General features: G+C 42.3%; 1 protein-coding gene across 2 annotated transcripts; it reads right to left on the bottom strand.

Moving 5' to 3' along the window:
• Window positions 1–12,020: 12,020 nt before the first annotated feature.
• Window positions 12,021–83,265, bottom strand: LOC147460114 (putative DNA helicase MCM8). 2 transcript variants are annotated; one of them, XM_086511238.1, is made up of 17 exons: window positions 83,012–83,265; window positions 82,633–82,773; window positions 21,697–21,808; window positions 21,368–21,590; window positions 20,057–20,220; window positions 19,276–19,533; window positions 19,013–19,108; window positions 18,661–18,813; window positions 16,010–16,080; window positions 15,787–15,905; window positions 15,547–15,676; window positions 15,408–15,453; window positions 15,174–15,327; window positions 14,875–15,049; window positions 14,630–14,800; window positions 14,431–14,501; window positions 12,021–13,850 (listed from the first exon to the last, which is right to left on the bottom strand). In XM_086511238.1, exons 1-16 carry the CDS (start codon window positions 83,180–83,182, stop codon window positions 14,475–14,477), a joined length of 2,211 nt encoding a protein of 736 aa, XP_086367364.1. In that variant the 5' UTR covers window positions 83,183–83,265; the 3' UTR covers window positions 12,021–13,850; window positions 14,431–14,474. The 2 variants fall into 2 exon arrangements, with proteins under 2 accessions (XP_086367364.1, XP_086367363.1); XM_086511237.1 differs by having other exon boundaries at window positions 14,431–14,544; window positions 83,012–83,261.
• Window positions 83,266–144,179: the final 60,914 nt, after the last annotated feature.

Raw genomic sequence — 144,179 nt, forward strand, 5'->3', positions numbered from 1 at the left:
ACAGGGTTTACTCCATTTCATTTGGTGTATGGAAAGGAAGCACTATTGCCTGTGGAAGTAGAGTTGCCTGCGGTCAAGATGTTAGAGAAGTTGCTTGGGCCCCCTACTGATGCATTCAAAGATAGGCTCTTGCAGTTACAAGAGGTCCAGTTGGATAGGATGAGCGCATTGGAGCATTATGGGCAGATGCAGGATAAGGCTTTGGCAAAGATAAATGAAAAGGTCAAAAGTAAGGGTATCAAGAAACATGACTTGGTTTTGCGCTACAACAGTGAGCTGGATAACACCTTCCAAAAGAAGTTTCAAATTAAGTGGGAAGGCCCTTTCAAGGTAGTGGAGTGTTTTCCAAATGGCACATATCAGCTGGCTAACCTGGATGGTGTTCTACATAAGTCAAGGGTAAATGGATTGCGTCTTAAATTGTATCATGCTAGATTGATGATGGTGGAGCAAGATGAGTTGTCAGTGGATCAAGCAGTGTTGGTGAGGGATGAGGAGACCTGTGATGCGGCGAGTCTCATATCTCTCTTTGCCGCTGGTGATCATGAATGATCTAGCATGCTAGGGGATGGGCAAATTATGTCACGAGTTTTTTGGAGCAAGAGATTGCGCATATGTACATATACATGCATGGTGCATCAAATAAAGAATTGCCCATTTTTCAGAGCCAGGTGGTTACGTGGGGCCCACATGTGTACAGGTAGGACAAGGTGTGCATACTGCATCGATTTTCACTATTACCAGTACCACTGTGTTTTTTCTACAATAAGGAGGAGTTGGTAGCGCGTAAAACTTCTCGAGGAAGCTATCCGCGGCCGACGACATGAGGTATGCAGGTACGTCAGATGGCATCGAGTGGCGTCAGGAGGTCGAACGGGGTCAATAGTTGCACGCGGAGAAGTATGGACACGACGTGGGTGTTTTCTTGTGATACTTATGCAGAAAGGTCATCATGAGGACCACTTTTTGGGGCCACTTCACGTGGTTGCGGGATGCATTATTTGGAAAAACTGAGTGCCAGGTGTGCGGATGATGCAAAAAGGTGACAACTATGCACTGCGAGGTCAGTTTTTGGCCTGTTCGGGGTCCGTTTGAGGTCATCTAAAAGGCCGCGGGTGCCCAACTAATAAATCTAAGTGTGGAAACTGAAAAAACAGAGAGAAGACCAGAAAAAACGTGGAGAAAAGAGGAGTAACAGCCGCAAGTGTGTTTTTGCTGTTTGTGGAGCATTTTTTGGCCCTAAACTGCTCATCCGAGGTCGGATTTGAGCACTGTGACATTGTAGGGTGGGGTTTTTGGGCGTTCCAGACGCAATGGCGCTGTCCATTTTGCCAAATTCCTCATAGATTTTCTTTTTTTTTTCTGTGTAATCTTCTCCGATGAGTGAAGCCTCCGCTTAACTTTGTGGTTGTATCTGGTGTATTTCCTCAATACTGTGTAAACTATTTGCCCCATTGGTGTTGGGCTGAGCTTCATTGAGTCTAAACAACAACAATTTGCCTCCTTTGAGCTGAATTGAGAGTGTGTGTGTGTGAGTGTGTATGTATGAGTGTTGAGTGGGCAAGTGGGAAATCTCTCTCTTCTCACTCCGTCTGTGTGTTTCCTATCTCGGCCAGGCTGGTCATGTAAGCCGAGTGGTGCCCCATAATGTGTGTGTGTATCATTCCAAGAGTGTGTGTCGGGTCATTATAGAGGCGTTGTGTGTGTTTCCATCCCGCTCACAGCGTGTGAAAAGGTTCCAAAGCCGGGTCCACAAAAAATGTTTCCCAAGCCCTGCTGGCAGGTTCCTCTAAGCATCACAGATTTTGAACGCAACTCTGCTATTTTCCACGTTCGGTCGGCTGAGAGAGAGAGAGAGAGAGAGAGAGAGAGAGAGAGAGAAATGAAATGAAATGAAATGTTATATTAACGTCTTCAAAAGGCCAAGATGACCTATGAGACCAGAGCGTTACAATGTGGTGGATCTGATACAAAGTCAAGAGTAGCAAAATGAAATGAAATGAAATAACAAAAGGATGAGATATAAATACTATGAAATCCTAAGCTTGTAGGTGTGAAATAAGCTGCTAGTTGGGATAGCTAAACCACAAGTCACAAGTTGGTCGTTGGCGGATCTCATCAATCTCTTCCATGGTCAGCAGTCTGATCGGGTGTCGTGCATGTCAAGCCAAAGTGACCCGGATCCTCTAACGTAGCCTACGTCGATGTTGTGCAGTCTTCCGCATTTGTGGGTGTCTGGATCTCCCCAGTTTAGTCGCTCAGCCAATCGAGTGTCCAGTGTCTACTCTAAAAAAGTCTGTGAAGTGTCTCTGAGCCTAGCTGGCCTCTCCTCTCATCAGGCTCTCTCTGTGTCTGTGCAACTTGAGCAGAAACAAACACAGGCATCTTTGATCCTCGTACCTGATGACTTTGGAGAGTGGTCCAAAGACCTCTCTAAACAAGCAGTGGAAGCGTCCTCGTATCTCGTAGTAGACGGGGCAGTGGCATGTGTAGTGTAATTCTGTCTCAGGCTCCATGTCATCTTTGATCCGCGTACCTGATGACTTTGGTGAGTGGTCCAAAGACCTCTCTAAACAAGTAGTGGAAGCATCCTCGTATCTCGTAGTAGACGGGGCAGTGGCATGTGTAGTGTAATTCTTTCTCAGGCTCCATGTCACACATGAGGCCTGTCCTGGCCTCTGTTGGTACTCCAATGATCCTCGTACCTGATGACTTTGGAGAGTGGTCCAAAGACCTCTCTAAACAAGCGGTGGAAGCGTCCTCGTATCTCGTAGTAGACGGGGCAGTGGCATGTGTAGTGTAATTCTGTCTCAGGCTCCATGTCACACATGAGGCCAGCCCTGGCCTCTGCTGGTACTCCAATGTATCTCCCAGTCTCGATCCGCAACTGGTGTGAAGATATGTGTATCTAGCAAATAGCACACCGTATCCCATGAGACAAGTGGGTGTCCATGTATCTGGGCCTCGTCACAAAATCATCCGCTGTAAGCTAGAGAAGATGCTCTTTTTAGAAATCCATCTTTATGCCCAACTCCTGTGTTGGCTGTATCCATGTTCTCCTGGTGTCTAGCTGAGTCAGGTCCTGGCGGATGAGCCTGGTCATCTCGGATTGTGTAAGAGTCAGGGAGGGTGCATCCAATGAGTACTGGAAGGGGGGCAATCCGTCTATACTGAACCCATGCGCCTGGAACCATGATGTCATCTCCCCATACCAACATGTTGTATCTCCCTACATGGTTAGCTGTCGAGAGGACTCAAGTGCAAGGCGGGCGTATCTGTCTCTGGGAAGTTCCCACATGTGGTGCATGAAGGAGACAGATCTGGTGAGCGCCTCAAGCACTAGTGGGGGGGCACCTAACTCTGCTCGGATAATGGCACGTGGTATTGAAGCCCTTGCTCTAATGATTCGTGAGATCATAGAGACTAGGGGCTTCTCCATGCCCCCCATCCATCAATGAGATATGTCCTCCCGTGATGATCCAATGAAGGCCCCGAGATCTCAGCTCCATAGAGCAATGCAAAAGCCACCAAAGTGTCAAAGAGCCAGAGCTTCGTCCGAGGCTCCTGAAACTGAACCTGTGAACACATCCTCTTCAATCTACCTAATGCCGAATGAGCTCTCATCAATCTAGTCTCTGTTGCTCTCCTCAATGAAAATGTCCACTAAAAACCACTCTAAGGCAAGTGTAAGCATCTGTATACTCCACTGTCTCCTGGCCGTATGTGAATTTGGCCGCTAACCTCCTGATCCACTGTGGGGTGGTATTAAATACCATGAGCTTGGTTTTTCCATGGTTGACAGACAAACCACTTTGATGGGCAAACCTATGCAAAGCATCCAAGTGACGTTGCATCCCCTCTGGAGAGTCGGAGATCAACACAATATCATCAACATATAACAATAGCGGAATCCATGTCCCTGTCAGCGGTGCACCTCTATCCCCATCTCTCTCAATGTAGTAAGAAACCTCATTCACATACATACCAAACAGAGTAGGAGAGAGCGGGTAGCCCTGCTTCACCCCAATAGTGGAGTGAACCGGTGTAGATAGACCCTATGAGGTGCGTACATGCCCTACTACTGATCTATACAATGCCATGATCCCCTAAATGAGCTTTGTGGGTACTCCCATCTCCTGTAATCTACGCATCAATCTAGCTCTGGGTACTGTGTCAAATACTTTGCGGAAGTCCACAAAGCTACAATAGATCCGTCTCCCACGAGATCTGACCTCCTCGATGATGGCCCTGAGTGTCAAGATATGGTCAAGAGTAGAAAAAACTCTCTTGAACCCTACCTGCCCAGCTACACGCACTCCCTCTCTCTCTGCCCATCTACTCAGCTGCTGCTGCTCAAGAATGGATGCGTACAACCGTGCCAATGTGTGTCCAATCATGATAGTGCGATAATTCCCAGGCTCCATAGGGTCTCCTGATTTGAAGATAGGTATAAGGGTAGATAGGCTCCAAGTATCACGCAACCCTCACACATGGCACGGTTAAACATGAATGCTAGAAGCTCTGCTAGTAGATCTCTGGCTTGCATGAAATGCTCAGCCACCAGGCCATCATGATCATATGCTTTCCCAGTCCTCATCGTGTCAATGGCCTTCTTCACCATCTCAGCAGCAGTGAAAAAAGCACGTGTGTGAGCATGGATCGGGGGGGTCGGGAAGAGGCGGTTGTCCAAAAACTGTGTACAAAGATGATGCGTACTGACCCCAAGTCTCTGTAGAAGTAATGACAGGGGGGGAGATAGCTCATGAAAGAGCCGCCATGCCTCACGCGAGTCCTGACTCAAGAATAGCTGGTAGAGATCCTGCTCTAGTCGAGCCAAAAATACGCTCTTCTTCCGCCGCACTAGGCGTCGAAAGTCAATATGTGATTGTCTGTGAGTGGTGTCCCCGAAAAGCACTTCCCTTTGAAGTCTAGCTCTAGTCTGGCGGCATTCCTCATCATACCAGTTGTTCTGAGGCATGCTCCCAGAACGGCGTCTATGCTCAGGCTTGGTGTGTGGGTATGTCTCTACTGCTGCATCATGTAATGTCTGTGTCAGTATAGTAATAAGCTTCTCCAGAGGTCTCCCTGGCTCCTCAGTGCATATGCGTCTGTAGATCCCATCGATGTATACAGAATCCGTCTCTCGCGTGAAGGTGTAGCGAGTAGGGGCTGCTACCTGTGGACTATGTGCTACACTAAACTGGAAAGAGATGGTCAGTGACACAATAGCATGATCCACTGCCACCCCAACAGGTCTTGGCCCAACTATGAGATCCTGGATACTAGAGATGAGGCTTGGTTGTGACATGACATAATCCATTGTGTTGGCTCCATGTCTGTGTGGAAAGCATGTGAAACCTCCCGCAACGGGAAATCTCTGTAGGCCATTCAAGATGGTCAATCCATGTGCAGCCCCCATGTTTATCAAGTGTCGTCCATACTCAGTATGTTCCCCATCCTGTGATAGTCTAGATAGGCCCGTCTCTGCAACATCCAGCTCTCTCAGCATCTCCTCTGAAGTATCATAAAATATTGTCTGATGATGGGCAGTCCTAGCATTGAAGTCCCCTAGAATGATAATGTCACCATCTCTAGAGAATTCCAATATGTCATCATCCAAAATAGAGAAGGGGGATTGTCCTCTAGGTGGTGCATATACTGACGTACTCAGGGGAAAGTAGCACATAGCAATGTAAAAATATATGTCAATCTTTGCTCTCGATCTCACCCACATGTACCTAGCTTGCTCATCCCTGCGAGCCATGGAGATGATTTTTTATTATTAAAGAGCAAAGGAGAAGGATCGTTCCACATGGTGCATGAACCACGCAAGAGGGGACGGACGAAGCGTGGCTAGTGTTTTTAGCTCAAATTAAGCAAGACTTATACCAACTGTTCTTGAGCAGAGACTCGGGAGAGGCATAACGTCTCTTTCATGAGCACTCCCCTTCCCCAGTCATTACTTCCCTAATGTGTGGGGTAAGTATGAAACTTCCTTATATACGATCCCTAGACAAACACCCCTTCTAGATCCTCCTAAGCCATGTCCATCTACGAGTACCTTCTTTACCACTAAGATGGTAAAGACGGCCATTGATAGGATGAAGTCCAACAGCGCATATGGTAACGATGGACTTATGGCAGAGCATTTTCTACATGCTAGAGATATGTTGGCAAAGGTTCTACCATACTATTATGATTGGACACAAACTAGCACGGTTGTATGCATCTATTCTTAAGCAACAGTTGAGTGGATGGGCACAGAATGAGGGCATATGAGCAACGAGGCAAGCTGTTTTTGGAGAGGCTTCTCCACTCTTAACCATATCTTGACACTCATTGAGGAGGGCAGAGCACATGGAAGACGGATTTATTGTAGCTATGCCGAAATCATTTGACATGGTGCCCAAAGCCAGATTGATGCAAAGGCTACAGAAGTGGAAGTGCTCAATGAGTTGATTTGGAGGATCATGGCTCTCTACAGATCAATGATGGGACAAGTAAGCACTTCAAAAAGGATATTTGATTTAGTTCACTCCACTATTGGAGTGAAACAAGGTTATGTCATCCCCTACTCTCTTTGGTATGTACTCTGTCAATGTAATAAAAAACCTACCTCATCTATATACATACCAAAGAGAGGGTGACAAAGGTGCCCAATTAACAGGGACATGGCACATGGATTCCATTGTTGTTACATGATATTGTGTTGATTTCTAATTCACCAGGGGTATGCAACGACATTTGGATGCATTACATAGCTTTGCGGAGGATAGTGGATTGTGTTTATACCTTGGTAAAACTAAGGTTATGGTGTTTAACACCACACCGCAATGGGCCATGAGATCAACACCTACATTCACTTATGGTCAGGAGATTGTGGAGCATACACTTATCTTGGGGTAGTCTTCACTAGGCCAAGGTTTTTTTTTACGAGAGCGACAAAGACTAGACAAACTAGAGCATATGAGGCTTGGTTAAGGTTGGAGAGGGTGTGTTCCCAAGTTCAACTCCACGAACCCCCCAACAAAGCTCTAGACATTGGTAGTTTAAGCTATGCCCTATGGGGTTCACGTTTGGGGACCCTCTATAGGTCAGGATGGGTAGAGAGGGATGGAGAGTCCCAACTTTCAAGGCTTTTTGTCTCTCTAACTGATGGAGAGGCCCAAGGCTCTGTCTCTCTAACTGGGCATGCGGGTTATTACGAATGCATACGGAGTAAGTGCATGAGGAGGTGGGGTTGGGTCTCCTACTCTACAGTGAAGGCACAATAGGTGTTGGGTGGAGGTTGAGGACAACTTGGGTGAGGCAAGCTATCTCTCTCTCTCTTGTGCGCTTGTGATGCTAGTATAGGCTATCTCTATGTCGCGTGAAGGGGATGGGAGCAGGGTCGTGGGTGTAGCAAGCATAGTAGCTACGGTACGAGCGGGACATTTAATACGCGACGATGTACAATACGCATACTATATGTATTTTTGAGAATCGAAAATAAAATACGTCAACTTAGCGGTTCATGGACCTCCTTAATGACTCTTCAATATTAAGCCATAGCATACATAATTTTCAACAAAAAAAACGTTAGAATAGAAAACGTTATGAGACGTATTATACGTTTCAATACGGAACGTTGTGTATTCTAAATAAAATACGCGTATTTTAGCTGCTATGGTAGCAAGCAGATGACTATTTGGAAACACAAGCATGATGGTAGCCAGAGGTCTAGGTACGCGTTGCTAGTGTTGGAGCTGCTCAATTGCAGACATCATGCAAACATGTGTGCAAGCAACAGAGCATCAGAAAAGGGGGGAGGGGGGCCTCGTGATTAATTGACACCCCTTCGTCAGGTGGGATCTACGTTCCCTATTGATTGGGGGTGCCGGGATGGGTTTTGCACCATCCGTTGCCGGATTAATCCCCAAGTGATCACTATGTGATCACAATTAAAGTGAACTCCACGTAAACCTGATGTGAACATCAAGTGACCGCAAGTGATCTCCATGTGAATTCCAATCAGGATGTGATCACCCTATGAACCCACTTATTTCAAAGTGATCATGGTGTGACCTCAAGTATCTCAAAGTGATCGCCGAGTGAACACCATATGATCCTCACCCCGTCATTTTTGTTATACGACCGAACATTCTCACCTCCATTTCAAGTAGCGCCCGATAGCATAATGGAAGAGCCGTGGTCTCCGGTGTGGTAGGTGGTGGGTTCAAGTCACGGGGGTTCAACCAGTCGGAATCTTTTAATTCCTAATAATAAACGCACGGTCGAGATTGTCCGAAGATCAGGACCGTTGATCCCACTTGACAAGGGGGGTGTCAAATAGTCCAGAGGGGAGGGGGGTACGTGAGAATAAAGAGGGTATCTTTTTCTAAAGAAAACTTCTTTCATTTTAGAAAGTAGAACTTTAAAATTAGATGGAAAAAAGGAAGATACAACGCAGAGCTATTAGGAAGGGGGCGAGCAGCTCCATCTTACAATTAATCATGGGGGATTTAAAATCAGTGTCTCGCATGTAAAACCTTGGGCTGAAAAAATTTGGGGAATTTGTTTCTTCCACTGCTGCCATCTCAGAGACCTTTGAAGCTAAGTGAAGGAGGATTGTTCTTGGGCATCCTTAACCTGACGGCACGTAGACTCTACAGCTTTTAGCAGCTCTTGATGGAGCCCAATGGGGTGAGTAGTGGGAGACCACGTCCAGATTATTATACCTCTCCAAATGTTCCAAAGTGGGGCGTCCAGGCCCTTTCTCGTCTATAAGCGTCACAGGATAAACTCGAGGGATCTACGGTGGATGTTCAATCCACCGTTGATCGCATCTTTGGATATCAAAAAATTTAGGCCCGCATCGCGACTTGACCTCGCCACCTCCCGCTCCACACACACAATACCTATCCAACCCACCTGTCACGATTACTTGAAACGTACATAGCCGCAGTACTATATAAGTTCTGCTCCCCCTGCTGCGTCGATCCAACGGCCCAAAGCCCTCCCCGCCCCGCCGATAACGCGCCAGCCGTAGATCCCTTGAGTTAGACCCCGTGTCATTTATAGACGAGGCAGGCCCTTGCTACAACCTAAGAGAACATGCATGCAATCCAAAGTTTGTTGAGTACAAAAGTAAAAACATTTTTGGATGGGAGACAAATACTGCTTATTCTCTTTACAATTGAAGAATAGATGGGAAGTATCTTCAATATAGCATTTACATCTTGAGCACATGCCATTACTGATTCCACACTTCAAAGCTTTTGAACCTGTCTATACCCCTTGATGCAAAAGAAGCTAGAGGAGAGTACGGTGTTTGATGGAGAGGGGGTAGGCCCATAAACGCTTAAACCTATAGGGCCATTGTTTGCTGCTCCACTTGATTTTCCATTTAGTGTTGAGTTTCTTCTTCAAGTCTTCATATACCCCTTCCTTATCTTTGAAGCTTGAAAAAATTTCATGGGCAACATTGTAAGGATCGAGAGGGGAAAAGAGCTCAAGGAGGCTCAAAGGTAAAAGACTCCATTGTTACACAATGAGCTACACACAAATAATAAAAAGGTACACGATCACTAAAGGGACAAATTGATGTACACACAAAAGTAGGATATCATATTGCATAGCATATTTTTATGTACAACACAAGGCTTTATTTATAGGCCTTGATATTACACAGTTGGTAGACTTGGCTCATTTTTGTGTTTACAGCAAATATACTAAGGTGTCAACATCAACTGAAATGAGGTGTAGAGGGATGTCCCATGCCTATCTCAACAATCCTCCCCTTAGGCATGGACTGTACTGAATGAAGCTGAATCTAGACCTAAAGCCACACAAGCTAATGGTCACACAGACCGAGGTAGTCGCACAGACTATAGTCACACAGACTGAGTGGTCTCATTACATGGTGTCACACAGACTAAGAAGTCCTCCCCTTAAACAGAGAAGGTGGAAGACTATCCATTTTACAGTAGATCAATATATTCGTAAAAGTAATTGGGAGCGGCACACACATGGAGACAATTCTCTTCCTGTTGAGCTGCATCTCCATCCTTTTCTTCTGCAAGATTGACTCTATTTTTGTTGCTTCCTTGGCACTTTGATGGTGGATGACCTTTGATGCCGCAATTGCTACAATATTTGTTCTTGTAGCAGTCCTTGGAGAAGTGTCCAAGCTTGCCACACTCATAACACTTCTTGTTATTTAATCTAGGTAATGATGATGACGCCCTAGATGATGATGATGATGATGATGTAAAATAAGCTCCTCCCACTGATTCAAAATTCTTCTTATTTTTCTTTTCTTCTTCATGGATTCCTTGTAACATATTGCAGAGAAGGCATGGGTTCCTTTTGCTCTAAGATTGTTACTATGTTGTCAAAACTTTCAGGTAGAGCACTTAGCAACACAACGACTTGATCTTTTTCCGAGACTTGGCACTGAATGTAAGTGAGCTGCGTGATTATGCTCATTAGTCTATTAACGAGGCTTGAAACATCCTCCTCTTGAAGCATAGTAAGTTTGTAAAGATTTTTCTTTAAGTTAATCTTACTTTGCTTTTGTTTAGCACCTAAGTTATGTTCCAAAATATCCCATGCATGGATTGCAGTGGTACGGCTATCTGTAAAATGCACATAATTATCATGCAATGATGTGATAATTATGCCGAGTGTATGTTCATCTTTAGCTTGTGCTTGTGCGATTTGGGCTCTAGTGAGGGTGCCTACAACAAAAGTGGATGGTTCGCTTATTCTTGGTTTTACAATAGACCATAGTTGCTTTTTCATAAGATATCCTCGCAACTTGGTCTACCAAGTGTGGAAACCGTCTCCATTGAATTTTTCAATCCCTTTCTCTCCCATGATGCAAAGTGGTTCCAAATGCAAAGGGTCTCGATCTTACCGGCAGAGAGACTCTCTCTACAGCAGCTTCTTACCCAAATTTTATTTTATTTTTTATTAAATATACACAACACGAATATTTTGACCAATAGGTGAAGTCACTCTTCACTTGTGTGAAGCTCCTCTTCACTGTGTGGTTAAAAGAAAAGAATACCGTCGTGTAGACAAAATTAATCTGCCGCTGTGGGCTCTTGAACGGTCTGCAAGTCAACGAAAAATTGCCATATGAATTTGATGCTTCGAGTGGCGTCGTTTAAGAAATTGAAGTCGACCCTTGAATTTGATGAGCTCGAAGTCCGAAGCTGAGTGAAAACTTTGTGTGGCTTGAGAGTGAAGCCGAGCCGAGAAGCCGGAGCCGAGACTAAAAATTTGAACAACTTGAGCACTTGTTTTTTGAGGTTTTTAAATGAAGCCAAACTAATCTTTAAAAGCTAATGTGAAACCAAAGAGTAAATGAAAAGAAATCAACTACACAGAAAATGGCGAGGTTGGCACAGAACCGAGCAGAGCAGTCCACTAGATGGGCAAATCGAAATCGTGTTGCAGCTCGATCAAGCACCGCAGATGGAGGACACTAGCAAAGGCGAAATCATCCATGCAAGCCGATTGATTCAAGGCCGAAGATCAAGGATTTATGTGAGATTGAATCCGGACCGTCGGTTGCAAGAGAAGGTTTTGATGCCTTTGAAAAATTTGTTTTGAGAGTGTGCAACAACTCAAGCAAGCAGAAACCGTCGATTTGGCAAGAGGTTGAAATCTTCAGCTTATAAAGCTCTCCAAGCATACAAGAAGGTCCTTCTTGACGTGGGAAGATGATCTGTAGGTTCCGATTAACTCCATTCCCCTTGAGTGGGCTGATAACAACCGATTAAATAAGTTGTTTTTGGCTCTTAATCAGCTTCTAATCGACTGTGTGATTAGTAGAGAGTGCACAAATGGGATATCTATGGAATGAGGAGAAGATTGCTAAGCTAATTATGGTGCTCACTGGCTCTGATACCAGTTGTAAGGATCGGGAGGGGAAAAGAGCTCAAGGAGGCTTAAAAGTGAAAGACTCCATTGTTACACAGTGAGCTACACACAAATAATAAAAGGTACACGATCACTAAAGGGACAAATTGATGTACACACAAAAGTAGGATATCATATTGCATAGCATATTTTTATGTACAACACAAGGGTTTATTTATAGGCCTTGATATAACACGGTTGGTAGACTTGGCTCATTCTTGTGTTTACAGCAAATATACTAAAGTGTCAACATAAACTGAAATGAGGTGTAGAGGGATGTCCCATGCCTATCTCAACAAACATTTGGTAGCAATGCCAACCTTTGTGAAGCCCTTTTGTTGGCAGATGAATTTTGGAAAGCAAAAGGTGAAGTCTTTCCAAACACCAAGTAGCATCGCTAATTGAGATACTGAACTGAGATGCACTGCAGCAGCATCTTTGATTTTAGCCCCCTGGAACAAATCTTCCCAGGCAGTAAGACCAGCTTTGAAGCATTTGTGAGCTCTTCTATTTAGGGGCAATCCAAACCTGTCAGCAAAGCAACCATACCAAATGGAACCTTGTAAAAACAAGAGTAGACATAAATGAATGAGGTACTGTTCAGTGGTGCTTTACATCCTGCCATGAGTTCCAGAATTTGCAGGTAAGCTTGGAACCATAGGGTATAAATCTGCAGGGAGTTACAATAAGATCTCTGAGTGGTACATTTTCCAAGCATTGTAAGAGAGGAGCCTGAATTTGCTGATGTTTCTTTTTAGAAGCAAGGCCCAGAAGTCCTCAGAATTCAGGCTTCTCAGAATCCACTTGGCAGACATTTTGGTAGCCATCTTTTGTAGGTTGAGCAGGCCCAGTCCTCCCTTGGCTTTTGGGAGGCGGCAGGTATCCGAGGAGATTTTGTGATGATCCAAATCACCACCCAAAGAAAGTTCATAAACATGGCAAAATCTTTCTGAAGCTGGGAATTAGCAGGGTGGCAACAAGACAGAAAATTAGAGAAGAGAGCAGGTAGTGAGTTAGAACAAAAGCTCTACTAGACAGAGAGGACTGATGTCCCTGCCATCTGATTATCTTTTGCTTGATCTTGGCAAGAACCCATTCCCATCTTTGCAAGAAAGAGACATTGAAGCCCATTGGTATGCCTAGCAACCTGAAAATCTGTTCATTTTCTATCTGTTAACAACCTGCATCAAGCACTACCTTTGGCACAGACCCTGCAGATACTTTAAAACCTGTTTTGGAATGGTTAATCACTGATCCACTTGCTACATAGAAAGTATTTAGGCACTTCCAGAAATGTTACACTGTAGTGTTATCATTGCTCATCACGGCATCGGTGTCATCTGCAAACTGTTGCAGACAAAGCTGATTAACTGAACCCGGAATGTTTATCCCTTTCATTGTAAATTTGCTGTGTGCCAAGTAGAGAGAAGTAGAAGAAGAAGAAGAAGAAGAGAATTTTAACATCGTAGGAAACAATCCCAAGAGACTAAGCTTATAGACCTATCCAACGAGGAGAGTTGAACTCAAGACGTGTTATTCAAGAGGGGGAGAGAGAGCAAAGAGAGAGTGATGCTAGAAGAAATAAAGGCCTTCTCTGCTGTACACCCTCCCTTTTTGCCGAAAAGGGAGTGCCAACAACTTGCTAGTAAAAGGTAAAACCATGACAGGTCGCAACCATTGATCCACCTGTTTGGCCTATTTGGCATAACGGTCTTTAACTTTAATAAAAAAAGTGCAAGACTCTCTTCATCTATAAGTTTCGACTTCTTTTATGTATGTACAGCTTCCTCAGCTCCATGGAGAAGCTGCCCTTTCTTGGAAGGAATTGTGGCCTCTTCCGTTAAACAACAAGGCTTCCTTGTTGAACCTTAGAGTCTGGAATATCAACCTCTAGATCTTAGCTGGCTGCCACGCTGTGTCCCTGCAAATGAGGATGAAAGTACCTGCAATATCAATTAAGGACTCAGCAACACTCCATGGCACCAAAAACTAGCTGACCTCTCTAGAAATGCCACTGATTTTCATGAAACAGTGTCTTTGCATGTCTAATGCACAGAGAAGGAAATCCAAGAAGAAACTATGGTGGCTTTATGCACCTTTACAAGTCAGTCTCTGAGCATAGACAAGTTGTATGCAGGTCAAGGAAAATAAACTAGTAGTTCTAACATGAAGAAAACCTGATAGCTTGCCTTCATACTGATCTAATTTCTGACGTTAAGCTCAACAGATTAAGCAGACAATTTGGTCAAGAACATTGTGGTGTTCAATGCATGGAACATTGACAGCAAGTCTACCGGCGGCGGGGAAAGGAAATTTTAACTCAAATCTGAGCGCTGAAAATCATTGGTAGAAGAAGAAGAAGAGAAGTTTTAACGTCGTAGGAACAATCCCAAGAGACCTCAAAGATCTCTCCAGAGGGTCTTGAACTCAAGACCTGGTACTCAGGAGGGAACTGGGATAACCAAGAGGGAACTCAAGACTTGATACTCAAGAGGGAGCTTGACACTCAAGAATGAAGACCACCTGGTAGGTTCTAGGTCCCTTCTTAAGAAGATAGCCAGCAGCATTCAGATTCTCAATAAAAGCGTCAATATCTGGAACACGCAGGTCAATGTCATCTGCAAGGCAGCAAAGCTCCTGTACCCAATGCACTTCCTCAAGACAATCAGTATGCAGCAGATAATTTGCTTCTAAATTTACAAAACAACAAAGAAGCACATACACTCAGTGTAAATGTAGCCTTTTGCTGGACTTCTGACTGTCTCTGTAGTGCATTTAGAAACCTCTTTGTTTCTTTTTGTTGACTCATTCCACCACTCCGGCCAAAGTCTAAGACTCCATGCTCATCCACCAATTTGTCATACAAAGACTCCTTCATTATCTCAACCACATCCTAATCACAGTTGCAAATTGAGTCGATGTTTGTAAGTACAACATAACAGACTCCAATGGGAATCATAGCCGTACCTTGGCATCCTGTTCAGTGATTGTATCCCTTAGCTCCAGGCGAGCACGTGCCTCTGCGAGGCGTACAAGACTTTCTAGTTGTCGGGCTGTAATCGGTGTACCATCTGCGCTATGGCTGTGTTTTCTTAGTTCCAGATAAAAGTCGCCAAGCTCCTTTGCAGCAGCATCTGACATTCTGCCCTCGCAAGTCCACTTCTATCAGTTCAGAGCTTAGCAGTTTTTTGCACGTAATTCCAATGCAAAGGCAGCATAAAAATAGTGCACATTGGCATAGAGAATTAGGGGGTTAGCAGAAAGACCTTGGAAAGACATACTGCTTTGCGTAGGCAACATATTTTCGTAGAAGAGGCCCTGGCAAAGGTGAGAAATCGCGGTCGGTTTGGCTGTGCAGTTTCAGTCTAGCAGCCAAACTAGAACCCCCTCCACCACTGCTTTGATTTGCAGCTCGATACACTTCGAAAAAAGAAGCAACTGATTGGAAATTGACTTTGAGCACAATCAGAACAAACATCTGAGATTTGGAGCTGGCTTACGAGACTGTTTTGCAGCATTATAGCGTTCCTCAGAACCTGCATGAAGCTGTTATAATACGAATGAGCTGGAACGCCTTGGCCACACGAGTAACCAATGCTTTTAGTTAGGCACCATATGCATGTGCACAGCCTGACTTACTGCCATGATGTGTTCAGAAAGGCGTTGGTCCATTAGCTCGTCTGGTTTGTCCAGCAAGATGAAAACGAGATCAAATCGAGATAAGAGAGCAGCACTCATTTTCAAGTTTTCATTCACCGTCTTTGACCGGCTGCACAATAAGGAATCAGAAATAAGTTAGCATCAACAAGGCAGCCTACTGACATTGGTAACAAACTTGCTGAGGTTGCTCCAGCAAACTCAAAAGATGCAAAGACATACTTGTAATGACCTCCAACTGGATTGGCTGCAGCAAGAACAGCTGTCCGAGCTGATAGACTAGCAACTAATCCAGCCTTCGCAACAGAAACACACTGCTGTTCCATAGCTTCTAGCAATGCCTGTTAATAAAGTCAATAACAAACTTAAGGAAGCTTGGGCATCTATATTTGGTACCAGAAGGCCAATAAAAGCGCCTAGAGGTGATAGAAGAAGTTGGAATAACCTGGTGTTCAGCAGACATTTTGTCAAACTCATCAATGCAACAAATGCCACGATCAGCAAGAACCATAGCACCTGTTATTGAAGCAATTCACTTACAAGGTTCAAGATAGCAAGTCCTTATATTGTGGAAATTCCATGGGTTTGTAAAGCCCACAACTCAGACACATCAACAAAAAAAATTTCATCAACACGTTCCCAGGGTTGCATATGCATCCATACATGAGTATGGATCCGGACGGCACAGTACGTCCATACGGAACCCTTTTGCTTTTTTAATCCTGATCTTCAGCATGGCATGTGTACGCCTCACATTTTGGAATCGCCTGCAGCCATTCTTTGGTTTATTATAGAGAGCAACCTGCTATTGCAGAGAGTGTTCAAGGCGTGACTACGAGGGTACCGTGTAATTATTTAAGGGTCTTATCTAGTGTTCAATCTATAGTGCTAATCCATGAAGTTGGTTCATTGCACACACTGTGTAATCGATACATAACCAACAGGTTTGTGAAGAATCTATCTACATTTCAAGTTTTTAAGAAAATAGTACATACTGATACGTACCTTAACATTTTCTCTATGCAAAAGTATATACCTTACGTACTCCCTACCGTACACTATGTACCTTTCCACCTTGCACATTCTCCTAGTCAGAGCAAGTATATAATGGCAGCATAACAAAATGCCAAGTTAAGAAATGGGAGGAGAGTGTAGAATCTAGATACTAAAGACAAACTGTCAGAATCCCAAATGAAAAGGGCCCAATAGTGGGTAAGGTGCCTGACTAAGAGTGAAGCTAAATCAGTGAACTCCTCTGGGGTCAAGCCTCGGGCCCAGCTCAGCCTTACCAAAATTCAAATATCAATCCAATGACAAACAGATATTGCTGAGCCTAGTCCCATGCAGAAATAGAACTTGCTTTCTTTGGCCTCTCCTTGTCAATCGTCTATAAATTGCAATGACGCCATATCATTTGCAAGTTGCACTGCAAGGGAGTTCCTCCTCCTCAAGGCAATGCAACTGTGCACTCACCAAAGTTGCTTCAAGCAACTGCCTATAAGAGGATGCAGATAGTCAACTGCTGCAACTAAGGACCGTTTGCATCCCACCAAAGCGCAGATCCAACCTCCCGGTATCCCACAGGTGCTACTTCTCTCGCAAAGCTAGCCTCTTGACTTTGCAAAAGATCACTATATGCAGCACCAAACTATCTAAGACCATTCAAAAGCTATTGCTCACCTTATTGTCCTTCTCTTGCTTGTTCCTTGAGAGTCTAGATCAACCATGTAGAGTAGTAGGCAGTCTAACCTTTCACACACAAGTCACCTATCGCGGACACAACCCTTCAGCTTCTCAATCAACCGATCCATGGTCTCATACACTTTGCCATCCACAATGCTCAAAGAGGTGAATCAAAGACTTCATCATAGCCTCAATGTTCTTCGAGTTTTCCCACCTTATGCCGTTGTCGACATGTGCCCTGCACTCTATCCATTAACTGTAGAAGCCTTTGGCCTGCCAAGAGACTCATTAATGAGGAAGAGTCCCTTGATGCCCCGCTGGATGTGGGAAAGTACCCTATATGTACCACCCCTGTCAGACTGTTTATAAGTTCCTGTAGAGAGCCATCGAGGTCTAGTGTGATCAAACCATCACACATTACATCGCAATATACTTGACAAGTCTGCATGTAAAGTGATACTCAGGATACCGAGAGCTAGGTGAGGATAGCCTTTCTATCTGACCCATACCTACTTACAATATGCATAATCAGCTGCCACACCAATCAGTCACCCAGAGATTAGCGGAGTTATGTAGGAGAACCCACAGGTAGTCCGCTGTACTAGCATCTCCTGCCTTGTAACATGTAAATGCACCAGACCCTAGCCATTGTGACTATCCATCTAAGTCAATCAGTCCATGCGCACTTCCCATAGTCTCCAATATTCTTTTATATTATACATATCCTGCAATGTATTTCGTATAGCCATCTTGTCTGCAGCTATCTAGAATCCCATAATATATATCTTTGTTTTGTACTGTTGATTAGGTTATTTTGTTACTCTGACTTTGTATCAGATCCACCACCTTGTAACTTTCTGGTCTCATAGGTCACTATGGCCTTTTGAAGACGTTAATATAACATTTCATTTCATTTCTATACATGGGCTTGGAATCTTGGATGCAGTGGACCTTCTCCTCAGTAGTCAATGACCAAATCTTCTCCTTCTCAGGTGCTGTTTATTATTCTGAAAAGTTAGGTACTGCTGTGAACCCTTGAGAGCATCACAAGGGCTGAAAATCTGGAGCATTTAGAGAAAGCAGCAGTCTCCATTATTTCAAGGTTTATGGCATTCAATTCTTTAAACCACCATAATAATTTCAGGTCATGTAAGAGGTGCATGAGCAACTTCAGGATTAAAGAAATGAAGCTGGCAGCACCATACAACATGTTCAAACACAGCACTGATCCAAGCACAGTCATCAGAGGGGAATGTGCCTTGATACAAGAAGAAAAATAGTCCAATCACATCTTGCAAACATACAGAATGTTGTATATGCCCTTCATGTAATCACTACCCAAGTCTATCTAACAATTCACGTGATCAATACCCAATTCTATGTAGCAAAGTAGCATAAGTACTGATATTTTACCTGCCTCAAATACATAATCACCCGTAATAGCATCCTTGACAACTGCCACTGTCAGTCCTGCTGTGGTGGTGGTATTCCCGCACACATAAATTCCACGAGGTGCAACTCCAGCGGCAGCTTGCAAAAGTTGACTTTTCCCAAGACCCGGATCCCCTTAACATTTAAGAGCTGACATTATTAATCTTGTTGGATCAAATATACATTAGATACATTATTAATCTTGTTGGATCAAATATACATTAGATACATTATTATACATTAGATACATTACTATACATTAGATACATTATTAATCTTGTTGGATCAACTATACAATATATACATGATAAGATTGCAAGGTTAATCGGCTCACCTACTATTAAAACATGAATGTCCCCCCTTACAGGGACTTTGTTTTGATCAAGTACATACTTCTGTACACCTCCAAATAAAGCCAATGTTAAACCAGCTGCACCCAACAAAAACCCTAAAACATGTTACATTCCTACAATACAAAGCCACATTCCAAAACACTTCAATTCATAAGAATGTGTGAGCCAAGTGATAATAAAATGTCATAGAGCCTTAACAAACTAAGGTAATTCACAACGAAGAAATTTTGACCTGGTCAAGCACCTTTTACAAGTTCGTGTCCATAGATTGATGGGCATATTGAATGTAAAATTTGTCGAAACAGGTCAGGACCATGCTCTGTAGCAAATCTCACAATGAACTCCAAATCGCGTGGACTAAAAGTTCTGGCATTTGGTGGAGCCGCAGCCCTCACATCATTCTCATGGTCCTCTGTAGCTGTGCTCTGATTTTTTGAGTTTACTACCGAGATAGCTTCCAAATACAAGTAAAAAAGACTCTGACCCTTTGTTTTGTGCTTTCCTGCATGAGTACAGACAGTCATGTCCATAACACTAAAAGGCTTCAAGGACACTTGTATCAATGCAGATACAAAGCACGATCAATCATGAACCCAATGAGTTAAATGCAACACTTGATGCAGGTAACGGCATCAAGACTACCATCTGGCAAAGCATTCACAATGGACTGGAGTGCCAGCCTAAGCAAAGTACAGATTTTGCATTGAGCAGAAGTCTATATATAATTTGGCAGCTGGAATACATCTGCTTCTTCAAAAAGACGAACTCAGTCACTTATCAATTACTGCAAAATAACCCCTTCTTTTAAAGATTGAATCTGTTAAGATCTTAAACAACCCAACCACCCAGCTCCCCCCCCCACCCCCCTGCCGCGCCAGCACCAAAAAAGAAAAAGTAAAGACAACAAACATGAAAACAGATTCCTATAATAAGGTGTTTCCCAGAGAGAACAAAAAATGTGACAAATTTGACATTATTAACCCAACTTTTACCACCTGTACAGGATGCATGTACTTTGCACTTACCCCCTCCAACATCCATGTCAGTATTGATAGCCTTCACTAAACCACAAACCGTTACTACATCCCCTGGTACACAAACATCCACAAGATCATTTGTCAATTCACACTCCACAGTCCTCGGCATGCGTCCTTCCTCATGACCATGAGCCTCCGATAGCTCTTGGATCCTACACAAGATGAATGACATGATATGTAGCAAATCAAAACGTACAAGTTGCTACTGGAATAATGTAGTCCTTCACTATTAAAATGAAGCCAAAAACCCCTGATAAAAGAACCAGAAGCAAACCTCCAAAAACAAGAAACACAGAGACCCACATAATCACAAAAAAAGAAACGAGAAATCATGCTATAATATGGTGCCTCCTTGCGCACATAAAGTATCCTAGCTTTCAATGATGCTACACGAGTCATTCAGCCAAATAAGTTCAAGTGGTCAATTTGTAGGTAGCCGTAGTCTCTCTGTGACTATTTCTCAATTGCGCATCTTCATCAGATGACATTTGTTTGGCTGGATATGGAGCAGACTTGAATATCACCTAGAGAGGAGTTTGGGAAAAATATGAGACCTTACGAGATCATTTCGTACATCCTAACAACGTACATTAAACCTAGAGGGCCTATCACCTATGCCATCTTATGCAAGAGACAAAGAGCACTACACATCCAAACGGCTTTCATACGCCAGAAACGTTTTGAAACGCTTTGTAAGTTTCGAACGCGTACAAAACACGTTAACAACACTGGACTCCAGCACAAATTGCATGGATTGTAAGCAGTTTTGATCAGATGGTTGTTCAATGTGTCAAAGATTCAAGCCAAGGACATATGTATCAAGGATTGATGCAACTTATGTTTTCAAAATCGATAAAGAACTTTTTTGGACCAAGGAAGATTGATATACAACAATTTCTCTCCCAAAAGGGACTTCTGCTGGTAGCAATAGGACAACACAATGACCTTACTAGGAATGTACACATCTGGCATCCCATAACATTTTCAATAAAACTCACCTTCTCATTGCATTGTTTAGCAATGTCTTCCCTAATAGAAAACCTCATGATTAGGTATCATATCACTTGAAGACCAGACCACCACTCTTCAAGGTGTAGTATGTACTGGTCTATGAGAGCTATGAGGAACACTTTTAATTTTCTTTTCTCCATTTGGTACAAAAACTTCAGGATTGATGAAACGGCTAAGGTGCAGACTTGTATTTCGACATTTGCATAAATGGGTGTCCAGAAAGTATAAATGGTCATCCTTATCCACAAAAAGTTAAATCAAAATTTTCAAGCATTTAGACTACTTTACCTCAATTTCTGAAAATTGATGGTTTTCACAAGGGTTCTATTCGGCTGAAAAGTTTTGCTCTTGCATCCATGCATTCCACATGATGCTGGTGGTGAATAACGACCATCTAGAAACTGTTTTTCCATGGCATGGCCACATTTTAAACATGAGAAACGCATTTCCACAACTAAAGGCTTGACCACACTCATCCGAACAACAGTACCCCGTACAGAAATCAATCTCCCTGTCAATTTGTCAGACATATTTAGCATTTTATTTTATTTTTTTCAAGTTCAATTAAAATATAAAACCTAAGAAAGAAAACCTTCCAAAGAGCACATGTAACCAACCAACATAAGCTGCCTTCAAGTGCTTTAAAGCTAGCACTGATTCTGAGTAGTTATGCAGTCGAATATAGATTTTTCCTGGGTTCAAAGACTCCTTGTTGCCAGAAAACAGTATCTGAAACCAATGACTTCAAAAGGTAAGCCCAAAACATCAATAAGCCTCACTAAGATTATGAATCAGCCCAACACATCAATGAGCTCTCTTGGATTATAAATCAGAAAAGCTTTATTTTCAGGAGACAAGTCAGCAAATTGTTTTTTTAACGGCGTCCAAAAGCATGCACTGCTACGGACATAAATGCAGCAAATACTTGAGACTAGACAACAGTTATTGAATCAAAAGAACACATCACCTGGTCTCACCAATGATAGCCTCTTAAAATCAGTGTAAAAAGGTTGGATCAGCATGTAGATCCAAGTTTTCAGCCCAAAACAGGCCATTCTCAGCCAAATAAGAACTAGACTTAGATATAAAGCCCCTATCCTTACTGTCACGGGACGGGCACCACGTGCCAACGGAAAAGAATAGACTGAACAGACTTTTAGCACTTCAACAACTGAACTGAAAGAGAAATGAAATGAAATGAAATGTTATATTAACGTCTTCAAAAGGCCACAATGACCTATGAGACCCGAAAGTTACAAAGTGGTGGATCTGATACAAAGTCAGAGTAACAAAATAACCTAACAACAGAGAGAGAGAGAGAGAGAGAGAGAGAGAGAGAGAGAGAGAGAGAGAGAGAGAGAGAGAGAGAGAGAAATGAAATGAAATGTTATATTAACGTCTTCAAAAGGCCAGAGTGACCTATGAGACCAAACTGATACAAAAGTGGTGAATCTGTTACAATGTCTGAAAAGTGTGAAAGTGTGAAAATAAATGCGCAAAACTAAATACAAAGTATTACATAAACTTCTTAGGAGCATTCTGGGTGTCTGGCTAGAATGCTTCTAATCCTATGTTGTAGTCTCCTCCGGTGAAGTGTGCTTCTGCATCTCGGTCGTGGTCGTCTCGATTTCCTAAGCTCAATCGCCCTGTCAATGAGGGTGCCTTTGGTATGAATGCGGGTACTCCTTTGTGCTCGCTGCTGGCCTCTTGCTTCTCCTTCCATTCCTGCTTCTCTCGATCCGAAGAAATCTGTGATCTGCCTCTGAGGCTGTAGTGCTCTTTGTCTTCTCATTAGATTATCCCTGTGCCGATGTAGTTCCAATAGGTACAGGCCTAAGCACCTTTGATCTTGGTATTGCATGACTCTATCTAGAGGTCCAAAGCCTTCTTTAAATAGGCAATGGAAACACCCACGTATCTCATAGTATACGGTGCAATGACATATGTAGTGTAATTCTGTCTCCGGCTCCATTCCGCATAACTTGCAAATTCTGCTCTCAGGTGGGATTCCCCTAAATCTGCCAAATTCAATTTCCAGCTGGTGTGAGGATGTACGAATCTGACCAATAGCACATCTCAAACCATGAGACAGGTGGGTATCCATGTAGCTCGGGCGAATCACAAAACCATCTTCAGATAGCTGTAGGAAGTTTTCTTTGTAGTCGGCCATCTTCGTGCCCAATTCTTGTGTAGGGTCTACCCATGTCCTCTTAGTGTCCAACTGTATAAGACCTTGGCGGATGATTTTATTAATCTCCGTTCGTGTGATTGCCAGTGATGGAGCCTCAAGAGAGTATTGGAAGGGGGGTAACCTTTCCATACTGAACCCGTGTCTCTGAAACCACGAGGACAGTTGCGCATACCAGCATGATGTATCTCCTTTCATTGCTAATTGTCGAGAGGATTCGAGGGCCAATCTAGTATATCGGCAATTATTTGTATCCCATAAACCATGTATAAAGAACATTGATCTGGTAAGAGCTTCAATTTCTATCGGAGGGGCAGCTAGTTCCGCTCGGGTAATCGCGTGTGGTACGGAGGCCTTGGCTCTAATCATTCGGGAAATCATAGATACCAAAGGTCTCTCCATTGACTTCCAATTATCCTCATCCACAGATGGTCCCCAAATCTGGACCCCATAAAGCATAGGTGAAGCCACCACAGTATCAAAGAGCCAAAGTTTTGTTCGTGGTTCCTGAAACTGCACTTGTGAACACATCCTGAAATTGCACTTGTGAGAGAGAGAGAGAGAGAGAGAGAGAGAGAGAGAGAGAGAGAGAGAGAGAGAGAGAGAGAGAGAGAGAGAGAGAGAGAGAGAGAAATGAAATGAAATGTTATATTAACGTCTTCAGAAGGCCAGAATGACCTATGAGACCAGACAGTTACAATGTGGTGGATCTGATACAAAGTCAAAGTAACAAAAATGACAAAATAAAATGACAGAATAAAATGCTATGGAATCTGAAACAGCTAGGTGTGATCTAAGCAGATAGGTGGGATAGCTAAATCACACAGCACAAAAGATCCAGCATCGGTCGCTGGCGGATCTCATCAATCTCCTCCATGGTCAATAGCCTGACCGGGCGTCGTGCATGCTGGGCCAAAGTGATCTGAATCCTCTGATGCAACCTCCGTCGATGTTGTGTGGTCCTCCGCAGTCGTGGGCGTCTGGATCTCCCTAGCTCAGTCGCTCGGACGATCAGTGTGCCTCCAGTGTGAGGCGGCGAGCTCTCCTGTGGTAGTAGCTCCTCTGGGTGTCCAGTGTCTGCTCTAAAGAAGTCTGTGATCCGTTTTGGAGACCGGCTGACCTCTCCTCGCATTAGGCTCTCTCTATGTCTGCGCAGCTCGAGCAAAAACAAACCCAAGCATCTCTCATCCTCATACCGCATGACTCTAGAGTGTGGTCCAAAGCCCTCTCTGAACAAGCAGTGAAAGCGGCCACGTATCTCGTAGTAGACGGGACAGTGGCATGTGTAGTGCAACTCTGTCTCAGGCTCCAGGTCACATAGGAGACATGTCCTCGCCTCTGCTGGTACTCTGCTGTATCTCCCAGTCTCGATCCGCAACTGGTGTGAAGATGTGCGTATCTGGCCAATAGCACATCGTATCCCATGAGACAAGTGGGTGTTCATGTATCTAGGTCTCGTCACAAAACCGTCCTCCGTAAGCTGGAGAAGATGCTCTCTGTAGAAAGCCATCTTCGTACCCAGCTCCTATGTTGGCTGTATCCATGTCCTCCTGATGTCTAGCTGAGTCAGGTCCTGGAGGATGAGCCTGGTAATCTCGGACTGTGTGAGAGTCAGAGAGGGTGCATCCAGTGAGTACTGGAAGGGTGGCAGTCTGTCTATGCTGAACCCATGCGCTTGAAACCATGATGTCATCTCCCCATACCAGCATGTTGTATCTCCCTACATGGCTAACTGTCGCGAGGACTCAAGAGCAAGACGGGCATATCTGTTTCTGGGAAGTTCCCAGATGCGATGTATGAAGGAGACAGATTTGGTGAGAGCCTCAACCACTAGTGGGGGGGCAGCTAGCTATGCTCGTATAATGGCACGTGGTACTGAAGCCTTGGCTCTAATGAGCCGTGAGATCATAGAGACTAGCGGCTTCTCCATGTCCCCCCATCCATCAGTGCGACCTGTCCTCCCATGATGGTCCAATGAAGGTCCCCAAATCTTAGCTCCATAGAGCAATGCAGAAGCCACCAGGGTGTCAAAGAGCCAGAGCTTCGTCCGAGGCTCCTGAAACTGAACATGTAAACACATCCTCTCCAATCTACCCAATGCTGCATGGGCTCTGGTCAATCTAGTCTCTGCTGCTCTTCTCAATGAAAATGCTGGTCCACTAAAAACCACTCCAAGGTAGGTGTAAGCATCTGTATACTCCACCGTCTCCTGGCCGTACGTGAATGCAAGCACTGACCTCCTGATCCACTGTGGGGTCGTATTAAATACCATGACCTTGGTTTTACCAAGGTTGACAGACAAACCACTCTCATAGGCAAAGCTATGCAAAGCATCCAAGTGACGTTGCATCCCCTTTGGAGAGTCGGAGATCAACACAATATCATCAGCATATAACAATAGTGGGATCCATGTTCCTGCCAGTTGTGCACCTCTATCACCATCACTCTCAATGTAGTCAGAAACCTCATCCACATACATACCAAACAGAGTAGGAGAGAGCGGGCAACCCTGCTTCACCCCAATAGTGGAGTGAACCGCTGTAGAAAGGCCCTCTGAGGTGCGTACATGCCCCACTACTGACCTGTACAGTGCCATGACTCCCCAAATGAGCTCTGTGGATACTCCCATCTCCTGTAATCTACGCATCAATCGAGCTCTGGGTACGGTGTCAATGCTTTGCAGAAGTCCACAAAGCTGCAATAGATCCGTCTCCCATGTGATCTGCCCTCCTCAATGATGGCTCTGAGTGTCAAGATATGGTCAAGAGTAGAAAAACCTCTCCTGAATCCTGCATGCCCGGCTGCGCGTATCCCTTCCCTCTCTGCCCATCTACTCAGCTGCTGCTCAAGAATGGATGCGTACAACCGTGCCAATGTGTGTCCGATCATGATAGTGCGATAGTTCCCAGGCTCCATAGGGTCTCCTGACTTGAAGATAGGTACAATAGTAGATATGCTCCAAGTATCAGGCAAGCCCTCACACATGGCACGGTTAAACATAATTGCTAGGAGCTCTGCTAGTAGATCTCTGGCATGCATGAAGTGCTCAGCCATTAAACCATCATGATCATATGCTCTCCCAGTCCTCATCCTGTCAATGGCCTTCCTCACCATCTCAGCGGTGAAAAAAGCACATGTGTGGGGGCATGGATCGGGGGGGGGGTCGAGAAGGAGCGGCTGCCCAGGAACTGTGTACAGAGATGACGCGTACTGGCCCCAAGCCTCTGTGGAGGTAATGGCAAGGGGGGGGGGGGGGGGGGGGGGGGGTGAAAGAGCCGCCATGCCTCACGTGAGTCCTAACTCAAGAATAGCTGGTATAGATCCTGCTCTAGGCGAGCCAGAAATGCCCTCTTCTTCCGCCGCACTAGTCGTCGGAAGTCAATCTATGACTGTCTGTGAATGATGTCCCCCAAAAGCACCTCCCTCTGAAGTCTAGCTCTGGTCTCTCGACATTCCTCATCATTCCAGCTGTTCTGGGGCATGCTCCCAGAACGACGTCTCTGCTCAAGCTCAGTGTGTGGGTATGCCTCTGCTGCTGCATCATGTAACGTCTACGTCAGTATAGTAGTAAGCTCCTCCAAAGGCCGCCCTGGCTCTTCTGTACACAAGAGTCTGTAGATCCCATCTATGTATACAGAGTCCGTCTCCTGCGTGAAGGTGTAGCGAGTAGGAGCTGCCACCTGTGGCCTGTGTACTACACTAAGCTCGAAAGATATGGTCAGCGGCACAAGAGCATGGTCCACTGCCACACCAATAGGTCTGGGTCCAACTGTGAGGTCCTTGATACTAGAGATGAGACTTCAAGCGTACTCTTTTTTAGTGTCATTAAGGCATCTATTGGCCCTTTTAAGCCGCATGTGGCATATATTAATTGTATAAATAGCTTGTTACCAAGCTCTGAACACTGATCAAAGATCAGGTAAGCTTCAAGTAAGCTTGATGTGTATCTTCTTGGTATCTTTCTTAGCTTGGAAGCGGAGCTGCACGACAGCGTTGGGGACAACCAAAATAGTTATGTCCTGTTTGAAAGCATCCAAAACAGCGGCCTTCTAGTTGTTGAGGTGTCAAACGAGGCCTTTGCGGTTGGCTTTCACGAGACTGTCGAGAATTTGTTCTTTGTTGGCGAGAGTTGCGGTTAGTGGCCGGAGGTTCTTCTGTGGTAAACTCTAGCTTTCCCTTCATCAGTTTGTAGCCGACTGCGGCATGGTCCATAAGCTCCTACATGGTAGAGACTTGCTTGGAAAGACAATATTCCTGCAATGGTGATGGTAGTCCAATGGTGTAGCGCTCACAATGGTCCTCCAAGGAAATGAACTTAAAGAAGGGCACCGGAAGGTACACGTCGAGAAACCTTTGGTTATAGTCGTCCATGGTTTCGGTGGCAAGCATTTTCAAGTTGCCCCACTCTGCCAAAATCCGGACTTCAAACATAGAAGTCATGTAACTACATGCAAAAACTATCTTGAAAGCTTGCCAAGTCCTTGGAGCACGCGGTTATGTCGCGATTGAACTCCACCATTGCATAGCATTATCTTTAAGAAATCGCGCTGCTTGAGAAATCTTGGATTCTTTTGTATAGTTCCCCAAATCATAGATGTTGTCGAATTGCTGTAGGAACTGCAATGCTTTTTTGCGAACTTTCACAGCCCGGAAAAAGTGAAAAATTTGATTGTCATGCTGCCATCCTTGAAATCTTTGGGTTGGTTAGGCACATATCCCGGGTATGGATAATAAGGGTATCTATATGGGCTCCAACCCTTGTAGCCTGGTGGCGGTGGTGGTGGGGGAGTTGGGGGCAACGGTGGTGGCAAAGGCGGCTGCATTGGATCAGGGTCAGATGGTTGCACCATATTCCTGAAGACTCCTCCGATCGAAACAGACGTTTGAGAAGGTTGTCGGTTGGAAGCTCTCGTACTTTCTGGGGCCGGAGGAGGTACCACCTGAGGCATCAGAGGGGGTAACATGTAATTCAAAAATTGTTGAAAACTTTGCAGCATCGGAAGATTTTGTTGAGGATGCCGCGAAAGAATGTTGTGAAGCTCGTCGAGCAGAAGCTGTAATTATTCTGCTCAATCCATGAGCGCCATGTCTTGGGTTCTTTATGTCTTATGCCTTGTAAGACAGAGCGATGAAGACGGGAGCGTGCCCGATGCGCGATGAAGTAAGGATGGGAGTCGCTAATAAGTCCGAGATCGGGACCTGAAGATACTTCAAATAAGATTCCAATAGCCTCTAGTTTGCTCTGTCCGCTTAGAGAGAGAGAGACCACACGCGACACGGAGTGGCAGAATTCCACCAAGAGAGTATTGGCCCCAAACACTGGCGCCCCTCTCGGTATTTCTTTACATTGCATCTACAAGCCGGTACTCTGCACTCTGCACCTTCGTCCAGAAGCATGCTAGAGAATGAGCCCATGGCCTCATATTTAAAGGCCCTAGGCCCAAAAGCAATTTACATGAAAAGCCTTCAGACTCAAAAGCATTTGGTCTAAAAGCAATGCCCAAAAATCTGCCAGTGCGTTTTGCGAAAATCCGTACAACTGCCACGTCAACTCTGTTAGCGCGTTTTGCGGAAATCCGTACAGTCCTGCCACGTCAACAGTCAATGGAAGCCAGGTTGTGTGTGTGGGGGTCCTGCTTTATTTATATGCCTTTATGTCACTTGGCCCCCCCATCGAACGAGATCCTATAAGTTGATAGGACTTGTTCTTCTTCTGTTGCTTGTTCTCCTTAGGCTTTAGGCCCCTCGGCCGTGATCTGAAGATTGGCTCCGTTCTTCAGTGGCTTGACACGTCACCAGTTTGTGACAGGAGTTGCTTGCCCATAGCCAAAGGCTACCCATGAGGGGTGCTCAACAGGGTTGCACTTCATCCCCTTAGAGGTCCCCTTTGTCCCCAAAATGCATGTCACGATTGTGACGTATTCTTTATGTTTGTATTACCTTCCTCGCTTGGTTCTCTTGTAGATATGAAGATGTACCAAATCAGAGACTCCTCTACTCGAAAGGACGTGCCTCTCTGCCAAAGAGTCGCACCTATTCGGCAAATAGCCATGCCTCTTCAGCGAATGGCTGCACCTCTACGCCGAATGGTCACGACTCTATAGTAGAGGGACACGACTATTGAGCTAGAGTCATGTCTTTTGACCTATGGTCATGTCTCTTCATCGTGTCTCTTCAGATTCTATATAAGAATGCCCTTGTAAGACATTTCAATCAATCAAACACATTCAGTCTCTGAGTCTCTTGTTATCAAGTTCTGTTCAGAGTTAAAGTTTCATTTAAGTTTAAGTATGAATAAACACACATAGTAAGCGTGTTCTCGGGCCTTTGGACTTGGCGTCTACCTAACTTCGCCATTGCCTATCCTTCCCGCAATCCTCACCTTGTGAGTTGTATGGCAACACAAGAAAGATGGTGTCCAATTGCCTATGTGTATGAGGTAACTCTTAGCTGTTCTATTTAATTTTATGAACATCAGAGAAAAATAAAAAAGGGCAGACAACAATGTGTGTGGGTGTGTGGCGTACCTTGAGCGTGCTTGTGGCGTACTTGGAGAATCGCGCACTGCGTGTACCCGGAGAGTTGTGTGCGTAGTGAGTACCTAGAGAGTTGTGCATCTTCGCCACTCCTCTTCCCAAGCTGCAGCAGTAGCAACGTTTCAATTCACCAAGTGTCTACACTTTTCCCAAGCGATAACGATCTGGCAGCATTTAACGTTTTTTTTTACTCGTTGGCTGAATTCTTTTTACTCGTTGGCTGAATTCTTTTTACTCGTTGGCTGAATTCTTACGATGGTTGGTATAAAACATTAAAAATGTTTTAACTTGCCCGCTCGCCCCAAACTTGGATGGCCGGTCAATAGGTACTCATTACAAAAAAATAACTCAAGTATGACTTATTCAAATCGAATGAAACCTGCGCAACCATCTGTACGAGCCCGCATTGCATAAAAAAGCTCAAACGCTGGCATTCTTGCGCGCACTTCCTCTCGCAGCACGTCACATGTCCTGGCTTTCACCTCCTCATGGATGACGACGCGTACGATATGCTCGTTCCGTACTTGTCGTACGTAGACGATCTACCGGAAGAAATCCTTCCAGAGAATCCTCCTTTGCCTTTACCGGCTCTTGCGCCAGAACCTCTTGCCGCCCGCGAGATTATCATCACTGATTCATCGGAACCTGACATCATACGCATTCCGGATTCTCCAGAGCCAGAAATTGCAGAGATCCCTGCACCCGTACCTATTCTTGCACCCATCCCTCAGCAGGTAGTTCCGGACGTACCGTGGGGATTTCGTCTCCCACGTCCCGAACCTCCTAACTCTCTAGAAAGAGAGTATCTGGTGCACATCTCCCGTTTCGGGTTCCAGAGATGGTCAATTTGGCGGATTACCATTCGGTGCGAGCACACAGAATTACCAGATTACGAGTTCCTTTTGACTCGTTTTCCATTCGTCGCACACCACATTCCGGCCTGTTATGTGAATAACTTCTTTGAGATCCAAACTTCCCACACATTGGTTTCTTTTCACGCAGAGGAAGTTGTGCCAGATTACACTCCACTGACTCCATAGCTCGACGAGATCGAGGATTTCACAGAGGACGACCCGGCATTTGCCGAGTTCGCGGAGCCACTAACACACCGCCTACTTTGCCTACAGGTTGGTCTTTTCTAGCTTCGCCTCGCTACGAGCTGTGAGCTCGTCATGTCGGACTCAGGGACATAGCAAGGACAGGTGGACGGAGCCGCACTCTTGGCCGCTATTCAACAACAATTTGAGGCCCAAATTTCTCGACAGGCCCAGTAGAATGTCAATTTTACATCATCAGTGCGCGGCAAAGATCAAGCCATGACATATCCACCTGATGAGGTTAATAATCCTGAACTTAAATATTTATTTCGATCATCACAAAATCTAATTAAAAAAAAGTGGACATAAACTCCCGGAATCTTATGATGGTCGTCGCAATAAGCGAGTGATTGATCAATGGATATTCAAAATGGACAATTATTTCAATAACTTGGACATAATGGGAAAAAAAAAAGTAGCTTTAGCTGCTAGTCTCTTGAAAGACACTGCCTTTCTTTGGTGGCAAAATCGGGTTACCTTAGGGAAACAAACGCCGAAGTGGGTAAAATTCAAGCGCGTAATGTGCAAAGCCTTTGTGCCAGCAAGTGGTGATTTTCATGCACGTTCTGCGCTGCAGCCTGTGCCACTTAAAGCAAACAAGCTCTGTGGTTGCTTACATATCTCAGTTCCAACAACTAAGATAATGACCATTAGTCCCGACGATAAATTGCATTTTTTTGTCGATGGACTTGAGCTCACCCTACGCGATGATGTACACAAGGCAAACCCCCCTACAGTTGAGGATGCCATTTCATATGTGGAACGATTAGGAGACTTTTGCAGAGACCACTTTCCGCTTGGTCGAGTCGATGATCGCCCATTTGGTCGCGGATCTCGTGCCCCTTTTCGAAACTAGCGTGACATCTCTTATTCATGCAACAGATCACACAGTGGTTCTAATGTTTCACAGTCCCAATTAACTGCTAGTTCCTTGTCCTGATGTAGTGTTTGTAGTTCGAGACTGTAGAATAGTGGACCAAATTTTCAAAATGATCGGTCTAATTTCAATCGATGTCGTCGAGGCCGACAATCTTTTCGGCAAAATTCTTTTCAAGACGGACGTTCGTATGGAAATCAAGCGTCAACTTCTACCGCTCCTCCACAACAATCAATTCGCAACCGTCCAAAGATGGATTATGTACACTTTGCAGTGGACCTCATCGATTGTTCCAATGTGATAAACGGCCTCAACCGTCTACTGTGCAATTTTCAAAATGATCGGTCTAATTTCAATCGATGTCGTCGAGGCCGACAATCTTTTCGGCAAAATTCTTATCAAGATAGATGTTCGTATGGAAATCAAGCGTCAACTTCTGCCGCTCCTCCACAACAAACCAATTCGCAACCGTCCAAAGATGGATTATGTACACTTTGCGGTGGACCTCATCGATTGTTCCAATGTGATAAACGGCCTACCGTCTAATGTGCGACGGAGCGCTAATGCAGAGACACCTGCAATGTTATCTTTTAATTCTGACCAATCTGCAGATTCTGCTTCACAACAAGACAGAGGCAAACGTGTTGTTAACACAATACGCGTTTCCAAGGTGGCTACATTTCTAATGAAAAATGTCAAGAATACTATGCAGATACCGAGCAGCTCGTCTAATCAAGTCTCAAGTCTCCTTGGCTTCATTCATGGCAAACCAATTAACATTTTGGTTGATAGCGGATGTTCCAATAATTTTGTGTGCATTTACTACAATTGCCTAATGTCCTAAGTACTCAACCATACGTTGTTGAGCTAGCAGATGGTTCATTTTTAACGTGCAACACAATTGTTCAGCAGTTGCCCTCTAACGTCCAAGATTATCAAGACAACCTTACTTTCAAAGTAATGCCATTATCCACTTATGATATGATTCTTGGCCAATGCTGGTTATACCAATATGATCCTCTGATCAGCTCCCGAGGACATACTATAACCCTTTGCAAAGATGATCAGCTTATTACTTTGAATGGCCTATTTCGCGTACAACCAATGACTATCGTTTCTGCACTGCAAGTTAAACGAATGGTACGAAAATCCGATAACTTCATAGCACTTTTAATGATACGTAGCATCGAAGATGTCGCAATTGATACAGTTCAATCCAAACCAGCACCAAAGCCAGCACCTTACCTTGAGCAACCTTTCTATAAACTATACTTGGATCTTTTTCCTATTGACTTGCCGAGCACCTTACCTCCTTGTAGACCAGTAGATCATCCGATTGATCTAATTCCTGGTAGTACTCCGCTTACACGAGCTGTGTATCGAGTCTCATATTCTGAATATCAAGAAATTCAGAGACAATTGGCAAATTGCTAGATAAAGGTCACATTCGTCCAAGTAAAAGTCCTTTTGGTGCTCCAATCTTGTTGGTTAAGAAAAAAGATGGTTCAATGCGCTTGTGTATTGACTACCGCGCATTAAACAAATTAACAATTAAAAACAAATTTCCTCTTCCACGGATTGATGAATTGTTTGACGAACTTTTGGGTGCTAAAGTATTCTCGAAGATCGACTTGAAGTCTGGCTATCGTCAAATCAGAATCAAAGCAGGTGATGAGTATAAAACAGCATTCAGAACAAAATATGGACATCATGAATTTCTAGTAATACCTTTTGGATTAACCAATGCTCCTACATCATTTATGACCTTAATGAATGAAATTTTTGGTCCATATCTGGATAAATTTGTCATCATCTACTTGGATGACATTCTGGTTTTTAGCAAGGATATTACAAAACACAAAGAACATCTTCGTTTGGTGGGTTTAGTATTGCGAACTAATGTGCTTTATGTCAACAATAAAAAGAGAAAATTTTTCAAGGATCGGATCGAGTATCTTGGTCATGTTATATCAGCTGATGGAATAGCAATTGACCCTCAGGAAATCAAAGTCATTATGGAGTAGCCTCTTCCAACAACAAATTCCGATGTTCGCTCATTCTTGGGATTAGCAAATTTCTATCATACCAAGGTTTACAAATTTTTAGATAGTGCTGCTCCTCTCTCAGAGAGGATGAAGTTTGATAAGCTTACCTGGTCTTCGGAAGCAGAGAAGTCTTTTAATGATCTTAAACAAGCCTTGATAACTACTCCAATCATGGCCATTGTGGGTCCTACAAAACCATTTCTTGTGATGATAGATGCTTCAGATCGTGATTCTGGTAGCGTATTAATGCAAAATGACAGGGTTATTGCATCGATAGCAAGAAGTTTACTGCTATATAGATCCGTTATCCAGTCTATGACAAAGAGTTTATAGCCATTGTCCATGCATATCATACGTGGAAACATTACCTTTTGGGAGCTGACTCTGTTTTCAAGACGGATCATCAATCATTGCAGTATATTTTTACACAACCAATTATTAATCCTTGACAAGGACGTTGGATGGAATTTTTGGCAAATTTCCATTGAATATGTGCCAGGAGTTCAAAATTCGGTAGCAGATGCACTTAGTAGAATGCCTCAAGTTACGAATATGACGATATCTACAGTTACATTTTATATTCTTGATTGTTTCAAGGATAAATACTTGATTGATCGAGATTTTGTTGAAATTTTTTGAGTGCTTCGAACAAACACTCCTACACAGGTAGGAATGAACTTGGTTGCAACATATACAATAAAAGATGATCTGTTGTATTATGAGGACAGAATTTGCGTACCACATAATTCGCGTTTGCGAAAGATGATTATTCGAGAACATCATGAAGTACCTTATGCTGCTCATCCCGACATCAACAAAACGTACAAACTATTGACAACTGTTTATTATTGGCCTCAAATGAAGCAAGACGTGTTGAACTTTGTCAAAGCTTGTCACTCTTGCCAAACTATGAAGGCGTCACGACAATTATCCCAAGGATTGTTACAGCCTTTACCAATTCCAAATGAACGCTAGGAAAGCATCAGCATGGACTTTATTACAACGTTGCCCAAATCTTCAAAAGACAATAATCAGATATTGGTGATAGTGTATCGATTTTCCAAAATGGCACGTTTCATACCTTGCAGAATTACTGCTTCAGCACCAGATATTGCTTCATTATTTGTGCAACATATATTTCGAATCCATGGATTACCAAAATCAATCATTTCAGATCGAGATCCAAAATTTACAGGACATTTTTGGGCCTCCTTATTCAAATCATTGGGAACGAATCTTTTATTCAGTTGAGCTTATCATCCACAGACTGATGGGCAAACTGAATGAATCAATCAAATATTGGAGGAAATGTTACGACATCATATACAGACTCGATTTAATTCTTGGAAAGAATATATGCCATTGGTGGAGTTTGCTTACAATAACTCCTTTCACTCAGCAATTGGCATGACTCCCTTCCAAGTAGCCTTCGGACATACTCCATTGATTCCTACAAATTTTGTGATACAACATAAGGTTGCTTTGGTAGATCAATTGGTAAATGAGATGCAAGATATTCTTATTCAAATCAAGGACAAGTTGGCACATGTTCGACAGACTTATCAAAAGCAAGCAAATAAACATTGTCGGCATATAGAGTTTCAAGAAGAAATAGAAGAAGAACACTTGATTCTAGTTCCAGAACTTATTCTTGACGCTCGTTAGAAGGAGACAAGATGGAAGATTACTACAGAGTTCCTAGTCAAGTGGATGGATCTTGATGAATGAGATTCTACATGGCAAACGGATGAAGAGATGCAACAATACCCTCAGCTTCTACAAGAGTTCTTTGATAAACGATGTGTATAATTTAATACACAGGGTTTTATTTTAAATGGGAGGGAATGTCACGATTGTGACGTATTCTTTCTGTTTGTATTACCTTCCTTGCTTGGTTCTCTTGCAGATACGAAGACGTACCATATCAAAGACCCCTGTTCTCAAAAGGATGTGCCTCTCCGCCCAAGAGTCGCACCTATTCAGCGAATAGCCATGCCTCTTCAACGAATGGCTCTACCTCTACGCCGAACGGTCACAACTCTACAACAGAGGGACACGACTATTGACCTAGAGTCATGTCTTTTGACCTATGGTCATGTCTCTTCATCGTGTCTCTCCAGATTCTATATAAGAACGCCCTTGTAACACATTTCAATCAATCAAACACATTCAGTCTCTTAGTCTCTTGTTATCAACAAGTTCTGTTCATAGTTCAGTTTTCATCTAAGTTTAAGTATGAATAAACACACATAGTAAGCATGTTCTTCACTATGCACATATGTACTCGTCAATAGAGGTTGCCTGGCCCACATATCCAACCCCATGACAAAAAAGGCCAAATACATGGAAAAAGTGGGAGGCCCGCAAGGAGCACATAGGGCTCCATTGAAAAATAGGCACGGCAAGTAAAAAAAATACCGAGCTTGCAAGAGGCTAGAGAACCATGGAAATAGCCAAACCCCGGACTACACATGGCTATGAAATATCTTGACAAGAGAAAACTATCTCACACCCATCAGCCACAGCCACAAAACAGCCCTCACTCCCTCACCTGTCTTTGGGAGATGGATCCAGAGATGCCAACCTCTTAACACTAAATACATGGTCACATAAGTGCTAAAAGATGCACATCACACACTATATGGCTTATCTTGAATTTCGATTTTTTTTTAAACTCAAGCAGCGCATTTTGTCCCCCTGTTTCGAGTTTGTTTAAAAATGTCTAGAGTGTTTCTTGTTACGTTTTGTTTCGAGGGGACGAAATGCTTTTCATGGGACACTAGTTATGGCAATACAGTGCAAGAAATTCGCTTATTTGCACATTGCACATTGCATATTGCACATTGTAGGGCAGCCATTGACCCTAAGGATTTAGATGCTTTTGAGACACTGCTATCCACTATAAAAGTAGCCCGTCCCTCACTCATTTTATCAAGTTTTTGGGCACCTCCTCTCTCTAGCATTTTCTACACGCATCATCCTCCCCTTTGGTGTTTTCTCCCTGGCTGGTCGCCCTCCATCGGCAGGCACCCTTTTCAGCCTCGGCATTCTCCCGGATCTGCAGCTCCAGGAATCCTTTGGCAACCCATTCCCCTCATCACCTCAGGCCCCCAATAGCCTTGGTGGTTTAGCTCATCTGCTGCCCATCATTTCTGCATTGTTTGCGTCATTTTTCAGCCTTCAATTCCTTGCCAGATCTGCCGTGTTTTTGAACCTCAGATCTGCGTTTCTGCTGCCAGCAATCAGCCCTTGAATCTTCTCACATCGGTTGTGTAAATCAGCTCCATATCTACCCTGTGGTGGCCATTCGCAACCCACATCCAGTCGGATCTCATCAACACATCATTTCATCCCCTGAGCTGCTTCATTTCGAAGAGTTACCGTGGCTACATTGTCCTTACTGCAAGTAGAGCGTTGCATTGAGGTATTGCGTTTGTTCTATTTCATTTACGCAAACTAAAGCAAATATCACAGCAATAACGGTTTGAGGGACTCTTGAGAGGCCATGGTGTGTCTTCCTCTGTGTGTGTGTGTGTGTGTGTGTGTGTGTCTTTCAAGTATCTAAAGGGAACCATCAATAACGCCAAGTTAATTCATTAACGCATGGAAAGAACAAAGGATTATGAAAGTGTGATTTCTTGATTCTACCTTCTCTCTTAGTTCCGTTGCATATGACATTAAGGATGCGCAGATGATTTGGATTTGACTTGTTCATAGTCACAAGGGACCCATTCCGGGACGGGGAACGGGGGACGGGGCTCAAATGGATTTTTAGTGTAAAAAAGAGGGCGGGACAGCAAGTGGGGGCGGAAAGCCCGAAAAAGGGCGTCCCCTGTTACTATGGACTTGTTTCCTCGTCTGATCGAGTTTCTCCAATGAAGATGATAACTGTGGAGGTACAATTGAGGACCTTGGTTGTAAAACAAATATCAATGAGGGACCACATCGACACGGTGTAGGAGCTCCAACAGGAGATACTTTACATGGGAAAGCACGTAAATTTGGAGGATATGACAATTCAACTTTTGACTCAGTTTTTTTTTCCAGAAAAGAAAATCTTTCTATTAAAAAATCACCTCAAGGGCACAGTAATGTACAAACACGAGGTGAGGTTACTTTACTTTACTTTACTTTACTTGAGAGAACTAAACACAATGAAGAGAGAGGCAACGAGAGAGAAAAGAGAGACGACATTGCATGTTGGGTCCCAACCCCCCTCAAGGCCCCCCTTGCACTATTGCTAGAGCAAGTAATTGCTTTAATTACTTGCACAAATGCTGATACAATGGCTAAATGCTGAATATTGAATGCTCCATGTTGATGATCAACTAAAACACTAGATAATGATGCTGATGCAAAAACGCTAGGGCTTATTTTATTAGATGCAAGCTAAAAACATAGGTGCTGGCGATGGAAATGCCGGTTGGTGTTGAGGGAAAATGCTAGGGTACTCTGATCTTCAAATGCTCCCAATGGAGACCAAGGGGTTGCTTAAATAGGTTCGTTCGCGATTTGCCCTACCTACATTTCATAAATGTCATGTCAAAGTCAATTATTAATAAATAACTTAAGTGACTTTCCATATGCCTATATGCTTAAGTGACCATGCACCTCCTTCTAGAGGCTCACAAAATTAGCAAGCTAGATCCTAAGTCAACTAAGACCGATGCTAAATTGTAGTAGTAGCTTGTCTATGTGGCTCCAATGCGATGCACATGTGACACCCAAGGGTAAAATTACATCAAAGTATTACAACAAAGAATCAACCATGAATGGTATCACCAAAAGATGAAGTCCTAGGGCAATCTAAACTGAGAACACTTAAAAATACTTCACAACTTTATCACACTTTCACAATTCGAGTCGATACGGCCCGACATAGTTTCGTGGTCCTCATATTGGCCCCAAAGATTGGCGCCCCTTTCGGTGTTTCTTTTATATTAATGCTTGATCAACCATACACACATACTCAATTGTGTGGGATGTTGATGATGTGGCAGCAGTATGGAGTCTTGGATTTTGCGATGACAGCCTGTACGGATTTCTACGTTTTACGTTGACTGTTGACCTGGCAGAGCTGTACAGGTTTTTGTTTTTGCATTGGCAGCTTTTGGACCAGATGGTTTTGAGTTTATAGCTCTTCATGTAAAATGCTTTTCATAGGCCAACGGCCTTTAAATATGTGCAAAGGACTCACTCTCTGGCGCTCTTCCAGATCAAGGTGCAGAGCGCGAGTACTGGCATTGTACTGAATTCAAGTAATATAACGAAATATCGAAAGGGACGCCAAGGTTGGGCCAGTACTCTTTGAGGTGGAATTCCGCCTGTGTCGAGTGCTCTCTCTCTCTCTCTCAGTTTTGTTGTTGTTGAAGTGCTAAAAGTTTGTTCAGTCTATTCTTTTCCGTTGGCATGTTGTGCCCGTTCCATGACAACGGTATCAGAGCTTCAAGCGTGTGCTTTTCTGAAAGCATATCGGTCCTACCAAAGAGCAAATAGAGCAAGATGGCGCTTCCAAAGTTTATAGGGATAGTATTAAAGAATCTTTGAGCCCCGACCTCGGACTTATTAGCCACTCCCACCTTTACTTCATCGCGCATTGGGCACGCTCTCGTCTTCATCGCTCTAAGGACTCTACTTTGTAAATTTACCCTCTCAAAGTATAAAGAAATACCGAAAGAAGCGCCAATTTTGGGACCTACAGGTTGTCGGCGTCTGCTCGGGGCATTCTAGCTTCCGAGCCGTATGTGCTCTTAAGTTGTCACGTGACACATCCCAACCCTATGTGTCCGTGGACAAGCTATACCACAGCAGGGTTCAATCAGTTTAGTCAAGTCTAGATTAGCAGTGATCTGGCACTTTTGTGAGTCTATTCGTAGACCGTGCATGCCGAGTCACTTAGCATAGATGCGTATCCTCCGGTTGCACACAGCATGATCATCGGAATTCCCATCAGAATCCATTAGCATCAGTTAGGGGAATTTTCCAGTGCATTTAGCCTATTTTCCTATTTTTGGTTATTTTCACTTATTCTTTTTTAAGTGACTTTCCAACAAAAGTAGGTAGGGCAATTTTGCTAAGTTAATATATAAGCAAACCCAAGTTAGCACTTTCTGGCAGAAGAGGCAGCAGGAGCTTCCCGCTCAACAGGCAACTTCTCAGCAGTACCCCCCTCAGCACCCCCGCCAGACACGATTGCCTAGCCTCTGCAGACTCTGGCGTTTCCTTCCCAACAGGCCATCGCCATCCCCCAACCCAGTATCCTGGCGTTTTCTTCATCCAGTAGACATCGCCAGCAAGCTTCTCAGCCTAGCGTTTCCTCATGATCACCATCAGCGTTTTCAGCTATTACTAACGCCAGCCTCATCAAGCACATCAGCGTTTTTGCTTTGCAGAGTCAGATCAGCCTCGCATGCATCAGATACATCGGCTTTTTGGGATTGCAGATGCAGATCAGCCTAGCGTTTTGGCAAAGGACAGATTCAGCCAGCGTTTTGGTTTTCAGCCCTAAACCACATCAGATCTACAGCGTTTTTCAGCCTATGACACAGTAGCAGATCAGCCCCAAGTTGGTTGCAGATGTTCCCCCATTTTCAGCCATAAAAACGCAACCAAAACAGTCATTTTCAGCCACCGAAACAGCCTCGAAAAACATCAGTTAGAAGATCCCAGATTTCAGCCATCAAGTCGTCGTCATCGGCATAGTCCAAATTGCATCAGTCCGTTGCATACGCATTGTACACCTTTGTGCACTCAAAGTAGACCACTCTCGCCGACGAGAGTGGGGCCTTCGGAGGAGGGTTTTACAACCTCTTGGGTGTGGTATCTCTTCTCTCTCCTTCTCTTAGTCTCATTCACTTGCACTCACAATATCCACTCACTTTGTTCGTGATCATAGCACTCTCCATAAGACGGAAAGCTCTCTCTTTCCCTAAGAACTAAAAGGAACCTTGAGCAATAAAGATCACTAATCTTGAGAAAATACAACATTCATTCCGCTCCACCTTACATAAGTGTTAGAGCTTTGGAAGTGTTCTGCATTACTCAAGGAAAGAACTAGAAGAATTTTTTTTGCTTGTTGCGATCGCACGAACCCAAGTTTACTTGGGCGTGGCGATTCCTAATCGTGTTTTGTTGAAGAGTGACAGGAATCCCAAGAAAGAAGGGCTTGTCCAGCCTCCCCTTGTGTCTCTTTTCACTCATTGAGAGCGGACCGTGCACTTAGCGGCCGGCCAATCGACGTGAGGTGGGAAAAAGCAACCTTGGTGTGAGCGCAAGGCCGCTAAGGGGTGCGCCCGCAGAAAAGGGTAGAACTCGGGTGAAGAGAAGATCTTTCTCTAACGCGATTTGCAAGCAAAAGAAAACCTCAAGAACCTCAAGATCCTCAAGAACCCAAGAACTCAAGAACCCAAGAACCAAGACCCTCAAGAACCCAAGTTCCTCGCGAGCTTAAGAACCCAAGATCATAGTGCATGGTCGTCACCCGAAGCGGAATGGATACTTCGCATACAAGTGATGAGCATGAGAGAGGCGACGAAGACTCGTCCTCACCCGGAGATGATTTCTTCAACCCTCCCCCTTCGCCATCTACGCCACCAAGTGCACCAGACCCTATGGAGGCAATGATGAAGCAGATGGTGGCCATGATGGATAGACAAGAAGACAAGCACCTTGCTTTAGAACGCGAGCGCGACGCAAGAAAAGAAAGAAAAGAACTAAGGAAGGAGGAAGCAGCAGCAAGAAACGCGGCATTGGAGGCCGATCGTGCCGCTCATAGATTGGCTTTGGAGACCGAGCGTGAAGCTCGACGAGAGCTACGCACTCAACAATTGATTGCCCGAGTCCTAGCCTCGAAGACCAAACCACCCAAAGATCGTGGGAGTTCGTCAAGTGGCGCAAGCCACGACGTGAATTCCAACCATCCAGTCACAGAAAAGTTGACTTTCAGTAAGTATGACGGTAAGATGGATGCTACAGTTATTCATTCTTGGTTGCATCAATTTAATGCTTATTTTGCGACAACTAAGAAGATAGGAAATAGCAAAGTTTTGACGGCAGCTATGTACCTTGCCAGTGATGCCATTAATTGGTACCACGCATGGCAAGAGGCAGAGCTAGCCGCGCATTTAGAAGCAACCGACGATTTCACGTCCCTCTGTTTTAGTTGGGCTGATTTCCAAGACAAGCTTAAGGCGCGGTTTATGTCACCTCAGTACCTTGCACAATTGAAGGACGATTGGCACGCTCTCAAGCAAAATGATATGCCGGTTATGTCTTTTTCTAATCGTGTTTTACAGCTAGGTATCCAATTACGCATGTCGGATGATGAGCGCAAAGAGGCATTTCTTTACAGATTGGACGAGTATATCTAAGTATGATGTCGAGGTACTCGATCCAATCGATCTCAACAAAGCGGTAGCAATTGCTCTCGCCCACGAGATGAGGCACAACAAAGGAAAGCCTAAGGAGAACAAGACTTCCACAAGTACCTCGGAGACTTCTCAAAACCCGCAGAACGGTAAGAACGGTAAGAATGGTAAGAATGATAACTCTTCAAACCAATCTACCAACAGTATCTCATCAAAGAATTCTTCCAATGAATCTAAGGGTAAGGCTAGCACAATTGCTAAACCTAAGCTTACTCCAGATGAAAAGGTAGCACAAGGAATTGTAGGAGGTTACATCACTTCGGAAGAACAAAGCACTTATTCTACGGAAGGTCGTTGTTTTCATTGTCACATTAAGGGTCACATAAAAAGAACATGTCCTAAGCTTGAATCGAATGAATCTAAAGAACCCACGACACCCACTACATCTGTCAATGCAATGAATGATAACACGGGTGTGCCCAAAGTTTCGCAGGACCCTCCCATTGATGATTCTCTCATTAAATGTTATGGTCGTACGTCGGGGCACCGTTTTGTCATATTGTTTGACCCAGGTAGTATGCATGATGTGATCAGTCCCTCTCTTGTTGAGAGAGCCCGCCTCGAAGTTAGTCAAAGATCTCCTATCGAGGTCTCTGGCTTTCGTCCTGGTATGGACGCTCTCATCACAGAGGAGTGCCTTGATGTGTTGTTTGCAATTCAACAGACTGCCTTCACTAGAAGATTTGTTGTTTCTCCTCTCTCAGGATGTGATATGATTTTGGGCATTCGATGGTTTCATGATAACGACGCTCTCATGAAATTTGCGACTAACACTATAACTCTCAATGTCGACAGTGATTCTCCTATTGTCATTCATGGAGAGGACATTACTCCTTCTCCATCTCTCAATGCTACTATAGGATTCGGGATAAGGAGATTCTCTCAATCTCTTTTTCTCCACAACATGACACACAGGATTTGCATGATTATGCGAAGCATGATGATTTGAAGGATAATGATTTGCATGATGATTTGGATGACAATGACAAGTATGATGATTTGCATGATCAAGACGTGATTTCTCACAAGCATGATGAATTGCATGACGATGATGTGATTGTTCACAAGGATGATGTGTTAGTGGATGCTTTTTCTAGCGAAGCTAACCTCGTTGTAGATTCGATCAATCACGAAGAACCGATCTTGGCTTTCGAGTCGAGGTCCAAAGAACCCCCACAAGAAGATTCGATAGATCCCGAAGAACCGATCTTGGCTCTCGAGCCGTGGTCCAAAGAACCCTCACAGGAAGTATTGTGTGTTCGCATGATTGATACGCACGCATTGTTCGAGTGTTTCATTCATGACGGTTTCCTGTATTTTAGTCAGCATAGTTATGTGATCCCTTTTCCTAGGCATCACATATTGTATGTTGAGCACGTTTCTCTCATGGATGAGCACGAATATATGTGGATTGTTCATGAAAAGCTGAAAGGTATGTATGTAAGGAAGCCACATTCCACGTCTCTTCCTTGGCATGACACAGTACACAAAAGAGCACATGAAAGTATTAGCACCATGCATGGGCATTTCCATTGTGATTTGCCACAGTTGATTGATTTCGATCAAACAGACACGATTCGAGCGTATTGTTTGCATGTGTTTGATGAACGAGTTGTCATTCCGTCTCTATGTTCATCGACATTGCATACACAGTCTTTAGAGAAGACAAGATTTATTTCCATCACTTTACATGGAATGGGTATGTTCATGGTTTTGTGTTGGAAATGGTTTCAGGAATATTCAGCCATGGAGATTCTTGAAGACGAAAGTAGATCTCTAGACGCAATTGACACAAGAAAGGAGATTCAAACGACTTTGTGTCGCTTTCGGCGCGGCCCAAAGAAGCAAGCGTTGCAGACCTTTATGAAGTTCAAGTACCGCTCGACCCACACAGCAGAGTGTTCCCGGCGAAGAGTCCCTTCTAGGATTCCGGATGCTGTTGGCGATCTCCCTCGACGCCATACAGTTCGGTACCAGTACCTCACTTTGAAAAGGAGGGGATGTCACGTGACACATCCCAACCCTATGTGTCCGTGGACAAGCTATACCACAGCAGGGTTGAGTCAGTTTAGTCAAGTTTAGATTAGCAGTGATCTGGCACTTATGTGAGTCTATTCATAGACCGTGCATGCCCAGTCACTTAGCATAGATGCATATCCTCTGGTTGCACACGTCATGATCATTGGAATTCCCATCAGAATCCATTAGCATCAGTTAGGGGAATTTTCCAGTGCATTTAGCCTATTTTCCTATTTTTCGTTATTTTCACTTGTTATTTTTTAAGCGACTTTCCAACAAAAGTAGGTAGGGCAATTTTGCTAAGTTAATATATAAGCAAACCCAAGTTCGCACTTTCTGGCAGAAGAGGAAGCAGGAGCTTCCCGCTCAACAAGCAACTTCTCATCAGTACCCCCCTCAGCACCCCCGCCAGACACCATTACCTAGCCTCTACAGACTCTGGCGTTTCCTTCCCAACAGGCCATCGCCATCCCCCAACCCAGTATCCTGGCGTTTTCCTCATCCAGTAGACATCGCCAGCAAGCTTCTCAGCCTAGCGTTTCCTCATGATCACCATCAGCGTTTTCAGCTATTACTAACGCCAGCCTCATCAAGCACATCAGCGTTTTTGCTTTGCATAGTCAGATCAGCCTCGCATGCATCAGATACATCAGCTTTTTGGGATTGCAGATGCAGATCAGCCTAGCGTTTTGGCAAAGGACAGATTCAGCCAGCGTTTTGGTTTTCAGCCCTAAACCACATCAGATCCACAGCGTTTTTCAGCCTATGACACAGTAGCAGATCAGTCCCCAAGTTGGTTGCAGATGTTCCCCCATTTTCAGCCATAAAAACGCAACCAAAACAGTCATTTTCAGCCATCAAAACAGCCCCGAAAAACAGCAGTTAGAAGATCCCAGATTTCAGCCATCAAGTCGTCGTCGTCATCACCGTCGTCGTCATCGGCATAGTCCAAATTGCATCAATCCATTGCATACGCATTGTACACCTTTGTGCAATCAAAGTAGACCACTCTCGCCGACGAGAGTGGGGCCTTCGGAGGAGGGTTTTACAACCTCTTGGATGTGGTATCTCTTCTCTATCCGTCTCTCAGTCTCATTCACTTGCACGCACAATATCCACTCTCTTTGTTTGTGATCATAGCACTCTCCATAAGACGGAAAGCTCTCTCTTTCCCTAAGAACTAAAAGGAACCTTGAGCAATAAAGATCACTAATCTTGAGAAAATACAACATTCATTCCGCTCCACCTTACATAAGTGTTAATTTCCGTCGCAAGTTCCCTTTGCAAAGTGCTCTGTGTGTGTGTCTAAAGTAAAGAATTTCGGGTGAAAGCCAACGCCTACCGCCCTACGGGCCGGTTTCATGGTTCCGTTGCCGGGACATCAATCACTTTTTCCTCAAAGAGTGAGCCTCGGTTGTTTTGGGTAAAGACACAGAGTACAAGAACGCAGGATTACACTATGGCCGACAAAGGGAAGGGCATTATGGAAGAGGGTTCCTCTTCATAAGACAGACAGGAAATTCCGCATCTACGCCCTGCTAAAAAGTGGTTAAATTAGGGCTGATTTTCTGCTACGTTTTTAGGGTTTGCAAGTATGAACCAAGATGAGATAGGGAGAGGTCTCACGGTGGTAGATTGGCCGCTAGATCTCCTGCGGGAGTGATGTGGGTCGGCCAGGTGACGCACTGCTTGCCGATTCTCTGAGGCGATTGCTTGGATTCTATGACGCATTGGTAAATCATCTTGAAACTTGAGCTTGCTTGGTCGTAGGTGGTACGTCAGTGTTGTGGAATTATGCTCGTTTGCAGAGGCAAGAGCCTCTTGCACAGGTAAAAAGTTAAGGGACAGGTTGCAAGATGCTATGTGGTGAAGTTCAAGAACTATCCACCTATGGATGCAAAGTGGATGGAAGAGCATGAACTGTCAGAGTCACCAATGTATTGCAGCTTTACCTTGAGGCCTTTGGGTTACAGCCTACATATGCCCCAACCCAATGTCTGCAAAGGAGGGGTAATGATAAAGCTAGCACATGAAATGTACTCATGGATTCAGTGCAACATCAGTGTATAGTTTCACAAAAGTATGAAGGTCTCATTAAGTCATTTGTACATATGTTTTGACAGTCTTTCTTGTGGATACATGCGATGATAAAAGGGTGCTTACCACACAAGATCATCTATGGCATGTATTTATGGTATGCAATCGAGGACGTTTGCGATTTCAAGAGGGGGGTATGTCACGAGGACGTGGCAACTGCTAACCTTAGTTGTTGGTTTCTTTCCAATGATTTTCGTTTAATTTTTGAGACCCTCTTTTTGAAGTTGCAAATGGTCAGACATTGTATGGCCAATGTGAACGGTAGTTTCACCCACAGACGAGAAGTTGGTCGGCATTGGAATTCGTATAGTAAGAGGATGTCTAGGCTCAGTGCAAGGTCATGTAGGTCCCCCCGTCGCACTTAGCAAGGTGGTGGATACTAGGAAGTGAACTCAATAAAGGCATAAAGTCAAGGTGGGATCACCAAGAGAAAGTGTCCGATAGTTGGGCCACATTGCACTTTTGGATGCGGTCCCAATGAGGATAGATGGTCAGAAGACCAATGGGAGCCCAATGGAAGCATCTCCTAAAAATTAGGAAACTACTATTTTGGGCCACGAAATCTATTCGCGTCATTAGCTTCAGAATGACAAGGGGAAAATTTTATTACTCTGCTGCAAAGTCAACTGATGCACTAGTTGAGAGATTTAGTGGCACTTTTTGGCCAATTTACCAAGTTTGGGAGAAGAAAACTCGTAACTGACTTTTTGGAGCAATTTTGGAGGCTGATAACTGTGATTTTCAGCCATTTCTCTGCATTTTTGAGCTTCCCATGACTTTACCTAGAACCAAGGAGCTCAATTTCAGCATTGGAAGGCATCAGATGCGTGTTTACAGGGCTGTTTTGCTGTGTTTTCAACGATACACAGGTTTTGGCAGCCATGGAAATCTTCCCCTTTTTGCATCTATTTGTTCACAAATGCATTACAGGTCAAGGGCAGCAGAGGGGGCGCTCGATTTATGCTGGGGGGATGCTTCATTGAGAACCTCTCACAGGTTAAGAGCTATGGAGTGCTTGCTTTCCTCTCTATGTACAGTGTGGTGCTAGGAGTGATGACCTGCACACTACACGCTGCTCTCTCTCCCCCCTACGTGCAGTTATGTGATGCCCCACAAGAGGGCTCTTCATTTGACTGATGTACAGCTGTGTGGTTTCGTGCTTTTGTGTTGAGGCAAGAGCCTCCTTGAGCAGGAACAGGGGTAGCTAACTGCTACTCCAAAGCAGGCATCGGTGAGGGTCATAACCTCACCGTACAAGTGCGTTTTCAGCGTTGTGTATGCGCTGTAAATTGATTGTTTTCAACCATACGGACGTCAAAACCATTGGGAATAGTGTCCCACTGGCAGAGGACAGTTAGGGGACTGTTTGGGGCTGAAAACAGGGCAAAAACCAGTAAATACAGCGTGCTGAATTTACTGTTTTTGGGCAGGAATCAGAGGATTTATGCTAGTGGAAGTGAGTTCCAACAAGGGAATTGGTTTCGCGCAAGTTTTGGGATTGTTATGTTGCCGAAATTTGGCCAAATCAAGTGGTATCTAGTTGGATATAGACAATTGATTCCCAGGACTCTACTTTGTAAATTTACGCTCTCAGAGTATAAAGAAATACCGAAAGGGGAACCAATTTTGAGGCCTACAGGTTGTCGGCGTCTGCTCGGGGCATTCTAGGTTCCGAGCCATGTGTGCGCTTGAGTGTTAATTCCCGTCGCAGGTTCCCTTTGCAAAGTGCTCTGTGTGTGTTCTAAAGTAAAGAATTTCGGGTGAAAGCCTACCACCCTACGGGCCGGTTTCAGGACTACTTATTTTGATCATGCACCAATGATTCTTACTATGTCAGATTGACAGAGGAGTGGCAGGGTCATGCTACGCATCCCATAGAGGATTTTGTTGGATACAGAGCTCAGGGAGCAAGTTGTGGTCTCACAAAGTGATGACATGGCATGCCCAACTGGAAAGAAAATGGCCGGGAGGACACTGTTACCATATACATGTGGTAGTGATGTGTATGAACACACTAGGACCGCCGAGGCATTATTTCCCTCTTTAAGAGGTTTTTCCCCTCGTGCATTGTATATACGCCCATCACTCTAGGGCTATCTATCTTTCCATTGCACACTAAGTAATACACTCTTTGTTGTGTGCTCTGAGCTTCCTTCGTCTTCTCCAAGCTGCGTGCGTTTTCTTGCCACCCCAATTCCAATAATTGGTATCAGAGCAGGTTACGTCCTATGGGGCTTAATCGCCAATGTCGCCAGAACACCTCTGCTCGTTTTCTCAAATTTTAACGAGCTTTGGCGAGCTCAGAATTTCAATTCGGGCTCATTTCGACCTCTGTTTCCACTATAGCCAGGTCTGCAAAGGCAATTTCGTCATTTTGTGCAAAATTTTTGTCAGTGCCAATTACTGCATAACAAGTCCCATACAGTCTACTGCGGGTTGTGCTATATAGCACATGTTGGTCTCACTTAGTTTCTCCTCATTTCATCAAGTGCAGGCATTTTCCATGGTTAACAACACAGGTGTGTTCAAGATGTTTGCTGCTGAGGACAAGTTGGATGGGGACAATTACCCTATGTGGGCTTACATTATGCAATATGTACTTGTATCAAAGGGAGTTTGGAACATTGTGCAGGGCATTGATGTACGTCCTGGTACTGTGGATGCAGCGATGTTGAGGATGCTCTTGGTTTTGCTGCGAGGGTTGCTGCTGTCAAAGCTGTTTTGCCTACAATTGAGCAGGCTCTTTGGGATGTAAGAGATGTGTAGGCTCATGCATTGATTCCATTGTCTGTGAAGCACACTATCACTCCTCTATAGGCTACCCTTTTTTCTAGCCATTGTTGTCGTTCCAGCCCGTTCCGGTTTTGTCCGGTTTGTCGGAACGCTTGTCCATTCCGGGACGTTTCTTGCAATTGCAACCGGTCGGAACGCCATTCCGGCGTTCTAGGCCTTGTCTGGTCCGTTCTCTCGTAACTATGGAAAAGAGACTAGAGCCCCGACTTGAGAGGGAGGTACTTCTAGGAGTCATTGCTCATAGGTAGCCACGGATTGCTTATCGACGCTTGGTGCGATGGAAGAAGAGGGCGTTTCTAGCTCGCTTAGAGCAGGATTTATACGAGTTGTTTTTGATACAAGACTCAGATGAGGCTTGGCGACTCTTCCATGGGCATTTTTCCCCCACCAGTCATCACTTCTACGGAGGTATGGGGCCAGTATGCATCATTTCTCTACACAGTCTCGGGGCAGCCACCTCTTCCAGACCTGCCAGAACCATGCCCACACACAACCACTCTAGAGTGTCAAAGTCGGCGATGCGGAAGCGTGTAGACCAAGGTGAGAAGCACGAGAGAGAGAGAGAGAGAGAGAGAGAGAGAGAGAGAGAGAGAGAGAGATGCACTGAACCAATCAACCAAGGCAATGAGATAACCGATGATAATACAATGGGGGTTGAGGGTTTCTTATATAGAAATCTCAATAAATTGCCCTACCCAAACTTTGACAAATAAGTGAAATAAATCCCTAAAAGCCAAAATAAATACTAGGTTCACACTGGGCAATTCACTTGAGATGCCTAAACTTTAACACCCTCTCTGCAGCTCATATTGGACATCAATAGTGAAACCAAGTCGATGAAGAAGAAACCATGGACACCCCAGCAACTGCAGACTATTGGATACACCTCGGTGTTGCTCTCCTCAACTTTGTACCTGAAAGAAATAGACCATCAGTTGCCTGTGTAGAAAATCTGAATTGTAGACAAGACTACGTCCAATAATCCCCATTCATGAACTGTGAACATATCACATCCTAAATATAACACTCCAAGATAATAAACTCTGGAACACATTCTGTCCATGATCCGACCAATAACAATGAATTGGCGCGCCCATCCATAGTCTCTTTGATAAGCCTGATTGGTTCCCTGCCAGATGCATGTGCCTTGAACTGCGACCTACGAATAACTTGAATTCCTACACAAGGGTCCATAGGGAGCACCGTCTGCCCCTCTATGCCACTCACAAGCCTCTCTCTGGCTGAAGCTAGTGGTGACATCGTCATTTTGACTAGAAATTTGACGTCGAGGCCACTGTGGCCACCACCACATGTGCCATGCGGGTCGCCTCTGTCAAAACTTTATTACCATAACCTCTGTACATCTTGCCTTTGACTTTGTCTTCAAGTGAATTCCTACTTTTGCCTTTGGCTTCCAACTCACGAGCCAAACAAAGCGTCAAATCACAGTCATAATTGTGGTCGTACCTCTCGGGTACCGAGGCAGCTAACTGAGTACTGGTACTGCCATCCGTGTCAAGCTTGTCGATGCCGTTGTCCTCAATCAAACTCGCCCATTTGCCTTTGACTTCAGAATGTCGAGCCAAACAGTTGGGTGGTCTCCTTGAGAACTGTGCCGGTGCATAGGCCACTCACTTGAAGGTTGATCTGCTCTCCATAGCTTTTAGCTGGTTTGTCTCGCCTCTTTTGCTGCTCCCCGACCGCTTCATTAGGCTGCTGTCCAGCCTGCAAAAAACACTCCAAACGCGCTCCAAGCGAGGCCGAAAACGTTGGATGATGGTCTAGCCAACATAGGAACTCCTCTTGCTCGAGAAACGCCTCCGAAGAGGCTGCTGTCCACGCAAGAAACGCTGCTGTTTAGGGCTGAAAAACGCAGCCAAAAATGCCAGGCAGCAGGGAGTTGGGGGCAGATCGCTGCGAAGGCGGGTAGAACAGGGCAGCAGGCCTGTGCGTTTCAAAACGCCATGCAGCAGAGCAAAACGATGGCAGTTCGGGCAGATTTCCGCGGTAATGCCTGCAGAGAGGAAAAAGGCCCAGGAGATTGGCAGGGCAGCAGGGCATTGTTTTAGGGTAATGGCAGCAGAGGGTTTCTTCTTCTTCTCCTCCGGGTCACCTTGCTCCGCCAAGGTCCTTCACGCACAATGCTCTGATACCATGTTAAAGTCGGAAGCATGTAGATCAAGGAGAGAGAGAGAGAGAGAGAGAGAGAGAGAGAGAGAGAGAGAGATGCATTGAACCAATCAACCAAGGCAATGAGATAACATATGATAATCAAATGGGGGTTGAGGGTTTCTTACATAGAAATCTCAGTAAATTGCCCTACCCAGACTTTGACAAATAAGTGAAATAAATCCCTAAAAGTCAAAGTAAATACTGGGTTCACATTGGGCAAGTGCCTAAACTTTAACATGGAGGAGTTTGTTGCTACTCCTACTAGGATAGAAGGGGCAAGGAAGCTATTCAACGACTCTCCTCAGGTAGAGACTACCTTAGTACTTTTGGAAAGTCCTTCTGATCCTTTGACTTCTTTACGTAGGGAACTCAAAGCATTGAAGTTACAACGAGTTCTCAAGAGAAGAGATCGTTCTCTCTTCGACAGGAGAAGCCTCCACATTAAGAAGCTTTGGACCAGATCAAGTAGGAGCTAGAAGAGCTCTGGGCTCAACTTGAGTCTAAGGCTATGGTTTCGTGTAGCTCTTGCCATTCTCCATAGGAACCCCCACTTCGAGCATACTGTCACTTCTATGAGAAGCCCGGACATGATGACAAAGAGTGCTGCTATCTGAAGGGATTGCAACAATTACAACAGAGCCTCGCCCCTACGCTTCAACACGGCTTGGAACCTGCATCCAATATGGTTTCCCCATGTGGCAATCCAAACCACATGCCACCTTTGCTAACAACCCCTCCTATGCAAGCTATGCAAAATATGTAGAGTGCTTTCTCATCTCAAAGTTTTTATCATGCTAGTGCTCCCTCAGCCCCTCAGAGCTTTTACACCTCCATGCAACAGGAGTAGAGACCACCTCGCCCTGCGACTCGCTTGTCCAATCGCCACATTTTGTGCTACAGGTGCGGGGAATATGGGCATTACCAAAGCAAATGTCCCCTGCCCGAAGGGTCTCCTCCTTGCCGTCCTTGCCCCGAGGCTAAGGATCACTATAGTAAGGATTGTCCCAAGCAACGGGCATCCACGTCTTCAAGCTCGATTCCGAACCAACAAGAGTTCACCTTTCCTAAGATCGACCTGATGGTGGTAAGCGCCATCCCTCAGCAGTCACCTGCTACACATGTGGTTACCCCTAAGGATATGCTGCAGCCCACTGGTGCCCTTACAGGTTTCCTCACAAAGAGCAGCCCTTGGCCTTTGCCTTCCTGAAGGTCTAACTCTTCCATCTCCACTTCCACAACCTAGGTACCATAGTTGATGGTGGATCTGGCATCAATCTGATGCTTGAATTCACTATGCCGGCATTAGGTCTTCAGCCTACTAGGCCCGCCCCATTCACAGTGACTTTGGCAGACCAGAGAACTGTTTACCCCTTGGGCATAGTCGACAAAGTGCCTCTACAAGTGCAGGACTTCACATTTAGCCTCGATTTTGTTGTGGTTCGTCTTCCCGAGGTTGAGGGCGGCTTTCCTTTGCTCATCGGCAGACCACTAAAGCACTTCATGACTGAGGAAACAATGCTATGTGGATACGTACTCCTGGCTCCCCCATTGAAACCCATTCGACTTGATGGAGGCATGGATCCAGTAGTGCAGCATAGTTCTTTCTCAATGGAGTTCAATCCCAACCAGGGACAAGCGATCCCACCTGACGGACTAGACAAAGACCTATTGGATTGGTTGGAAGCTACCAAGTCTATGCCATGCTATGTGTTCTCTATTCAATCCTTGCCTGAGGATACATCCTCTTCCAATGTGCCTCTAGTTGTTGAGCCTAGTCAGCCACTCAGACCAAGCTGTGTGCATCGCAATCATCCTGTAGCAGTAGGGAAGCTTGACTGAACCGTCGGCGCTGTGAAGATCCTCTGAGAAGAGGAAAGGCCAAACCAATTTGTTTGCGCCGTCTTGCCTGTATCTCTTGCCTCCAATCCTCCGGTGTCAACCAAAACAGAATCCACGCCAACAACGCCACCAAACCGCATCTCCGTGTGGCTCTCAATGTGAATGAGTTGGGAGTGGCCTATTGCCTAGGTCGAGGGATGAGTCTGTTGTAAGGTTACCGAGGGTGAGTGTAAGTAACTCTGAAGGTAGCAATCCAAATGATCAGGAGTGTAGAGGAGCAACTGCACTACCATCCAAGCCAAGCTTCGGGTGACTCCGGATGTAGTCGCGGGATGCCTGATCTCCCGCATCTTGCGGGTAAACTCTCCAAGAGAGTCCAAAGCATTGAAGTCCCACTCCAGTCTGTACACACAAGCAATGAACTTGTCCAAGAAGAGATCCAAGATCCTCTCCCTAAGTCCATGTAGATGCTCCTATGTTAGCAAGTGATCTCACGTGTCGAGGTCAAGTGGTAAGTGTGTCCACCCAAGATGGTGGTGTCTTCTCTAGGAATGTCGGAATCCCATATGCCATGAGCATGGCCATATCTCGTGTGAACTTTTCTGATGAGTGCATAGGTGTGTCCATAGCAAACCACAAGTCACCACCGCCTCTGGAGTGCGCAACTGCCGAATGATGGTTGGAATGAATGGATCTCCTAAGGATCGTACGCCTGTAGATGATCAAGTCGATGTCGAAGATACCGTATACTGCAGCAGTCACTGAGAGACCGCATGGACCACCATTCGTGTCCTGGCAGGAGGTAACTTTATCCTCTGTGAATAAAACTCAAACCATGTGGCTGCTGTCCACCAAAAACACAACTGCGAGGTGATGAAAACGCTGCTGTCCAGCTATTTTCAGCGTGCTCATACGCTCCCGGCATGGTCTAGAGCGGTGCAGAGGGTGTAGGGAGGGGTTATCTCTATGTGCACAGCCGTCGGAGGGCTGAAAACAGAGAAAAACCAGTGGTGGTGTATGGCTGAAATCTGTAGCAGATGGAGAGGAATCAGGACGGCAATGCATCGGATGCAAAGCCGTGTGGAAGGCAAGATCTAAGTGGGTGTGGCTAGCGCTCTCCCTCTCTTGCAAAAAACGCTGCCCTGTTGTCCTGAAAACGCAGATCTGGCTGTCCAAAAACGCAAATCTGGCTGACCAAAAACGCAGGTGGAGAGGGTTTTCCGGCAACGGAAATGTCCCAGAAGTGTAGTGTTGGCAGCCAGGAAGTGATCGCCGGGTGTGGGAGAAGCAAAGGCAGATGGAGAAGGTCCTCCGCGATGAAAACTCTTCAAGTTCCATCGCTTGCCTTGCTTATGCAAAAAATGCTGGCTGATCTTGCAGAAATTCCTGCTGATCTGATCTTGGGAAGAGAACCTCTACAGGTGAAGTGCCTTGGACGTGAAGAGCCTGAAGCTGCTGAGACCATGTGAGAGTGTGTGTGTGCGAAAGCGTGAGATGAGAGAGAGAGAGAGAGAGAGAGAGAGACAGGAGACCAGAAACGCAAGATATGGTGAAGAGGGGGCAATCATCCCCCCATGACTATCATGAGCAGAAGACCCAATACACAATGACCAGATGATCTTGGGAAGAGAACCTCTGCAGGTGAAGCGCCTTGGACATGAAGAGCCTGAAGCTGCTGATACCATGTGAGAGTGTGCGTGTGCGGAAGCGTGAGAGAGAGAGAGAGAGAGAGAGAGAGAGAGAGAGAGAGAGTAGACCAAAAACGCAAGATATGGTGAAGAGGGCGCAATCATCCCCCCATGACTATCATGAGCAGAAGACCCAATACACAATGACCAGATGATGCAAGTGGGTACCCCCTTGGCCCCATAAATAGGTGCCCAAGGGTAGGTAGGGCAATGCCTAGAAAAACCCCCCACGACCCAACAAGAAAATAAATGTATGGAAATATAAGAGGGCGCTCGAACAAAGGTGGGCGGTCGGCCGGGGACCAGGTGCAACCTAGACTATGGGTGGCTAGCCCGGAGTCATACTAGCCATGCAAGTATGCCCTAAACCTGTGAAGTAGCAGAGGGTGTAAGTCTAGCACTTGACCCAAGCAGAGAAGTCAACCTGGGCGACCCTGACAACATTGAGCCCATCCTTTTAGCCGCTTGGTTATGGGATCACCTCGTGCTGCTCGATCAGGTAGCCAATTTTATGCACTCTTTCAAGGATGTTTTTGCCTGGTCTTACAAAGATTTGGAAGGAATCCCACCAGAATTGGGTGTCCAGACTCCACACTATCCCTCTGGTCGAGGGGGCTAAGCCAGTCAGAGGCAGAGCTTACAAGCTCAACCCAAAGTATGTAGAAGCTGTCAAAGTGGAGCTAGAGAAAATGCAAGAAGCAGAGATCATTGTACCTGTGGAGCACTCAAAGTGGCTATCAACCATGGTCATCGCACCCAAGAAGCAATTTGGTAAAATCTGTGTGCGTCGACTATCGTGCCTTGAACAAGGTAACAGTCCCGAATAGTTTTCCCGCATCCTTCACCGAATGCGTGCTTGAGGATGTGGCATGCCACATACTTTACAATTTCATGGATGGATTCAATGGCTACAATCAGTTGGGCATCCATCCTGCTGATCAGATCAAAAGTGCTTTTGTGACTCCATGGGGTATTTTCATTTATACCAGAATGTCTTTTAGGCTGAAAAATGCTCCACCTTCATTTAATCGTACAATATATCTATCTCATCTTTTATCCTTTGGTCATTGATCATCTTCGCATATTCATGGATGATGTTTCAACCTTCTCCGACGCTCAATGTTTCATCCAAGTGGAGAGCACCTTGCTCTTCTCTGTGCCGTCTTCCTCAGTTTGCATGGAGGCACGCCTAAAGCTCAATCCTAACAAATGCCATTTTTTGATCAATGAAGGTACGCTTTTAGGCCATGTGGTGCCTGCTCAAGGTTTAGCTCTTTACCTTCATAAGATAGTAGCCATTTTTCGGTTGCCTCCAAAAGTGTTTAGAGCTTTGTAGGCCACACAGGATATCATCGCAGGTTTCGTATGTATGCAGAGGCTGCTCAACCACTGACCCACCTGACCAGTGCTACTATACCCTTCCAATGGTCAAAGTTTGAGGCCGACACATTTGCTTACCTCAAAAAATGACTAACTGAAGCTTTAGTTACCCGGAACAAAAATCGGAACGGGTAACGAGGAACAACAACATGCAGGAAATGCCATTCCTTGTTTTGGACACTCACGTTTAAAACACGGAAAGGGGATCCGGAACGAGAAATTAGGATGGGCACGGGAAACGGGGACATGCGATGCTCTCCTCAAGGTGTCATGAAGTCTTGCTCCCAACGGATTGCACCATCGGTAGGTGCGTGCCCTCCACACGAGATCGCCAAGCTATTGGTGCCCTAAGGAAAAATAGCCCTAAGGAAAATGCTAAGGGGGATAGTCTCTTGCTGCTCCAAACTGCTACAAAGGAAAGCACTAGCTGCCTAGTAAACACAAGGCGGGGCTGCTCCAAAAACGTTGGGTGGGCTGAAGCACAAATGTCGATCAGCCCCTCCCATGGAGCTGTCACAAGACGGGCACCACGTGCCAACAGAAAAGAACAAACTAAACACACTTTTAGCACTTCAATAACAATTGAATTGAAAAAGAGAGACCATACACGACACGGAGTGGCGGAATTCCACCCCAGAGAGTATTGGCCCCAAACCTTGGAGCCCCTTTCGGTATTTCTTTATATTGCATCAACACAATACAAGCCGATACTCCACACTCTGCACCTTCGTCCATAAGCATGCTAGAGAATGACCCCATGGCCTCATATTTAAAGACCCTAGGCTCAAAAACACTTTACATGAAAAGCCTTCAAACTCAAAAGTATCTGATGCAAAAGCAATGCCCAAGAATCTGTCTCTGCGTTTTGCGAAAATCCGTACAACTGCCACGTCAGCATTGTCAATGCATTTTGTGGAAATCTGTACAGTTTTTCCATGTTAACAGTCAGCGGAAAATCCGAGCTGTGTGTGTGGGTCCTGCTTTATTTATATGCCTTTATGTCACTTGGGCCCCATCGAATGGAGCGCCATAAGTTGGTAGGACTTCTTCTTCTGTTGCTTGTTCTTCTTAGGCTTTAGGCCCCTCGCCTTGATCTGAAGGTTGGCTCCGTTCTTTAGTGGCTTGACACGTCACCAATTTGTGACATCCCCCCTTCTTGAAAGAAAGTAATCGTCCGCGATTACATCATATCTGCAAAACAACTTAAGTTAGTTCAAAAATATCCGAGGGTCATTCTGAGGGACATTCCGAGATACAATGATTTTGCTCTTTTTTTGTTAAGGAGTTGGCTTCTCCTTTCGCCTCTTTTGATCAAGGAGTTGGCTTCTCCTTTCGTCCAGATCGGAACTCTTGATATTACAGCGTAGTAAAATTAGCCATCACACCGAGTGCGCTGATCTTCCACGGGTGTCTTGATGCACTAAAATCACATACCTAGTCAATTTCATCCAATTAGGAATATTCAGTAGTTGGCACATCAGAATGCAACACAAATGCTCACATATGCATGTTACAAGACATAGAAACATAAAGTCGCCAATGAACACTCCCCCCACAAATAACCATCCCGGTCCGGGCCATGAGCTGTTCAACGACTCCCTCATCACTCCTCTGCAAATAACCTAAAAAGGTCCGGGCCATTAGATATAGAGGCCTTTTACAACCAAATTCCCCTCAGACCGCAGCCTGCATCGTTTGGAGGTGGTGAGAATAAGGACTGCTCAGACTTCTTAATACTACCCTTGTAAATAACCACCTAGGTCTGGGCCATAAGTAAATACAACACTTTTGAATCATTCAATACTCCCCCCGCGAATAACCACAAGGGTCCGCGCCATGAGTATGAACAAGCATTTTCAAACATTATTTTTCACTACTCGAGTCGGAAGTAAAAATCACCAATTATTGAAACTAGTATTAAAACCAGAGTTAGACAATTCAAATCGGCACCAAGACAGGTTTAAAACAGATAGCATCTATTTCAAACAAATTTCAAACAATACTTTCTCAAATAATGTTCAAAAGTACCTAACTATAAAACAATTAGAGAGCTCATTCAAGGCTTTGTTCGGACAATCGAACTTTGAGGACGACTGGCTTGCCCTTCTGCATCACAATGATGGTTCGGTTTCGAACCTGGAGAGTCGCATCATTCTTGTCATGCCAAGGCATGCCCAAGAGGACGTCACAATTGCCCAACTTCATGTGGAAATCGGCTTTTCCATGATAATCTTGGATAGTCACTAGAAGAGCACCAATGAGCGGTACCACTTTCTGAGTTTGCCTTGTGGCTAGCTTAGCTTCAATTTCTCCACCCTCTGCATCATAATCAAAGTGCATCTGCTTCAAGAATTCTAGATGGATGAAGTTCTCTGTAGCTCTTAAGTCAAAGAAAATTAGGGCTTTCAAACAGTTGCCTTTGCCATATGCTCGACACAATTGATCTGTACTTTCAAGGCGTATGCCATAGATGTCAGGTACTAATCCAATGGTCGATTTAGCTCGTTTGGTTGGAGATGGTCCTGGAATTCTGTGGACCGTCGACTCCGCTGGTCTGTTAGTGCGTTGTCGGGGGATATGTATTCGAAACATGAGCCGGGAAGGCGCCGGGCCTTTGGCTCAGTGTAACAGGGAATGGGTGGAACACAGTCCAAACTCCGAAACGGCGTTCCGGACGAGTCCTGTTCCCAAAAAGGATTGGCAATGGAACGACGTTCAGGAACGGAGTGTAACCGGAATGGTGTTCCGATACGGGGGGAACGTGAGGCGGAACGGCGAAACGGGGGGCGGAACGGACAAAAGTAAGCATTTGGGGACAGTTTTTGGGTTGTTTAGGAGTTTATTTGGGACTAAGCTGAATGGAGGTAGTTCAAGCCTTACTTTAGCGGACCGTTCCGGGCTCCTCCTCCCCGTTCCCGTCCAGACCCTCCCGTTCCCGTTCCCCGTTCCTGTTCCGGGTAACATACTTCGAGTCTGGTTGTGAGAGGTGTGAGAGACTCGAGAGAATAAGAACAACATGTGAAAAAGGCTATGGCAATCACCATAATCATCAATTAATCAATTCAAGCTTTGAGTACAACTTCATCCTTACCCAAGGCTACTGTTAACAGCACCGTCACTTGGATCATCTGATAACTAGGAGTTTAAGCTCCCGTTTTACAGGATTAACCGGGCCGTTAACGACACCTAGATTTACAAGATGAGTATTCAAGTTTAAATTGATGACGACGATGGAAATATCCTCCGTGTTGGGCTTCCTTCTTTGGTTGCCAATAAACTATTTTTACTCTATTCCTTGTCAAAGGTCTCAAGAGCTTGTCTTTTCCTATTTGTCTCCTATGCTTGACGAACTCGTGCTTCTCTTGCCCCAATCGCCAAAAATAATCTTCAACCTCCTTATTTAATTGTTTTGCTTTGATTGCAATCGTGCTTTATATGTCCTTGGTGCTTTCTCTTTCCCAGTTCGAGAGAGAGAGAGAGAGAGGATGTACCTGCTTTATCTCCTCCTTCCTTCTCTAGGTCGAGAGAGAGATACTTCTTGATTAAGCTCAAAAGAGAGAACAAGAGCTTCTAGCTTGCTCATGCACGAGAGAGACGCCTAGCTTGCTCATGCACGCCTTTTGCTGTGCCTTCTCCCCTTTTACTAGGTCGAAAAATCCTTGCTTATGCAACAAATATCCCTTTGCTTGCTTTTTCTCGAGTACCCTTCTCTCATGCGACACAACCTCCTCAATCGAGGCTCGACCTTGCTTCTCACCCGAGAGAGAGAAAGAGCAAGTCTTGCTTGTGATCCGAGAGGGAGCTCCCTTATGCTTTCCACCCCTTCCTTAGGTCGAGTACCTTCCTCGCTTATGCACAAGATAAAGAGCATGTTTTGGTCGTCCAAGCTCTCCCTTTGCCGAGACCTTGCTTCAAGACTTGGCTTCGACAGTCCTTCCTTCCGGTCTTTGCTTTGAGATCCCTTCCTTGCCGCTTAACCTCAAACTCCTATCCCTTGCTTGCAGAGCTCGACATCTCAACCTACTTCCCTTTGTTGCTTTAAGGTCCTGAGAGAGAGAGAGAGAGAGAGAGAGAGAGAGAGAGAGAGACTCCTTTTCTCCTCTTCCTGCTCGTCTTCCTCTCGTTGTTACTTCCTCATGCCAAAAAATCCCCCTTTTAATAGCATTTTATTATTTTTAGCACCGACGGCGCCGTCGTTGTGGGAACGACCACCGGTGACGTGGCAAGTGAGTTCTGGAGTAGCTCCAAATTTGCGCTCCTTGCCGCAGCCGTCTTGGGCATTCCCCGCAACCAATGATCTCCGGGAGAACATTTTTGAACTGAAGCTCATCAAAAACCTTATGTGCTTCCGTACGGGCGCCAGATTTAACATATTTAACTTCCAAAGCATGTGTGTCCCATTAGCCATCTGGCATACAACTCAACTAAAGAACTACCAAGCACGACATCGGTTTTTGGCATTCCCTAGTTGAAGCTCAAAAATTCCCAGATGGCACACCGATCGAGCTGACTGGACTGGTACGGAGCTGGCCCCCAATGAAATTTAATCATGCGATATCTTGGTAACTGTAACTCTGATCACTGATCTGAAAAGAGCAACATTCTCCACAAAGTGAGCACTTCAGGCCCATGCATTCACTTTATTTCTATCCCCTCAGCTGCACTTGCCCAATCTGGTATGGATTTGCATCAACTTAAACTTCAAACTGCCATAACTTCTTCGCTGTAGCTCCAATCGACGAGCCGTAAAGATAGGCCGGTAGAGCACTTCAAGTATTGCAGTTTTATACCATAAACTCCCATCTGTGCTCACTTCAAGCATATTCTTTTTTAGCATCATTAAGGAATCTATTGCCCTTTTTAAGCCGCATGTGGAATACATTAATCATATAAATAGCTTGTTATTGTCATAAAATCTAATATTTAACTAACCCAAATGATTTTCTCATATTAAACTGATCATTTGATGTGGGAGAATAAACGGGAACAAGGGTTAAGATATAGACATGTGCTTATAGATCTATCTCAACACGGGGCCAATAGTAAAGGGGCCCAAATGAGAGATGGTCCATCAAAGAGCAAGGCTAACCAATGGAGCATAAGACCTTAGGGTTAGCTTCATTGAAGACCTCCAATAATTAGTGTAAAAGTCCTTTGACCTTAGGTAAGCTAGGGCTAAGCTTGAGGTGGGAACCCGACCCAAGCTTAAGGTGCTTGTCGTGCTTGATGACTAAGGTGCTTGAGGTGCCTGATGACTGAGATGCTTGAGATGCTTGAGGTGCTTGTCATGCTTGAGATGCTAGGGTTGTACTTGAGGTAAGAACCCAACCCAAACTTGAGGGGCTTAAGGGCTATGCTTGTGGTGAGAACTAGGCCCAAGGTTGAGTGACTTGAGGTGTGCAAAAGTCAAGATTCAATCCTTACAAGGAGGAAGCGAGCCCTACATGAGGGGAGATGAGAAAGAACACACACACACTCACACACGGCATGCCTAGTACAAAGAAAGCAAAAGGGATACTTGTCAAGTTCCTCCTCATGTTGCCCTCATGGTGTGCCTGAAGCCTATTGGTTGGCCACCCAAAGGATCCAATGATAATTTAGAAGATTTAATTAATTGTTTTAGCATTTATCAAGTTCTCTCTCTCAAAGGGGAAAGGGGAACACTTGTCCCAAGACTACCCTTGTTGCTTGGTATGACTCCTGCTTATATTGGCTAGGTCTGGAGGGGTCCAATGAGCTTCAAGCATGAGCTACAAGGGGGGGTCGACCAAAGCTAGTAGGGGGCTTGCTTAGGGGGTATACTCTCCTACACACACTCACACACACACACACACACACACACTTATTGTGTGAAGTGCAAAGTGCAAGAGCTCCCTCTCCTTCTCCAAGCAAGTAGAGGTTGAGAGCCTACACTAACACTCTTGGCTATGGAATGCAAATCCAACCAAGAGCCATGCTTCAATGCTTAAGCTTGCCATCTTCTCCACCTTCATTACTATGCTATTATGTATGCTAGCAAGAAGAGTGATGATAAGTGAGGAACTAATTCTTTCTCCTATAAAATGTTTCTTCTTCCTCTTTCCTACCCTCATTCCCTGTTAGCTCTCTCCACCTTCGAAGGTGTTTGAGGTCTTGGGACTAAGGCTTCGGATAGTTAATGCTTTCTTCAAAGTTTATGTTATGCTCGTGATACATGAAGCTTTCCATTTTCATTGCATCACCTAGGTCACAAGGAACACAAAGATTGTACTGTAACAAGTCTTTCTTGATAGGAGAAATCATAATACAAATGCCTATTGGAGGGGGGACCACGGCTCCACATAAATCCGGTCCTCAATTGTTGTCATGTTCTCTAAATTCTCTCTTGCAAAAGTATTGTTCATGCCAAGTTAACTAAATGCTATGTTTATGTTGCTAACTTCAATTATGTTCACCCGCTATGCTCACAAAGTAATTTCTCAAAAGTACTCTCTCTAATTTCCGCTACTCTCAAGTTAATAGGCCAATTCCATTACAGTTACCAAGCCTTGAACACTGATCAAGGATCAGGTAAGCTTCAAGTACGCTTGATGTGCATCTTCTTGGTATCTTTCTTAGCATGGGAGCGGAGCTGCACGACATCCACCTCCTCTGAACCTGCACAGCCTCCGGTCTGTGCCAATTGCACTTCAATCTGCATCTGCTATAGATACCTTAAGCTCTTTTCCATCATCAGACTCATGTAACTGGTAAACATATGGAAAAAAATATAAGGCGTATATCCTATCATCTATGTTCTAGCTTAATCATTAGGTAGCTCTCCATCAAAAATCTTTGAATCGTATCTGCCGTATCTCCAAAGAATTCAATTATGGAAAACCTCTTTAGCGAATCCCGCCATACCCAAATGCTCCAGTTAATGATGCACGTGGCTTGACCATTAAGCTCGCTTTAGGGAACCGTGTCAAGCTCAAGTATGCCTTACTCTGTCTGCACACGGAATGACCGTCAAGTCCTTTACTTCAAGTTTTGGTAGCAGAACCAACTCAAAAGATGTGAAGCTACTTCATCAATTGTTTAAAGAAGTCAATTGTAAGCTAGCCATGTAATCTTATTGATCGCATAACCAAAAACTCTTTTGACTTAGCATAAATCCAAAAAACAAAACCTTGTATTATGCAACCTGCTACAAGAGACATCTGGTATCCTTTGAATCTGCAACTTGCACTTTAGTAGCCCTCATAATCAAATGGAATAATAAGGAATTGCCCAAATACTTCAGCATCATAATATCCACATGAGCATACATTTCTTGTATCAATCAACATCAAGCATTTCTGGTGCAAATATGCTACCCCTGGTTCAAATAGCACGCAATTACTATGCATACTTAACAGTATCCATCCATATTGAATCTGCTTATGAATATCCTTAGAATCTTCTGGATCAAACACCATTGAGATCACATAGCATTGACGGGCTCCACAATATACTAGAGCTTCTCTTGAAGCATAATGCAGCACCCACATTCGTAAAAAGAAATTGGCAACTTAAGCTCGTTACCAAAAAGTATTAAAGAATTTAGACACTCTTTTACTGACAGCCATGACATCACTGACATAAGCATCAATAGGAATAACATCCAAATCGAGCCACATTTGGCACATTGTCCAAGGAAATGAAAAACCCTGTGCACTTTTTGCAGTATCAATGATGATTTAGCATCATCACCCTCGCTAGCCATCACGAAAGACCATGGGGGTCTTTGGACCTGTATCATTAGAGGAATTTTTACCTATTGGGATTTCAGCTTGACCATGAAAAACAGCTTTAGCCTGTAAATCTTCATCCATAGCATTCTCAAGAAAATCACTCTTCAAAATATCAACATTCATCAAAACTGTAGGAGTTATCTCCTCATGCAATCCATGTACAAGCATAGATGTAAAATCCATGTCAATAACCTAGTCACAATCAGCATGATCTAGGCAATCTTCATATTCATTCATGTCATCCTCTGCTTCCACATCTGCATCCATGTTACTTAGCAATCCGTCATAGCATTGCAAAGGTTTATCTGGCACCCCCTTTGAAGAGGTACACACATCAGAAAGCTCTTCTATGCTGTTATAATCATCTCCTTCAGATCTAGCCAAGAAATCATCAATTATGGCATCTTCTTCTGTGATAACAGAATCTGCAAACATATTGTTAGTAGCAACCATAGGTTCATTGACATTCTCAGGCTCATCCTGTGCTGGGTGCACAATCTTGGTCACTCATCTACTACTGTGTATATAATAGCTTTATTGATGCAATCATCTGCAGCAAACATGTTGTCTTGCTCGGCTATAGTGCTGATAGTTTCATTAGCATCTTGTAGAGGCTCATCTGCTTGATGAACTCCTTCAGAATAACCCATGTGAAGGTCAGCAGCTTGTGAACCACTTGCTGTACAGTCTACGTTGTCATGAGTTTTTTGGAAGAAGTGATTGCGCATATGTACATACCCATGCATGGTGTATGGAATAGAGAATTGCCCATTTTCCAGAGCCAGGTGGCTACGTGGGGCCCACATGTGTACAGGTAGGACAGCATGTACATAATGCATCGAATTTCACTATCACCAGTACCAGTGTGTTTTTTCTGTAATAATGAGGAGTTGGTAGCGCGTAAAACTTCTCGAGGAAGCTATCCGCAGGCCGACGACATGAGGTAAGCAGGTGCGTGAGATGGCATCTAGTGGCGTTAGGAGGTCGAATGGGGTCAAGACTTGCACGTGGGTAAGCGAGGACACAACGTGGGTGTTTTCTTGTGATAATTATGCAAAAAGGTCATCATGAGAATTGTATTTGGGGGCCACTTCACGTGATTGAGGGATGCATTATTGGAAAAAGTTGAGTACCAGGTGCGCGGATGGATGCAGCAAGGTGATACTATGCACTGTGAGGCCACTTTTTGGCTTGTTCGGGGTTCGTTTGAAGTCAACTAAAAGGCCAAGGGTGCCCAAGTAAAAAATCTAAGTGTAGAAATTGAAAAACCTGAGAGAAGACCAGAAAAAACATGGAGAGAAGAGGAGGAACAGCCGCAATTGTGTTTTTGATGTTTTTGGAGCTTGTTTTAGCCATAAACTGCTCATCCGAGGTCAGATTTGAGCAATTTGACATTGTAGACTAGGGTTTTGAGCCGTTCCGGACGCGATGGCGCTATCCATTTTGCCAAATTCCTCGCTGTTTTCTGTTGTTTTAGCTATGTAAGTTTCTCCTATGAGCGAAGCCTCTACTCCAATTTGTGATTGTATCTGGCATATTTTACCCATATTGTGTGAGCTATTTGCCCCATTGGTGTTGGCCCAAGCTCAATTGTATCTAAACATCAGAAATTCTCCTCTGTTGAGCTGAGTTTTTTGGGTGTGTGTGTGTGTGTGTGTGTGTGTGTGTGTGTGTGTGTGTCTCTCTGAGTGGAGTGGGTAAATGGGTAGTCTCTCTCCTCTCACTCCATCGGTGTGTTCCCTGTCTCGGCCAGGTGGATTGTGTAAGCCGAGTGGTGCCCCATAGTGTGTGTGTATGTGTATCATCTCAAGAGTGTGTGTTGGGTCATTATAGAGGCGTTGTGTGTGTTTCCATCCCGCTCACGTCTTCACTGGGACCATTATTGAAGGTAGCGTCCATGCAAGCAATCTTTGAAAAAAATTCATATAATTTTGTTTCAGTATTAAATTCATCGTTTACCTTTTCTACGTTGCTCAAAATATGCTCCTCTAAAACTAAATCTCCTACTTCCAATTCTGCATCTTCTTTGGCTTTACTTCTTGCAAAAACGTGTTCCCAAAATTCATCATAGTTGAGGAACTGCGTATGATCCCCTTCACCTTTACTGAAGACAACCTGGCTTCGTTTAGTAATCTCTTTTATTTTCAAATCTAGAATCCTTGAGCTTTCGTAAATAAATTGCTCTGCAAAATATTCTCACCGTGTCGGATATGCTTCTGCCAGTTCTTGAACCTACTTTTCAAAATCTGAGATTACAACCTCTTCAAAAGTTGCAATCATCCGATTTTCTAGAACATTTCGGCTCTTCATCTCGGCTTCATAACATACAATAAAACCTTCTTGATCATATCCTTGAAAAACACGTTAGTGCTCCCATACAACATCAAGTGCCATCTCTACTGCATCATCAATTTGCTTTTCTATTTGCATGGCTTTCGCTTCCTGTAGACATCCCTGAACTAATTCTAGCATTTTTGGCAAATCTGCAACTGCTAGATTTTTATCAAATCCATTCGAATTGAAATCGTCAATAAACTCCTTCAATTGTTCTGGCATCTCCGTCTTTACCTTCCACCCCGGCTCGGTTTCGCGTTGGGTTCACCAAGTATGTCCCGGGGATATGTGTTCAAAACGTGAGTCGGAAAGGCATCTAGCCTTTGGCTATGAGAGGTGTGAGAGACTCGAGAGAATAAGAACAACAGGTGAAAAAGGCTATGGCAATCACCATAATCATCAATTAATCAAGTCAAGCTTTACAACTTAATCCTTGACCAAGGAAGACTGTTAACAGCACCGTCACTTGGATCATCTGATAACTAGGAGTTTAAGCTCCTGTTTTACAGGAGTAACGAGCTTTGGTTGCCAATAAACTATTTTTACTCTATCCCTTGTCAAAGGTCTCAAGAGCTCGTCTTTTCCTATTTATCTCCTATGATTGATGAATTCGTCCTTCTCTTGCCCCAATCACCAAAAATAATCTTCAACCTTCTTATCTAATTGTTTTGCTTTGATTGCAATCGTGCTTTATATGTCCTTGGTGCTTTCTCTTTCCCAGAGAGAGAGAGAGAGAGAGAGAGAGAGAGAGAGAGAGAAAGAGAAGGTTTACCTGCTTTATCTCCTCCTTCCTTCTTTAGGTCGAGAGAGAGATACTTCTTGATTAAGCTCAAAAGAGAGAACAAGAGCTTCTAGCTTGCTCATGCACGAGAGAGACGACCTAGCTTGCTCATGCACGCCTTTTGCTGTGCCTTCTCCCCCCTTTTACTAGGTCGAAAAATCCTTGCTTATGCAACAAATATCCCTTTGCTTGCCTTTTCTCGAATACCCTTCTCTCATGCGACACAACCTCCTCAATCGAGGCTCGACCTTGCTTCTCACCCGAGAGAGAGAAAGAGCAGTAGAGTCTTGTTTGTGATTCGAGAGGGAGCTCCCTTATGCTTTCCTCCCCTTCCTTAGGTCGAGTACCTTCCTCGCTTATGCACGAGATAAAGAGCATGCTTTGGTCGTCCAAGCTCTCCCTTTGCCGAGACCTTGCTTTAAGACTTGGCTTCGACAGCCCTTCCTTCCGGTCTTTGCTTTGAAATCCCTTCCTTGCCGCTTAACCTCAAACTCCTATCCCTTGCTTGTCGGCTCGAGCTCGACATCTCAACTTGCTTCCCTTTGTTGCTTCAAGGTCCAAAGAGAGAGAGAGAGAGAGAGAGAGAGAGAGAGAGAGAGAGAGACTCCTTTTCTCCTCTTCCTGCGTCGTCTTCCTCTCGTTGTGACTTCCTCATGCCAAAAAATCCCCTTTTTAATAGAATTTAATTATTTTTAGCACCGACGGCGCCGTCGTTGCCTGTGTTCCACACTCCCCTGTTATCTCTCTCCCTTCACACCCATTAACCTCCTCCTTTGATTTGAGCTGCCTTCCCACCTTCTTGGGCGGCCTCCCTTTTCATTGTAGTGGGTGGTCGACTTCCCTTGGTTTTATGGGGCACCACATTTGACATGCATATTGGCCAAGGCAAGCCCTTTCTAAAAATATCATCGTGAAATTTACTGGCCTCTTCAACATCTCAGATAATGCCACATGCCTTTAAGACGCACGTATAGGTGATTGCATTTGCCGGAAGGCATTCCATTCGCACACTTGTTGAAAATAGCCCAGAGCTCCTTGCCGCTGCCGTGTTGGGCATTCCCCGCAACCAATGATCTTCGGGAGACAACATTTTTGAACAGAAGCTCATCAAAAACTTTCTGTGCTTCCGTACGGGCACCACATTTAACATATTTAACTTCCAAAGCATGTGCGTCTCCATTAGCCATCTGGCATACAACTCAACTATCACTAATCTGAAAACAGCGACGTGCTCCACAAAGTGAGCACTTCATGCCCATGCATTCACTTCATTTCTGTCCCCTCAGCTGCAGTTGCCCAATCCGGTATGGATCTGCATAAACTTAAACTGCAAACTGCCATAACTTCTTCACCGTAGCCGTAAAGACAGGCCGATAGAGCACTTCAAGCACTGCATTCTTATACCATAAACTCCCATATGTGCTCACTTACGACCGCGACTGAGGAGGGGAGCCACGTAGCACCAGCAGAGAATGCGGCAGAGGATTCACAAGATTCTAGCACGGCAACCCTGAGTGTCGATCAGGGTAGGCTTCTACTACTGCTATATTATATCATGGTGACACTTATCCCCACTCTGTACCTATGTGGCATGATACCATTGCTCAGCCTACCAACCACCCATAGGAGTCGGTAGCACTCCTATCTCAGTGTTTAGTTTGTAGTTTTCTTTGTTTGTACCCAGACTTGGTAATAGACTCATCATTGTAATCAGTTGGTCTCATAGGTCATTTTGGCCTTTTGTAGATGTTAATATATCATTTCATTTCTCTCTCTCTCTCTCTCTCTCTCTCTCTCTCTCTCTCTCTCTCTCTCTCTCTCTATATATATATATAATATATATATATATATAATATATATATATATATATATATACATACACAAAGATGGATTTCTACAAAGAGCATCTTCTCCAACTTTCGGGAGATGGGTTTTTGATTCGTCCGAGCTACATGGACACTCATTTGTCTCATGGTCTGCGATGTGCTATTGGTCAGATTCGCACATCCTCACACCAGTTGGAGATTGAGACAGGTAGATTCAGAGGGATACCACCGGAATCTAGGATATGCCAACTATGCAATAGAGAGCCAAAGACAGAGCTACACTACATATGCCACTGCACTGTGTATTATGAGATACGAGGGCGCTTCCATTGCTTATTCAGGGAGGGTTTTGGACCCCTAGATAGAGTCATGAGGTATCAGGATCAGAGATGCCTTGGCTTATATCTACTTGAGCTACACTGACATAGAGATAGTCTGCTGAGGAGACATGGAGTACGACAGTCACAGAGACACATCAAAGACTTCTTTGGATCGAGGGAGCCAGGAGACCAACCACTAGCACAAGGTTGTACCCACATTCATACCAGAGGCACCCTCATTAACAGGGCGACTAAGCTCAGGAGATCGAGACGACCACGACCGAGACACAGAAGCACACTCCATCGACAAAGACTCCAACAGAGGATCAAAGGCATTCTAGTACGACACCCAGAGTATCATTGAGGGCCTATTCTACATTTTCACATTTCACACTTCATTTTCAGTTTTCATTTTTACATTCAATACTTTTTGTACTTATACTTCAGACATTGTATTAGATTCACCACTTTGTATCTAATGGTCTCATAGGTCATTTCGGCCTTTTGAAGACGTTAAAATATCATTTCATCTCTCTCTCTCTCTCTCTCTCTCTCTCTCTCTCTCTCTCTCTCTCTCTCTCTCTCTCTCTCTCTCTCTCTCTCTCTCTCTCTCTCTCTCGTCAAACTCCATCCTTGTCAGGAGCTCCGTCATCGTAAAACTTGTCTAAATATGGCTCTAATTAGGATGATTGAATTCAAAAGCTTAGCTTATAGTTTTTCACTAACATATGAACTTATGATACATATAATATATATAGTTTCTTTGGTCTACCGTTTCAGCCCCGTTCTTGTTCCGGCCCCCCTCCTCCCTCCCATTCTCGTTCCCCGTTCCCGTTCCAAGTAACTATGCAAAAACCATATAACTTCGGACAAAAAATTTCTTAAAAGCTTGCCAAGTCCTTGGAGCGTGCGGCTTGGTAGCTATAGACATCCACCATTGCATGGCACTGCCTATAAGAAAAATAGCAGTTCGAAAAAATTTATTGTATCCTTCTCTTGCAAGTGATCTTTATGGCTTATGCCCTGTAAGAGGGAATCCTTTGTCTATATCCAACTAGATACCACTTGATTTGGCCAAATTTCGGCAACATAACAATCCCAAAACTTGCGCGAAACCAATTCCCCTGTTGGAACTCACTTCCACTAGCATACACCCTCTGATTCCTGCCCAGAACAGTAAATTCAGCACGCTGTATTTATTGGTTTTTGCCCTGTTTTCAGCCCCAAACAGTCCCCTAACTGTCCTCTGCTAGTGGGACACTATTCCCAATGGTTCTGGCGTCCGTATGGCTGAAAACATTCAATTTACAGAGCATACACAGCGCTGAAAACGCACCTGTACAGTGAGGTTATGACCCTCACCGGTGCCTGCTTTTAAGTAGCAGTTATCTACCCCTGTTCCTGCTCAAGGAGGCTCTTGCCTCAACACAAAAGCATGAAACCGCACAGCTGTACATCAATCAAATGAAGAGCCCTCTTGTGGGGCATCACATAACTGCACGTAGGGGGGAGAGAGAGCAGTGTGTAGTGTGCAGGTCATCACTCCTAGCACCACACTATACATAGAGAGGAAAGCAAGCACTCCATAGCTCTTAACCTATGAGACAGGTTCTCAACGAAGCATCCCCCCAGCATAAATCGAGCGCCCTCTCTGCTGCCCTTGACCTGTAATGCATTTGTGAACAAATAGATGCAAAAAGGGGAAGATTTCCATGGCTGCCAAAACCTGTGTATCGTTGAAAATGCAGCAAGACAGCCCTGTAAACACGCATCTGATGCCTTCCAATGCTGAAATTGAGCTCCTTGGTCATAGGTAAAGTCATGGGAAGCTCAAAAATGGAGAGAAATGGCTGAAAATCATAGTTATCAGCCTCCAAAACTGCTCCAAAAAGTCAATTACGAGTTCTCTTCTCCCAAACTTGGTAAATTGGCCAAAAAGTGTCACTTGGCACTCATACATGCAATTTCCCCGCATTGGGCTTCCTGCTTAAAAATCTCTCAACTGGTGCATCAGTTGACTTTGCAACAGAGTAATAAAATGTTCCCCTTGTCATTCTGAAGCTAATGACGCGAATAGATTTTGTGGCCCAAAATAGTAGTTTCCTAATTTTCAGGAGATGCTTCCGTTGGGCTCCCACTGGGCTTCTGACCATCTATCCTCATTGGGACCGCATCCAAAAGTGCAATGTGGCCCAACTATCGAACACTTTCTGTTGGTGATCCCACCTTGACTTTATGCCTTTATTGAGTTCACTTCCTAGTATCCACCACCTTGCTATGGGCGACGGGGAGACCTACATGACCTTGCACTGAGCCTAGAGATCCTCTTACTATACGAATTCCAGTGCCGACCAACTTCTCGTCTGTGGGTAAAACTACCGTTCACATTGGCCATACAATGTCCGACCATTTGCAACTTCAAAAAGAGGGTCTCAAAAATTAAACGAAAATCATTGGAAAGAAACCAACAACTAAGGTTAGCAGTAGCCACGTCCTCGTGACATACCCCCCTCTTGAAATCGCAAACGTCCTCATTGCATACCATAAATACATGCCATAGATGATCTTGTGTGGTAAGCACCCTTTTATCATCGCATGTATCCGCAACAAAGACTGTCAAAACATATGTACAAATGACTTAATGAGACCTTCATACTTTTGTGAAACTATACACTAATGTTGCACTGAATCCATGAGTACATTTCATGTGCTAGCTTTATCATTACCCCTCCTTTGCAGACATTGGGTTGGGGCATATGTAGGCTGTAACCCAAAGGCCTCAAGGTAAAGCTGCAATACATTGGTGACTCTAACAGTTCATGCTCTTCCATCCACTTTGCATCCATAGGTGGATAGTTCTTGAACTTCACCACATAGCATCTTGCAACCTGTCCCTTAACTTTTTACCTGTGCAAGAGGCTCTTGCCTCTGCAAACGAGCATAATTCCACAACACTGACGTACCACCTACGACCAAGCAAGCTCAAGTTTCAAGATGATTTACCAATGCGTCATAGAATCCAAGCAATCGCCTCAGAGAATCGGCAAGCAGTGCGTCACCTGGCAGACCCACATCACTCCCGCAGGAGATCTAGCGGCCAATCTACCACCGTGAGACCTCTCCCTATCTCATCTTGGTTCATACTTGCAAACCCTAAAAACGTAGCAGAAAATCAGCCCTAATTTGACCACTTTTTAGCAGGGCGTACATGCGGAATTTCCTGTCTGTCTTATGAAGAGGAACCCTCTTCCATAATGCCCTTCCCTTTGTCGGCCATAGTGTAATCCCGTGTTCTTGTACTCTGTGTCTTTACCCAAAACAACGGAGGCTCACTCTTTGAGGAAAAAGTGATTGATGTCCCGGCAACGGAACCATGAAACCGGCCCGTAGGGCGGTAGGCGTTGGCTTTCACCCGAAAATTCTTTACTTTAGACACACACACAGAGCACTTTGCAAAGGGAACCTGCGACGGGAATTAACACTTATGTAAGGTGGAGCGGAATGAATGTTGTATTTTCTCAAGATTAGTGATCTTTATTGCTCAAGGTTCCTTTTAGTTCTTAGGGAAAGAGAGAGCTTTCCGTCTTATGGAGAGTGCTATGATCACGAACAAAGTGAGTGGATATTGTGAGTGCAAGTGAATGAGACTGAGAGAAGGAGAGAGAAGAGATACCACACCCAAGAGGTTGTAAAACCCTCCTCCGAAGGCCCCACTCTCGTCGGCGAGAGTGGTCTACTTTGATTGCACAAAGGTGTACAATGCGCATGCAACGGACTGATGCAATTTGGACTATGCCGATGACGACGACTTGATGGCTGAAATCTGGGATCTTCTAACTAATGTTTTTCGAGGCTGTTTCGGTGGCTGAAAATGACTGTTTTGGTTACGTTTTTATGGCTGAAAATGGGGGAACATCTGCAACCAACTTGGGGCTGATCTGCTACTGTGTCATAGGCTGAAAAACGTTGTGGATCTGATGTGGTTTAGGGCTGAAAACCAAAACGCTGGCTGAATCTGTCCTTTGCCAAAACGCTAGGCTGATCTGCATCTGCAATCCCAAAAAGCTGATGTATCTGATGCATGCGAGGCTGATCTGACTCTGCAAAGCAAAAACGCTGATGTGCTTGATGAGGCTGGCGTTAGTAATAGCTGAAAACGCTGATGGTGATCATGAGGAAACGCTAGGCTGAGAAGCTTGCTGGTGATGTCTACTGGATGAGGAAAACACCAGGATACTGGGCTGGGGGATGGCGATGGCCTGTTGGGAAGGAAACGCCAGAGTCTGCAGAGACTAGGCAATGGTGTCTGGCGAGGGTGCTGAGGGGGGTACTGCTGAGAAATTGCCTGTTGAGCGGGAAGTTCCTGCTGCCTCTTCTGTCAGAAAGTGCTAACTTGGGTTTGCTTATATATTAACTTAGCAAAATTGCCCTACCTACTTTTGTTGAAAAGTCGCTTAAAAAATAATAAGTGAAAATAACCAAAAATAGGAAAATAGGCTAAATGCACTGGAAAATTCCCCTAATTGATGCTAATGGATTCTGATGGGAATTCCGATGATCATGCTCTGTGCAACCGGAGGATATGCATCTATGCTAAGTGACTAGGCATGCACGGTCTACGAATAGACTCACAAAAGTGCCAGATCACTGCTAATCTAGACTTGACTAAACTGACTGAACCCTGCTGTGGTATAGCTTGTCCACGGACACATAGGGTTGGGATGTGTCACGTGACATCCCCTCCTTTTCAAAGTGAGGTATTGGTACCGAACTGTATGGCGTTGAGGGAGATCGCCAACAGCATCCGGAATCCTAGAAGGGACTCTTCGCCGGCCCACTCTGTTGTGTGGGTCGAGCGGTACTTGAACTTCATAAAGGTCTGCAACGCTTACTTCTTTGGGCCGCGTCGAAAGCGACAAAGTCATTTGAATCTCCTTTCTTGTGTCAACTGCGTCTAGAGATCTACTTCTTTCATCTTCAAGAATCTCCATGGCTGAAAATTCCTGAAACCATTTCCAACACAAAACCATGAACATACCCATTCCATGTAAAGTGATGGAAAAAAAATCTTGTCTTCTCTAAAGACTGTGTATGCAAATTAGGCTTGGGTAATTTGCCCTACCCAGTTTCCCAACAAAAGTCACTTCATAATAAGTGAAAAATGGCTAAAATAGGGAAAATAGGTCTATGCACTGTAAAAATGCTCCTGATGGGTTTTGACTGTAATCTGATGATCATGCTATGTGCAACAAGAGGATATGCATTTACTCTAAGTGTTTGAACATGTACGGTCTTCGAGCAAACTCACAAAAGTGCCAAAATACTTCCTAAGCTAGGCTAACTGAATTGAATTTAACCCATGTCATGAAGTAGCTTGTCCACATACACATAGAATTAGATGTGCACGTGACATCCCCTCCTTTTCAATGTGAGGTACTGGCACCGAACTATATGGCATCGAGAGAGATCGCCAACAACGTCTGGAATCCTGGAAAGGACTCTTCGTCGGCCCACTCTGATGCGTGGGTCATGCGATACTTGAACTTCATAAAGGTCTACAACGCTTGCTTCTTTGGGCCGCGCCGAAAGCGACAAAGTCATTTGTGGCTCCGTCAATGCTTCAACTTTGTCTTTAGTCATGCGTCTACCTTCTTTAAGTGACTGGAAAAATTCTAGGCTTCTTTAAAGACTGTGCATGCAATGTAGATGAACATATAGACAGAGTGCTAAACCGTTCATCAAACACACGCAAACAATGGGGTCGGATCTTGACTTTCTGATCTAAATCTATCAACTGTGGCAAATCACAATGGAGCGAGACCAAGCACGACAAGAGAAGAGCGATCAACACATGAAAGAATTCTTGCGACTCTTTTCTCAAGTTCAAGCACAGATGCAAAAGATTCGGAAAAAGGAGACTCTCTCAGTCTCTTCTTCTCCAAAGCATGACACACAGGAATTGCATGATTATGAGAAGCATGATGAATTAAATGATAATGATGAGCATGATGATTTGAATGCCAATGATTTGCATGAGGATTTGGATGACAATGACAAGCATGATGATTTGCATGATCAAGATGTGATTTCTCACAAGCATGATGAGTTGCATAAAGATGTTGTGATTGTTTACAAGGATGATGTGTTAGTTGATACTTTCTCTAGTGAAGCTAACCTCATTGCAGATTCAATCAATCACGAAGAACCGATCTTGGCTCTCGAGTCGAGGTCCACAGAACCCCCACAGGAAGATTCGATCAAACAAAAAGGACCGATCTTGGCTCTCGAGCCTAGGTCCCAAGAACCCTCACAAGAAGTATTATGTGTTTGAATGATTTGTCAGCACGTATTGTTCGAGTGTTTCATTCGTGATCGTTTTCTGTATTTTAGTCAGCGTCTTTATGTGATTCCTTTTACTAGGTATGACATATTGTACGTTGAACACGTTTCGCTCATGAATGAGCACGAATATATGCGGATTGTTTATGAAAAGCTGAAAAGTATGCATTTCAAGGACGTCACATTCCATGTCTCTTCCTTGGCACGACAGTTGTAGAAAGAGCACATGAAAGTATGAGCACCAAGCATGGGCATTTCCGTTGTGAATTGCCACAGTTGATTGCTTCAGATCCGCAGAGAAAGATTCAATCTCATGGGTTGCGTGTGTGTGGTGAACAGTTTGACACTCCGTCTATTTGTTTATCTACATTGCATGCACAGTCTTTTAGGAAGACGAGATTTTTTCCATTCACTTTACATGGAATGGGTATGTTCATGTTTTTGTGTTAGAGGAATTTTCAGCCATGGAGATTCTTACAGCATGACTCTCGATGAAGTTGAAGCATTGAAGGAGCCACAGAAGACTTTGCCGCTTTGGTGCGGCCCAAAGAAGCAAGCGTTGCAGACCTTCATGAAGTTCAAATACCGCACGACCCACACATCAGAGTGGGCCGACGAAGAGTCCCTTCCAGGATTCCGGATGCTATTGGCGATCTCCCTCGACGCCATACAGTTCGGTACTAGTACCTCACTTTGAAAAGGAGGGAATGTCACGTGACACATCCAACCCTATGTGCCCGTGGACAAGCTACAGCACGACAAGGGTTCAGTCAGTCCAGTCAGTCTAGATTTAGAAGTGTTCTGGCACTTTTGTGAGTCTGTTCGAAGACCATGGATGCCCAAACACTTAGTATAGATGCATATCCTCCGGTCGCACACATCATAAGCATTCCCATCAGAATCCATCAGAATCCTTCAGGGGAATTTTCCAATGCATTTAGCCTATTTTCCCTATTTTTGACATTTTTCACTTATTATTTTTAAGTTACTTTTGTTGGAAAGTAGGTAGGGCAAATTGAGTAAGTTTGTATATAAGCAAACCTAGGCTAGCACTAATTGGCAGAAGAGGCAGCAGGAGCACCTTGCTCAACAGGCAACTTCTCAAAGACCAACCCCGCGACTACTCTGGCGTTTTCTCCACAGAAGACCTAGCGTTTTTGCATCAAATCAGCCTTGGCGATTTGTGCACAGCAAATCAGCCCCGGCGTCGTCAAGACACAGCAGATCAGCCTAGCGTTTTGCATTTGCAGGACAACCGACGAGACAGTAGCAGATTTTCAGTCCTAGCGTTTTTGCATCTGCATTATACCCCAGCGTTTTGGAGATTCTTCACGACGGAACCTCAAGAACCATCAGCGTTTTCAGTTTTCAGCCCTTAGACGCCGTTGATCAAGTCCCGAACCTCGCAGATCTCACCTTCCCGCAGCAGTTCCTCGCCGCACAGTCAGTTTCCGCAAGGTTTGCAGTTTCAGCCCGGAAAACGCAGATTTCAGCATCTGCGTTTTCAGCGCGTCATCGTCGTACCATCGTCATCGACATAGAGTCAGAATTCAGCAGCTAAAAATTTGCAGATTTCAGCCCTTAGCATTCTCAGATTTCAGCCCGTCTCGTCGTTGTCCTCATCGTCGTCGACATCGTCAGCAAGTCCAAGCATTGTAGAGATTGTGTAATCATAAGTAGACTGCTCTCGCCATCGAGAGTGGGGCCTTCGGAGGAGGGTTTTACAACGTCTTGGTGTCGTATTCTCTTCTCTCTCTATCTCTCAGTCTCATACACTTGCACGCACAGTGTCCGTTCACTTTGTTATGATCATTGCACTCTCTCATTAAGAACGGAAGGCTCTACCTTCCATAAGAACGAAAAGGAACCTTGAGCACAATTCGGAGCACTCATCTTGAGCAAAGTTCAAACATTCATTCCGCTGCACCTAACATTGGGCCCTGCTTGGCACAATAATATCTTTGTCCACAATGGCATGTTGCCATGAGTCCGCAATAGTCATACATACACCTCCCTGAATATCTCCAGACCAAAAAGCGGCTGACCAAAAAGTCTCATAACGGCTGCGAAAGATCTGTCCATAGCGCCGAATGCGGCTCACAAAGGTGATGCTCCTAAAGCATAAGAATATCTATTGTACCACCCACAAGGCATCTCTAAAGCTCCTGTCACAAACGACCCCTAACGTAAAACTTGGGGTCCACCTAGACCTTGCACATTCCAGGAGACAATCCTCATGGAATCAATGAGAGAAAATCGATGTTCCCGCGACAGTCAACCTCACAATCTATGAAGCCGGCTTGGATGGGGAGTAATCCACATCCGAGAGACCACAAGAGAGGCATGTCTGAAGTGACTGTCCAACCCATGCCCCGGATGAGCATGCACTCTGTAAAGCTACATCCTCTGTCCATGAATCCTCATGTACAAATACATAACAAGGAGCACTCTGGGTGTAAGGATTCTAGGTACTAATCCTTTATTAAGTACTTAAACTCATGATTAAGACTTAAGAAACTTGAATTGTACTCGAGACAAGACTTAGAAGACTCTGTGTTTGATTGATTGACTTGTTGAAAACTGAATACAATAGGCTCCTTATATAGGAGACGAAGAGACATAAATGAAAAGACATGTCTCTTGGTGAAGAGACATGACTTTAGACGTAAAGACGCATCTTTTCGGCAAAGAGCTACAACCATTGGGCGAAGAGTCGCACCCGTAGAGCGAAGGGGTGTGACCAGTCGATCGAAGGAGTGTGGCTTTTGGCGAAGAGGCACGTCTCTTGGGCAAAGGGGTGTGACCATCCAAGCGCAAGGGTCCTCCTTGGCATGGCACTTCGCGTATCTGCAACTAGGAGTAGATGTTATACTGCAACATAGTCACAATCGTGACATTCCCTCCCTCTTTAAATAAAACCCAAGGTAGTTGAAGAAACTCCGGGAGAAGGAAATGTATTGTTGTAGTGCTTCTGCATCCAAAGCTCTTTCTGTTAAGTCCCATGTCATGGCACTGTTATTGACCATGACTATTTTGCCAAACTGAAAACTGATCATATTTGCAACTTGTCTCGTCTTTGTCAAAAGTATGAGTATCATATCTGCAACTTGATTAGTGCCTTTGTCAAAGTCTTTTGTAACTTCGAGCTTTGTCCAAGAAAAGATTGAATCTGTATCTGCTTCGAGTGAAATTATTGGTAAACTGACTTGAGTTTTCTGTTGAATGATGACCATTGGTTGGAAATCTGTAAGGTATTCCATTGGTTGGTCTAGAACAATAAGATCCTTTTAAAGGGATGTCGTAGACTGAGACAGAGTAGTGTTTGGAGGTAGATCCATTTGTAAAGGTTTATCAATAGAACAGTTTCTGTCCAATGATTCAATTGCGGCGACTAAAGTCATGCTGCAAGAGTCTGTATCTGCTTTATCCTTTGCATCATCGAAGGTAAGGAATGGAGTATTCAACTTTGAAAAATTGTCATTCACCACTGAATTTGATATCTGTTCAGGAACAAAGACTGTATTCTGCAAGGGCGGTGACGAGGCGAAGTTTCCTGCCTGGATCACGACCAAAGAAGGGGTTATGTGCTTGTTCGTTGTCACACAAGAATTGAAATCTTCTAAATCTTCAGCTTTCTCATCGGGTATTAAGGCTTCCAATTGAGAAGGGGGAGGTCAAGGGAGTTGTTGCTTCTTAGACCTCTGAAGGATCCTCTTGCACAAGGAAAGGATCAATAAATCTTCAACTTTACCACCATCAGATAAGAAAGACTTAAATGTAGGGCATGGCTCGTGAGGGGGAACTTGTTTAGCGTCGCGGCATTCACGACCGAGTACTCGACTAGGGTTGGATATATGTGCCACTAAGTAAGCCCACCTTGATATTGTTGATGATCTGTTGGAAGCTTCATATTGTTGCTTTTGTTGCTGATGATTCCAATAAGAAGTTTACTGCTTAGAATTGTAACATTTCCAAGAATATTCATGTTGAGACTTTTGTTGCTCGCATGAAGGTACTTTGTGTCTGATTGTCTCTGAGAAACCATGCTTTGGGTGAGAAAATTTCGGTTCCAAAGGCTTATGTTTGAGTGGTTCTTTCTGGTCGACCACTGAAGCGTCGGAAGAAGATGCATGTATTGTTCGAGAAGTTGTTGGTTGACTCCGAGAAGGGGTTTGCATTTGCATCTGATCCAAGCGAGTGTGAATCGACGCGAGGCTTGATGAAATTGCTATCATCTGCTTTTTGAGAACTGCTTTTGGATCCTCGGGTAAAATATTGTCGTCGTCATTGTGTGATTCGGCCATGTCGACTGTTCAACGGAAACTGATACTTCGAGAGCAAAAACTGCGTCTGGAATGGTTTCAACTTTGGAATTAGGGAATCGGGAATTATGACGACTTCTGGTTCGGGTGCCGGGGTATTGGGAATGATTATGAGATCGGGTGCCGAGAGAGGGTACGCCGGCAACTCGAGGTCGGTAAGCTCGTCTATGTACGAGATGTAAGGGAAATCTGCCCACTAGTGCTCGTCGGCCATAGCAAGTGTGTGGACCTGCCGCGAGAATGCAGTGGCCAGAGGCCAAAACTGCCAGCAGGAGAGTGGAGCAAGGCAGTTTGCTGCGTTGAAACGTCATGCTGGGGATTGTTTTTACGCAAGTAATACTTTGTCCAGGGGTGCATTCATATTGGTTAGTAATAATTTGGGGTTGGCCGGCCAAGTTTGGCACGCACTTGGAGGTTTTTTTAAGTGGCCACTTACTTGAGATATAGCTTCCGTTAAAAAAACTGAAACGCTGCTGGTCTTTTGTAACCAAAACAGCCAGCGTAAGAATTGCTGCGAGTTGCCGCTTGAGAAAAAAAACATTGCCTGCTTGGGGCGTGTGTGATTTGATACCCCAAGGGGTGCGTCTCTCCACTATCAAGGGATGCGAGTGTTTGTGTGGCCACGAAGCGGTGCCAGCAAAAAAAAAATCAGAAGGGGCAACCAGCAGATCATACGCCAAGGGGTGCGAGCACGTAGAGGCACATCGGCGGGAAAGGGTGCGAACACGAAGGGGCAGCCAAAGGGTACATCCCTCGAAAGGGCAACAGCAGGGCCACCAGCATCACCATTCACAGGTACGTGCACGCACGCACACACATCTGTGTTTTGTTTTCTGTTTACAGAATTGAGAAATAAGGTTTAGGTTACCTCATATGCTCGTATGCACATGCGTACCACCTTTCTTCTGCTTCCATGTAACTCTGGGAAAGGGGGTAGAGTGTAGCGGCAAGGGTGAGAGGCTCACAACCTTTGGGTCCCGGGAAAAAATTTGCTCTGATAACACTGTAAGGATTCTAGGTACTAATCCTTTATTAAGTACTTAAACTCATGATTAAGACTTAAGAAACTTGAACTGTACTAAGACAAGACTTAGAGGACTCTACGTTTGATTGATTGACTTGTTGAAAACTGAGTACAATAGGCTCCTTATATAGGAGACGAAGAGACATAAATGAAAAGACATGTCTCTTGGTGAAGAGACATGACTTTAGACATAAAGACACATCTTTTCGGCGAAGAGCTGCAACCATTGGGCGAAGAGTCGCACCCGTAGAGCGAAGGGGTGTGACCAGTCATCGAAGGAGTGTGGCTTTGAGCGAAGAGGCACGTCTCTTGGGCGAAGGGGTGTGACCATCCAAGCGCAGGGGTCCTCCTTGGCATGGCACTTTGCGTATATGCAACTAGGAGTAGATGTTATATTGCAACATTGTCACAATCGTGACACTGGGTGTCTATAAAAACGTGTATCACAATGTGCCTATAACCAGCTGCATTAGGCGGTATCACAATGAACTTGGCTAGCAGCCAAAGTGTCTGAATCAAGTCTATCACCCCCAGGTCCCCCGTGTGGTGCAAGAACTCAAAAGCCTCGACCTGGAGCCAATCTAGTATTGTATGCAGAGTCCACTTTCGGTGATCCTTGACACATACCAGAAAGGAGAAGCCAACCCCTCTATCCAAGGCATCGACACCTCTAGCTGCCAGAAAGAGAGCATATACTTTGAAAAAGGTTGCCTCGAGGTCACAAGATAGGTCGCTAAAAAACCGCGTAAAATCATAGTCGAAGAAGTCCCATCATCGATGAATGTCAAAAATGGTCAGCCGCAAGGGTCTAACACAAAAGGGGAAGCTTGCACCAAGAGTGGTAACCTCAGGTAGATTTGTCCCTCTCAAGCCAATCCGCTCGTAGCAAAAGCACTGCCCAAAGATCTCTAAGCTGCTGAGGAGTGTCCTGTCTGTCCCTTGAGCCGATGGTAGCGTGTGAGAAGGGCTAGGAGATGAGGCTCAAGGGCCAATGGGGGGGATGGGAGGGGCAGAAGGGGGAGGGAGGTAGGGGTGGAGCAGAGGAGTCGGCAAGCGAGGGGGAAGGAGACTCCTCATGCACATCTTGGTGTAAAGGGTCAAAACAGTCCCTTGTAAGAACCCAATGTTGTTGGCTTGTCATAGGCTGACCACCAGAGGGGCTATGACCTGTATCGCAGGCCCATCCGAGACGACAACGGACATGTGCCTACTGCGAGTCATCATCAGACTAGCCACCTATCTCTTCAGAGGTGCCAACCTGTGCACCCTAAGTCTCAAGCTATTGTATCTGACCAGCCTTGGGAGGCTGAGTGTGTGGCGCAAGTCGAGCTCTCCTGCGAGGACAATCCATCTACGCAGCTCCATTCAGGAGGTGTTAAACTCTTACTACAAGTTCTACCACTTGTCTTGACCAAAACATCTCTTCACAAGTTCTCCCATATGTCTTGATCTTAAACATTGATGCAGTTGAACTCCACCCCCCTTTGACAACTTCCCGAATAATTGTCTTATTGCAATACAACTCCTTTGCTTTCAAGTGCACTTTCCTAAAAGTGGGGCTAAGGCAAGCACATTTTCAAGAGCAGCTTCATGACTAAAATTCAGACTTTTCAGGCAAGAAAAAAAAACATTAGAATTGAATCTTGCTGAGAAGTCAGCTTCATAGTTGAACGAGTAAGAGAATAATGAGTGTCCTTACTTCATGAACAGCAGCAGCAAGGCAAGCTAATGCCTCTGCAGGGACAAACTGAAGCGCTGGAGCAAAATTGGGTGTTTGCAAGTTTCTTTGCATAACTTGGTAGTCTACAGGCAGCACATACACGGTTTCCTCGAGCTTAACCTGATTAAATGGATCAATAAAACACAGACCGCACAAAGGATCATGTTACGCATCTGGATGTGCATGAAACACTGCATTCAGAAGCAAAGGACAAAAGACTTTTGATGAAGCTCTCTCTCTCTCTCTCTCTCTCTCTCTCTCTCTCTCTCTCTCTCTATTTGTGTGTGTGTGTGTGTGTGTGTGTGTGAGAGAGAGAGAGAGAGAGAGAGAGAGAGAAGGGAGACTCGAGGACAGTTACCTGCGAGATAAGAGCTTCTCCCTGTGGGGAGCTAAGAATGTGGACGAGCTCTCTGTACAGCTCAACCTTGGGGTCTTTGGTATCAAAGGTGGACCCGGGAAAGTAATCGTCCCAGCAGAGGGGAATGCCATCCATAGCCACTGCTGGGGACGGAGGTGCCCCCGCTTCCATCGTTTGCGCGCGCTAAGAAACCTTTTGAATTGAGAACTTGGCCAGGGCCTGGCATGCATTACAGTCACCAGGTGGCCAATAGATGGCCATTAATGTGCATGTCACCAGGTGGCCAATAGATGGCCATTAATGTGCATGCCAGCGATTGCAAAAATTGCACAAAATCTTGTTTGTTGGGTTGGTTTAGATTGGGTAGCCTCAAAATTCCGCACGCTGACTTTGCACACATTAGATGATGCACTGATTCTTGACGCAAGCATGATCTCATTGTTGGTCAGTATTTTGGCGGCTAACTTCGTAGGAATCCGACGGTTGCAGGCAAGTATCATCGGGTGGAATGGCCCCCAAATGGGTGGTGCACATGCTCTGCCCCCAACCTCTGACTTTGACGGATAAGTGTTATGTTATAATCTTGCACTTTAGCATGACATGTTGAAGTGTTTAGGGTACAAATTAATTCAAACATTTACAAAAAGGGAAATACAGGTAAGTGAATGGGCTAGCAAAAGTTTATATGAACAAGCGGGTTTCCAAAAACCATCATACCACCGTTGATCACTTCGTCACTCGGTGAGTTTTCATGGATGGAAGCCGATTGAAAGATAAAGGATTGTATTGTTTCTTTGTGGACTACAAGAAAGCATTTGATATGGTTCTATGGGGGAAAAAAATGGAGATGTATGAAGGAATTCCACATGCCAAGTGAATATATATACAAGGAGAGGGAACTTTTTTAATAAGTGCTATGGTGTCAAACAAGGATACCCACTTTTAGTGAGTCTCTTTGGGGTATTCATCCATGAAATTGAAACACATGATTCTTGAGTTTTATGAAACAAGAAAGCATTAAAGAGGTTATGATTGTGAATATGGTGATCATGCTTTTATTATATGTGGATGATGTATGTCTTTTGGCCCATACTTTTGAAGATGCACAAGCTTATGATTGAATCTTTGCTTGCATAGTGGGCTAATTGTGAGTGGCTACAAAATAAAACATTACACTTGAGAAAACTCTTATCAAGAGAAGCTATGCATTGTGTACAACAAAGAGCCCCTTAAAGTGGTAGAGAGCTACAAGTACCTTGTCCTTGAGACTGTCCTTGAGACTTCAGACAGTCACAAATGGTGAAGTATTTGGAAATAGCATCATAGTGAAATGTTTTAGCCTAAAATGTTTCATTCCAAAACGTAAAACATTGTGCCCCATAGGAAAGAGGAGATGAAACGTTGGACTTAAATTCTAACATACAACAACCAAGAGACTTCATAGTCCAAAAAGTTTTAACTTTACAAGCCATAGTAAAAACTCAATGGGTGTTGTAGCCCAAGTTTCATGTGGGGCATTTCAACACCACTCAAATTGTTTCACAAGTTTCAAGGTTTTACCCCTATTGAAACATGTTTCATAGTGACCATGCTTGGAAACCAAAAAGAGAGTCTAATGTGCATTTGAAAACATGTGCAATGTAGGATAGAGTAATTGTTAGAGTTCCAAGAAATACCTCTTTGATACCTTGGTGACACCAATGCTTCTTTATGGAAGAGTATGGTAGCATTTTTTAAGTCTACTTAGAAAGAGTTTGAGAATGGCCAAAAGCTTTGTGTTTTAAACTTTCTTCCAGTCAAGACATAAACACCATACACGATCTTACTTCTTTATTCCACGAGGTTATGGGTATGGAAAGAGTCATGAAATATGTAGTTAAGATGCGAAAAAGCCCTTCACATCGACTTCCAAAAGCTGCATGGGAAGCAAGTAAAAAGTCCAAAAGAATTGCATGGGAATCAAGTAAAAAAGTCCAAAAGATGCAAAAAAGCAAAGCATTGATTTCATAATTGATGCAAGACATCGAGAAGTGTTGATGGGATGCATTACACTTGCTTCCTGATGCCTTAATAGACTCCAAAGTGAATGAGGCTTTTCTATAGCATCAATGCATCATGACTTGGGAGAAATCCGAGCATTCATGCTTCATACATTTTATCACATATGTCACCCTTAGCTACAAAACCATCCTCTTCTCTGAATGATGGAACCACACCCACCCTAACATGCTCAAGCCCATCCCCTTGACCGTGATCTACACTATAGCTTCCATCCAACTCAATTATCGTTCTATAGATGTGATAGATGGCATTGGGACGTTGGTAAGGATTCTCCTTGACTATGCACTTTATGTCTCCAACAAGCTCATTAGTTTGAGTATCACACCCTACTTGAGTGCCCAACTTTTTATCACAATAGAACTTTCTTTCCCCACATTTTAGCCATGCATTCTTCCTACGCACATTTTGCTTCCAACCATAATGTGGAATCTCACTTGCAACTCTCATTTTTATAGTTCTTGAGGACGAGAGTCACTTAGCTCCACCCACCCCCCGTGATATTTTTATTTCGGTCCCGTAGGTCATATTTGATCTGTAAGGATGATAATGAACTCTCTCTCTCTCTCTCTCTCTCTCTCTCTCTCTCTCTCTCTCTCTCTCTCTCTCTCTCTCTCTCTCTCTCACACACACACACACACACACACACACACACACACACAGAGAAAAGAGGTTGTATACTATGTACAAAAGAGACCTCTAGAGATGTTCAATGGCCTATCACCCAAAGGATGTACAAGAGTGGTATAACAATGTGGTATAACAATGTTGAGGCTATGTGGATATCGAGGTGGCATGCATGATGAATGAAAAATAAACTACTAGAGTTGGGCATAATGCCATGTGATGTGAACATGGTCCCTGCTGAAAAGAATTCAAGATCTTGCCCATGTATGAAGAAAGGAGCAGTTATGCTTCTCTGTTGCCTTAGAGGAGCCTATAGAAGTATCCCACTAATTGCAAAGAGTATGAAGCAACTCAGTCCAAATGGTTGTCATAGTGGAGGATGTAGGAGAAGAATGTGAACCCAATGCACCTTCCACATGGTTCAAAGAGCGATGCTACAGATCGTGGTAAAAATTGTATCCCATTGGTAGAAGGCGCCCACTAGCATCTGGAATCATCTATAGAGTGCTCGGTCTATATCCCATTGAAGTAAACATGAAGACTGGATCTATTGGCAAGCCTTGGAAAAAGGTGTGTGACCCCAAAAATTGCAAAAGTCATGTAACTAGTCGCCACATCATGAACCCACCATGTATGCCCACTCTAATCAACAAACAACAAACTACCCTCAAGACTGGCTGAGCATATGGACAAACTCAAAAACATTGTCTCAAGGACTTAGGCCATAAAGTGCATCTCTAACAAGTTAGTTCATGGCCACTGATCACAGCCCAAGTGCCAACTAGGAATCTTGCATGCGCTATCATCTACATGAAATAACATATTATAAGGCTGATCCTGAAGATCCAAATGCATGACCAAAATTGTCAATGAAAAGCGCGGTAGATACACTAATCCTTCCATACCTCTAACTGGTGTGGACAATGAGGTGGGTGTCACTTTTTGTTGACATGGATTCCAAGTGTCTAGATCTTGATGCTCCCAAATGGGCAATGGTTAATGATCATCACATTGGAAAGGCCTCATTTTTTGGAACTCTTTCATGGTTCAATCTCACACGAACTGGTTGCTTTCTCTCTACCTTTCAATCTCAGGTTGATGTTGTGCAAGTTGATGATTGGTGCTTTGCTCATCATGTGAGTGCCTTTCTTTGCCTCTTAGTCTCAAGTTGCAATGGGATTGGTGCTTCACTGATTGCTCTTCCAGATGTGTCTCATTAGCATGCTTGTGAGCTTTTATGATCTTAGCATGCAAGTTATTTTATGAAGCTATTATTGTTGTTTGGTTGTGTGGTGGTCATACATCCAATACTTTCTCCAAAAGGCTTTTCATTTGAATAGAATATGTTTCTTTATTTACTACCATGCTTTGAGTGTCTTGGAATATTCTTTATGTTGGACATGGTAGAAGCGTAGAGCAATTGGCAAGTGAAGTAATCATCATCGTTGATGTCCATCTGAACACTTTATAAAGTGAGAACTATTCCATTTATGAGAAAGAGGACATATGCACAAGAGCAAAGCAATAAAAAATGGGTCAGAGAGGTAATGAGCATGCACATGCTAGAGAGAGAGAGAGAGAGAGAGAGAGAGAGAGAGGTGATAGTTGTAACTCCCTATGATGTTCTCTCGACTGTGGTGGTTTAAATTCAAAATTTTCTCCCAGACACGTTGCATACGAGAGAGAGAGAGAGAGAGAGTGTTGAGAAGAAAATAAATAATTTTGTTGGGTGTGCCATAGCATAGACCAAATCCTCATACCAAGACCAATAAAATTTTCAATCCAAAGAATAATAACCCGGCTAGGGCTTGGAGGCATCACATGAAGTATGAAAGCTTCATTGGATGCTTTGATAAGAGGATCCTTGAGAATGCAGAATTTCCATGGCTTGACCACCTCCAACTTCACTCTAATTATGAATTTAGAACCACTTACACACATCGTGCCTATATGAGTTTGCCTTGCCAATCTTCTTGAGTCATCATAAATCTTAAGCACACCCATCACAAGGGGGACTTATGGCAATCACACACTTATTACACTGATGATGGATTCCCCCAACCATCCCATGTCAATCAAGGTACTCCAATTATAATCACCATGGCTTGACCACCTCCAACTTCACTCTAATTATGAATCGCGAACACACATCATGTCAATGAGAGTCTGCCCTGCCAATCTTCTCATCATAAATCTTAATCACACCCATCACAAGGGGGACTTATGGCAAGCACACACTTATTACATTGATGATGGACTCCCCCAACCATCCCATGTCAATCAAGGTACTTCAATTATAATCACACAAACAAGTGGACTAGTACTAAAAAACAAATGTAATCCATAAACCTACTCACAAACACTATCCCATGTCAATCAAGGTACTTCAATTATAATCACACAAACAAGTGGACTAGTACTAAAAAACAACTGTAATCCATAAACCTACTCACAATACAATCACACAATTAGACACATGCTCACCCAATTACAAGACCAAGCATGCACCACACACTCTCTACTCCAGCTAATTAGATTTGATTAACACTAATTGAAATACATATGACAAGATAGGAGCCAAATCAAAGCAAGGAGTGGTTAGCTCCTTCAAATCCAAAATTCATCTAGAATAATGGAAGCCTAATTCTACTCCATGACTCGATGAAGCATGAGGAAGAAAAGATCAATGAGTATAGTGAGATTTAAATTGAGATCAAATAAAGGCTAGCTCTATGTATAAGAGTTAAACACTAGCCTCCAAAGTGTGGGCTTGAAGCTCAGGGCTAGGCCACTCAAAGAATGACCATTAAAGAATGATCCCTCAAGAATGGCTACTCAAGAATGCTTCTCTCCATAAGATGCATCCCTTTAATAGGCATGGGCTCCAAGCCTCTATACAATATGCATAAAGTAGGCCCAACTACCATAAGATATAAATGTGGAACTCCTAATGAGCCCAAAACCATACAAAATCAATGGAAAAATTATATCAAATCCTCCTTGCTTGGAAGCATGTGCTAGTCTCCACTATCAAATTTCAAAAACTTAGCTTGCGACACATGGAGGGGGGCCTATTTTGCCTTTGATTTCTCTTGCAAGTTTTTAAATGCTCTCTCTTGTTGTCGTTATTATTGTACAAGGTTGTTAACATATATATGGTAGTGATGTGTGAACACACTTAGAACCTTGTACACACTTTTTCCCTCACTAGGAAGTTTTTTCCCCCGTGCATTGTATACACCCATCACTCTAGGGCTAACTTATCTTTCTATTTGCACACTCTCTCTTGTGTGCCTTGAGTTTCTTCATCTTCTCCAAGTTTTGTGTGCATCACTGCAACCCTAATTTCAAACAATTGGTAGCAGAGCAAGTTGCATCCTCTTGGGCATAGTCGCTAGTGTCGCTAGTACCCATTGGAGAGTGTTAGCAGGTTAAGTAATACTTCATTGAGACTTGTAGAGCTTTGTGTGCTCAAAATTTTGATTCGAGCTCATTTCAGCTTCCATTTCCACTACAAGCAGTACGGCATAGGCAATTTTTTCATTTTGTGTATAATTTTTGTTAGTGCGTTTTTTGTAGAACAAATCCCTTACAATCCTCTTTGGGTTGTACTACATACCACATGTCAGTCCTACTTTTCCTCTCTCAAAGCACTTTTCACATCAAGTGTAGTCACTCAACATGGCTGAGAACAACAACACACATGTTTTCAAGGTGTGTGATGTTGAGGAAAAATTGGATGGGGATAACTTATACCCAATGTGGGCTTACATGATGATGCATGTTCTTCTGTCAAAGGGTGTTTGAAATGTTGATGATGTTAGAGTTGTTTTGCCTACTACTAAGCAATCTTGTTGGGATGTTAGAGATGTGTAGGCTCATGCATTGATTGAATTATTTATAAAGTGCACTCCTCACCTTTGCTCAACAAAATAGGTTTGGGATACTCTGACTAGTCTTTATGAAACTTGCAATGAGGCTAAAATTGCATTGTTTCTATGTAAAGAGCTGGAGTCGAAGATTGTCAGGCCTAGGGTAAGATCGGGTACGCCAAGGGCCACGATGGAGCCATGTGGTCAAGGAGCCCTATTATTATCAAGGTAGGGCCTATATAAGGCATGGCTGGGTGGTGAGTTGCAAGCTCCACTCTCCTCATTCTCACATTGGCATAAGAGCTAGACTAATTTTGGGGAGAAAGGAGTGGTCATCTTCACTGGTTTGCATGCTTTTGCATGTTTTGGGCATGGAGAAGACGAAGTCGTGGGGAAGAGCTCTTGCGAGATAGGGAGCTTGAACCAGGACTACACGTGTGCAACAACCCTAAAGAAGAAGGAAGAGGTCATCCGACCTGCACCGAACCGCGAGGAGAAGGGATTGACGGGTTCAGAGGGCCAAGAGGATAATTTTTTGTCACAAAGCCGCGACCCAGCGAGCAACACACAAGGAGGGAGTTCATTTTCTCTCTTTGGCGCAATTTGCTCACTGTGTAGCCATTGATGGCCTCAAGATTCCACACCAACGATTGCCCATGAGGTCTTCTTTAAAAGCTTCAAAGTAAGCAAGGGTGCGTGCCCACCCCTGGCACACACCCGCATACACATCGACGTAGGAGCCCGACAAGGTGCCAGTTGTTGGCAAGAGTTTGGCAAAGTTTGACATATCTTTGGGAAAACAAAAAATTATGCATAGCCTGTAGAATTGTATCTCTTGATTTTGAGGTCTAAATTCCAATGCCTTCATTCGAGGTGTTTTTCACGCCTACAAAGGGCCGAGACAAATTAGTTTTTCTTCAAAGCAAAGCTCGACGGAGTGGAATCTTCGATGGAGCTTCTTTGAAAATTTTGATAATATTTTAACCTCTTTGTTTCTCCTTTTCTCCACAAGGCTATGAGCTGGGAACCGGGGATAGACACTATGGGAAATTGGCAAGGCCATGATCTCCAAATCAGGGATGCTTTTGCTTGGAAATCGGCAAGGGCGAGGCCATGGTTTTTGCCTTGGCAATAAACAGCCTCGACAAGAGGGCTTCTGCAATGTTTTTTTAATGCTTCCATTCAAGTATGCAATTCGACAAGGTTGATCACTTATCAATCATCGACTCGATCAAGCATATACGGTAAGTCTTCAAAGCTTTTCATGCATGGCATGTGATATCTCAAACGGCTATGAGCACAATTGTTGGCCGAATGGATTATATAAGCAAGGGTTTGTACAATTGAGTTTACATTAGCATAGCTCTCAAGGAGGGCAGATCTTGTACCTTTCAAGGTGGATCGGTAAGCACGTTTGAATGAGCAATTTCATTTCCGCATTTTAATAACTTTTTGTAGAAATATCCAAAGAAAAAACAAGGCTGTGGTGATGCAAAGGCAAGGACTTTTGTTATCCTTGATGAGAGGTGCCAGAGGTTTGGCATCATGACTCTCCATTGATGAAGGAGTAGGCATAGATATTACTCACCTGATAGCAAACCAAATCGAATGGGTTTGAAAGTTAGCTGGCAACCGATGCATACAAGTAATATGGGGCAACTAAGGTATCCTTTGATTCTACAATTAATGTCGGTATGGTTATGCTACTAGTATGGAATATTATTTGACAGGGTCAATTGATGAGGTTTTTAACTCTATTCAATTTGACATTGCCATAAAATACATTACGAGAGCAAGGCTCCCTTTACCAAAACTCAAGAACCTGACTTGTCCGCTATTATATTTTTGGTGTCTCCTCCTAGAGGAGAGGGAAGCAAGGTTTCCAAGAGCACGGCTCCACACATTGGATATATAATCACTTTAAAGCCATTGTGATAGGGAGCATGCAACATAAGTACACAAAGCACATTGGAAAAAACATTGACATACACAGCTAAATCTAATATCAAACACTACACACAATCCCAAGGGCAGTCAATAGGTATCTTAACTTTAAGTTTCACTTTTCAAGAATTTTCACAATGCTAACTTGTCAAGCAAATGTTGCTTTGATCAAGCAGTATTTGGTAATAGATGACAATTGATAGCTAAGTTGTAGATGCTATCTCTACCAATATTGGGAAATCTCATGATTCTCAATAAGCTGCACGATTCGGCAAGGCGGATTCTCTATGAAATTTTGACAAGGTTGATTCTTTGTGGGCTTTGATATGTGTGTGTCACCAGGAGCACCTGTTAGCTATGAGCACTCAGACTGCATTCTGTCTCATCATTTTGATGAACTTATGCAAAGCAAGTCTTCAATGTAGGGCAACTGCATAAAGTTTCCAAAGTTTGGAATATTTTGTTAGCATACGGACTTTGAGGAACTAGGCACAATGTCTATCTGATTTTCTTTTGGAGGTCGGTATGACCCAAGCCACGGTGACATGCAAGGTACTTCCGATAGCTCTCAATTTCTCAGCATACATGGCTATGAGACAGGTTCAAGTGATGGCCACTCATCTCAGAGGGGCAACAAGCTTAGTCTATTTCAAGTTATACTTGTTTTTCTGCAATTTAAACTTTCAGTTCAAAAGATTTCGTTACTGTGCAATGCAAGGTGATTTGCGAGACTTCATGTGAAGTAAGGCTTCTCTTATGTGCCAAGGTATTATCAATTGACTTCAGATCAAGGATAATGGCACGAATAATTGGCACTAAGTGGATATAAGTTCACATTTGGAGTGTGACAACAATGCACTGTGATGTATCCATGCCAGTGTAATCGTGCAAGGCATGTATAACAGTAGCTCACAAGGTTGAGAATGTTATTGAAGCCAAGGGGTTACCAATCCATTTTTCTAATATGCATGCATGGCATGTGAATATGATAGAGGTATAGCCACCCCATCTTTGTATATGCTTTCACAATATCATCAACTACTCTGTCCATGAAGATTTGAGAATGGTGGATGGGCTTTCGATCGTTGTATATCTATACAACGGTGAGCACTTTACGTTATCGGCTCTATGCACAAGGTGCATCCAATCCCACTGACGGTTCTTATGGGTAGCAAGTAGGCATGGCCTAGCTATCAAACAACCGATTCATCGGAGGCATGAATACATTAAGAGAGTCTACATGAAGGTAGTCTCTTTTGTAAACTCATGAGAAGATCTAGTATGACTATTTTCTTTGAGGATATTTTCTATCTTTCTCCTCTCTTCACGGAGGAAGAAGGTTATCTCATGACTTAGTTGTGAATAAAATTCCAACTGAAGAAGATTTGTTGCTTAGTTGCAACATTGATTATGTCTCTAGGAGTGATTTTGTCAGGAATATGACTCTACTTATGCACAATCACTCCATAGGTGTTGAGAGCCACGATTTTAGCACAGCACAATTGCCACGATGAACTATTTTCATCATCGCTGGATGCGGTGTGACATTGCAGAAGCTAACCATGGGGCTTGGAATGCAAAGACAACACCCAAGGTTACTAGTTCCTATTGCTTTTTTTTCACTAATCTTTCCTTTAGTGTTTAACAGGTAGCTGATAACTACATCTTTGAGGCTGGTTTTATGGTAAGTCTCCTTTCCAGTTGTATGTTTTAGGTTTGCAAAGTGCGTGTAACTACGGGTGAGTGGACGTTATGTTCAACCTCTAGGTACGCATATGATTTGGTTTATTTCCATTTTTTAACATGCTTTGCTTGATTGTTTTTGAAGACAGATGAATAAGCTTGAATGTTTTCATCCATTTTTGCTCTTTAGAGAGATGACTAGGTTTAGTCTCTTCATGATTAAATCAGGTTCTCAACCTTGAATACTAGTTATGGTGGGGTTGTTTACTGATACGATACAATAACAAGTCAAGGACTTATACTTTGCTGATGAGTTACGTCAGCCAGTTACTTTCATAAAAAGTGAAAAGAGGTACTCTTTGGAGTACATGTTTGTTGTGATAACTCGTTTAGCATGCTCATGTATGTTCTAAATGGATTTTACACACTATGTTATTTATGGGCCAATTATACAAGACAGTTGCAAAGGGACAACAATGTGAAAAATCAAGATGTTAGTCTTGGAAAATTCATCAAATAGGTGTCCCCAATGTAGTAAAGGTGATCATGGACAATGCAAAAAAAAAGGGTGTATTTTCACCAGAGACGCCACCCCTAACCAAAGTGAGTTGAAGGTAAAAATCCCACGTGTGCTAATAGTACTCAAGAAGGTGTATAATCCCATCAAGGGGGGAGGGGGATTGTACCCTATGGTTAGGGGAAGGGATACATTTCAAGGTCACAAAGAGTACAATGAGGAAAAATTTAGTCCCTAATTTTAGTGGCTAGGCTAAGGATAGGTTATGTAAGAAGGGATGATATCAAATTAGAGTTCAAGGCACCCAAAGGGTTAAAGGAAGGGAAAAAAGGAATATAGCTCAAACTAAGGGGGTTCAATTTTACATATTATTAGCATCAAGTGGGAGGTCCTTTAGATGATAGGGCAAAAAAATATGAGACAATAGTTTCTAGGTATAGGATATGCCACACAGGAGTGTTGAGTTGTGAGTTCAACCTGAAGTACGCCAACCTCAAGACTTTACCAAAGCTGAGATAATGTAGGAAGACGTTTGGCCCCAAAGGATAGCTACAATTTCAAAGCTTCCAATGGAGGGTCTTATAATGAGCAAGATAAGTTCCAATTAGTATTGTAGTTTATATGTTTGAGACAAAATTTTCAGGGTATAGAATAGGCCAAAGGTGATCCATAGAAGAAAGTGGTGTGTGTGTGTGTGTGTATGTATGTGTGTGTGTGTGTGTGTGTGTGTGTGTGAGAGAGAGAGAGAGAGAGAGAGAGAGAGAGAGAGAGAGAGAGAGAGAGAACAAGTACCTAAGATAAGCCAAGAGACGACATCCCACACAAGCAGCTCCTCAACATCTTGGCATACATGCCGACCAATGCATTGCCAATCATGATGTTTTTTCCCAATAGCCCATGATTAACAAATATCATTGTGAATTCTTTTCCACATGCCAACATCTTGCATAGTTCCTCACGTCTTCTAGATGCAAGCATAGGTGATTCTTATTGGAGACATTCACTCAGTTTGCATTGACTAAAAGCAACCCAAAACTTTCATACTCTGACCTTGTTTGGCATATCCACAAATTAGTGCACTCCAATAGATGAACTTCCAAAAAATGTAGCTCCTTAGACACTTTTTGTGCTCTCTAAAGTGCACCACATTTGGCATAAATGGAGCATACATTTTGACCAAGGAAGTGCCAGGCACCACATCTTTTTTCATCGGGCTCTAACAAACAATATCATCTTGAAATCTTTTTCCTATATCAGCATCTTGAGTGGTGACATGCGCCTTCAAGATGCAAGCATACACTACAACATAACATGAAGATATCGACGCATCATATATCGACGGCCATGCCTTTCCACACGTATATCGACGTAATTAGAGCACGTCGATATACGCATCGCAATGCGCGTCGATATATACGTGGAAAGGCATTCTTTGCCACGCGTATATCGACGAAAATTCCCACGGGTATATCGACGCAAAAAAATTTGGGGGCAAAAAGGGAAACCCGCGCGCGCAGGGTCTATTTTCGCATGCTCGAATCTTGGCCAAAACCTGCTGTGCAGGTATTATGTCACTCTCCCCCCCCCCCCCCCCCCCCCCCCCCAACCCCTCTCCCTTTCTCTCTCTCTCTCTCTCTCTACATCGTGTGTGTGTGTGTGTAGCAGAGAGAGAGAGAGAGAGAGAGAGAGAGAGAGAGAGAGAGAGAGAGAGCGGTGTGTGTGTGTGTGTATAGGAAAGAGAGAGAGCGGTGTGTGTGTGTGTGTAGGAAAGAGAGAGAGAGAGAGAGAGAGAATTAATGTATGCGTAGGAAATTAAAATTAAAGAAAGAAATGAAATGAAATGTTATATTAACGTCTTCGAAAGGCCAAAGTGACCTATGAGACAAGAAAGTTACAATGTGGTGGATCTGATACAAAGTCAGAGTAAAAAGATGACAAAATGACAAAATAAAATATTATGGAATCCTAAACTGCTGGGTGTGGACTAAACGGCTAAAACAACTAGCTAGGATAGGTAGATCATAGGAGATCCAGCATCTATCGTTGGCGGATCTCATCAATCTCTCCCATGTGTGGTAGTCTGACCGGGCGTTGTGCATGTCGAGCCAAAGTGACCTGGATCGTCTGATGCAGCCTATGACTTCATTTGACCAGCTCAAAATACATTCGAAGCTCAACTCTCATCTTTACACATGAAAGTCCTCTAGGGAGCAACAACAGCGCCGTCGTTGCTCTTAGAGACAAGCTTCCTCCTTAAAAAAGGTTGGGCGGGGGCATATAACAAGCCGTAGGTCAAATGGATAGAAGAAACGCCCAAAATACAAGCTGTTTTTGAAGTCCAGTTGGGTTTTTCTATGGAAAAATGCAAACGGACTTCATAAACGGCTTCTACGCCGTAGGTCAAATCCGGTTGCGTTTTTCTATGGAAAAACGCAAACGGACTTCGGAAATGGCTTCTATGCCTACCGAAACCATCCGTAGTCCATTAGGTAGTCTTAAGGCAATGTCAAGAGCGTGTATGGCAAGCCGTAGGTCAAACGAACAGAAGAAACGTCAAATACACAAGCCGTAGGTCAAATCCGGTTGCGTTTTTCTACGAAAAAACGCAGACGGTCTTCGAAAACTGATTCTATGCCTACCGAAACCATCCGTAGTCCATTAGGTAGTCTTTAGGCAATGTCAAGAGCGCGTATGGCAAGCCGTAGGTCAAACGGATAGAAGAAACGTCAAATACACAAGCCGTAGGTCAAATCCGATTGCGTTTTTCTACGGAAAAACGCAGACGGACTTCGGAAACTAATTCTACGCCTACCGAAACTATCCGTAGTCCAATAAGTAGTCTTAAGGTAATGTCAAGACCGTGTATGGCAAGCCATAGATTAAGCGGACAGAAGAAACGTCAAATACACAAGCCGTAGGTCAAATCCGGTTACGTTTTTCTACGAAAAAACGCAAACGGACTTCGAAAATGGCTTCTATGCCTATTGAAACCATCCGTAGACGATTAAGTAGTCTTTAAGCAACGTCAAGAGCGCGTATGGCAAGCCGTAAGTCAAACGGATAGAAGAAACGCCAAATATACAAGCCGTAGGTCAAATCCGATTGCGTTTTTCTATGGAAAAACGCAAACGGACTTCGGAAATGGCTTCTATGCCTACCAAAACCATCCGTAGTTCATTAAGTAGTCTTAAAGCAATGTCAAGAGTGTGTATGGCAAGCCGTAGGTCAATGGGTTTGAATTAACGCCAAATACACAAGCCGTAGGTCAAATCCGGTTGCGTTTTTCTACGAAAAAATGCAAACAAATTTCGAAAATGACTTCTATGCCTACTGAAACCATCCGTAGTCCATTAGGTAGTCTTAAAGCAATGTCAAGAGCGCGTATGGCAAGCCGTAGGTCAAACGGATAGAAGCAACGCCAAATACACAAGCCGTAGGCCAAATCCGGTTGCGTTTTTCTATGGAAAAACGCAAACGGACTTCGGAAATGGCTTCTATACCTACCGAAACCATCCGTAGTCCATTAGGTAGTCTTAAGGCAATTTCAAGAGTGTGTATGGAAAGTCGTAGGTCAAACGGACAAAAGAAACGTCAAATACACAAGCAGTATGTCAAATCCGGTTGCGTTTTTCTACGGAAAAACGTAGACGGTCTTCGAAAACTGATTTTATGCCTACCAAAACCATCCGTAGTCCATTAGGTAGTCTTTAGGCAATGTCAAGAGCGTGTATGGCAATCCGTAGGTCAAACGGATAGAAAAAACGCTAAATACACAAGCCGTAGGTCAAATCCGGTTGCGTTTTTCTATGAAAAAACGCAAACGGACTTCGAAAATGGCTTCTATGTCTACCGAAACCATCCGTAGTCCATTAGGTAGTCTTAAGGCAATGTCAAGAGCGTGTATGGCAAGCCGTAGGTCAAACGAACAGAATAAACGTCAAATACACAAGCCGTAGGTCAAATTCGGTTTCGTTTTTCTACGAAAAAACGCAGACGGTCTTCGGAAACTGATTCTATGCCTACCGAAACCATCCGTAGTTCATTAGGTAGTCTTTAGGCAATGTCAAAAGCACGTAGGGCCAGCCGTAGGTCAAACGGATAGAAGAAACGCTAAATACACAAGCCGTAGGTCAAATCTGATTGCGTTTTTCTACGAAAAAACGCAAACGGACTTCGGAAACTGATTCTATGCCTACCGAAACCATCCGTAGTCCATTAAGTAGTCTTAAGGCAATGTCAAGACCATGTATGGCAAGCCGTAGGTTAAACGGACAGAAGAAACGTCAAATACACAAGCCATAGGTCAAATCCGGTTACGTTTTTCTACGAAAAAATGCAAACGGACTTTGGAAATGGCTTCTATGCCTATTGAAACCATCCGTAGTTCATTAAGTAGTCTTAAAGCAATGTAAAGAGCGTGTATGGCAAGCCGTAGGTCAATGGGTTTGAATTAACGCCAAATACACAAGCTGTAGGTCAAATCGGGTTGCATTTTTCTATGGAAAAACGCAAACGGATTTCGGAAATGACTTCTATGCCTACTGAAACCATCCGTAGTCCATTAGGTAGTCTTAAAGCAATGTCAAGAGCGCGTATGGCAAGCCGTAGGTCAATGGGTTTGAATTAACGCCAAATACACAAGCCGTATATCAAATCCGGTTACGTTTTTCTACGAAAAAACGCAAATGGATTTCGAAAATGACTTCTATGCCTACTGAAACCATCCGTAGTCCATTAGGTAGTTTTAAAACAATGTCAAGAGCGCGTATGGCAAGCCGTAGGTCAAACGGATAGAAGAAACGCCAAATACACAAGCCGTAGGTCAAATAGGGAAATAGAAAGAGAGAGAGATAGAGAAGTGGAGAGAGAGAGAGAGAGAGAGAGAGAGAGAGAGAGAGAGAGAGAGAGAGAGAGAGAGGGGAAAATAGGAAAATAGAGAGAGAAAGAGAGATAGCGAGAGCGATATCGAGAGAGAGAGAGAAAGAGGGATAGCCGTTGGATGTTGAAGAAACTATGGAACTAAAAGAAGCAAAGGGGTTTTGCCCGCTACATGCATTGCCATGTACACCTGGGAGTGCACGTATGTGTCTACCCATATAGGATTTGACCAATAAAGACGAGATTTTGACCCGGTGGTCTTGATCTCCGTACACCTCTGGACCGAGGTGTACGGATATTGGGCAAGACTAGAGAATACGAGGTAGTTTACATTGTGAGGAGTATATATATTAAAACAACATTCATAATCATTGTAGATGGCAACTTCATCAACTAACATGGAGGAAGATTGCATGCTCATGCACACTCTGCAAGTATCAAATCCTGCGCAAGCGTAGGATATGTAATGAGCATGTGCACAAGTACGGAGAGTTTGCTAAAGAAACCGTACAGAATCTACGATATGACTCCTACGGAACGGGCATTGATTTTCGCGACATAGCACCTACATCTGAGAGAGAGAGAAAAAGGATTATGCGTGAAGGTCCAACCAATATAGAGCCAAAGATGAAAGTAGAAAAGGACTTACAGACAGAAGACGACGGCATGGAGGAGACGCTGGATGCCTTCTTCCAGACAAGCGAGGAGAACGCTAACGAAGCAGCACAAGAAGCCGTGCGCCTATCTCCTGAAGACATGTCGAGGAAGTTGGCACGTCAACCAATTTATGAAGGCGCCAAAATATCGACGCTTCGTACTTGTCTAGCGTTTTTGAATTTTCAGTCAGTGTACGAGTGGTCAGATGCAAGCGTCACTGCTTTATTTAGGTACGTAATTTACAAAAGAGATTTTCCGATTGCAACGGTGACGTGCTTGGAGAGCTTTTTAATTTAATGTGGCTTAAACAGGTTGTTGCGGGAGCAACTTCTCCCGGCTGGCAATGAAATGCCCCTCTCCAGGCTAGACGCAAAGCAACTATTGCCCTCACTTGGCTTGGACTACAACAACATTCATGCATGTCCAAATGATTGCATTCTTTTTCGCAATGAATTCGCAGATTGTCTGTCATGTCCTAAGTGCGAAGCAATGTGCTACAAACAAGATGCAGTTGGCGAGACATTGCCAACTAAAGTGTTGCGGCATTTCCCTATTATTCCTATGATAAAAAGCATGTTTCATTGTGGTTCCATTGCAAAGTTGATGCGGTGGCATTCTACGAATAGATCCACTGATGCAACATTTAGGGTGTCTGATGATTCAAAGGCCTGGAGGCATATTGAAGATACCTGGCCACATTTTAAGAGTGAACCACGCAATTTGTGTTTGGGCATGGCAATGGATGGAGTCAATCCATTTGGCTTGAGAAGCTCGTCATGGAGCACTTGGCCTGTGTGCCTTATCAATTACAACCTCCCGCCGTGGCTTGCCATCAAGAAGGGTCATTTGATATTAAGCTTGATTGTACCTGGTGGAGTGATGAGGAGGATGCAAGACTGGTGGGAGAGGAGCTGCAAGGGCAAGGGGTGCCGAAGAAAATGAACGACGCCATGCGAGAAAAGATCATGAAGTTCTGTATACTAAATTCAGCGCCGATGCAAAAATGGCTTGAAAGGTACGAAGAAGAGAAAGAGAGACGCAATAGGGAGAGACACGATTTCACGCGAAGCCGAACGACTAGAGGTTTATTCTTGCCAGACTATCTCGCTCCTCTACCTGAATTCCCTACAATGGCATGGTTGGACAAGACAGTGAGAGCAGCTCGACAGATCGGAGAACCCATATCTTTAGAAGAGGAAGAGCTGGCTATTGGATGTGACTGGAAGTATCATACATACATGGCACTATGGTCGCATGGAAAGCATTTCAGAACACAACAAATTGACAGCAGAAGAAACACGTTTGACAGTGGGGTAATGGTTATTTTCATGCAAAAGAGTAGGGTTAGTGCCAGATACACGAATGAGAGCACTAGCAACCTAGATTACCCTGGTCTAGTGTCAGATATCCTGAAAGTAAGCTTCAGGCGGTTTGAGATGTTTTTGTTGGATGTGAAGTGGTTCAAGGTGATTACTTCTGGTCGCAATGCAACGGTACGTAGAGATGGAAACAAACTTGTGCAAATAGATTCTACAAAGGTTTGGATAGATGCGAGCGACACATTTGCTCTCCCCGAACATTGGGAGCAAGTGTTCTTTGTACCGGACCCTCGAGAGTGACAGTGGTGGTTTGTGGTTCAGGTTGCTCCAAGAAATAAACAAGTATTTGAAGGGCAAGATCTTCTGGAGGAAAGTCAGTCAAACGACGTCCATACTACTGTGACATTAGATGAGATGGATGAAGGTATGGCAGAGGAAGCTGACAGATATACGAGGAATGACGCAGACGAGCCAGAATTGACACTTGTAGATGAGATCCAATGGATGAAGACAATCTGCCAGAACGAGTTGGGACAGAGTTATGTTTGCAATTAGAGATAGACGATGAAACGGTGCAAGAACTTATCGATGATGCCTCACTCGTCGAGGCCTAGGCCTGTAAGTGTTTGTGTGAAGACGTTGATTTAAAATTAAGCTTAAAGTTAATTTAAATAACTGTGTTCTGACGCTTTATTTTACTTTCTTTGTGCAAGACTTTAGTATGGCAGACCAGTTTCTAGATACCGCTTCTATGAGTGTAGATGCATTCATGGGCTTCGTTACATGGATGACGCCTGCTCAGATGGCAGAGGCTTCTTAGTACTGGGTAGCCAGAGGCACGGGTACTACGCCTCCGGGCTTCACACCCGAGGGTACGACGCCTAGGGGGGGGACACCTATGGGGGGGAGGGGGGACGCCTATGGGTACGACGCCTGCTTCTCCCATCACGGCCGCTTCGACACCTAGGGGTGGGGCAGAGGCGGGTACGTCCTCATCTCCGCAGCACAGGCGCACTCGCCGATCTCGGCAATCGTCAGGTGGAGGTGGTGGTTGCTGTGGAGGAGGGTCCACAGATGCTTCGACCCCTCCTTGCTCACGACCCCCGTCCTACCCAGGCACACCTCTCGACACACCTCTTGGTACACCTCGGACACCTTGGGGGGCACACGATCCTAGTGCCTCCAAGCTCTATACTGTACAGCCATATGGTTCTGCTGACATGGATAGAGTCGGGACTAACATGAGACAGCGGATTCGCCAGCTCGCGGAGCTACATTTTTCGACCAGCATTCTGATGTCTTGGGATCAATAGGAAAAGGACAAAGTCACTTACATAGTGGAGACCATCCTGAGAGAGTACCAGCCTGCTCCGGGTTCTAACGTTGTTCCGAGGAGGTGGATCAAGGGTGTTTCACGGGACACCGTGAAACATCGACGAGATGCAGCTCGGAAGGCTTTCAGGACCGGTTCGCCGAAGCCTTCGGGCATCCCGCACGAGACGTGGCTGCAGATCAGGGAGGATGAGCGGACAGCGGCCACGCGGTTCAGACAGCAGCGTGAGGCCGCGCAGATACGACAGATGACCAGGGGGACATCTCATCTTGGCAGCGGAGGCTTCGACACCTTTTGCTACGAGTTTGTGAGTTTCTAATCCAATCTTAACTATTGCGTTTTTTAAAACGCGATGAATCATGTATTCTTATTACTCTGATTTTTGTATAAACGCAGAATCTTGCGATGCATCGAGCCCTGACACGTCAGGAGGAGTCAGATGGATATCGCAGAGGTATCTAGGAAGTATTGAATGATCTTGATGCTTCAGGAGAGCCTGTAAACTGGGCGGCCTTACAGTCTCGCTGATCGCTTGAGGCGAGACGTTAATATGTGTGAGTTGATTTAATTAATTAAGTATATGTGAAGTAATATCAATACTAATTTTTTGAGTTGTCCTATGTGCAGGTTGTGATGCCTAGTCATCAGTGGACCGGATTTCATATATATGCTTTGTGAGACACAAACACGCTTCTGTGTCTCCTTTTGTATAGACATATATATATAGTTATGATTATTGTTCAGACAATTATTGTTTTCCTTATGGTTATGGTTATTGTTGATGGGGGCTTTTCACAAGCCAAGCTCCCATACCCCTCTTCTCTCGTCCCCACCCCATGAAAACCCCCTCTTAGGGAGGGAGTGATAAAAGGCATTGGAAAAAGTAAGAAAAAAAATAAAGTATGATTATGTAAATATATAAGAAAGGTAAAATAGGCCACCTCATGCTTGCGGGGTAGCCCATCCCCACCTTGCTTCCTTTTTCTTCATTGTTGCCCCGCCGGGTGTCCCTTTTCCTATCCTCCACTCAAAAGGTCAACCCCCTCTCTCTTCCCCTTGTCCTTTCTCCTTTCTCTCTCCCCTCAAGCTACCCCACCTCTCACCAGTAATGCATTATAACTCACCAATAATGCACCCTAACTCACATGCAACTTACCCTATCTTCCAAAATAGTATACCCCATCCCCTCTTTCTCTCTCCTATCATATCCCATGACCCAAATACCCCCCTCTCTCTCTAAAGGGCACCATGTCTTGGCATTATGTGGCAGTTGCCGAGGCGTGAGATGACACCCAGGATGGCACCGCTGATGCTGTGGTGGGAGTACACCCAGATTAGCCCAGCTGGATACTGCAGTTTTGTTTTGCTGTGGCGTGAGGATGACGCCCAGGTTCGCACCGTTGTTGCTGTGGCGGGAGTATGTCCAAATTAGCACAACGAGTACTTGTCGAACGGTATGGGACGCTCATGAGGACAAGGGTTTTTATAAATAATGTATATACCGATCGGACATAATAGCGCCAGTAGAGATTCTTGAGTGAACCTAATCCAAGGGTTGTTGGTTTAAAATTGGACGACTTCTTGTTCGACTATTGTTTGTAATACTGTTTGAAGGGTTGTTTTAACGAACCAATATCATAAATAAAGTAAAGGAACATGTATGTTTAAACATTGTGGTAGTAATTAGATAACAAAAGAAGGGTGAGTGTGGTGTGGAAAGTGGAAGAATGATACCCCATGGTATCATTCTATGGACGGGTGGACCCGATGAGTCGGGTAACTTTCCAACGCTAGAAATTATTTTTTTAAGTCATAAATCTTAAAAGAGACAAACCTTGGCGGCTGTGCTTCTGAAACATGGGGAGAAAAGCGCACAGGTTGGTCACTCTAAGATATTATACTTTTAGGTATAATTGATTATAGCTAGTTTTTAGATAGGGTTATGGTGGTCACGCTCCGCCATAGCGAGATAGGACCAATCCTTCACTAACGGTTCATGCCCGTGGCTACGTAGTAGCTAAGGCAATGTCTGTTGGTTTTTCCTTCTCAGGATTGGAGACCTATCAAAGGTACCCCGCTCCTCTCGACAAGGGGCATGGACCTCACAATGGTATCAGAGCCTATGTTAAAGCTTGGGGAGATTTTTAGATTGATGTTTGGATGTTGAAGGATGAGAATGTTTGAAATAATAGAAGAACCTAGAAAAATTGTTTTGAGTTTTTATATGGTTTTGAAGATTGAACTTTCCTGGTACAGGAAAATGTTCATTCAGGTGTTCACCATCATGTTTGAAAATGCATGCCAATCACCAAATTATCAGTTTCGAAAAAGGGTGATGACGATTTTGGATAGGGTGTTTGCACCACCTATTCCAAGGATGCATAGAGGATGGGGCATCAACTGGAGTCCATTGGAGGAATCTATACCATCGATGCTGACAAGATATGGTACATGGATACAAACCTTAAGAAACTTCGATGGGCAGAGGAGTTAAAAGTCATCGAAGTGTATCTTTTCATTGGTACTAAGAATCCGGATGCTACCATTACCTTGGGAGAAGAAAAGATATCTAAGACTCAATGGGTCTATAACCAAGTTACAAAAGTTATCCATGGTGGTAGGATTCGACCCATATGTGTATCTCGTAGCTTTCAGGGGTCAAAAGAAACTTATTATTTTGATCCTTTAGCCTATCCTTTTGTAGTCACTAAACTCAAAATATAGAGACATTACAATCCTTGTACCTAAACACTACCAACCTTGGTAGAAATTAATGTGTATATAAATAAAGTTTGGATTAATATTATCTTTTGTTTGTATTATTGCTGATCAAGTCTTGCCTTAAAGTGGATTAAAGTTAGAGTATCCAATAAAGTTTCACTTAATCTATATTGCACAGAGTGCGGTGTACACATCTCTTCAAGAGAAAAAGCTACTTCTCAAGCAAGCTAAACTTCCCTCTTTCAAAGGGGAAGGAGCCCTAGTTGAGCGCGATGCAGAAGTGTGGCTCGAAGAGATGGAGGATTATTTTGCTGGCTGGTACTATTCCCGATAACCAAGCAATGTTGGCTATGTTTCGTCTCACGGGGGATGCCAAGCTTTGGTGGAAACAACACTGCAAAGATAATCAAGTAGCTCAAAACACTCAAACTTGGGAAGATATTAAGTATGCTTACAAAGGACGTCATCTTCCACCTGCACACGAATCCCTTAAGATGAATGAATTCTTCAACTTACGTCAGTTTCATCTTACAGTGGAAGAATACTACTCCAAATTTGTAACTCTTAGGCGCTATGCTCCGCCAATGACCGCAGATCAACAAGTAGCCCGTTTCTGCCAAGGGCTAAATGCTCCTTTAATTAAATACATGTCTAGAAGCCATGAGGCCTGTAAATTTGCAAGATGCTCTTTTAAGAGCTAAACCCTTAGCTAAAGAGATGTCAAACTCTCAAAGGGTGCGAAATGGAAATTTAAGAAATGCTGGAAGGAGAGGACGGCCTATGATGTGGAACCAAAGGCAAGTTCACCCAGTTCACCAAACTCATCCAATAGTTGCAGCTTCAGCAAATGGAGCTCAAAATGCAGATCTTAGATGCTATGAATGCAACGAGCTAGGACATTTCAGGAATGTATGTCCTAGGCGAGTCTCCGCAACAAATACACCTAATCAAGCTAGAGGATGAGGCCAAATAATAAATCGTGGAGGAAGAAATGGAGGACGAGGTCGAGGGCGCGGAATGGCTGCCAGAGTCAATGCTATCATAGGAGAACCAACATTGGGAGAAGAACACGAGAAAAGAGCAACTCTACATGCTGCAATTGATAACCCAAGAGCAAGGCAAAAATATGCTGCCATTCAAACACCTGCAAATCACCAAGGTGAAAAATTTGAGCTTCTTATTGATTGTGGTAGTACTCACTCTTTCTTGTCACCTAAATGTTTAAGGAGGTTAGGACTTAATCAACACCGTGCAAGAAAGATGAGAGTTGAATTAGCCAATGGAAAGGAGGTGTTATCTCAGTACACTGTGGGAAAAATAGATTTCAAGTTGGGAGAAAACTCTACTTCTGCTACGTTTCGAACCTTACCCATAGGAACCTATGACGGAATTATTGGAATGGATTGGCTAGCCAGTCATAATGCCAATATCCATTGTGCCCAAGGAAGTGTTACTTTTATGGACAGCCAAGGTCAAGAAGTCACTATTCAAGGCCAGAATGGACGACCAAAAGCTTACTTGGTCAAAGCTAATCGTCTTTTGAAAGGGTTACGCAAGGGTCAACAAATTTTTGTAGTCAAGCTAAACAAAGTAGAAAAATATTCTTCCAACCCTGAACCAATGTGGATAGAAGAATTTTTGGATGTTTTCCCCGCTGAACTTTCTGAACTACCACCACCTAGAGAGGTAGACCATGAAATTAAAATTTTTCAAGGTAGTGAACTAGTCTCAAGAGCGCTGTACAAGATGTCACTTCCAGAGGCTATAGAACTCAAGGAGCAGCTCAAGCAGTTGATTGAGCAAGGGTTTATCCGACCTAGTACATCTCCATGGGGTACACCTGTTCTCTTCCAAAAGAAAAAGGATGGCTCTCTTCGACTTTGCATAGATTATAGGGGCTTAAATCATGTTACCATCAAGAATAAATATCCAAGTCCTCGTATTGATGAGATGCTGGACAAATTACATGGAGCCAAAATATTCACGAAGATTGATCTTCGATCTGGCTATCATCAAATTCGAATCCAGGAGGCTGATATCTCCAAAACAGCTTTCAACACTCGTTATGGTCATTACGAATTTATAGTGATGGCTTTCGGACTTACGAATGCTCCTGCAACTTTCAATCGTCTGATGCACGATATCTTTAAAGAATTCTTGGACGATTTTGTCCTAGTATTCTTTGACGATATCTTAATTTATTCCAAATCAGAGGAAGAGCATGAAGGACATGTTAGGAAAGTGTTAGAGCTTTTACGCCGAAATAAGCTGTATGCAAAGAAAAGCAATGTACTTTCTTTACCCCTAAGGTCTGTTACTTAGGGTTTATCATTTCACCTGAAGGAGTCTCTGTTGACCCTGAAAAAGTCAAAGATATTGTGGAATGGCCTCAACCCACTTCACAAACCGAAGTCAGAGGGTTCTTAGGTATCACAGGGTGGTACAGGATCTTTGTAAAGGACTATGCTCTTAAAGCTGCACCACTAACCGACTTGCTAAATAAAGGAGCTATGATAATTTGGGAAGAAAAACATGAATCTTGCTTCAAACAGCTTAAGGAGTATCTTGCTTCAGAACCTCTCTTAAAACTTCCAGACTTCACCCAAGAATTCGAGGTGATCACAGATGCTAGTAACCTTGCATTAGGAGGAGTCCTTACTCAAGAAGGAAGGCATGTAGCTTATAATTCTCGGAAGCTTAGGATTCATGAAGTGAATTATGCTACACATGATTTATAATTGCTAGCAGTTATTCATGCTCTCAAGCTATGGAGACATTATCTATTGGGACGCAAATTCCAATTGGTAACAGATCACAAAAGTCTTAAGTGGATTTTTACCCAACCGAACCTTAACATGAGACAGAGGAGATGGATAGAGCTCATGCACGAATATGATTTTGATATTAAATTTAGACCAGGTAAGGATAATGTTGTGGCAGATGCCCTAAGCCGTAAATCTTTTTTGGGGGCAATTTCCATGGCTAACAACCCTATTTTAGACAAGGTCTCGGATGCTGCTGTCAGAGATGCAGATTACCAGATGCTTGTAGTATCCTACGTGAAGAGAGGGTATCATCAAATCAGCCTAAACCTCTACATTACTCCTTAGAAGATGGGAAAATTTACCATAGGAATCGACCATGCATACCTAAGGATTCTACCCTAAGGAATGCTATCCTATATGAAGCACATGATGGCCCAACTTCAGGACATCCAGGTTATGCCAAAACCATCAATGCGATTCGCAAAAGTTACTATTGGCAAGGTATGAAGGGTGATGTCCTTCGCTATGTCAAGCAGTGTTTGTCTTGTCAAAGGATTAAGGTAGAGAGACTAAAGATGCCAGGTAAATTACATCCTTTAGATATTCCCCAAATGAAATGGGAATGTATTAGCATGGACTTTATCACCCGGTTTCCTTCTGTTCAAGCTGGCTATGATTCAATCATGGTCATAGTCGATTTTCTTACTAAAGTGGCTCACTTAATCCCAGTCAAGACAACCTTTACAACTTCAGATATTGCTCGTCTGTTTTTGAAGGAGGTTTTCAGAATTCATGGTTTACCCAAGAGGATTGTTAGCGATCGTGATGCCAAGTTTACTTCTAAGTTTTGGGTATCATTGTTTCAAGCTATTGGAACCCAGTTATGTTTTAGTACTGCTTATCATCCTCAAACTGATGGCCAAACTGAAAGAGTTAATCAAGTAATTGAAGACATCCTCAGAGCCTACTGCAATAGAGAACCTCGCAAGTGGATTCAATACCTACCCTTGGTAGAGTATGCATACAATTCCTCTACTCATAGAAGTATTGGAATGACACCTTTTAATGCTCTTTATGGTCAAGAATGTTTATCACCTCTTAACTTTTCTGACCCCACTATAAGGGTAGAAGCCTCAAAGAAAATGTTTGAAGAAATGGAAGCTCAAACCAAAGCTATTCGAAGGGATATTCAAGCGGCTCAAGATCGACAAAAGAAATACGCCGACTTAAAAAGATCTGATCGGATTTTCAAAGAAGGTGACAAAGTTTTCTTATGAGTAAAGCCCAAAAAGAGCAATCTGTCTCTCGGAAGGTATAAGAAGCTTAGCTACCGATATTGTGGACCTTACGAAATAATCAAGGTTGTAAGTGATCAAGCTTATAGACTAAAACTCCCTTCTCATCTCAAAGTGCATGATGTATTTCATGTAAGTCTGTTAAAACCTTATGTATATAACCCTGACCATATCCTTGATGATGAGCAAATCATTTTACCTGCTCAAGATGTTCTACAACTCCAACCTGATACTATCCTAGAAACTCAGGAGAGAAATCTTAGGAATAGATCCATCAAAGAACATCTTATCTTATAGAAGGATTTTCCTATAGAAGATGCTACTTGGGAAGATGAGACATCCCTTCTTAAAAATTACCCTTCACTGTTCTTGAGATGAGGGCATCTCAAATTCTAAGTTGGGGAGATTGTAAGGTCTCTACTTTCAAATTTCACACAAGTTCTATTACACATTTGAATTTTTTTAACCATCACTCATTATTTAAGATATTCAAGTTCAAATTATGAATCGTAGGTTGAGAAAACCTAGAATTTAAAATTTATGCTACAAAATTCTGACATGTTTAGCCATATGAATCACTAATTAACTTATTGTAAGACTTAGTTACTAATTGTAGAATTTTCTTTTACTACTGTAAAGTTAATATAAGACTGTAAAGTTTAACTTAAAAATGTAAAGTAAATTATCATTAAAGAAATAAATAAAATAATTATAAAGAACAAAAGAATACACAGGGATGATCCACGATAATCAATAGAAAGACATAGAGTACCATCCTTCTTCCGATTAAAGAGAACAGGAGTACTTCATGGAGAAACATTGGGTCAAATGAAGCCTTGTTCAAGAAGCTGAGTTAGTTGCTCCTTGAGTTCCACAGATTCAGGTATCGACATTTTGTATGGCCTACGGGCAATTGGTTGAGCTCCTAGAGTAAGGTATATTGCATGATCATTTTCACGCTTGGGCGGTAATTGTGAAAGTTCTTCGAGAAATACATCATCAAATTCTGTCATCCATTCGAGTTCAGGTGAACCTATATTCTTCTCCTTAGGGTTAAGCTTTACTGCGTAAATCCTTTCATTCTTCCTATGACTCTTCATAAGTTTGATAAAGTTCACTAGTCTAAGCTTAGGCTTTCCCCGTTTCCCAGTAACTATAACCCTAGAGTTTTGGTCATTTCTGAAATTCAATGAAGCGACTTTACAATGTATGTGAGCACCATTGGCTTTAAGCCAATCCATTCCTAGGATTCCATCGTAGATTCCTATACATATCCCCTGCAATCAATCGAAGTCCACACACATATGTCCCTTAAAACATGAGTTTTTCATGCATAAAAAGAATACAACCAGCAACTAAACATGATAAAAAAACCCAATTTTATCAACATTTAATCATGCAAAGTTGATGCATCACATATGCACTTCACCTCTCTAGCACATAGAGCTAGTTTTAACCTAGAAAGGTGGAAAGCAATCATAACCATGCACATGAGGCATCCACATAAACCCATAAGGTTCCATACATCATATGATAACATACATCCACATAACAACCATAAACATGATACAAAACATATTTCGACCCTTTATTGTACCATAACATCATACATAATCATAACATTAAGCACAATAAACAAATTTAACAATTTTGACATTTTCGGGAGCATGCATAACATGAAATTGAAAGTATTTGATCTCAAAAAAATGCATAAATCTCAGCTACATAATATATACTAGCACTCTATCATATCACTTTTCCCATATGATACTCACAAAACAAACAGTAACCCAAAAAGAAAGTCATTTTAATCATATATGCCTATGCGCTTCGGGTTGTCTAACCATATACCATCACATAAGTTTATGGGCATCTAATAATTGAAATCAACTCATTAAAACAAACCATAAATCATACATAAACAACTCGGTTAACCCACGACGTCATATGGTACTCCCCCTTGGTAGCACCCATACACACGTAGGTAAAATTGGTTATGGAACGGTTAATAAGCATTCGCAAGGTGATAACGGAGACCTATATACATTTATCATCAAGTTTCATCAATATTTTAAATTAGTTAAGTGGGTTTTCCCATTTGTTGAATCTATATAGTGGTTATCGAAGGAGCCCGGAGTCAAAAAATTTGGTTGTGCAGTGGACAACAAGCTATTTTTTGAGCATATCTCTTAGTTCATGCGTGATTTTCACATGACACCTAAGAGAGAAAATTCTATAAATGATGTGTTTTATCTCTGCTATAAAGGGTTTGGGTTGATTCATAACGGTTTGTGAGTTATAGCCAAAACAGTGTTCCTATCGCTTCTAATGACGTGAAACAAAAAAGCGCTTTATATGCACGCACGTAATCATAAACGCATCATATGCATATATCAGAGTGCTAAACATGATTGAATAATCATGGGAAACCTTCATACGTACTCGATTAATCCATACATGCACTCGTATACGAAAAAAATCACCGAGAGGGTGACTACTCAAAAAAAGGATATATAGAGAGAGAGATGATGATGGGTATGGAGTTTAGAGCTTGTCACCGTGCTTTAGAATCAATTAGGGGTTGTCAAAAGGCTTCTTGCTTTGCCGCAAGAGAGCGGTGATGAGATCTATGTAGAGGTTTTCACAATGAGAGCTTCCGGAGAGCACGTACATCATGAAATGAGAGAGGGTATAGTAGGCAAGTAGAGAGAGAATATCCTTCTTCTTCTTCTTCTTCTTATTTCCACATACGAGAGAGAAGAGCTTATGAAGATGGTGATGAAGAGCTTGCACCATTCCGTATAATAGATACGTCTAGCCTTGTGGTAGTAGATGCAACAGACGGCACTGAAAACTAAGGTGTCTATGCCAATTTATAGCTTCTCCAATTGCCTGGAGTGTGCCCCAAGCTACAAGTAGCGCTAGTTTCACAGCTAGGAATAGCTCCATGCTTTTTGGGACTTTCCTAAAAATATGCCTTTGCTTTTGGTGGTCAACTCTCTCACTTACCATTCAATTTTAACTGTAAAATTGGCCAATTAAACAGTATCCTGCCAACTAATGGAACCTTAACTAGACTATGGTGCACCATGATGTCCCAACATAATTATGACTTTCCCATACTACCCCGATATATTTACGGTACCGCTTTTTATGTAAAAATAATTCCTATAAAAATCCCGTGTGGTCTCGTTTTTGCTATGGGTGATCATTTTAAATCCGACAGAGACTAAAATTAATATTTTTACGTTTAGCTCATCCTAAAAAGCACATTGATTTTCAAAAACGCTAAAAAGCACAAAAAACTAAAAATAGCGTTTCAAGAAAAGATAAAATTTTCTAAAATTGAACCACAAATTTCTCTCTGGAATAAGAAAGCAGACTCGCTTTTCACTAAAAAGCACTAAAAATTATGAAAAGCTAAAAATAGTGTGAAAAGCACTTAAAAAGTACAGTTTTACAAAATTGAGCCAAAGCTTCCTTATAACACTAGATTACGGATCCTACCTTGATTTTCGCAAAAAAGCACCCGAAAGCATAAAAAGCATGAAAAAGCTAAATATAGCGGATTTTTCCAAAACTGAATCAAACGTCCGTCTAACCTACTGGAACACAAAAATGACTTTTCTTTTTACTTTAGAACCTTCCAATACTGTCAATCAAGCATCTTAAATCAAAATTTGTCAAAATGGATATTGAAAGCTATTTTTCTTACTTTTAAAAGAGACCCAAAAATTGAGGATCTTACAATAAACTTGGTTTTATGTCTCTCGTGTGCATGTTGTATACATGGATTTGGTGTTTATCACAACCAGTAGCAGATAACTACATTGTATGTTGGTTACAAGTATCTTTACTATCAGCAAATTGGGTAAGCCAACTAGCTTATTTCTTAAGGTTACTAGCTTGTTGAGTGTGAAAAGCAGCACTCAATATACTACCATTCCATTCATATAATGTTTACAAGACCAAAAAGTATGCCAATAGTGCACAAGGTATGGCCCCAAAAAATACAATAGTATGCAAGATTTGATCCTTAAAATCTAAAATGAAATTTAAAATAGGTATGAATATTGAAAAGGTGATCTCATCATAATATTACGACTTTCCACCATAGTACACAATTTTATAAAACTGCAAAGAGTCTCCTACTCTTGAACACACTTGTGGTGCCTAGGGTTCTTGTACGATATGTGATGCCAAATGTGTATGTGCTCCTATCTTTGTTTAGCCTTTGTTTTGTGCATTTATCTTTATAATTCAAGTTGTTGCCGCTTCTCTAATCTTTTCCTCTCATGCCTTTTATCTTCTTTGTTAGCCTCCCTTTGTTTCTGATGGATGCATGTCCTCCACTCAGCATCATTTCTTGCTCGCGGATCTGATTCTAGCTTGCTAGGGACTGCATCAAAACACTTGTATGTGTTGGTATCAAAACCATTGTCAATTGCATATGCTACACGATCTTTCGATTGTAGCCATAAAAATAGCTAGTGACTTCCTTCAGGCTTTTGGTGCACTTTATACTTACTATCATCAATGATTAGAGTTTTTTGGGCTGGAACTTTGTTAATCCCCTTCAAAACATATTCAAGCTCTTGAAGAACATAGGCTTATTACGTATCAACCAAGGCTAGCCACTACAATGCTTCTATGCAAGAACAAATGCCATCCTTGGTTGGTGCGGTTTGAATATTGTATCTAATATTGCATTTACTTTACATTGTCAGGTGGTGCTCCATATATAGCGTACAATGCTTTATCATTTCCCATGCATATTCAGGGGGAAATTCACCATGCTGTGACTCTACAACTTGAGCCTGTCGGCCATTCAAATCAAGAACCAAAGAGTGATTCTCATTTGCCAATTGCTTTGGGACCCATATTGGGTCTGCCAAGGGATACCACTCAGCTTAAATAGTTTCCCCTAAGAGATGAGCAAAATTTAATTTTCGCACGGTGTTTAAGATAGTCGTCCATGCGCTTCTCAATCTCATCTTTTTCTCTTCTTAAATGTCTGGCCTTGGCGATATTCCTAGTTTGTATCTTTTTTAATGCAATTGTAAAATAATTGTCAAATGAAGACATCATAAAGTAAAAACAAAAACTATTGAATTGTTGCATAGAGACATCATTAGTTTCTCCATTATAAGTATTTAGAGAGATACATGCCATAAGATGTGCAGCTTGCTAGCACTACAAAATTTGGACACAATAGAGAATATGTTAAGCATAGTTTCTTACAAGTGCGTGCGTGAATGGCTTTCTTTTCACCTTTGGTAAGTTTGGTTATGTCATCTAGGGTGCTCTTTGGAGAAACACAAGTGTCATCTCTAGGCTCTTCTAGACATTTTTTTGATCGCCTTTCCTCTTCAACTTCACTTTGTTTACAAGACCTAAGAGAGGGTTGTCATCACCGGCATCTTGCACATTTTACCCACAGTCAACCCTCATAACTTCCTATTATGCACTCTTGATTCTTTCCTCTAAAGCACTTATTTGATCAGTTAAAAAGGGCTTGGTTTTGTGATGAGTAATCATGATGAATTCATTATTGTCATCCGTTTCTTTATTGTCTACAACACCCTTGGGTGATTTTACATTCTACAGTGTCACATTTAGCCCTTCATGCATTTCATCTAGCTCATCCAAATCATCATTATAGGGCTTCTCTTCTTCTATCCTTTTGCTTGACATGCTTCTTATCATGTGCGCTTCTCACATCATTAATTCTTGTGTATTCCTTTTAGATGTTAATTATCATATCCAAATTTCTAGTTAAAATGCAAAAGTTGGATTGTTGATACTGCAATTAGCATACTCAAGATGCTAGTAAGCATGGGATTTCTGGTAGTTAACATAATGAATATGTACATATATATAGTATGGGATGTCTGGTAGTTAACATAATGAATGTGTACATATATACACTATGCTAGGTAGCATATCATTATGATTGTTTGTATGGTTAGTATGCCAATAATCATTCCATGTATATAGCATTCCATGTATTGTGTATACTAATTAGCATACAGACTATGCTAAATAGCATACACAACATGCTAATTAACATTCACATTATGCTCTCGGGGAGGTCACCTACTAAAAATGTAACCTATCACATGAGTTCAATAGAAGGGTATTTAAAGTTCTTCAAACTTACAGAAATATATATACATAAGGGCATTATTTTTTCAAATTTGAAAAAAACTTACAGATTTTAAAAGAAAAGGGTAAATTATATTTTTAACAAAATTCACAGATAAAGGGTTTTACAAAGATGTTTTGAACGCACGTGATATGGTAGTTTTACACATATTGAATCCCCCGAGATTATGCTAGCTAGACAAAAAGTATTCCATGTATTGGGTATGCTAACTAGAATGATTGGGCATGCTAACTAGCATACACAGTATGATAGCTTCCATCCCACTATGCTAGCTAGCATACATAGCATAATTGGGTATGCTAACTAGTATGCTAGCCACCATTCCCGCTATGCTAACAAGCATACAAAATATGCTAACTAGCATTCATAGTATGCCAACTAACCAATAAGAATTCCATGTACTAGGTATGCTAACTAGCACATTGGGTATGCTAACTAGGTTACCATATCCACTATGCTAACTAACATACATACTATACCCATATTTCACTTTTCTTCTTTATCTAGTAGAGCATTGCATCTGACACTTGCTCCTTTTTTACAACTAAGAACTACAACTATTCTCATTGTTGGTTCTATTGAAGATATTTGTCTTGCTTTTGCCATGGTCTCATTTCAATTTAACTGTTTCTTTATGGAGGGTGACTTGAGACTTTGTTTTCCAATATGAGTTGCATCGACTGATTCAGCTGGCAATGTATGGATCTTTGGACGTCTTATTGTTTCTTCCTGGTTGTCTGCAACCCCGTTCTTCTTAACTTCTAGCTTTGGTGGCATTCTCTGCTCAATAGCTATCGTGGTTTCTCTTTGCTCTGTTTGATCTGCACTTGCTATTGCCTGATTTTCTTTAAGATCTTCTGCAGTTCTGTTTGATGGAGATGAATCATATTCAATAAGCTTTGCTTTGGAATTGGTCTCCATTTAACCGTGCTTGACGACTTTGTGCTGTCTTCCGTGGGTGACCAGTCTTGGTCTTCATTCTTTGGTGTCTGTGATGACTGCATCCTATTTACATTCTATATCTATAACATCTTCTAGGCCATTGGTATTCCCATTATGATGTCGTGTGTCATATCTTTTGCTGTGATCACGTGGAATTGAGATATGATGATATGTGAACTTACTTCAATGGGGGTGGAGATGATTCCCTAGCATTTTGCTCATTTGTTTCCTAATATTCTCACAAATTTAGGAGCATCTTCCAGCTATGGTTGGCCACATATTTTCCAAGTGCAAAAAGACATGAGGTTCTTGTCTAACTCAAAATCTCGCTTTACTTCTCTTGACAGCTTTTCTTCGTTCTCACCAACAATGTTGCATTTGATCGTCTCAGGATTTGTTTCTGTATTGACTTCTTTTGCTATGGCAACATCCTTTGTTTGAACTTTATCTGCATTTTCTTTGCTTTGATCACCTACTTCAATCGATGTCAACTCCATTGACTATAATATTGCACCTTTTTGCAATTGTTGAGCATTGTCCACCTGCATCTGAGTAACTCTTGCTCTTAGAAGATCCATTGTACTTTCTGACAGAATCTGTCTCTTTGGAGGAGATTTTGGTGGTGACCTTTGTGTAGATTTCTGGACTTTAGCTTCCATTGACTTTGACTTTTTTGTCACTTGTTCTAGCAGCTTGAGGCTTTGCATGATCTTCAGATAGTCTTTGACTTCAGTTGGGGCCATCCGTATGGGTTTGTACAAGGTCATGATCTTGCTGATATTCACTACCATGTGCATCTTGATATGCATATGTGATCTTGGTCACATGTAACTGTTTGAACACTATTGGGTTTGTCAGCTTGTGACTTTGATTTATGGAGATCAGTTGAAACTTCTGTCCTTGATGATCTTCATAGAGGCATTTATCTATAGACTCTAATGGAATCTGGGTCAATTGGAAACTTCCAACAACCATATGATCTTTCAACGGTTTCTTCCTTGAAGGGGTCTATTGGCTAGAGGCTCTAGGACTTCTAACTAGTGTAGCATTTCCTGGTACATAAGCTGAGCTTGATGGATTTGCAACTCCCCCCTTCCTAGGGTGATCACTATAGCTTGCTTCATTGTAAGAGTTCAAATCTGTTTGGCTCTAGTTTACTATCACTTTTTGAGATTATGAAGGTACACTTTGGTTAGCACTGTTGATGTTTGGCATCTACAAACCTTATGCATAGTTTCCTATGTATCTCCTTGAAACATGACAAATTATTCCCCAAGTCAAGCGATAAATAGCATTATAATTACCCTGATATTGTCTATCCCATGGGTCTCCTATGATATGAGCTTTTGTGGTTTTAGGACCCAAGGTATCATAGATGCTAGACTCTTGTCTATATCTACGACTGTTTTGGTCAAAGTATATGCTCGTTTGGTCACAACATCAAAGTTTGATTTCTGATGGAGGAGAGTTTGGCTCTGAACATATTTTTGGGTTCACTCGGGTAATATCCTTCAGCTCTAGAGAGGATGGTCTATAATAGATTCTTTCCTCTGAAATGAACCATCCTTTTTGATCTATCACTGGATGTACTTCTATGAGCTGGTATGTGGGTCGTTCAAACACTGGTTGATCCTTTTTGTACAGTTTTCCTTTTTGGTCTACATAGTGTGCATATGAACTATGTGGACCATACAATGCTAACATCATTCTGTTTGATGTGTCCCTTAGACTCGTGAATGATTGCACACTTGTGATAGTGGATGCAAAATCATTTGTAAACCTAATAGTCTTTTCAACCTTTGGTGATATCTCAATACCTTGACTAAAATTCATGCAATAATTTGTTGCTCAAAGAATCAATTTTAAGCTTTTCAGGTGTCTGTGCATTTTTATACTGACTTTGAACTTGCATTGCTTTCACTGGTGCTTTTAATGGTAATGCAAAATCATCTGATTGCATGAAAAGTGACAAGTTAGATGTACTTACATCGAGATTTGAATTTCCAATTTGCTCTGTACCTTGCTTGGCAGTTGATATGTCTCTGTTGTCTGATTTCTTGGACAATCTTCAGAAAAATGTCCATTTTTTGTCCACAATCTGAGCAATATGCCATGACTGGTGGTATTTCATTTGGTTCTGTCATGTCAAGCTCTTGCTGAGAAGTTTCTGCTTCTATGTTTACCAAGTTGTTGGCATCTTCTTTTAAAACACTAAGCATCAAGCTGTAAACTGCTCCATCTTGGCCTTTGTACCGTCTTTGGCTTGGTTCCCTAATTAAATTGGCTTCTATTGGTTGATCTGTTACATCTTGCAATTCCGATTCTCGACTATAGATCTGACCACTGTAATCCATATACAATGACCTTGATTGCATATGCACTAAATCGATGCTTTGCAGACTTGTGCAAATTTTTGGATAAACACTTGGGTTGATTTTTTGAACTTCTATCTGCACTTCATCTTTTGAGCTTGCAATACCTGACTCCACTGAAGTTTGTGAACATCTGGGAGTTCTCTGAATCTGGTTTTACTTTGATCAATAGGATCTTGGCTCCTGTTCTGCTTTTACTGCTCACCAAGTATCTATGGCCTTCTGAATCTGTGTACAAGACTTTATCTCCATTGCAGCCATAAAGCTGTAAAATCTGGTCGGTTGTAGTTGCACTTGTACTGCCACTGCGGTTGGCTTGCTCTACTGTACTTGAACTCTCGGCTCGATTTGAGTCCATGTTGGCTCAATCTACAAAAACTGTCAATTGGCAGATTCTGGTATTGATTAGCAAAATTTATGCTGCTCGTACTAGCCTAATCTGCAATCACATGTGAGTTGTACCATTGTTCGTCCGACTCGAATCTAATTTGAACTGCTACACTTGCACGAGCCAATTTGTAACATGCAAAATTTTTGAAATTTGACTGCTGCTCTGTTGCTTCGAGTTGGTCTTTTTGCTCGCCTTTTTCGGCTATTCTCCTGCTAACTCTGACTGTTCTGCTATTTGCTCGAGTTTTTTTTTGGCTGCTGTTCTTGATTTTTGCTCGTTTTGTGGTACAGTTCTTCGGCCTTGCTTTGTGCGACTTGCTCGCTTTTGTGCTACTTACTCGATGTGCGGCTCTTTGGGCTTTGCTTTTTTTCCTCTTTCTAGATTTTTCTACGACTTTCTTTTTATTTTTAATAATTTTTTTTTGTGAAATTTTGAATTTTCTAAATTTTTGGGCATTTTTATGATTTTTTGGAAAGATTTTGATTTTTAAGAAAATTTTTGGTAAATTTCTAAAATTTTTGTGAATTTTTTAATTTTTATAGAATTTTTGATGGTTTTAATGAAATTTTTATGATTTATTTTGAAATTCCGATTAGTTTATGATTTTCCATGACTTTTGGACTTTTTTAATGATTTTTGGTGAATTATTTTTGAATTTTTGATTTTTTAAAGAATTTATTGTGACTTATTGGTGGATTTTTCGGCTGTCTTTGGATTTTTTATGATTTTCCATGACTTTTTATGATTTTTGGTGAATCATTTGTGTATTTTTGGTTTTTTTAAATATTTTTTGTGAATTTTTTGGGTGAATTTTCTAATTCTTCTATCTTTTTAAGAGGTTTTTCTATTTTATTTTTATTTTTAATGATTTTTGAACTTTTTTTTCTTGATTTTTTTTTAATTTTGATTTTTTAAATGAAATTTTTATTGGAATTTTAGATTTTATAATTCTTTTTTATGATTTTATGATTTTTTTATTCCCAATTTTTTGTTTTTTAAAAAAGACTAGCATAAACTAACCTACCTAAAATTAACTAAAATTAACCTAAGACCAATCCTTAGCGGGCGTCAGTTGACAGTGACGGGACTGCAGACCACGTGGGCAACGACTCAGCAGGGAACGTGCGCACGCCTAGGCAGTGACTCAGCAGGGGAGGTCTGGCACGACAGTTTTGAAGGCGCGGAAAGCCAAGCCCGGAGTGGCGCTGATAGATAGGTGGGATACGACATGGGCCTGACGTGTATGGGAGCAAGGAAGAGGTAGAGTCACACGAGAGAGAGAGAGAGAGAGAGAGAGAGAGAGAGAGAGAGAGTTAGAGAGAGAGTAAAGAGAGTGTTAAAAGGGAAATTCTCTTGGTTTTTAGGTCAAAATTTGAAGCTTTTGCCGGTTATTACACAAACTTGTGAAAATTTTCCGGTTTTCTTCAATGCAAGCTCAAAATCTAACCAGGATTTTAGGACTTCGGCCGGTTAAAATACACTGGACCCTGGGAAGAGAGAATAAGGGAGAGAGAGAGTGAGTGTTAGAGAGAGAGAGTGAGTGGATGGCAGTGTGTGTGTGTGTGATGGGTGATGTTCACCCGGAGCGGGAAGAAGAAGAAGAGAAGTGTTTTAAAAAAAATTGTCGACGATAATTATCCCAGCAGATCGTAAAGATCTATCCGCCAAGGAAGTTTATGTGCCACAAGGCAAAGCGGGAAAAGACCGGCGTTGACACTCGAGATTTAATTTTTTTTTCTTTTTCTTTTTCTAATTTTTTTAAAAAACATTGTCGAGAAATTTGCGGTCTTGCCAGGAAAGCACCGGGCTTATGGCTGTGAGAGTTTGTGAGAGAACTCAACAAAAACTATATGAAGGAGTTAAACCATAGATGCCACGAAGACTAGGGTTTGGAAAGAAGTGCAATCAAAGAAGACTCACTCTTTCTCTCTTGCACTCACACACACAAAGAAAGAACACAAAAGAGAATGTCAAAACAATACGAAAATGAAAACATCAAGGCTATGGTCATATTGTATCATGGGTAATATGAAAGGGTTAATAGATGAGTTAATGGCATTCAATCTTGGCTGACCAAATAGGCTACGAATTGTTCTTTGGAATTGTAGTTTTGTGCTTACCATAATATATATATTTTGTCTAGTGATTGGGATTAATTGTGTGTACAAATCCTCTTGGTTCATAGTAAGATAACTACGCTTACGTCAAAAGAAAAGTTATAGTCTATGAGAGGTAGTATGATGGGATCCGGTGATAGAAGTATTTCATTAAGCCTTTTTGGGCCAAAGAGAAACACTATACGTTGTTGAAAGTGTATTTTTTGGCTAATGCATACGTTAATTCTAATAGATCATACAGAGTGAAAGCGATAGAAATGATCATCATGTGGGTTATTCATCTAGGATAGTATGTGAGAAATGTAGATATGAGAGAAGTGAAGAGATGAGAAGTTTCCCTCCCAAGCCCTATTCTTGCCCGTAGGCAATAAGGATACTGCGGGGAGAGATGTACCTGTAGAAAAGAGAACTTAGAATTTGCAGAGAGGATGAATTACTAAGAATGAGAGAGATAGGTTTGCTTAAGAAGATGAGATTAGATACATATATATATGTTGGATTAGAGATGAAAAAGAAAACAACAAGAAATCAAGAAAACATCAATGTAGAACACATCTTACTTGACAAACCCTTCGGCACCATTATTGATGGAGAGAGAAGAAGAGTGGGTAATTCCACTTTGATTGATACACCAAGTGCAAGACCTTCTTTGATTAGAGTTGATCTTCCAAGGTTAGCTTGTTGCAAGAATGGCTAGTCTCCCTCTAGGAGAAAGTGTAAGCTTGGGCTTATGTTAATGGCTAAGTACAATTAGGCATTACTACTCACTCCCTCAATAATTCCTCTCATCAAGAGCTTGAATGCTTGAGTTCCTTTTCAAGGAAGAAGAGGTTCCCTTTTATAGGTGAAGGGAACCCCCAAGGGTTTACACAAGAAGAGAGGAGCCAGTGTGAACAGGAATTGGAAAAGTTGAAAATGAGCTGTCCTTGCATGATGTGGGCAAAATGGGGTCCAATATTTTGATCATATCTCCTCAACCGTGGCTTTAAATAAAAAAGCAAAAATATGGACAGAAAATTCAGCTCATTAGCTACGATTTTCATTTTAAAATCGTTTTCCAATTCGGATTGGAACCTTGTGTAAAAAATTCATCAAAATAGGGTCCATTTCTGGCAGCAAAAGTCTTCTTGTGGTCCCCTTAGCCTAGACTTTCATTTGATTCCAAAGGACACCTCATGCCATATGAAAGCATGACATTGCTTCTTGACAAAGTTTTGTAATCATGCTTGCAATAATGCATTAAAATAAGTGTATCTTTGAAATCATGCCACCTAGGGTCCCACTAGGATATGATTCCCTCCTAGTAGCTATTTAAAAAGAAATATAAGAAAATAACATAGAATATATATATATTGGAGTTTATCCTAGATATAGGATCTAGCTAGGGTGTGAGATGATAATGAGATAGTAGAAATAAAGAATCAATGCTTTTTGCCCCAAGTTAAAGAGGCGGAGCTATTGACGCTTTTCCCATAGTATTTTCTGATGGTAAAGTAAGAATAGGTTACCCTTGAGAAAAATAATAGGATGAGATAGAAGGCTTATTATTATACATAAATATGCATATGTACATTATAGGAAAGATAATTATGTATCTAAAAAATTACAAGATAGATCTTGTAGCATGCGTTCCCACTATGTACGTGTCACAGCACGACATCCACCCCCTCTAAACCTGCACATGCTCCGGTATGTGCCACATTATTTCTTTGTAAGATCAGCCCTCTTGTACATCTTCCTTGATTTCTTCTTCACTAGATGATTCATAAGCTTCATCTTCACTTTGATCTTTATTTGTGGTTTGCTCTTCTTCCTCATCAACATCTTCTGGATCATTGTCTCCTCTTCTCTTAAACATTTTGATCCCTTTTCCTGCAATGGGAATCTTTACTTCTGTACCATCTAGTTCAGACAAGCTATAAGTAGCATTTTCATGCACATGCTTTACAACATACGGTCCAAACCATCTTTTTGAAAACTTACGCATGACTGTGTACTGGTTATCAAGGCTACTATCATACACCAAAACCCAATCACCTTTATCAATTGCTTTGTTCCTGAGTCGATGTCGCTTATCAAAGTAGTCCTTGTTTTTTAACCTTGCATTTTTGAGTCGTTCTTTTGCAGCTTCAATTTCTCCAGGTCTTCTCTCTAGCTGCCTTATACGCAGTGCAAGGAGATCTTCCTTGCTAAGCCCCTCTTGCCAAGGTAGTACATTCCATGTGGGAATTGTATCTTCAATCGGCATCATTGGCTTTTGACCATACATTAGCTCTGCAGGCCTGTAGCCAGTTACTGAGCTATGTGTTGTACAATCAGCCCATAAAGCATACGGTAATAGTTTTGGCCACTCACCAACTCTTCCTTCACAAGCCTTGGGCCAAAGCTTTGATGATAGGAGGATGCCCTCTTTCACTCTTTCCATTGCCTTTAGGGTTGTAAGCTGTAGTAAGAGAAAGCTTGATTCTTAATCTAGAAAAGAACTCCCTTGCTTCTTCGACATCCAGTTCACCTCTATCTGCAGTGATTTTTCCCACACAACCATAACGGCAAATCACCTCATCAAGAAGGAATTTGCACATAGCTTCTTTGGTTTTAGCTCTTAATGCTCTTCCTTCAACCTGGTTAGTTAGGTCCTCTCGTGCAAGAACCAAGTATCTCATCTGCCAGAGTCCTAGAGGCATTGTGACTAGATCCACAACCCATTTATTATAGTGCATGGCTAGTGGATATGTAGGGTGCAATCCATCACGATGTCGAACATTTGAATACGCTTGACAAGTTACACATGTCTCTACAAACTGAGATACATCTTTATACATACCCTTCCACCAGTATTTTTCTTTCAACTTGGAGAAGGTTGCCCATACACCCCTGTGTCCAGCCCATAGACTCTCATGAAACTCTTGCATGAGCTTTACTTGAGTCTCTTTTTTACATATAACCCTTTGTGGTGTAGCACCCTTTTGTTTAGGATGCTTCCACAAGTAACCATCCCTCAAAAAGTACCCATATGCTTTCCTGCATATCCTCTTGAATTCTTGTTCAGACCAATCATCCTGTTTTGTTAGAGTACTCAAGTAGCTTCCAATAAGAAGCCAATCACCTTCATAAAGCTCTTTCAAGAATGAATCAAGTAGATTAGTCATGCAGACATTGTTACCTTTGACATGAGAGATAGAATAGAACTTTGTGCCTACATCATCTCCCTCGTCAATCATTTGTGACTCATCTTCATACCTTGCCCTTGATAGCATATCTGCCACTGTATTGTCTTTACCTGCAATGTGCTTAAACTCAGGATTTAAGGACTTAATGTAGGCAATCCACCGCAACATAGCAATGTCTGGAGTTGAGCAGCTTGTAATCATCCCAAGAAGTGGTAGACAATCTGTTTCTACAACCACACATGCACCAATTAGGTACTCTTTCCCACTTTTCAAGGCTGTAACCATTCCCCATAACTCTCTCTTTATCTGTGGATAGTTTCTTTGGTGAGCACTTAGCACCTTTGCTCCAAATCTTACCACATACCTGTGTCCTTCTTTGTCATCTTGCCCTATTGCCCATCCAATCCCTGTAGTACTGGTGTCTACTGTCACAATTACTGGCCTTTGACACTCATAGTCTACCTTTCTCAAAGTTGTTGCTGAGTGGAGCAACTCCTTTAGCTTTTTCATGGATTTTACATGTGCTTCTGTCCATTTAAACTTTTGATTCTTTCTAAGGAGCTGATAAAGAGGATCAGCTACATGTGCATAATGTGGAATCCAAATAACATAGAAGACACATGCTCCAGAAACCTTCTAATCTCAGTGATGCTAGTGCACGTTTCTTTCATTCTTTGGATGGCATCTACCTTTGTTGGACAAGGTTTCCTACCATATGGCCCGCACATGTGCCCTACAATAAGCACTTCATTGACACCAAACATAGACTTTTTCCCTGACAATGTAAGATTCACTTCTTCCAACCTAGACAAAATTTTATCACAATCATTTATGTGATTTACCACAAACCTACGATATCCCTTGAGATCCAAAGCTTCATCTTTGTCACTTTCTTCACATCCTTTGATAGACAAATCATCAATGAAAGGCATTGTGATTTGAGGAATAAAGTCACGTAAGACCTTATTCATCCCATTCATCATATATGCAACCGAGTTGGTTGCTCCCTGTGGCAAGGTACACATCCTTACCAAACCCAAAGGTGTCCTCATGGTTGTCAAGTCTCTGCTTTTGATTGCAAGCTGAAATTGATCATACATAGAATATATATATATTGGAGTTTACCCTAGATATAGGATCTAGCTAGGGTGTGAGATGATAAAGAGATAGTAGAAATAAAGAATCAATTCTTTTTGCCCCAAGTTAAAGAGGCGGAGCTATTGACGCTTTTCCCATAGTATTTTCTGATGGTAAAGTAAGAATAGGTTACCCTTGAGAAAAATAATAGGATGAGATAGAAGGCTTATTATTATACATAATAATAATAAGATAGATCTTGTAGCATGCGTTCCCACTATGTACGTGTCACAGCACGACAACGTCCGAAAATGCCAAAAATAGGCTAAAAATTAGCCAAAACTCCAAAAAATCGTAAGAAAGTCCCAAAATTTGCCAAACATATCCACAAAATTCCCAAAAAAATTATAGGAATCTTAGAAAATTACCGATATTCACAACCAAACATTTCCAATACGCAAAAGCATACCAAAAATAGCAGATTTTAGCGTAAATGTAATTTACGATACAAATATCAACCCGGTCCCCGAAAATAGTAAGACGCTCAAAACTTAACCATGAAGGGCACAAATACGAACAAAATGATGTCGTAAATATGCACACACAAAATAGCTCATAAAGATCGCAAAATATCAAATTTTTATGGAATTAAGAAAAAATTAATGCAAAAATGAGCAAACAATTGTCAAAAAATACAAAAATTATTCGAAAAATACCCAGAAATTTCTACAAATTCTCCACACATTGGGGAATAGTGCAGCCAAATAAAATCACACAAATCACATCAATTCTATTGCCAAATAGTTTTATCGATAAAATCAAGATTAGACAATTAAACTGACAAAATTACTGACAAAAGTAGGTCAAAAATTGACTCAATTAAAATGTGTAAATCCCTATTTTGAGCACAAAAACGCAAAAATTAATCATTACACACATCAATTATGAAATAAAAACATTGAATTAACCATGCAAATTACACACTTTTTAGGCACACACACAGAGAAAAATTGACAGTTTTTACCAATATTTAGGTGCGCACACAAAAGGGTTAAACTTGTCGGATTTGCAATGTGACTTCACAAATCATTAGTTGGGCATGAGTGAACGCAAATCAATCATCACAATTGAAAAATCATAACACAGACATTGATTTTTTAGTGCACAAACATGGGAGAAATAGTCACACACACCTAAAATTAAGCATACACACACTCAATTAGAATGAACACACACTTGATTTTAATGCACACACACTTGAAATTGACCATACAAACATGCAATAACTCAATTAGGCACCCAGTTAGCAATCCACAATCACCAAGTAGCAATTAAAACTTGTCAAATTCATGCGCCACCAAATCTAAAAAATTTCGGCATTACGACGGCATGAAAATGAATAATCGCAAAATTTTCAATCCATAACATCAACATAGCATAGCATTACATTGCATCAACATTACATTGCATCATGGTGGGATTTCTACACAATTTACACATCCTTAGATTTTAGGGAGGTTGAGAATACCACCTTAATTACCTTTCCATTGAAGATCAATTGAATGGTCGAATGTTCCAATCCTTCATGGCAAATTAGTAAATTAGCAAAAATTAGTCAAATTAGTAAGGGGTTATTGAGAAATTAGAGTGTGTACACAATTGGCAAGATACAATGACACATTAGGGAATTATAAACACAATGCTTCATGCACACACATTCAAAATCCACAAAAACATAAACACACAAGTGAAATTAGTGAGGGAATGCATTTCGTTAATGCCACAATTACAATAGCGTAGGCCATTGTCCCCGAAAACGGCACCAAATTTTGGGGGTCCCATCGTTGCAATAGCTCCAATGACCAGCAAGATTGTCAATACGGAGGGATGAGCTACCCGGCTAGGGTATGGAAACACTCACACGATTAGTGAGCTAATCGTGGCAACACAAATGGTTAAGTCTATGAGGTGAGATTCTTGGCCTATGAAAGAGATAAGCCGCAATGAAGGGCAATCTCCACATCCACTTCTCTTCACCTCCAATCAACCCAATCACACACACTACGATTGCAAGACGCACACAACACTAATGTTATCATGCAACACACTAATCGCAAGCACACACACATAGATCTATCGAGCACCACACTCCAATCAAACCTACATGCACACACAAGCAAAAGAGGGCAATCACACAAGATTAGAGAGGGATTAACCACTAATTAATAAAGATCTAGTTAATCTAAGCATCATAGGAAATCATAAGAAGCATGAGAGAGGCATAGTGAAAGAGAATGAATCATTGATTAGTGTTAATCAAGTCTCATGAGCAAGGAAAAGCTCAAGGACTCCATAGCCACACACCTCAAGAGCAAGAATTTAAAATTCACATAATCACTCAAAATGACATTAGAGTGAACATCTAGTTGGTAAGGTGAATCTTTTGTTAATGTTGACAAAGTCATGCATTTATACTATTGGATGAAGAGGGAAGAAACCAATTTGAAAAACTCCAATTTATATGGTTGTTAACATTAGTTAACGCTTTGTGATCACGTAAAATTTTTGAGTGATTACGTAAATATTAAATCCCTGCTCAAGAGCTCTTACCAAAAAGTGCTCTCAACAAATGACTTGAGAATCCTAATTTCTTTTACACACTGCCTGATATACCTAGGGTAAAAATATGCAATGTCTGGGCACCCAAGGCCTTTAGGGCTCCACCACTTACTGAATCTACAACCTAGGCACAGTAACTGACCTGTTATTTACAGCTTAGAACTCCCATTGAGCCCGTAACACATTAAAATATTACAATGGCTTGAAATAAATTGGGAAATTACACTACGTGACCATTTTGGAAAAACATGAAAAATGTGTAACTCCAATCTTTACTGCTTCTTCACTTTGACCTTTGATGTGCATCCGTACGTCTTTGGTCTTTAAAAGCTTCTATTAACTGACGTTGACTCAGTTAAAACTTTTTTTGAAAAAGAACTTACAAAAATTGATGCTCTCTGATAAATTTTACCATATGGTTTGCATATAGTAGATTTTGTTTTATGCAAGTCATTTTGCCAATGTCTTTTAGCAAAAAATTAAGAGTATGCATTGCACATGGCTCCCAAGTAATCTCTAGATACTTAGCTTAGATAGCCTTTCCTACAACAACCTTATAGTTGGATGCATTATCTGTGACAATCGCAATCACACGCTTTGGTCCACCTACCCCTGCTATTGCATGCTCCTACACCCTTGCTAGATAATTGCTTGTTTTCTCTTTCAACAAGGTGTCAAAGGTTCAATGAGCATGGACTCTCTAGATTTGATAAGCATCACATTGTTCGGCGGCTTCTTTTGACAGTTAGTCTATCCATCTTACGCTATGGTGCAACCATATGCAGGAGAAAAGTCTACCACCGTGTGCTTAACGATGGCTTTAGTATTGTCTTTCACTCTATCTAGATACTCAGTGCACATCTTGTTGTAATCAGGAAGCACAACCTCTTTTTTGGTCGGGTGCATCAAAGCATCTTGAAATATGGGATTGCGCATAGCATTGAATGGTATATCGCACTCTACAAAAGCTTGCATCCATTTTAAGTGCGACTAAAGAAACCACTGCTTATCTACCACTTCATACAATGTTTGTCAACATTGGATGATGCTTTTCATGATTTCGTTGTGCTAGGGTCTATTGATGAGCCATGACGTTGAAGCATACCCAACAGAAAGAGTCGGTTGAGAAGAACATTGCTTAGTTACTTGTATAAACACATGCTCCATTTCCCCATTGCCAATGAATATTTCAATATCTGCAAAAACATCTTTAAAGGAGACATCTTTTTTTTTAGTTGCAGTAATCTATTGTGCTTTGCAAGAGCACTTGGGAAATCTAACATGAATATCTTTCGGCTGGGCCATACACTTCAACACATTGCCAAGGACTTTAAACAAATTATTTTTAACTCTAGTTGCATTACCACTATTTGTGGCCATAAGACTTGTATTTTAATCAAGATATATTATTTTTGGCATGTAGCTTGTGCACATAACTCCACTTGTGTCCTTTCACCATGTTTCACAAGGATAATCTGCTAGCAGCAACAAATTTAACTATCAATTTTGAGTTCAAAAACAATTTAAGCATCAGATGCCACAAGCAATGCTCTAAATCAATAGAGAATCTAGTGAGTCTCATACTCTATCTATAATTCTCATGCTTTATCTATTAGTCTCATGGCCAAAATACATCGGGTCTCATACCTTATCTATTAGTCGCATGCTCTATCTATCAAATCTAATGATCAAAATCTATCTACATTATCAATTAGATTCATGCTATATCTGCTAGTCTCATGGTCAACATCAATCTACATTACCAATTTACAACAATAAGCAATGTCAAATGATGATCTATCATTATTTATGTATCAAGTCGTGACAATCAGTCCACATTGTTCCAGACAAAAAATGATATAATGATTTAAAATAAAACATTTCGATTATATTGTGTTCACATCCTGCTACATTGATTTATCAAAAGTGCAAGGTTTTGGATTTCACACATTACAATAATCAATAATCTTAATCACTTAAAAAAAAAATACATATAAATCACATCATTCCACATTTCACTATATCTATTTATCTAAAGTGCAAGTTGCCGCTTTCACATATTACAATAATCAATAATATTAATCAAGTTTTGGAAATGATTAATTTTATGAAATGCATACAGGAGCTACAAGTGACATTGCTAAATGATAATCAATTTCAGACCTTGACGATTATCATGCATATCTAAAGTGCGACCATGAAATTCTCACACTCTACCGTAGATCTTTAAGCTCTTATCTATCTACAATTCAAGCACGTGTATGATCACACAATACAATATAACTTGCAATGAAAATAAAGATAATTGAATATGAATATATTTAGACATGCTATTCTTAAAATTTAATTCCAGTGGGAGCATAGTGTGAATGAGTGTACATAGGACATAAAAATGTCTACCTATGTTCACTTTGAAGTGAAAAAATCTCTGCACATCAAAATCGAACACTAAACTAAAAAAACTAGCCTCTATTATGTTATATTTCTCAAGTTGATTACCTCATGTGAGAGTACACTTTGTACACAACAAAAATACCCTAAATAATATCACTAATTCATTTCCAAGTGTCAGTTAATTGAGCACATGGAAAGTGACTCCTAAAAAACAAACACCTTGCAAAGAGTGAGAGACCAAGCTCTACACAACATAAAGGCTTGTACTATTTGACTCTAAAATAAAATTATCTGTCAAATTTTAATCAACAATTATTTTTTATCAAATTTATTATAAAACTATTCAATTAACATCCAAAGTCAAGGATTTGCTTTATTTGTAAAATTTTCTCTACACATTGATTACCTTTTGAAGTGTCGCAAAGTCAAGCAAGTCGCAAAAGATTTTAAGTTAAAACACACTCAAACAGAACAAAACACAAGCCATGAAAGCTCCTCTTTGAAAAAAAAAAGGATTAACTCGCTCCCAAATGTGTGAAGATTAGGTGTAGCCTCGCTCCCAATTGCACAGATACAGTGCTCTTTTGACCTGTTAAAAACCCTAAATTGACGCTTTGATTCTTCATCGTGACCATTTCATGGAATCTTAAGAACTTCATTGGAGAAGCCCAAGTAGTTATTTGAGGACGGTAAATTCTAATTGGTGACCTCCCAGCCGCAAACACGTAGTGGAAGCAGCGCAAGACTGCACTGGCACCCTGGATTGGAATGGCTATATCTCCTTGCTTATATGACCAAATGAGCTCATTCTTGGCTCTAAAACTTCCCTTTCAGCTTGAAATTCCCTCTCAATACTGGCACAAACGTTGATGTGGAATTTTGAGCCCCTTTTTACTATTTTTGATCATTTTATAGCCATTTTAGTCCTTTTTAGCCCAAAAATATTCCTTTTTGTCCGTAAAATGCCCAAACGAGCTGGAAAAAATCCCTATCTTTGTGGAAACATGCATTGGGCTCAGATTTTATGTTGAACTTTATTTTTTCACTCAAAAATAATTTTGGAAATATCATTTACGATTATGTATAAAATCTGCTATTTTTGGCCAAGATCGCCTACATTAAAGTTTCTAGGCAAAATGAGCGTTACACTTCAAAACACTTGACATTTGTACATTCCTAAAGAAAATTAGGAATGTTTTAATGTGGTAAAACATGCAACGGTGACACGTCCCTGGCCTTGCCCGCCCGGCAAGGTATATACACGCCTGCAAGCATGGCATCTGTTTTCACATATATCACACTATGTGTAGCATTTGGTTCCACACATCAAAAACATTAAGAGTGAGGTAGATTTTTTTAATTTCATTATGCAAATGCCAAGGTAGGACATCCACCCCCTCTAAACCTGCACATTCTCCGACATGAGCCACACATATCTTTCTGCAGAAGTAGGTTTCGGTCTTTATTTAAGTCCATATACATTTCAATTTCATCATCGCTTTCAAAAGAAGCTAACTCATCATCCTCTCTTTCTTCATCCACATCCATAAAATTTCCATCAGAGCCTTCATTTTGACTTTCTTTTGAATCAAAGGATCTTTATCACCTCTTCTTTTGAATAACTTGATTCTTTTCCCTACGATGAGAATCTTCATTTCTGCCTCATCTAATTCATGCAAGGTATAAGTTGCATTCCATGTATATACTTAACCACATAAGGATTAAACCATCTCTTTGAAATATTTCTTATTATTGAATGATGGTTGTCAAGACTATTCTCATATACCAACACCAAATCCTCTTCCTCAATTGCTTTAGATATGAGCCTATGTCTCTTATCAAATTGGTCCTTATTCTTTAACCTTGACTCTTTCAATCGTGCTACTTCAATCTCAATATCTTGAGGCCTTCTTTCTAAATGGTATATGCACAAAGAAAGAAGGTCTTTCCTACTCATTCCATCTTCCAAATGCAATACATTCCATGTGGGCATTACATCCTCAATTAGCATTATAGGTTTCTGACCGTATCTCAACTCAAAAGGCATATAAGTAGTAACTGAGATATGAGTTGTACGATCAGCCCATAAAGCATAAGGCAATAACCTAGGCCTCTCTCCTAGTTTACCTTTGCAGGCCTTAGCCAAAACTTTAATGATAGGAGGATGAACACATTTTGATTTACCATTTCCCTTAGGATTATATGCAGTTGTAAGAGCAAGTTTCATGCCCAACCTAGAGAAAAACTCTTTGGCTTTGTCTGCATTCAACTCACCCCTGTCTGTCGTTATTTTCCCAACACAGCCATAACGGCTTATTACATCATACAAAAGGAACTTACATATCCCTTCTGTGCTTTTTGTTCTTAAAGCACGACCTTCAATTTGGTTGGTTAAATCTTCCTGTCCAAGAACTATTTATCTCATTTTCCATAATCCCAATGGCATTGTAACAAGATCTCCTACCCACTTATAGTGCATGGTTAATGTGTAAGTAGGGTGCAACCCATCATGATGGCACACATTTGAATACATTTGATAGTTTTCACAAGACTCCACAAAGCGAGATACATCTTTATACATACCTTTCCACCAATACGTACCTCTTTTTCATTTTAGTAAAGGTGGCCCATACACCTCTAAGTCCAACATAAAGACTCTCATGAAACTTTTCCAAAAGATCATTTTGAGTGTTTTTAGTATTCATAACTCCTCTCAACGGAATTCCATTTTTTTGTTTTGGATGCTTCCACTAAGTATCCATATTTCAAAAAGTATCTATAAGCCTTTCTCGTATTATTTTAAACGCTTGATCAGTCCACCCTTCTTACCTTGTCAGAGTGCTCAAATAGCATCCAATGAGCAACCAATCACCTTGATATAAGTTTTTTGTAAATGACTCAAGTGCATTTGACAGGAAAACATGATCAACCTTGGCATGAGAGCCACTACAGAACCTTGTGCCTACATCATCACCCTCAACAACCATGTCTTCTTCATTTTCATACCTTGCTCTTGAAACCAAATCTGCAACTAGATTATCTTTCCCTACAATATGCTTAAATTTTGGATTTAAGGATTTTTGTAGGCAATCCATGTCAACATCGCAATGTCGGGAGTTGAGCAGCTTGTGATCATTCCAAGAAGGGGTGGACAATCAATCTCCACTATTACATTTTCTCCTATCAAATACTCTTTGTCACATTTCAATGCTATAACTACTCCCCATAACTCTCTTTTTACCTGTGGATAGTTGCATTGATGAGCACTTAGGACTTTTGCTCCAAATCTCACCACATAATGCTTACCATCATCGTCATCTTGCCAATCGTTTTCTCATGGCATGGGTATGCATTTCTTCCTATTGAAACTTTTGGTTCTTTCTCAAAAGTTGATACAAAGGTTCTGCCACATGCGCATAATGTGAAATCTAGATAACATAGAACACACATGCACCCAAGAACTTTTGAACCTCAGTTACATTAATATATGTCTCTTTTATTCTTTGAATCACATCAATCTTTGTTGGACAAGGCCTTCTACCATATGGCCCGCACAATGATGTCCCACAATAAGAACTTCGTTGATACCAAACACTGACTTTTGCCAAGACAAGGTAATGCTCACTTCTTCCGACCTTCACAAGATCTCATCACAATCATTGATATGATTTTCCACATACTTACGGAACCCCCTCGATTCCAGAGCCACATCTATATAATTTACATCACATTGTTTAATTGGCACATCATCAAGAAAGGGCATTGTAGTTTAAGGTATGAAGTCATGTAGGACTTTGTTCATATCATTCATCATACGTGCAATTGAATTAGTTTCTCCCTGAGGTATGGTGCACATCCTTACCAACCCAAAGGTGTTCTCATGGTAGTCAAGTCCCTACTTACCCTGAGTACAAATCTCCCATAGAATATATTCCTTCCTACAAATGCTTTTGCAAACTCATCTACAACTGGCCTTGTACCCACATTCCTAATTGTAACCTTGTTCACAAGCTGCATATTGTGAATAAAGCGTAAAGAATCATTTTTCTTTGGAACTGTGAACCACCTGTTTGAATATGGAGCACACGAAGGCTCCCAAATACCCATATTGATCTTTTTATTAAGCAACTCAATGAGTTTTGGCAAATGAGCTTTTGGAACTGGAATAGGCCTCAAGTTCTCGAGTACATGAGGGATAGTGAAGATCACCATAGGAGCAACAATGGATGGATCAACACACCATATCTCATGCGGCTCGGATGCAAAAGCCTTGCCATGTTTGGCAAGCATTTCTTCAAAGCATATTCTTTCAACCTCTATCAAATTTTCCTTGCAACCAATTTTCAACTCCTTCAAAGTATCTTGTGTAAACTTATCCCCAATCTTACTCGGGTCACGAAGGCTAGCTTGCAAAGCAGCTTGATCCATGTTATCTGTGTAGTCTTTTGGTAGAGATAATGCCACTGGTTACTTTCTTTGCCACAGACTTGTACTTGGTCTCCACTCGTATGTCAACACCTTTAGCATTTTTGAAATCCACAATGTACATTTCTTTTAAGCATACTTTTACAACCTCACTTCCCATACAAATATTGTAATCCACTAAAGACTCCATGTATTTCATAGTATCCACAAACGAACACTCCTCAAACAAACTTGCAATGCATTCATCAACTTCTATCAAACCATCGGTCCGCAAACCCTTATGTGCTTTGCATATACATCATGTGAGAACTTTTATCTTCTTGTACCACTACAATCCGCTCTATAATGGTACATGGCCAAAACCCCTCATATCCCTGTAGCCCTTGAATTCTTTGATTATCTTTGACAAGGGTTTCTCTCTAAGACTTTCACGGTTCCTTTCATGTTCCACACAAACAGTAAGGAACTCTATTGCACACTTTCCATCTTGCTCCTTATCCTAGCATAAGTTGACCCATCGTCCATCACCTTGGTTTCCATACGAGTAGAAGTGATGTATGGCTACTCAAGGATAAGAGGGTATGTAGACATCTCCTATATAAATAAATTATGTTCATCTTAACACATCCCCTATAATCACCTTTATATTTAGACAAGCTCAGAACAACTCCCCTGATGAGTTGTTTGCTGCACAAATCATCCATCCATGATTTATATCAATTGGCCATTTTCCTTTTTGATAAAGACTCTTTGACATGAGGTTAATTTCTAGCCCATTATCTATCAATGCAATGTATGGCTCTTCTAATTGTTCCACTTATACCAGGACCTCATTACTTATTCTTGCCCAATGACTCTTCAAGTAATAACTCTTGTGAGTGGTATCGACCTCATCTTCATCATCCAAGAAGACAGTTATATTCCTCCCCTTGACTTGTAGCATTCAACAATAGTTTCATCACCTTGATCGCCATAGACTTGTACTCCCTGTGCATTTAAAGTCACTCCTTCACCCTGTACAAGGATAGTTTTCAGTAAGAGACTATCTCTTTCTCTTTATAATATCAGCTATTTCTTCGTGCAACTCCTGCTTCACTATGCCAAGGACCTCACCCAAGGTAAACTTTACCTTATTGTTCAAAATCCTCTCTTCCAAAACCTTTTTGAGATATGTTGCTGCCTGTATATCCAATTGGAGTTTTTAGGCTGGACCCTTTGCTTTGGCTTTTGTTGCTTCCTTCTTCTTCTCTTTAGAGGCTTGCTGCATAGGCACTTCAGGGATAGGCATTTGTTGTGGAGAACTTGGTCTAGGAGACATTGTTTCATTTTTGCCTCCATTGCTTGAGGTCCTTTTTGAAGGCCCTTCATCCGCATTCGCATGCGCTTCTTTTCAATGAACGCCTTGTTGGCTTGACATTTGGCAATGTGAGCATGCATTGACAAAGAATCTACATGGTTTTTTCGACCTGTTTCTAGCCGCATGCAGTCTCCAACTTCATATAAAACCTATGTAGCCATTTTACCCTTCATAGCAGATTGTATAGCGCATGGGCATAGCTCTACAATACCATTAGATTCCTCTTCTCCAACCTTGATTGGTCCTTTTTTCTTAATAGGCTCCACCTTCAACCCATAGGCGGTTGCCTCAACCATTGAGATGGTGTGGCTAGCTAGTAGCTAGGTCCTCAACTAGCTCCTTCATCCCGCCTTTTCCAAACTTTATCCCCAAGAGCTTACCTATTTCACTTAAGTGAATCTTACCGTTGTCTGGAGTTTTTTGGAGCAAGGGATTGCGCATATGTTCATACCCATGCATGGTGCATCGAATAAAGGATTGCCAATTTGCCAGAGCTAGGTGGTTACGTGGGGCCCACATGTGTACAGGTAGGACAAGGTGTACATAGTGCATCGATTTTCATCGTTACCAGTAGCAGTGTGTTTTTTCTACAATAATGAGAAGTTGGTAGCGCGTTAAACTTCTCGAGGAAGCTATCTGCGGGCCGACGACATGAGGTAAGCAGGTGCGTCAGATGACATCTAGTGGCGTCAGGAGGTCAAACGGGGTCAATACTTGCACGCGGAGAAGTATGGACACGACGTGGGTGTTTCCTTGTGATAATTATGCAGAAAGGTCATCATGAGGACCACTTTTTGGGGCCACTTCATGTGGTTGCGAGACGCATTATTGAAAAATGTTGAGTGCCAGGTGTGCGGATGATGCAAAAAGGTGACAACTATGCACTACAATGTCAGTTTTTGGCCTGTTCGGGGTCCGTTTGAGGTCATCTAAAAGGCCAAGGGTTCCCAACTAATAAATCTAAGTGTGGGAACTGAAAAAACTGAGAGAAGGCCAGAAAAAACGTGGAGAAGGGAGGAGGAACAGCCGCAGGTGTGTTTTTGCTCATTTTGGAGCCTGTTTTGGCCGTAAACTGCTCATCCGAGGTCGGATTTGAGCACTTTGACATTGTAGACTGGGGTTTTGGGCCGTTCCGGACGCGATGGCGCTGTCCATTTTTCCAAATTCCTCACTCTTTTTTTTCTGTTTTTGTTGTGTAAGTTTCTCCTATGAGCGAAGGTTCCGCTCCAATTTGTGATTGTATCTGGTATCTTTTACCCATATTGTGTGAGCTGTTTGCCCCATTGGTGTTGGCCCAAGCTCATTTGTATCTAAACATCAGAAATTATCCTCTTTTGAGCTGAATTTTTGGGTGTCTCTGTGTGGAGTGGGCAAGTGGATAGTCTCTCTCCTCTCACTCGATATGTGTGTTTCCTGTCTCGGCCAGGTGGTTGTGTAAGCCGAGTGGTGCCCCATAGTGTGTGTGTGTATCTTCCCAAGAGTGTGTGTCGGGTCGTTATAGAGGCGCTGTGTGTGTTTTCATCCCGCTCACACCGTCTTTAATAAAACAAGCTCCTTCATCAAGGAATCTTTGAAACTTTCACAATCTCTCCTTGCATGGTCAGTCCTATCACACCATATGCATCTATTTACAAAGCCTTCTCTATTTTGAGGTCATTTCCCTATAGATTGACCCGATGATTTCCCCTTTTCTTCCAGTCTTGTAAGTTTTAACTTTAGCTCTTGCATTTCTTTAATGCTATCATCTAGGATGGACTTGTCACTCTTTGTAACCACAGTTACAGTCTTTATGAGACTCTCAAGAACAATTGGGACTTGAGTAGGGTTAACTATCATCTTGTCTCTCCGTCGTTGTCGCCTGGCTAGTAGTGAAATTGCATCTTTGACCTCATTCCGGTCAATCTTCAAGCCATGTTCCGCATCCTTATCCTCAAGTAGCAACTCTAACTTTTCTTGAGTCTCTTTACCTACATCTTGCAAACAGATCTCTTTCTTCTTTGAGTTTAGGGTAGCCTTTTTAGCCCTTGATAATTGATCATATCCGCGTTCAAATTCCCTTAGTATTTCGGTACACAAAAGATCCACTTTTGGCCTAACTACCCACTCTAAAAAAGTCCTCTTTATCACCCTTTTGGAGTCTTCCATAAAATAATATTCTTTTAAAGCTAATTTGAATGATTCAAAAGTTTCTCCATGCTCATTTCTAATTCCCCTTACATTCTCTCTGATCTAGGGAACCACAACTAGCTCAAAATTTTGTACCATCTCTTCTTCCGGCACTCGATGCAACTCCATCTCCTTAACATACCCACAAAAATACTTTATTACATATTTAATGTTTAATTGATTCATTTTATTTACCATTGATTAAAGAACTTTGGTTGAGGAAAGCTCTCTCTCCTTTTAGCAGCTTGTCTCTGCTGCATAAACACCGCAAAGGTTTGAAACATTTGCATTATGACATGATCAAACTGCACCCCCTGTTACTCTTGTTGCTCCATAGCTTTAAATATTTGATTTGAGACTTTCAATGAAGCTTTTGAACCCTCACCCTAGCCTACTTCGTGTTGGGTTCACCAAAATGTGTCAACAAGTGTGCAGTGTGGCTAGGAAAGCGTCGGGCCTCTGAATTTGAGAGTTCGCAATAAAATCAAGCAAGTCGCAAAATGTTTGAAGCTAAAAACACACAGAAAAAAAAACTCCATCCATGAAATCTTGAATTTGAAAAAGAACCAATAATAACCCAAAAATCTTGTGTGTGTGAAGATTAAGTGTAGCCTCTCTCCCAATTGCACATATGCAATATTCTTTTGACATGTTAAAAACCCTAAATTGACGCTTTTATTTTTTGTTGTGACCATTTTATGGAAGCTTCAGAAATTTATTGGAGAAGCCCAAGTAGTTATTTTGAGGAGGGGAAACCCTAATTGGTGGCCTCACAGCCTTGAACACGTAGTGGAAGCAGCACAAGACTGCATTGGCACCCTAGATTGGAATGGATGTATTGCCTTGATAATATGCCCAAATGAGCTCATTCTTGGCTCTAAAACTTCTCTCTCAACTTACAAAATGATGGAACCATCATTGATGTGGAAGTTTGAGCCCTTTTTTCTACTTTTGAGCTAGTTTTTACCGTTTTATGGCCATTTTTAGCTCTTTTCAACACAAAAATGCCCCCTTTTTGTCCGTAAAATGCCCAAACGAGATGGGAAAAATACCTAAATTTGTGGAAAATCTCATTGGGCTAAAATTTCGTGTTGAACCTCATTTTTCCACTTGGCAAGAATTTTGGAAACATCATTTACGATTGCGTACAAAACATGCTATTTTTGGCCAAGATCGTCCGCATTGAACTTTCTAAGCAAAATAAGCGTGCCACTTCAAAATAGGCATGCTTTTAATGTGGTAAAATACACAACAATGCCACGTCCCCGACCTTGTCTCCTGGCAAGGTATATACACGTCTGCAACCATGGCATCCGTTTTCACGTATATCACACTATGTACATTGTAGCATTTGTTCCTACACATCAAAAACATTAGGAGTGAGGTATATATTTCTAATTTCACATTATGCACATGCCACGTCATGACAACGTATTAGTCTACACCTTGAAACAACACTCCAAAAAGTTGAAAAAGCGAGAAAATGACCCATTTGTCATTAGTGACATCATCTAATGGATACATAAAACTTGTAACATTAGAGAGAGTAGAGATGTACACCTAAATTATGGATGGATGTTGAAGAAATATCATCTACCACTGACCACAAAAATGATAAAAAGGATCCACAAAGCAACAAAAAGAAAGAAGTAAGCTCAAGCTAATCAAGCACAAGCTCAGAAGAAAGAAAAGTTGTGGATTTTAAAGTGCAAAGAATGACAAAACAAGATCCAATTTCAAAAAACAACAAGAGAACCTTCTCCTATTGAAGCAATTCAAATAGAGCTAGATTGGCTTTGAGATATGAATATATGCATCCGTATACAGCTAGTACATGGATCATCTGAGCGAGCAATTGTGGACATTGAAGCTCGAGCCAATGCCATGAAGTACTCTACATACTTAAAGATGTCACTTGATGACAAATCAAATCCAGCTCAAAGCTATAAATCAAGGGACGATGGTCAGTTGAGCTCAAGGAAATGTGTCAATCAACATAGACAACCATCATTGCCCACACCAATTTCATGTAATGGCGGATAGGGATTTTACAAAAAATCATCCTAGGTGTACCATGGATGCAAACTTACAAAGTAGTTCCAGATTGGCAGGAGGACACCTTAAAGTTATGACTTACCGCCTATACCTCATATGTCACTCCCTTGGCACAAAGTGATCATATATGGGAGATATAGCCCATTAATACAACACATCCACCATTAATAAAGCATAAACCTATACGAAAAACCAAGGGATAAGCTATGATTCAGGTATTGGCGAATAAAAACATCATGGAAAACAAGCCGCAATAGATATGGTTACCAAAGCCAACAACTTTGCCAATGGTTAACACTAGTTTGGTAACCTAACAAGACATAAAAGCGTTCTTTCACGGTTTTGGAAATATGTATCATATGTATCTATTTTTTGATGTCCTTAATATATCTCAATGATAACACCACACTTTATGTGAAAAAAATCAAAAACACTCATAACTCTTGATTTTATGGTCACGAGGAGCTCTTAAAGTTAAAAGAGTGCTCAATTTGACAAAAAATAACAGATTTACTAGGTGAACCCCATTTTACATGAGGTCAAAAATTCTCTAGACAATGAGATTATTTTTCTCTTAAACATCAATGAGTTAATGAACAAATTCTATGGTTGTTATAGGCCCAATAATTTTCTTTTGAACATAGAATGAAGTACAAAAAAGGTGCATTTTTTCTTTTCTGTTGACCTATCATCAATGTTTCCATGTGTACACCCTTCATTATCTTTATGCCACTTTACACACTTTGGTTCTTTACTTTCATTTTTAAGCATAGAAAGCATCAAAACATGTCTTTCTAAGAGAATTTGGAACACATCTATGAGGTTCAAAAGCTGCACGAATGAAAAGATTGGCTTCCACAATGTGGCCTTCTATATGACATATAAACCTATCAAGTTGCACCAAGTTGGAATTGTACACCTATATTTTAACGATATTTAGACCTAATTCTTAAATGTACCACATTTGTTGAGTGAAAGTTAGCAGCTTTAAGCCCACATAGTATTAAGTGAAAATGATTATGATTCTGGTAAGATAGAAAATCACTTTTGTCTTTGTGTTGTTTGCTATTTAGGGTCTTAGGTGTCCAAAACTCAAGGAAGAAGAGTAACTTAATGATAACTTCATAAACATGCTAAGAATTTCCATCTGATTACAAAAACACTTCCAAAATATTCATCAAAATGTGAGTTTCACTTGTAATAAGCACATATAATTTTCTATAAATGGATCATAGATTCCAATTAATAGGCTTTCCATTTTATAAAAGCATAAAAACACCTTTAGAACTACCTATGCTAGCTATGTAGCACTTTAGAGGTTCCTAACCTGTATTTTAGGATGATCTAATGCCAATTTCATGAAAATTGGTCAAAAATAGCATATGTTTTTTTGGCTCAAATTAAGTTTTAAAATGCTATTCAAACTCAACTCTAAAGGTGGAATCAGTAGCCCCAAAAAATTCGAAGTTTTTTTCAACTCATGTACTTTAGAACCTCCTTGGCATCTCAAGCAATAATGCTATAAATTTAGTGAGTTAAAAGGACACAAAAGTGTCATGTTATTATCGATCTAGTGTTAAAACAAATCAAAGTAGCCACTGCCACAACCAACAAAATTTCAATAACCTTAACGTGGATATACTTGGAAGTGACAACCCAAATAAGTGAAAAAACCTAAAGCAAGCGAACCCACGTATGAATGGATTTCAAAGTGCAAACCAGACGACAAACCCTAACCTACCAAGACAACATGGAAATGGAGACCAAAGCACCCAAATAGACAACCTGCTCAACCGTCTCCACATCCAAAGTACATGTGGTTACACAAGAAAACACCAACAAAGGAAATCACAACAACGATACTCACCAAACAAACAAAGAATCAAAGATGGAGTGCGCTATTTTAAAATTCTTTTGTTCGGATTACGTAATTTAGATGGAGCCTCGCCAACGAAATCCACTAAACAATCCATTCACTACCCTCATATTGCACAACGTATTGTTACCCCATGAATCTCCTCCATTGGCGTAATAGAGCTACATTACATGGCTTTGCATAGACACAATATTTGCACCCATGCACATTGCACAGACCTTCATCCAGGACAACTCAAAACGGGAAAGGGGGAGTAGCAATAGTTGTAGCAACCTGTTGCAAGATTATGAGTTGCAAGATGTTGAGAATTCATGTGTATAGTGTATGAAGTGTGTTTTTCACTCAAAAGTTCTTTTTCTATCAAGTTTTGCCTCTTATCAAGCATAATAATGAGCCATATTGACAATTTTCAACAAACATGATGCCTAGAGTAAGAGTGTGTACACATGAGCATGTGGAATAATTTGGCTAAGTTTTGGCCAAATAATAATAAAATTTCTAGTAACTCAACTAATGAAGATTTCAAACTTAATAAAATGAGTCAAGAGAGCCAAAACCAAAATATAAAAGAAAACACCAGATCAACAAAGCAAGAGCTTTGAGCATATCAAAATTGGAAGGATTTGGCACAAATCAAATATTGGGCCAACATATGACGGATCAAATGGAAAAAATCAAGGACAATTAGTGATCAGAAATCCAAATGATTGGGTAAAGTCTGGGTAAGTCAAGCACATATAGGCAAATTAGGTCAAATCTAGACTTATTTTCACTTGCTAGAGTCACACGCGCGCGCGCGCACACACACACACCTTTTGTGTGACCTAGAGCGAGTTGTTTCTTCCTTGCTTTCCATAAGCATTTAATTTGGACCACCAGAATCCACGAGATTTGATAAGTATGCTCATATACCAACCTTTAACAATTGTATGTTTCCCACACTACACAATAAACACCAGAATGTCTGTAAAGATCAAGTCAAAGTCACAAAATTTGCAAAGTATCAAAGGCCAGTAGGGGGGTTAAATGGAGTCAAAATTAAAAAGGTTTACAAGTGGGCTCCCCAAGCAAAGGAGAATCCAACCATCCAATCAAAGGCAGGATTGGGGGTGGAACGTGGATCACAATCCATATTCCCCCACCTTAGAATTCAAAAATATTTCACCTACGTAATCCTCTCCACATCGCCTACTCACTGCTGTGATTACAGATTAAAAAAATTTTCAAACAGGGATTGTGATCCATGTATCCAACTATGTTAGATTCAGACCAAATTTTACCTATTGTTAGATCATAGGATGGGGGAGTGACTCTACAGAATTTAGTCAAAATGAAGTGCTCTAGACCCAAAACCTCCCCAAAATCTTAATATTTTAGTATGCAAGTCATGCCATTTTGACCCATGCAATGAAAATCTCATTCAAATACGAGAATATTATGACAAATAGCTTGGGGGACTTGTATGGAACCCTCGCCTCAAGTTTTGTGCAAATTGGGTCCAAAAGCATTAGGAAGAGAATGGGGTCTAGGAGGGCCTCTTTATTTGGCAGTTTACTAAGGAATTCAAATCTTTAGTCATAAGAAAGTAATCAAAGGATAGCTTTTGAATTCAAACATGCAAAATGACTAGTTTATTTGAATTCAAATTTTTCTCAAAAATAGAATTTAAAATCTAGCCAGATAAAACCATATCATGTAACATATCTATGGAAAGAGCTCGACGCATAGATTTCATGTCTATGATCTCTGTTTAAATCGGATATCATATTTGGGAGTTATAGAAGGCCAAAAATCATAAAATTATCCAACTTTTTTGTGAGGGGGGAGGGGGGGAGGGAGGGGAAATGCATCCTTTGACCACTCTTACACATCTCTTACACACCCACCATTCTTGCACACATGGAGTACACCTATTTGTCAAAATGTTAATGACCTCCATAAGCTCATGTTAATGACCTCCACAAGCTCATGGAAAATAAAGAGGCCCTCCTACAGCCCATCCTCTTCTTAATGGATGGATCGCAATCCATGTACCTTAGGGACATATTTAGCAAATTCAGAGTCCACAAATCTTGTAGATGTAAAAATCATCAAGGAGTCAAAAACCGGTGCAAAATTGTTTGAATTCCAAGAGATGTGCAATTTCAGAGTGTTAAAGTGCAAATTAGGTTTTTCAAGGGGTAAAGCCTTAAAGGAAAACAAAGAATGAAAGAGAGATTAGTTAGCTGTAAGATCAGTGATGATACCCAATCCACGTGCGGAGTACGAGAGCAAGGTGGAGATCGATGATCCATTGATCACGTGGTATGCAAGAAATTTGGATCTTTTTCGCATCCAAAGTCCCTTTTCCTAGTAGCAGGTGAAAATCTACT

The sequence above is a fragment of the Adiantum capillus-veneris genome, chromosome 4, assembly GCF_014529385.1.
Source record: "Adiantum capillus-veneris isolate H3 chromosome 4, ASM1452938v2, whole genome shotgun sequence".
Classification (NCBI taxonomy): domain Eukaryota; kingdom Viridiplantae; phylum Streptophyta; class Polypodiopsida; order Polypodiales; family Pteridaceae; genus Adiantum; species Adiantum capillus-veneris.

Coding starts and splice junctions, on each gene's coding strand:
- LOC147460114 (XM_086511237.1), bottom strand. CDS start 83,182: ATGGAAGCGGGGGCACCTCCGTCCCCAGCAGTGGCTATGGATGGCATT. Junction 18,814..19,012: donor CATTCATGTTTTAATAGTAG/GTGAGCCGATTA, acceptor TTAAATGTTAAG/GGGATCCGGGTCTTGGGAAA. Junction 14,801..14,874: donor TCACTGAACAGGATGCCAAG/GTACGGCTATGA, acceptor AACTGTGATTAG/GATGTGGTTGAGATAATGAA.